Raw genomic sequence first — 144179 nt, forward strand, 5'->3', positions numbered from 1 at the left:
TGCGAAGAGATCTGCTTTATCAGTAGAAGAAATAGCTACAGAACCATCAGAGTAGAAAAGAGGAGGGAAGGATGATGAGGTAAAGTTGTTAGAAAGATTTTTGGCAAGGTGCCAGAAGGAACGGGAAGAATTCGAGTTGGAGAGTTGAGAGCATTTAGTATGGATGAAATTATTTTTAGTAGAGAGAAGAACAGACTTAGCACGATTCCGGGCAGAAACGTAAAGATTATGTGATTCAGGGGTGGGTTGGCTTCGGTACCTTTTGTAGGCCTTCTCCTTGTTGCGGACAGCATTAGAACAAGCGTGATTAAACCAAGGCTTTCTTGCGTTAGTCAAAGGATATGAGAAAGGAATGTATGCTTCCATGCCCGAGAGAATAACCTCCGTAATGCGCAAGGCACACTCAGATGGCTCACGGCCATGGAAGCAATAATCATTCCAGGGAAAATCAAAGAAGTACTGCCTGAGGGCCTCCCAGTCCGCGGCTCCAAAATGCCAGAGACGACGTTTCCCTGGAGGGTCCGCAGGCCGTACTGGAGCGATAGGACAGGTTAAGGTAATAAGGTTGTGATCGGAGGAGCCCAACGGAGAGAAAAGATTAACAGAGTAAGCAGAAGGATTAGTTGTGAGGAAGAGGTCAAGTATGTTGGAGCTCTCTCCAAGGCGGTCAGGGATACGGGTAGGGTGCTGTACAAGCTGCTCTAGGTCATTAAGGATAGAAAAGATGTAGGCTTGTTCACCAGGTGGATCCGTGAAAGGAGAGGAGAGCCAAAGGTGGTGGTGAACATTGAAATCTCCAAGAATGGAGATTTCAGAGAAAGGAGAAATGGACAGAATGTGTTCCATCGTAGAAGTAAGATAGTCGAAGAATTTTTGATAGTCAGTAGAATTAGGGGATAAGTAAACAGCACAGATATATTTAGTCAGAGAATGACAGGAAAGCCGAAGCCAGAGAGTGGAGAATTCAGAAGAATCAAGTTCAGGAACACGAGAGCAAGATAAGTCGTTGCGTATGTATACACAACAGCCACCTTTGGCTTTGAAATGAGTATAGAGAAAGTAGGAGGATACAGAAAAGGGTTTGCTGTCAGTTGCCTCAGACAGCTGAGTCTCCGTTAGAAAAAGAAGGTGAGGTTTAGAGGAGGAGAGGTGGTGCTCAACAGAGCGAAAGTTAGATGAAAGGCCACGAATGTTGCAGAAATGAAGAAGAAGAGAGTCAGACAGTGGTTCCAGGCACCTCGAGTCGTCACCGGGAGAGGGGCAGATGGCGGGGGCATTTATGGTCCCCCCCCCTGGGGACTCCGAGGCTGGGTGAATTGATGCCATTTTGGTGAATTTTGAACAGGAAGTGTAGTGTGTACTGTGCATGTAGTTTGGTGAAGATAGATAGAGAAATTTGTACTGGAGAGCATGCTGGCCTACTCTCTGTGTAACTGAGACACTAAAAAAGTTCAGCAAAGGGGGATGGTCAGGAACTAGTCCTGAGGGCTGATGAAACGGGAGCTCCAGCACTCCCTGTCATCAGCTTTCCATCCACCTCGGGAGTACTGCCCTGCTCGACTGGTGCTACAGTCTACTCCTCCCCGACAGCATCCCTTCCTCCTTCACAGCATCCCTCTCACGCAGCTTTCATAAGCTGCCAGTTAGCCTTGACTTATGGACAATAGTCCAGACGCGATGGGACAAATGTGTTATAATTTTTTGGAGTAAATCGGCGGGAAATTTATCAGAAAGAAATTAATAAACCGATGTTTGGAACCTGAGCAAAAGTTTCCTTGCATAGAAATAAAATGCCAGGTGAACGTGACTGATCTCAGTCAGTTGTAGTGCGTTCTATTAAAGGTATCCAGAGGCAGACATCTTCAACATTCAGGTATTAAAATTCATACCGAAAGAAAGACAATAAGTAAGTTCAATATAGGTCACAGTCTAAGTAGAAGATAATGATGATAGAGCCCATTTATAATACACCGTAGTAAAACCAACGACAGGCAAAAAACTACAACATTCAGGTACGAAATGCAGACCACAAGAGAAACAGGATTAAACACATGGCCGGAAAATCTGCAATACCGGTCACGGTCAACGTACAGGGCACAGTTGAGGGTTGCCTCTCTCTGCCTCTCCTTGTCCATACTTTTCGCGGCCACTTCGTCAAGGAAGAAACGGCAGAAAAAAAAAAATAATGATACCCCGAAAATGGCCACAGAATGGGGCCTTTTCAATGAGACAAAAAACAAAAATCAATTTCTATATCTTGATAATATGCAGGGGAGGAGGATGAGGAGGAAGAGATGAAGGAAGAAGAGGAGGAGGAGGAGGAGGAGGAGGAGGAGATGAAGGAGGAAATCTATTGAATTTTTGTAGCTTTTTTGTACAGTGTATCTTACACTGCCATGTCCTGCCTCTGTTTTAGTGTGTAAACTTCTTCAACACAGAGACGACATTCCTATTTTAATATTACCGCTGTCACACGATTACGTTCAACTTAAGACGGTATAAAGACTTAAATGCACTATTGTTTTGTTTTCCTCACTCGTTTAGCAAAATATCTTCTATTATGAGAAGAATAGCCTGGCAGCAGCAAGGATAAACTACATCAAAAGTCCTCGAAGTGGAAGGATAAAAACTAGTTCACGTCATTTACCCTGGGATAAAAATGCTGAAGAGTGACGCCTTCACGCGCTGGCACCGATATAGCTGGCCGGTCCACTGCCCGATTACATAAACGTCCCTATGCTTTTTCCTTTCTACCCGAAAGGAGGATGGTGGACTGCAAGAAAACGTCAACTTTAACCTGCAGTCCACCGTGTTTATGTTCAGAAAAGTCTTGGGCCACAATAACAACAATGAGATACCAACCCTTATACTACAAATAATAGGGCGAATACAGACATTTTTATGGTAGTTATGATTTAGGGCTGTCTTGATTTACCTGTTCTTAGTTTTCAGACAAATAACTTGTCATTTTAGCTCAGAAAAACAAGACCCAGATCAATAATAGATCCGGCCCGAAAAGAAGTGAACAAACAAATGCATGGAATATATAACATACATAATACCACCATTAAAGCCTTATGCAAAACTTTCTCTCTCTCTCTCTCTCTCTCTCTCTCTCTCTCTCTCTCTCTCTCTCACACACACACACACACACACACACACACACACACACACTTATTTAACATGACATACAAATGAAACAGTTAGTTGGTCAAGGCAGTCATATCACGCAGTCCACTGGAGTATAAGTTACAGCTGGTGTTGAAAATGCAGCAGCCATATGTTCCAGTGCAGAGATCCAAGACTATTTTCAGTGGCGTTCCTGGATGCGTGGCACATTATTTCTTATCGTTTTAATGTGTATTACAACTCGAGATATATATATATATATATATATATATATATTTTTTTTTTTTTTTTTTTTTTTTCGCTCACCGGTATATTTTCTTAGTATCAACATCGTTGGTGCTGATGAGGGTGCCTTCGCTCGCTGGCACTGATACAACCGATCTGTTCCGCTGTCCCATTATGCACAGATCATTTCGTTCCTTGTTCTCTGAAAGAGGAAGGATGGACTGCAGGAAGGAAGCTGCGTCGGCCTGCAGTTTACAGGGTTAATATTCAGATGAACCTGGAACCACAACAAAAACAACTACTACTACTAGCGATATCGTTTGTGTCAGTAACGTAGGCCTGTAAGAGAACAGAAGTGTAAACGCAAAAGTTACAGCCGAAGCGGTGCTACGAAGCCTCTTATGCAACTTAGAATCCTGCCTGTAATGCTACAGTCGCAAAACAATTTCTTAGACCCATGTTGCGAGGTATAATACTGTTAACTACCTGCCACGATGAAGGCAACTCCAGACCCCGGCAGGAAAGTAGGGGCGGGGTCAGTGAGGGGTCACGGCCTCCAGGTCATTTGTGTACCTACCTCATCTCCTCCGTTACACGCCCTATTTGACCTTTGACCTGGGAGAGTCAAAGGGTAGAGGTGGGTGAGACTGAGCAGGCGAAAGACAAAGGTACAGAGGAATGACGCAGAGCCACAGAGACGGCTAGACACAGAAGGTCAAGGAAGGAGGGACAGAAAAACACAGAGAAGGATAGACAGAGAGAGGCACAGAGAAAACACTTAAAGACAAAGAATGATAGGCACAGAAACAGAGAGAAGAAGAGGCAGAATAGCACATATGACAGACACGGAGGCACAAAGAAAGGACAAAGTCAAAGAATGTGCAACAATTACATGATGTATTCAGGCATTGCATTTAACAGTAAAGGTCAGACTACGAACAGTCGTCCTCAGTCTGACTTTCCGTCTATTTAGGCCTATGCGACCTTCTTAAACACAATGTGTTCAGGAATATTGAATTAAACTGATCTTCCTCCAGACTTTCTCGTGTTCGACATTCTTGCAAGGGAAAATTTTGTGAACTTTTGGCCTCTGGTGTCTATTTCATTTCGAAAAAAAAAAAAAAAAAAAAAAAGAATCAGAGTGAAAAGGCCCGTAAAACAGTGTAAAAGGAAGACCTAAAACATGGGGAAAAGGGTGCTTCAGACAGTCACAAAAAGTATACGATTATGGAGGTAGAGAAACAGGGATGTCATGTCTCCATGGTTGTTCAGTTTGTATGTGAATGGGGTTATAAAAGAGGTACAAGGTAGGGCAGTGGATGTTGGAGCGGCCCTAATGAGAGAGGGCAGTGTGTGGAAACTCCCTGTAGTGTTGTTTGCAGATGATACTGGGTTGTTAAGTGAAGACGAAGGGGAGCTGCAGTGCTTAGTGAATGAGTTTGGAAGGGAGTGTAAGAAACGGAATTTTAAAGGCGGATGTAGGAAAGAATGAAGTTATGGTCTTCGAGAGAATGAAGTCACAGAATGTACAGTGAGGTTGGATGAGGAGGCAATGAAAATTGTGAGTGCGTTTAAGTACTTGGGTAGCGTGATGAATAAGGATGGAAGTTTAGAGGGTGAAGTGCATGAAAGGGTACAACAAGGAAGAAAGGTTGTTGGTTCTTTGAGAGCAATGACAAGGAACAGGGAGGTGAACATGGAAGTAAAAAAATCGCTGCATGGAAGTACCGGTATTGTGATACCATATCTAACGTATGGAAGTGAAGCTTGGACCTTGTTGGAAGGTCACAAGTCAAGAGTGTGAGCAGTGGAAAGAACTGTTTGATAGAAGCATGTTATGTTACATGAAGAGACAGACTGACAAATGAGAAAGTGAAGGAGCGTTGTCGTGTGCATGTGGATGTGATAGGAAGCGTTAGGAGAAATACAGTGAGGTTGGTTGGCCATGTGGAGAAAATGGAGAGCGAGAGACTGACGAGGAAATGTATGTGAGTGAGGTGGAGGAGGGGATAGGGAGGGGGAGACCAAGGATGAGATGAAGGGATGGGGTGGAGAGGTATATGAGAGATGGAAGTGTGAGTTGGAAGCAGGGCAATGAAATGGCAGGGGACAGGGCGACATGGAGGCGATTTGTTTCTGACCACCCCTTACGGGATTAAGGCGTCTGGCAATAGCTGGATAGATAGGGCGTCTGGCAATAGATAGATAGATAGATAGAGGTAGAGAAATGAGGAACAATAGTGGACACCAGAACGAGCACGTATGCATGTGGTTAATGTAACGGGGATATTAGGTAATGCAAATGAACTTTGCTTCTCTTAATGCTCCTCATATTTCCCTGTCGAGTCGAAAAATAGTCAGCAGTAGTTTTAGAGACCAGTTGCATACCCACGTACAGCCAGGAACAAAAGGCCACCTAATGGTTTATTTCTGTTTCACATTTTCCTTGTCTGGCTAATATTCCCAAGCTGAGAGGCCTGATATGTTTCTCAGTCCATAGACGACTCTCTCTGCCGATTGATGACTCTCTCATTATCGCAGGTCCCATCGGTCAACTAATGATACCCCTTGGTAATTAGCCAGTGTAAACAGTGTCTGGCTGGGTGATGTACTTCCAAGAACACAAAAAAGATTTATGATTGTATCACAAGTGGTATAGGATATTTCGTAACACCACTTCCTTAGTGACTTATTCTGTACATTAAGTTTTAATATCACCTTGTATATCACTGATGGGAAATAAAAATCCTGAAAACGATATAAGTGGAATTCAAGAATTTTAAGGCATAATATGCAAACTAAATCGTTAAGAAAGAAGTGTTACGTAGTCTCGTATGTCACTGGTAATAAAACCCTTCGCACTACCGCCAAGCAATTATCACACTGACCAGTATTAGTGATTCCTGGTTGGGCAGCGTTCTCTCAGTAACTGCACGGACACGAATAATTAGAATTAAACTGAGCTGTGGCCAGAAATACCAAGGCGTGGACTGAGGCTGGTGGCTGGTGATGACGGCGAACTGTTGGTCACTTGCAAGTCACACTGCATATTGTTGTTGGTCTGCCTTTTATTACTGTCTCAGTATTTGCATATTTTTGTATCATAGATGCTAATTTTATATCTATCTATCTTTCGATCTATATACTTTATATTATATATCTATATCTATCTATCTATCTATCTAGATATAGATATAGATATACATGTATATAGATAAATAGATTGACTGATATCCAAGGGCAGGTTACCACTGCTACCTGGCGCATCCCTGGGTAGTGGATAGGGGAAGGCACTGCATATATACAAGGTACCCTCTCAGATGACGAAGACCATGGGGACCCCCTACAGATATATAGGACTCCACCGAATATACTGAATAAAGTGGCACACACACAAAAAAAAAAAAACACACCAAAAACTATGTGGCAAGGTGACATTATTTGCCACAATCCCCTCAACCAAACTTAAATTCTACTGTTTATGATTTCATGGGAGTTCCTGTTGGATCATCGTCTACTAAAGGTCCAGTCGCACTTCCTCCTGTGCTTATGGGCAGTCTGTCACCGAAAGTGAGTAGGCACTGTCTCTGCAGATCAAAGACCGATACATTAAACAAACTGAAGTCCATGAAGATCGACATGTACACTGTATGAAATCTCTCAGAAGATTACAAGCTTGATACCTTAATGATTGAAATAGAAAACATCAGTTAAAATATTGTAGGTATGAGTGAGATCTACAGAAAAGAAGAAAAATTAATTCAGCTGCAAGACAGCAACCACCTATTTTATAACAAAGGAAGGCAAAATGGAAGAGTTAGTGGTGTAAGCTTTCTATCTATCTATCTCTGTCTGTTGCCAGACGCCTTAATCCTGTAAGGGGTGACCACAAACAAATCGCCTCCATGTCGCTCTGTCCCCCGCCATTTCACTGCCCTGTTCCTATCTCACACACCCCTCTCTCATATACCTCTCCACTTCATCCCTCCATCTCATCCTTGGCTTCCCCCTCCTTCTCTCCCCCTCCATCTCACTCACATACACTCTTCTCGTTAATCTCTCGGTCTCCATCCTCTCCACACTGCCAAACCACCTCAATGTATTTCTCTTAACACTTCCTATCACATCCACACCACAACGCTCCTTCACGTCCTCATTTGTCAGTCTATCTCTCCATATAACTCCACATCCTCCTCTCAAATAACTCATTTCCACTGTTCTCACTCTTGACTTGTGTCCCTCCAACAAGTCCAAGCTTCACTTCCATACGTTAGAGATGGTATCACAATACTATCATGCAGCGACTTTTTTACTTCCATGCTCACTTCCCTGTTTCTTATCACTGCTTTTAATGAACCAGCAACCTTCCTTCCTTGTTGTACCCTTTCAAGCACTTCATAATACAGCAAGGAAACGGGACGGCCGGTAGTGGGAATTGCTTGCCTGCTCCGGCAGACAGATCAGGACCACTCAAAGCTACTCAGTTGTTGGATTCATCACTGAAAATTGTTAATTTATTTATCGCGAGACACTGCATCCTGTGAGGTATGGACCAACCTAAAGAATCTCCTGTGACTTGATTCTCCACTTGAGAGAGAGAGAGAGAGAGAGGGGGGAGGTAGGAGCCTGGCTGCCTCAGTGAAGAGTAACATCTCAGCTTCAAGAGATATCAGTGAGAAGGCATTAGGTTACTGGTTCAGAGGATTAGGATTTCTATAAGGACTAATTAGCCTGGTCTCTTAAAGTCCTGTTCTCTCCCGGCGCTCGCTTGACCGCATAAATTTTATTTTCTTTGTTGAATATATTAAGATTTCTAGCGTCCGGTGTGCCTACTGTTTTCTCTCTTGTTTACTGTGTTTATTTATGTATTTTCTTTCTTTTTTTTTTGTCTACCAAGTCCGTATGCTTTTCACTCTGTTTCACCGTATTTATCCTGTCCCCAATGCCTGTCGACTGTTATTTCTTTCCCTCTGCCTACGACCAGAGTCGTTAATATACAGTGTGCTGAGGCACTTCAAATTAAATGGGTCTTGATTTTGGCTGTTTTTTATTAAATTTCCCTAAGAGGAGATAGATTTTTCTATCTATCTGTCTATCTATCTATCAATCTATCTGTCTATCTATATCTATCTATCTATCTATCTGTCTATATCTCTCTATCTGTATCTATCTATCTATCTATCTATCTATTTAGTTATCCAATCCTATGTTGCCCCATGAGGAGCGTAGGAGCCCCGGGTTAGGCAATTTCGTCCTGACATTTAAGATGAGAGTGACTAGCCTCAGTCATCCCTGAGTGGCATTACGTGAGCAACAAACCCCAACCATATCTTGGATATAAACCTACACTGGCTCAATCCGATTGGAGCGCCTTAATTACCCACTAAACCACCGGCCGCCATAATTTGGTTACATGGTTACCATCCAGCATAGTAAATGGTTTCCTGGTGTACAGAAAATCAATGTAGAGTCACCCATAAACAGAAGGAAGAGGAAAGAATTTAGGAAAGAAAGACAGAAGAGGGAGTGTAAAGTCACCCATAGGCAGAAAGAAGAGGAAAGAATGATGGAAAGAAAGATGAGGAAGGAAGGAAGAGAGGAAAGGGCAGACACCCAAAGCAGCACTTCACTGAGTGAGTGGATGGTGAGCGTCCCCACCTAATATCATCATCATCATCAGCCGTTGAGGTCCACTGCAGGACCGGCCTATCCCTACCGAAGCAGGGACGATACAGCCAATGTATCTCTATCAAGTGGCTTAGGCTGTCTGGTAGACACCGATGTAACTGGGCAGATGCATTGCCCAAATTTACAAACGTCCCTCAACCTTCTACCTGTCCTTCAGCATGAAGATGGTGCACTGCAGGAAGGGGACAACCTGAGCCTGCAGTCCACTGGGTTCACGTTCAGCTGATTCTGTGGCTACTCCTACTACTACTGCTACTACTAAATTCGGGGTTAAATGTTCACTAATTTTTCCACGTCTTCTGCTTCTCACTACGCAACTCATAAATACCCGGTACTGATAAAGTGAAAGAGGCTGTATTTTGTCTCAACACATACATGACTCTCTCCTATATGATGGTCCAGGGAGGACAATGACTGATATGCCTGAAATGTGAAGTGGATTTTGTGGACCTGCAGGACAATTTTGGTTCTCGACTGTATCTTTCTACTAATTATTCTTCGTTCTCATGCTGTACAGTTGTTACGGTTCATCCTGACTACAATGACTTACTTTTATCCATTCTGTTGTGTCTACTGCTGAATCTCCTTCTGTTAGTTTTTATTCTTTCTTCAGTGTCTGGATTGTTTCTCGTACCTACTCCATTCTTTATTAGTCTGCTTTTACCCATCGCCTTTCCTTCTACCTGCAGTATTATTGGTGTCATTCCACTGGGACGATTTCCGTCTGAAGGATCGTGTGTTTTTCGGTGATTTTGCCATCCCACTCAGACGTTTCCCAGACAAACGATAATAGTTAATAATCAATGGATTAAGTACCGTTCTCAAATGAAATGCTGTCCGTATTTTTCTTTATCTACCCACAAAAAGCATCTGTTTATCTATGTATTGATCTGAATCTATTTTTGTATCTATCTGTCTATCTATTTATCTAACTATATATGCCCGCGCGCTTGTGTTTGTGTGTGTGTGTGTGTGTGTGTGTGTGTGTGTGTGTGTGTGTGTGTGTGTGTGTGTGTGTGTGTGTGTGTGTGTGAATTCTCTGGCTAATGCTGCCCATGAAAAGGGTACGCTCTTTTCGTCACTGTTTCCACCGTATCTCCAACCCGTTTCGTCTCCATTATATATAATTAAAAGGCAAACTAATTCAGACTGTTAAATTCTCAGATGTCGCAGCCCAGTGCTACTTGTGACCAATTTACTTTTTTTTTTTTACCTGGGTGCCATTCATAAATGAGCTTAGTGCCACGACCTTAAGTAACAGTCTCTGTCATTACGACTTAGTCACGAGACCACGTGTGTGTGTTGCCTTGGAGAAAGAGTGGAGCTAACTAACGTGTCATTTCAATTTTCAGTCAGCAGACAGTGTTACCCGACTGCTTTGCTTATACTGTAATGATCAGACACTAAACTCCCTAGTTTAATCACACTGCCAGTTTAGATGGCAGAGGCGAATCACTAGTAAACTAATGGTTTTGCGATCAAAGCAGTATGCAGTGTGCATTCTGTGTTATGACGACATTCACAGGTCAAATTTCATGTGTTAAAAGAAACACTAGTAATTACCAATGAAATAGCAATTTAAATTATAAAGATCAGATACTGTTTAAGAGATGACCATACACAGAACAGCATGGTGGTGAAGAATTTTCTGAGAAACGTCTTCGTGGGAAGCAGTCGTATATCAGGAAATCGTCTTGGTGGGACTATTCATCTTATTTACGTTGTGTGTTATGCTCTCTCTCTCTCTCTCTCTCTCTCTCTCTCTCTCTCTCTCTCTCTCTCTCTCTCTCTCTCCTGCACTTACCAGCTCATAACATTCCTTCTTAATCTCCTCAAACCGCAACCCCTAATCCTAAACCCTCTGTGCACGCCACCCTCTCCTTCACACTCTCCTTAACCTCCTCCCTATTCACCACACGCCACACTCTCTCGCCCTCGCACTCTCTCCCACACTCTCTCCCACTAACCATATCACACTGGTTTCAATTCGCACCTCGCCCATTTCTACACTTTTTGGAGGATCCTCAGTAAGGTGATGTCTTTAATATTTTAATCAATCTTTTGCCATGCCATTATATTCAGCTTAACATTGACTTTAAAGCTGCAGGAGATGAATTTAGCCTTAATTAACTCCCACACTTAGTTAAATAAACCTGTGAATAGAGTAATCTGCTGGCTGTGTGATTAGTAAAAGGCGTTAATGAAGGCCATATCTAAGTTTCCAATTAGAAATCTCTCTCAGGCTTAGCAAAATCGTCTCAAGGTAAAAAGAATACACAAAACTATGTTGATGGTTTCAGAGCGTCAGGACTACTGCCTTTTTCTCACACTCTTCACACCTTGCACAGTATGAATTAAAAGTTCGTCTGTTATTTCACTGCGTCTGCGTCACAATAATGTCATGTTCATCACTTTCCTCCCTGACGTAACATATCAAAGATAATAATCTATGAATAGCGACATATACCATGCTTCACCCTCACCAAACTCAACACAGCTCACACTGTCCGTCACACTCTTCTTTACCCTGACTAAAATTCCCATCATACCTCACACTGTTATCACACTCATCATAATCTCTCTCTCTCTCTCTCTCTCTCTCTCTCTCTCTCTCTCTCACACACACACACACACACACACACAAAACATCGTTCCCAGCCGTCGCCTAGTGTCCAGTGACCACAAAACCAGGAAGGTAATGATGTGACCGGGGGACAAGGGGGCGCAGGAGCGATGATGTGTGTTGTGACAAGGCTCCTGTCGCGTTGTGATGAGATACAAGTGATTATGGGACTGAGAGGTATCGAGGGAGGATGGAGTGGGGAGTTGGTGGGAAATGTGGTAAGAGAAAGAGCGACTGGAGGGGGGAAAAGTGGGAGGAGAGAGTGGGAGTTGAAGGGGAAGGGAGAAGCGAGGAGGATTTGGGTGGGGGAGAGAAGGATACTCTTCAGTAATGAGAGTGCGATATTCCTGCTTCACCAGTTGCTTGTTTACATCACCCTTGAATCGTAGTCTTTTATTTTTTATTTATTTATTTTTTTTATACCATGTATGGACGGACGGCTTCACATCAGTAAAAGTCATAAAATACATAGAATTTATATTTTTTCTACATATCCCCACATATCGAGGAGTAATGAATGTACAGAGAATATATATATATATATATATATATATATATATATATATATATATAATATATATATATATATATATATATATATATATATATATATACTGTACATATATATGTACACGTACTCTGAAAAATACAAAAACACAAGTGGCAACAGAGAAAAATAAAGACATAAATCCTTGTTGTGTGCAGGCTGACAAGCTTACACGAGCAATGTCTGCCAGTGTACCTCGATCCTATAAATATTTCATCCATTATATATATATATATATATATATATATATATATATATATATAGATGGGTATGTCCTGTATATTGTATAGGGGTCTTACTGTTTCATGGAGGTGTGTAAGTGACCACATTATCCTACAGGTGTGGTTTTGGTGCGGCATGAGATCGAAAAATCAAGCCAAAGTTGCAGATAATTCTATCGAGTAATGTGTGTGTGTGTGTGTGTGTGTGTGTGTGTGTGTGTGTGTGTGTGTGTGTGTGTGTGTGTGTTTTAGCACGATAACTTTGCAACCGCTCAAGATATCATCACAAAATTTTACAGGCGTTTAGTAGGGAAAAAAATCGATCTCGAGTTCGAAAATTGTGAAACTAGGTCAAGGTCTGTGTGTGTGTTACTACGGTAACTTCGCAACCGCTCAAGATATCATCACAGAATTTTACAGGTGTGTATCAGAGATGTAAATCTACGAGTTTACGGGTTCGAAATTGGCGAAAGCAGAAGGTATGTGTCTATTACCACGATAACTTCGCATCCGCTCAAGATATCATCACAAAATTTTACAGGTGTGTAGTAGGGTTGAAAATCTCATACAAGTACGAAATTGGTGGAAGTAGGTCAAGGTCAAGGTCATACTCCGATTCGCGCCAGATATGTATCGGCTCGTGGATGGTGTGCTTCTCCCCTTGAGGGGGCCTTTAGTTCACTTTGCTCTTATCTTACTTAGCTATTTTTCCACGTTTGGTCTAAATTCGATAAAACCGGTAAAACACTATTTTGCTGGTTTAAATTTTGAGTTCTGACCTGTCGTTCTCAAGAACAAGAGTACAACCTCTTGGCCCTCGTTCAGTCCCTCCACCAACTTTGTTTAAGATCCGATAAAATCTGTTTGAGTTATTCAGCGCCCGTGCGCGCTCGCACGCGTGCACGCACGCACACACACACACACACACACACACACACACACACACACACACACACACACACACACATGACAAACAAAGCAATGCCCACTTTCACTTCGCTAGTGCGGGTGTAAAATTAATGAATTTGGAGGTACAGTCGCCAAACTTTCCACCTGGGCCACCCCGCCACGAGAGGTGGGTAAGGGGTGCTGGCAACAGTGTAGGCTATCTGTTTGTTCGTGTGTACATGCTTGATGAAAGTTCGGATCATCACCTCTCGTTTTCCTTAGTGAACCTCAGTCAAAGTTCATCCCAGTAATCAGTCGACAATTTTTAGGCGATAGAATTTCAAAGGAGCTTCTTGAAAGTGTTGGATAATGCAAGTATTGAAAACAATAAGTAAACTAATTCAAAAGACCGCATCTTTACATATATTATATATTTAAAAACGTATTCTTTTTCATTATTACATGATAAACCCATGGCTAAAAAATGTCTACTGCATATTGGGGGGGAAGAACCGTCGTGTGACCGGCCCTTATGGTTGAAAAGTAGATACCTGTGTCTGACTGTTCGTTTTGCATTTAGCCAGTCCTGGGCCGGTCTCGATTAAACCTATTGAAATACCATTCTTGATCCGAGACATGATTAGACAAGTTAGGTCATTAATCGTTACAGGATTACTCATTAGGAGGATATTAATTTAAACTAAGTAGGAGAGTTAGGAGCTGTAGATGTCGGAGGTTGAAACTCGTTCGTTGAGGCAGAATACTGCCTCGAGTCAGCTAGTCATGAGTCAACCTTTCGTTAACAATAGAAAACCTAAGCATCTCATCACTTAATCATTACGTGGATCTCTGTGCTTGCAGTGCAAACACGGCAATTGTTTTAATAGTTGATATATATTAAATATTTGAAACAGTACTGTGGGTGACGTGGTAGTTAACGCTTCCGCCAGGCGATCCGTGTGGCGTGGTTCCACCCCCGTCAGGAGAGATGGGTTTCTCCTATTAAACACCTAGCCCTTGTCTTATGACCTAGGTCTTGGTAGCAGCCAGTCAACAACCAACATCACATATCCTCGCACTCAGGACCTCGGTGACGGGGGCTTAAGCGAGGTTCGCGGGATAAAAAAAAAAAAAAAAAAAAAAAAAGTGTTCCAGCCTGTAATGATAATTTCATGTTCGTTATGTTGCATTTACCAATCACATAAGTAATATCACAGGCAATGGTGATATAAATGTCCAAACAATTCATGAATCAATAAAATTGAGCTTAAAATGACTGGAAGCTTTTGCATCCTGTGGTGAAGAGATGGTGTCTTCATCTTGCTATAATGTGAGATAATGTTGTTCGGTGAATAATCGATGAGCATGTAAATGTGTGACCGCACACATAAGCGGCACCGCTCACAATCAGTTTTCCTTGTAATGTGTAATTCAGTCATACGTTAGACGAATGGACTATAAAGATGTGCTGTAATGATTATAGTCATATGAAAAATGGTACGGTAAATCATTATCATAGCTGATATAATAACCACATTCGACAAAAGTATGCATAAATTCTCTGCCTGCTGAGGTGACAGTATTTTAATCTCCTACCTCTTCGTGGTGCACCACAGAACACATGAAAACATCTGCCTGAAGTACTACCAACGAGGAAATAAGCAACGTTAACAGTGTCTGAACATCATCCTAATGTTTATTGGTCAGTGTCATTCATGATGTGAATATGGCAGGCAATCTTACTTGTAACTGGATGTAGATGTTAGGTAAATGCATTCATCTTCAACCTATACTGATAATGGTATCCAGTGATAACACTATGAAATGGAATTACTGATATAATGAGAGAGTGTGAGAGAAAGGCTTGGAGTGATTCCAGTATTTAGTGCATTAACATGTTATTGTAACAATGTAAAAACAACATAGAAAATAACATGTTTAGTATTGTTAAAAATGTAAATATTTGGTAGATTGCCAATGGATCTCAAAAACTAGTTCGGCAGTTATTGTCACTGGCGGTATGAATAACGTAACCCTCTCCCCTCAACGTCCTGCACCTGCCCTGGACTTCACTATGCCAAGCTCCCCTCTTAAGCAGCTCTCCCACCGGCTCGACCACCGGCTCGACCAGTTGCAGGAAACCGGTCGCATGGAATTGTTGCATGTCACAGGTTGCACGGACCAAGGCCAAATAAGGATAGTATAATATATATTATTGTATTATAAATAAAAGTTTATATTTATATAAGAATATTATTTATATTACTTTATTATAAAATTTATATAGTCATATATCTTTGGCCTTGGTCAGCACGACCTGTGGCACACAACAATTTTCCATGCGACCAGTTTCATGCAACTGGCTGAGCCGATGGGAGAGCCGCCTTACTCCTGAGACATTTTTCTCACCACCTAACTCCGTACCCAGCCATCTATGGGATGAACTCTGACAGAGGTTCACTATGGACGAAGAGAGTTGATGATCCGAACTTTCGTCGAGCATGTACACACGAACAAACATAGACACTGTTGCCAGCACCCGTTACCCACCTCTCGCGGCTAGGTGACCCAGGTGGAAAGTTTGGCGACTGTACGTGAGAACTGGGGGATGAGAAAAGGAATGATTAATGCATGAAGAGAAAGAGTCAGAAGCTGCCTCGAAGATGAGAGGAAGGAAAAGAGGAGAGAGGAGGAAGACGATCAGAAGGGGGGTGAGTGAGGGGGAAAATAAATGTCTGGTAAAGAAAGAACAATAATCAAAAGGAGCTGTGATTAGGAGGAAAGGAAAGTGGTGATGCTAATGTGTGAACGTGAACACTTGGGTAGTGTTTAGTATACCTACTTACTCACCAGGAGGCAGACGAATGAAGAAAACGGGAAGAAGATAGATGAAGGAAAAGAGATGGTAGACAAGGAATGAAGAGGAAAAAGGGTAGGGAGGAGGAGTAAAGGTTGAAGAAGGAAAGAAGAAAAGTAAGAAGAGGTGCAGGTGGAGGGAAAAGGAGGTAGAAGTGAAGTTGCAGAGAAATTAGAATAGAGGTAGGGAGGAATGAAAGGGGCCGACACCTGCTCGTGGAGGTGAAGGGGGTAATAAGGTAGAAGGAAGAAGGAAAGAAAAGGGCAAAGTGAGTCAAATGGAGGGAAGGAGGTAGAAGAAGATAGATATAAAGATGCAGAAAGGACTGGTGTAGAAAGCAAAATGAAGGACGAAGAGAGGAATGGAGGATGGTAGGTGCTTGTAAGCATCCAAATTATTTATAGTGTACTGTACCTGATGTCTCACCTGCCTCCTCCCCATCTCTCTCTCTCTCTCTCTCTCTCTCTCTCTCTCTCTGCCAGCGGTGTATGGTGTAACTGTTGTGTCACCTGCCTGATGGTGTCAGGGTGACGGATGGCTCGGAGATATGCAGGGATTAAGGAAGGTGGGAGACGGTGAAGAGGTGACATGAAGAGAAAGACGTGAGAAATGAAGAGGTGGTGAGTAGATGATGGTGAGGATGTGAGATGGAGAGATGAGGTGAAGCAGGTGAGGTGGACAGATAATGTGAAGGAAGAGAGATGATGTGAGCAAGGTGAAGAGATGGTGTGGAGAGGGCGAGACGAATAAATAAAATGCGTAGGGCAGGCAAGAAGCACGTGAGAAGGAAATGGGATGAGATGGACAGTATATGAGAAGATGGGGAAACTGAGATTTGTAAGAAGAAGAGATAAGAAAGGATGTGGTACAAGGGAAAGGCGCAGGGACAGAGAGAGGCATATTAGGGACTGAAGATATGATGGGTGAAGGAGCATTGGGGAAAGTGAGAGAAGGTGTATGTAAAGAGTTTATAAGATGGGGAACTGACTACAGGAAAAGGTGACATGTAGATATGAAGCGTGTATGAGAAAATGGGGAAATGCCGTATGAACAGGGAAGAAGATAGAGAACTAAAAATGTGAGGGGAAATTTTCGGGAAATAAATTTTGTATGAGAGGGTGTAAAAATGGGATATAGGTACTGTACACGAGATAGTAAAAATATAAAGAAATGAAAAAAAAAAAAAAAGGGAGAAGATGGGGAAGATTGATGCATGAGAGGGTAATAATGTGAGTAATATGTGGATGAGGAAAGCAAATGAGGACATGAAGATAGTGCTGTGAGGTGTGACGCAGGTGATGGATTTGGGGAAAGGGAAGGCTATAGTCTTTTCACCTAAACTTGGCCGATATTTTTGTCCTTTTGTAGCATAGTTCAAGCAAGTCAGGGGCAGAGAAAGACAATGCTACTGCACTATATTGTTTCTGTTTCACTTCGTGACTACCACAATATTCTGGTGGTAATCTATTGCCACAACTTATTCAAGTTGGAGTAATCGTAAATTTGATTAAGTCAATTTACCGTGCAAGGAGTACAGGAATTAGGAAGCAAAGAACTTAAATGTGTTGGGATGCGTAGGTGTGTGAAAAACGTTGATATTAAGGAATGATGGGGAAAGGAAGGGCGAAATGAGAGACAAATTAAACTATAGAAGGAAATTTGGTAAGATGAAGAGGTGAGAAAGTAAGAGAGGATAAAGAGAAGACAGACAGAAAAATGGGAAACAGAAGACGAAAACTTGAAAGTGAGGATTAACGGAGTAAATAAATAAAAGATGATTACACAGAGAGTGAATGGAAGATGAAAGGTGAGCCACTGGGTGAGGAAAGATGGGTAGGAAAGGTGAGTGATGGGTGAGGAAGGAGGGAGCAGTTGGGGAGAGTAAAAATAAGTGGGTAAGTGTGGGGTGGATGATAGATAGATAGATAGATAGATAGATAGAGAGAGAGAGAGAGAGAGAGAGAGTCGAAGTAAAAACGCTGGTGTGTAAAGATGGGAAGTGAGCAGTAAGAAGCTAAGAAGAGGTTGGTGAATAACGAGAGACTGGGCAGAGACGAGGTGGGGAAAAAACTGGTGAGTAAGAGTGAATAGAAATGTGCTTTAACGAGTTGTTTAATTTGAACGATATGCTACCGAGTGAACACATGCTAAGATACGGCGGGGAGCAGGTGGAGAGAGAGACTTGCTGCAGTTAAGTGGGTGAATAATCAACTAAATATAAGGCAAATGTTTTTCAGACGACAGGAGAGAATTTAGTGAATTATTAGGGACATGAGTAAGCATAAGCAAGAATAATGAAAGACAAGGCTGGAGTGCAAGAAAAGAGCAGAGGAATAGTAGATCAGGGTAGAAAAACAGAAGAAGGCAAAAGACTAAAAAAATAAGATAGACGTAAATGGCAAAGCCAAAAAATAAATAAAAGGAGGCTGAGGTAGGACTAAGAATGACAAAACAGAGGAAAGACAGAATAATGGAGAACTAGAACGAGAAAAATAAGGCCCGATAAAGAAAAAAAAAAAAAAAAGTTAAGACAGATGAGAGGCCGAGGACGGAGGAGAAATTAGAAAGAATTCATTTAGATAAGAGGTAAAAGAAAGAAAAAGCACAGGACAGAATAAAGAAGAAAAACATAAAAGAAAAGACGAAACACAAATGATAAATGAAAGAAAAGAGAGCACGCACAAGAAAGAAGAAAACAGAAGACAGCGAATAAATAGAGTTCGTTGTATGTGTATTAAATTATCGGTGAACATTTACTAAAACTAAATGTAATAGTGTCTGTCAGTATATGTCTTTGCAGCTAATTTATATTCCTCATGCCGGCATCTCTCTCTCTCTCTCTCTCTCTCTCTCTCTCTCTCTCTCTCTCTCTCTCTCTCTCAGACAGACAGATAGATGGTGGTGGGCGATGGGGGATGTTGGTGGAAGTAGGCTATATGTTGTGATGGTGAGTGCTGTTGGTTAGCTGGTAAGGTGCAAGTTGGAGGAGGGGAGGCAAAATGACTCTGGTGGGCGGAAGGGAGTGGGTGGGGTTAGTAAAATGGGCTGATATGGTGGTGGAGGGTGGGTACAGGCAAGACGAATAAACCCTGTGATGAGAGATAATGTGTTAAGGACGGCGTGGTGGTGGGAACAGAGTTCTTTAACAAGTACAATGTGGGGAGGGGGAAGGGGTTAAGAGAAAGGGCGAGGTGGACTGATTGGTGTGGGTAGTGGGGCTGGGTGGGCTTATTATTTAAACGGTAAGTCAATCTTGTATTATCCCCTTTAGAGCATAGGGGCACGAGACATGACTACCGTAGTCCACAACACTTAAGGGTAGGAGACCGACCTACGCCCCTGGTATCGTTTTGCTTGATGGAAAAACCTCTGGCCACATTTAGGACTCGAACCACGGCGCGTAAACCATAGCCCTTTCTGATTGCAAAGGTCTACCAGCAGACCAGCAGGAGCACTACGTTATGCCTGGCGATGTTGAACGTTATATGTAGTTCAGAGTAGGCGTGATGATATTCTACCGTTTCCAATTCGGTGATATATTTGTATTTTTTTTTTTTTATTCTCGCGATCATCAGATTCTTTTGGTCAACATATGAATAGGAGGGGAGTGGAAGAGGGAGGCCGAGAATGAAATGAGGGGATGGGACAGAGAGGTGTATGGGTGGATGTAATGTGATTTGAAGAGAATGCAGCCTGGTGGCGGACAATAACATCGAGGAGATTCGTTTGTGGCCTCCCTTTCCGGAATGAAACCGTCTGACCATAGATGGATTGACAGGTAGATAAACAGCGAAGGTAAACTGTGCTAATGGGTTTAATTAACGTTGTCTTCTCAAGCTCGAAAAGTATCGCCTGATCTAAGTAAAGTGGTTTAAAGGCAACAAAAAAATAATAAATACAACATGGAAGTGAAGAGATTAATTCAGTTCTTTAAGCAAGTCAATCATGCACTGTCTCTCATACACCTTGTACTACACGACGCAGGTAATAGTAAACTTAAGTGAGTAAAATATGATGCTAATTTGGTCCATATTATTAAGTGGATCTAAATAATGATGAGAATCCCCCTCCCCCTCTTCTCTCTCTCTCTCTCTCTCTCTCTCTCTCTCTCTCTCTCCAAGCAAGGTAATAAAGTGTAAACGTTCAAACTCATACCCATAAATTTACCACAAAAATAACTGACGGGAAAAAAAACTCTCATACCAAAAACCAACAAGTAAAAAAAAAAAAAAGAAAGAGAAAAGAAAAAAAAAAGATAGCAGGCCCCTGTTCCAATTACACAAGCTGGGATCAGGGTACTAACACATAAGATATATTAAAATTGAAGGCGATAGGAAATTACTCCACTACCGTCAACTCTTACCATAACCAGTACTAAAAAAAATTCAGCTCCATTTTCTTTAACGCAGATCATAATGTCCAAGATTCTAAACTGAGTATCATTAAATTCACCTTCAAAAAATGGATGGAAGTAATAATAATAAATACTCTAATATGGAAAACCAATATGGACAAAGTGCATAGATCGGTGTGTGATTAGGCATGATGAAAAAACTTACGTAGCACAAGGTAATGGGTGGGTGTGAAGGCAAGGGAAGGCGTTACTTTCTCCTCGTTGCATCTTCCCATGTAATATATATGTATTATATCCCAGTTAACATCGGATGATTTTTTTGACCTCAGAGTGAGTCATGGTGGCTTAGTGATTGGACAGTATGATAACAGCCACGCATCAGACAGAAATGTGGGGGTTAATTCTTTCAGTCTGGTGATGTATATAAGTTTTCGAATGTTTTTGCTGTTTTCAGGCGGCTGTATTCAGCTTTGGGGGAATGTTCGAGCGGAGGGGTTAAACATACGCTTTATTTACCCCTTGATATACAGTACAGGTTGATTCTTATACTGCACTCTTCTATCTTGTGTGTTGCATGGACGGCTCAGTTTGTTTTTTTGTACTAAGTGAAGATATTTTGGCTGCTTTATGACATTAGCACTCCACTTTACAATTGGTGGATTTAAAAAGTCATAAAAAAAAAAAAAACTACGATTATTGGAAGTAATAAATGATGCACGTTAGATACCGATAGCCCTAATTAAGCCGCCCCGGTATTACATGAGAATCGAGTTAAGCAATATATGGACCACCCTGTATGCCAATCCTAAAGAGCGTCTGTACTCCAAGTGTCTTCCTCCGCCCCGGTCATCATGGCGGCAGCTCAGCGTATTAACACTAAACATAAGCGGTTTTATACAACTTGCAATCAGGAGCTATGATTTCCCCTTCCCCCCCAAAAAAAAAACAAGGTTACCCCTTAACTATCCTCTCTCTCTCTCTCTCTCTCTCTCTCTCTCTCTCTCTCTCTCTCTCCATCTTTGTATCTACCTCTTTCCATCTATCACTCTGTATATCTCTTTATCTATCTGTCTGTGCATCTCTCTATCTATAGTCAGACACTTTAAGCTCGAAGGGGTAGCGACAAACGAATCGCCTTCTTCATTAGGCTGCCCTCTCCCCATGTCACATCACCGTCACTCATATACTTCTCCAGACCATCCTTCCAGCTCATCATCGGCAAAATAATAATGAAAGACGAACATCACAAGACCGTTCTCGATATCAACCTTCCAAACTTGTCAGAATTTGGTCGCATCAGAGGTGATATGGGAAGCTCCGAGCACTTCTTCTTTAGCGATTTAGTTTGCATAAAACTCTGGCATTCTCTGTCACGATATCTAGATCTACATTATAATTATCCGATTTCCCTATGTTTGTTGGTCTGTTTGTTACCGTAACAGCAAAAACAGCGCAACGTAGTAGGTAGCGCAATTTTTGTTAGAGCAATATACCGTTAAAATGCCCTAGGCTAACTTTAAGAATATAGCAATGTCAAGTTCAATCGGGCCACCGGTTCCCAAATTATAACTCATTTCTGGCCTTTTGACATCGAGCGGTGGCCGTTGAAGGCGGGCTTTAAGCGAATAATTTTTAAATTGATTTAGTTCACATTATTAATATGAAAAAGGATATAAGGTGTAATATTCAAAATGATTCGCTGAGGAAGAGGTGATACGAAATCTACTAAGCTATTTATAATGTCATTCTGTCTCGTCACTTAAGGATAAAAGGCTCCCTTGGGATCTGCATTTCACTTCATTTCAGGTGTGTACAAGCACTGTCTGTTTTCTTCTCCACCTGCTGCTGGCTAGAATCAGACACCTAAAGTGGCCACTGATATCAGTCTCTTCACTATAGCCTACTTGGCCTAATTTTAACACCAATCCATTTTGAATGCTGGGTTGTATAGAGTATGATGCTAATTACGAAGAAGTGTTATCTATGGAAAGGATGTAAGGCGGTAGCATTGTGTTTTTCTGCTACAAAGCTATGTGAAGTAAACTGCAAAAGGAAAATTACTGGGTCAAGCTGAGAAGAAAGGAACAAAGGATTTTTACCCGTTTAAGAGCGGTGGTTTACTAACAGGCAGAGTAATATTATCTGGAAGATTAAATGCCTAATGTGATAAGATATGGCCCTGTTCCTCACAGGACCCAAAATCTCTGCTCTAGTGTTATATTCCCATTTTGTTTTCTTGGTCACCATCTCCTCACAAAGTTCCGTAACAAGGGTGGCATCTGCTGTATATATTAAATCTGAATTTGCAGTTGAAACTGTTTTGAACTTAACTTCAGCTAATTATGATTATTAACCATATGAACTAAAGTATCTATATATTACCAAGTATATCTGTGTAGTTTATCGCTCCTAAAGTGCTTCTTCAGAACCCAGCGTGTTTGATTCCATATCCAAACAGCTGACTAACCTTAACCTCACCCTTACCACTGAAATTGCCGTTTTGGGTGATTTGAACGTCCATAATGTAGAATGATTCTTGCATTCCGCAACAATTGACGATACTGGTGTAGAATACGGCCTGTTTGCAGAATCATTTAATCTCACGCAATTGATAAAAGAACCAACCAGAATACCAGATAATCCTGACCATAATGCCTATCCCTTGAACCTACTCCTGACAAATAATACAGATCAGTACAGAATGGGAGTAATGTCGCCTTTTGGATCCTCTGACCACAATCTCATCAAAGCCTTATTAATCAGCTCCCCCCATACTCCCTGCTCTGAATCTGAGTGACCAGATGGCTATTTGATAGGGCAGACTGGGATGGATTTAGATATTATGTTGCTGATATTCCATGGCAGTCCTTCTTCTTCAGTGACATCAATTCTACCCAGTCCCACATTAATGTCAATACAAACTGATATGGAATTGTTTATACCCATTCAAGTGTCCACTAAAAGATTAAACTCCCCAAAATGGTTTGACAACAATTGTGTCTGAGTAACGACCCAAATGTCTTTAGCATATAACCCTTACTGGAAATAAAAAACATCTGAATCCCTTAGTTAATTTAAAATTGCTAGAAACTATGCAAATGCAGTAATAAAGCTCTCTAAATCAAATTTTCTTCAGCTGAACAGCAGGAGGAAATAAGGGATTAGAACTCTGTTTTTCCACAATTTTTAAAGCGTGTGCAATCTAGTCGTTTTGGTAAGCCGGTGAGGAAGGAGGTGCAGTTAAATAACAGTAAAGTTTGCATTAACTGTCTTAGTAAATCTCTGGAGGCATCGAGGTGCTGGTATAATGGAGGTGTCACGAGTCGGCTAGTGAAATTGGCTTTTGTGGGAAACCGCGAACTTAAGTGGAATCCCAGTTTATCGTTCAGTTAACTGCTCATTCGGACAGAAGCTTTGTCAAATCAATTTTTCATTGTCATACGTGATCGTCTTTGTGTGAGACATTAGCGCTTCCGCTGAGCGATTTGTTTTGGGCGCGTTTCGCTCACTCGACCGTTAAAAAATGCAGCCTAGTGCTCCGCTTTTCTTTCCCACGACTTATTGAGTCCAGTGTTTGTTGTGACGGAGAGAGGTCCTGTGCTCCAGAAGTGTGAGAGGAGAGGTCAGCTAGCACCCAGACTCCACTTGACTACAGTTTCTCCAAGCTCCCACCCTTAGTTCTCCACCTTTGGGTGATACACCGCATTCATTGACCAGTATTTCTTTTCGCTTTCCTAGTCTTAAGAGTTTAGTTAAGGTGTTTTCCCTAGGCGTAAGAATTTAGCTCGTGAGTGAGTGAGTGAGTGTGATCTCATTAATTTGATTTGAAATGTAACGTTGAATTTAGTTTGTAATCAATAAATTTAACAGTTCTTTTTCTTGAGCTTAATGTAAAGTAAACTCTTGTTTCATTTCTCCATAATTAAGCTTATTTCCCATATAGCTTCTAGCTTGCATAAACGTTTGCCTTTCATAACTGGTACTTAGGCCAGTCTTGTGTATTAAGCTTAAAATCCGTTGTGCCTCCTAGGAGTTAAGCATCAGCAAGAACCTGATATTATTATTAGTATTAGTTATTTATTGTCAGGGGTGAAGTAACTTTCTCCAGAGGCTAACAATACTAGTAATCAGCATTTGTGAGTAATTAGTCTCTGCTGTGTACTGTTGAGAAAGTTTATAAATTCTCGTTCTGAGAAAATCGGCGAAGTAAGCCAGCGTAAATAATCGTTGCTTGATTTAGTAAGACAGTCATTGTCCTGCTCTTCAATATTATTGGTTACTGAACATTATTATCAATTAAATAATATTAGCATTTTATTTTAAAAACCCCGTGACAATTGGCGACCTCATTCCAGGATATTAACTCCTAGCTCTAAAGCTATTCACAAGATAGTACTCACTCGTTCATATTTAGGTATTTATCATTAAAGTTTATAGGCACAAGTTTACTGGTGTTTACCCTTAATTTAGCAAATGAATTTTTGCTTTATTAATCCATAGAGTACTTAACTCTATTTAGTACTTTATTTTTGGTAACGCCAGACGATTTTATTCGCTTCTGGGTACCCGCTGTACCCATTGTGTTAATTATTGAGTCTTCTCAGTTATTTGCATTTTTGCTTTATTCTTTTCCAGTTAACTAGATAAGACTGGTCACCACTAGCTTGTGCCTGTATTCTTTACTTGTGTTATTAGCATTCGTTTGCGAAGCAGTCAGTACTCAGTTTCAGCTTGCTCAGTAAATTAGCGACATGGCTACCACTATTTTTACAGGAAGCCAATGATATGGGTCTTACAGACCCAACTGAAATTAAAGAATACATACTCTCATGGCATAATATGGACCAGCAGCGCGAGAATGATGCCCGTGAAGAGCGTAAGATTCAACACTAACATGAGCGAGAACAGCGCGAATACGAGTAAGAACAGCGCGAACACGAACAGAAACTGCGCACGAGCAGAAACAGCGCGAACTCGACTTAGAACATGAGCGAGAACAGCGTGAGGAACAAGAGAGAGAACGTCAATACGAGTTACAACAACGCGAGAGAGAACGAGAGCACGAACGTGCCGAGCGAGAAGCACGTGAAAAACACGAATATGAAATGCTGAAGCTCAAGCGAGATTCCTTGGCTTCAGACACATCCGGTGCAGTTGGTCCAAGCTCCGCGAGCGTTCTCCCTGCACATGTCCTGGCGACCCCACGCATCAAGCTTCCTTCATACAAGGAAGGCGAGCAAATCGAGCCGTACACAGCTCATTTTGAGGACATGGCAGACATGTATCAACTGGATGGGGCAGCTAAGCGGCTCCAATTTCTTAGTTTATTTGAGGGCCCTGCCCTCAATATTCTCCACAGAATTCGTGGAGACAATCTCAAGTATGAGATGATGAAAGCTGCACTCATTAAGGCGTATGGTCTCACAGTAGACGACGCCAAAGTTCAGTTCATGCAAGCTCGTCTCCAAGACAAGGACACAGCTGTTCAGTTCCTTGATCGTCTCACTGCTTACTTAAATGAGTGGATGGAGAAAGATGAAACTCCTTCCACGCGTGAGGGGATAATTGACCCTATGCTGCGTACACAGCTAGAGAGGTCGTGGCCTGCTGAGCTCATAGCACAGCTTAAGATCTGCCAGGTGAAAGATGCCAGCCAAATGGCAGAAAAGGCTGACGCATATTTCACTGCATACGGGTATCAAACTCGTAAGCAAAACACCTGGAGCAGAAAAGATACTGCCAAGTATGGGAAGCCGTCTCAGACTGAACCCCAGCAACAAGGCCATTCTCAGAATAATGGCCAAGGTCCAAAACCACAGTGGAAGGACCAGGGGCAAAACACTCAGAAACCTGAGTGGAAGAGGTACCCTAACCAGCAGCAGTATCAGCCATGCAACCGACCGTCGGGACAAACTTTTTCACCACCAGCTCAAAAGAGGCAGGAAGCGAACGCAGCCTTCATTCCTCAGCAGCAGCACGGTGGTCACGTCCCTACCAGTATGGGTACTCCCCCACAGTTCACTAGTCCCACAGTGACAGTGAACCCCCCTCAACAGATGGCCAATGTTCCATCTCCACAGGCAGTGAGTACGACTCTTCAAGTTCATAATTCTCAAGGCACAATGTTTGCCGCATCAATTCAGCAGCCTCATGAGTGGCTAGCTGCTTCCTCCACAGACCCTCCCACAGGTGACAGTACCTTCCTTGTTCAGCAAGGGTTTGTGGGAGACATTCCTGTGAAGGTCCTGAGAGATAATGGTTCCTCAGGTTGCTCTGTCAAGCAGAGTCTAATTCGGCCTGAGCAGTATACAGGTCGACAGATCCATGCAAACCTCATTGATGGATCAGTGAGATTGTTCCCTGAGGCATGTATCCAGGTGGCATCTCCATTTTATACTGGTACGACACTCGCAGTTGTCATGCCAGAACCTTTATTTGACCTCATAGTAGGAAACATTTATGGTGTCAAGGATAGTTGCACCGAACATGACGCTACTCAGACTTCGGTTGCTGCGGTAACACGAGCCATGGCTGAAGCTCCAGACTGTGTCACCCCAGTGATCATTGAATCACTGCAAGATCTGATGTGTAGTCAACTTGTTGTACAAAAACAACATTCTGACCCGACACTTGCTGCCATGCGGAACAAACAAAAGGGTCAAGTGATTAAGTATTCACGGAGAGGTCGAGCCAAGTTCCTTCGCAAACAAGGACGGCTCTATCGTGAGTTACGAACACCCGAGGGCGAGGTTCGACTGCAGTTTGTCGTTCCCGCCAAGTACCGCCTAGCAGTGTTACAATGGGGTCATTGTTCAGCCTCAGGAGGTCACATGGGCAAAAGGAAGACCCAGGGCCGTATCCGAGCTGACTTTTTCTGGCCAGGGATGGGACGAGACATAGATAGTTTTGTCCGTTCCTGCAGTGTGTGTCAAAGTAACACCACTAATCAGGGACATGCCCTTCCTGTGCCGTTCATAACCACACCTATAATCTCTGAGTCAGATGAGAGACAGGATAGTGGTGAAGTGAGTGTAGAACTGACGTCTCACTTTTTGGCCCAACAGGACACAGTATGTCCAGGGCCTGTACATACATATTATGTACCGTAGGTTAAGGGGGAAGTTCGAGAGAGAATTCCACAGAGGCGACTCGAGGCTATGGAAGACCCGAGTTTGCACAAGGATTCTCAGCTCCCCGATACTAATATAAGTACTGTATGTTAAGGGGGAAGTTCGAGAGAGAACTCCGCAGAGGCAACTCGAGGCTATGGAAGACCCGAGTTTGCACAAGGATTCTCAGCCCCCCGATATTAATATAAGTACTGTAGGTTAAGGCACAGGTTGAGGACCCGTGTGCAGTTCGAGGCTATGGAAGACCCGAGTTTGCATAAGGATTCTCAACTTGCCGACACTAATCGTGTGCTATAATTAATGGCGACCTCGAATGTACGAATTTTAGGCTGTCACTTGTATTTTTCAGCTAGATCGTACTTTTCGTAGCATGTACTGATTGCTAGGCAGAGAGAGTAATTGTAACGTAATAAGAATTTTGTCTCATTGACACTTTTGATGCTCTACCTTAATTGGTTTTGCAGGTACAGCAATGGGTGTAGCAGTTTTGCTGTGCGGGCCAGCTGATCGTCTGCCGCACACTGCCACCTCTTCTCCTCTGCCTTCGTTGTCGCCATATTAATATTTACTGTGTCATTTTACACGTAGGTACAGTTACACTACAAATGTCACACCTACACCGTGTATTACATACACCACGCTACACAACAATTAGTTGTCAGTGTAAATGTAGCGAACTTTCGCTCAGTTTGACCTGAGTACAGGATTTTCACCGTCGTCAAGGAGTTTTTCCCTCAAGCTTGCTTCTATTAACATAAATACGAGTTTTTTTTCGCTCACTGGCGACTACGACTTTCTCCTGTAGCAGGATAGCACACACACCACAGAGTGAATCTTGTGTGACTGAGCTAGGATTTATATGTATGCATATTGAAATCTTTTTTCTGAAGGAAAAAAGATTTCATTTTCATGGGGCGTAATGTCACGAGTCGGCTAGTGACATTGGCTTTTGTGGGAAACCGCGAACTTAAGTGGAATCCCAGTTTATCGTTCATTTAACCGCTCATTCGGACGGAAGCTTTGTCAAATCAATATTTCATTGTCATACGTGATCGTCTTTGTGTGAGACATTAGCGCTTCCTCTGAGCGATTTGTTTTGGGAGCGTTTCGCTCACTCGACCGTTAAAAAATGCAGCCTAGTGCTCCGCTTTTCTTTCCCACGACTTATTGAGTCCAGTGTTTGTTGTGATGGAGAGAGGTCCTGTGCTCCAGAAGTGTGAGAGGAGAGGTCAGCTAGCACCCAGACTCCACTTGACTACAGTTTCTCCAAGCTCCCACCCTTAGTTCTCCAGCTTTGGGTGATACACCGCATTCATTGACCAGTATTTCTTTTCGCTTTCCTAGTCTTAAGAGTTTAGTTAAGGTGTTTTCCCTAGGCGTAAGAATTTAGCTCGTGAGTGAGTGAGTGAGTGCGATCTCATTAATTTGATTTGAAATGTAACGTTGAATTTATTTTGTAATCAATAGATTTAACAGTTCTTTTTCTTGAGCTTAATGTAATGTAAACTCTTGTTTCATTTCTCCATAATTAAGCTTATTTCCCATATAGCTCCTAGCTTGCATAAACGTTTGCCTTTCATAACTGGTACTTAGGCCAGTCTTGTGTATTAAGCTTAAAATCCGTTGTGCCTCCTAGGAGTTAAGCATCAGCAAGAACCTGATATTATTATTAGTATTAGTTTTTTATTGTCAGGGGTGAAGTAACTTTCTCCAGAGGCTAACAGTACTAGAAATCAGCATTTGTGAGTAATTAGTCTCTGCTGTGTACTGTTGAGAAAGTTTATAAATTCTCGTTCTGAGAAAATCGGCGAAGTAAGCCAGCGTAAATAATCGTTGCTTGATTTAGTAAGACAGTCATTGTCCTGCTCTTCAATATTATTGATTACTGAACATTATTATCAATTAAATAATATTAGCATTTTATTTTAAAAACCCCGTGACAGGAGGCTACAAAACACGGCCAATTTCCCACGGGACTCTTAAAAGATCATTCGGCGCGGCAACAATACTTTTTTTTTTTTTTTTTCTGGAGTTCAGAGTTGAAGATGCATTTATGACGAACACTCCTCCACCTGGCCACCTGGGGCCTCGCAATGTAAACACTCGTAACGACTCTATGATTGTTTCTGTGGTCCATACATTGCATACATTGAGAGAGAGAGAGAGAGAGAGAGAGAGAGAGAGAGAGAGAGATGCATAAGTGCACACACACACACACACACACACACACACACACACACACACACACACACACACTGAGCTGAGGTCCTTTCTCGGTTATTCGACTTAAAAATTATTGAAATATCTTACCCTCTAGTTATGACAGTTTAAGAACAGGAAAGCAAAGCAGAAAAGAGAGGATGAGAGAGCGTGCATTAGAGGAAATTACTTTTTTGTTTAGATTAAAGACACTATTGTTTACAATTTTCCGTTCTTTGTTCTCTTAGCTGACTTAAATTTTAAACCTTTTAACCGCTGGTATCAGGGATGAGTAGATTCTTTTCTTTCTTTCTTTTTTTAACTTTTGCAAGTTTGTATTTAGCTGTGCTAAATTTTTTTTATAAAAGGTCACAGTGATTTTAAGAAACAAGGAGAAAAAAAAATTATCGTGATGCGGATTTCAGAGATATGTGGCTCATATTTTGGTTACAATGATCTGCTGAGAATTACTGCCACTTGCTCAAGCAACTAAACAGAATTATCGTATCAGTAGAACCATCTGAAGTATTTTTATTCTTGTTATGAACTAAAGCTTATCATTACATGCAGATTCTATTACACATAATAACTGAACTGAGGTCAACTTTTTTTTTTCTTTTATCTACATCCTGAAATGTAATACGCATAATTTGTTCTTTTATGTACTGTAGGCGTTACTGATTAACAAACACATTCCGGTACTGAAGGAAATCCCTATTCGCAGCAACACTTGCCCTCAGCGCAGGCAGGGTGCTAGCAAAGTCTGCATCGAAGGAGACGGTAGGTGTGGCAGTATGAGGTGCCTTTGGGTGTGTGGCAGTGTGAGATGTGGCTAAAGTATTACAGTGTGGGATGGTGTAGTATGGGGTATTACTATGAGGTGCAACTGTGACTTGCAATTACGTGAGGTGAAACTGTGTGAAATATGACTGCGAGCTGTGACAATGTGCGGTATGACAGTGTGCAGCTTGGTTTTGAGGGTAACTGTGAGGTGTGACGGTGCGGCGTGTGAGTGTGGAGCGTGACTGTGAACTGTAACTGTGAGATGTGACAAAGTAGGTGTGGTAGTGCGGTGCATGAATCGTGTGCGAGCTGTAATAAGTCACCTACTGCAGAGTAACATTTTAAAGCTGTTAAATCATAATGCAAATAACAGAGAAGATTACCACACAAGAAGATAAAAATAAATCCCACTAGAGATAAATGCCTCCTTCACCCAGAGATCGTCAAGGCCATAAAAGTGTTGAGTGAGGGTAGCCAAGGCAATGTGTCTGGTTGTAGCCCCAGCCAGGCCGCATCACCAGGTTTTTCCACACATTAACCACCACAACGGATGACATGTGTTTCAGGCATCGTTAACTCGCACCTAACCCTTCTTGCTTTTTTTGTGAGGTCCCTCTGACTATCCCTCTCTCTCCTCCCTCTCTCCATTTTTCTGTCTTTCTGTACGTCTCTCCCTCTCTCCTACCAGCTTCGTATACTTCTCTCGTTCTCTTTTATCCCTCTCTGTCATTGCAGTCATCTCTCTGTCATTATTTCCATCTTCGTATAATCCAGTTTCTTTTCCTTTCCTCATATATTCCTCCTGTTTGCTCTTCTCTTTCCCTCTCTCCTGTCCTATACTCCACTTCCGCTCTCTCCTATTAACTCTTTCCATCCCCCCCCTCACACACACACACACACACACACACACACACACACACACACACACACACACACACACACATTTATAAAGTCTTTCTTCTCATTCCCCTTGCTCTTGTGTTCCTAATTCATTACTTCTTAGCGATATCTGGGATCCTTCCCCCACCCCTCTCTCTGTCGTCATATATATATATATAGATAGATAGATAGATAGATAGATAGATAGATAGATAGATAGATAGATTTTATCTGCTGCGAAGCCGACAAGTCTCTAAGTGATACACCATTTTTTTTTTCCCCTTCAAGGAAAGTTCGAATATCTGCCCTTGGAGAACTCTGGGAGATTTTTTTCATTAAATATAGAGTTCTTCAGCTTTAAATCTTGAGTTGATATAACATGTCACCTGTTGCATCAGCTGACACATCAGCTGACTATTAAGCGATTTTTGTTTACATGTAGGCATTTTTCCCCTGTGGCGGAGGGGACACAATCTGGCCGCACTATGGGGTGGTACTACTACTCTGCGGCCAGGTTGTATTAGGAAGAATACTGCCACCGTATTCCCTGCGTGTGAGGGGACTAGGGACCCCCTCCTCTGTTTTTTAGTTCCTAAAAAGAGACAGGCCAGAGAAAGGGATGGGGGATGGAGTTATCCCCGTACCCTGAAGATTGGGTCTATGAATGTACTTGGATGTAGTACGATTGAGGCTAAAAGGGAGGAGATTGGGGGAATGTTTGTGAGAAGAAAGTTGGATGTGTTAGCTTTGAGTGAAACGAAGATGAAAGGGAAGGGTGAGTCTATGTCTGGAAGTGTGAATGGAAGATTGTCAGTGTTGATAGAGGAAGGGCAAGAGAAGGTGTGGCCTTGTTAGTGAGTCCGGAAGTATAGCAGTGTGTGATTGAATGGAAGGAGGTGTCATCGAGACTGATGTGGGTGAAAGCGAAATTTGAACGTGAGTTGTGGGTGTTTGTGAGTGCATATGGGACTGGTAGTGAAAGGGATGAAGAAGAGAGGGAGTTTTTCTGGAATGATGTTGATGAGTGTCTGCAGAGTTTTGGAGCGAATGTGAATGTGGTAATGATGGGAGATCTGAATGCTAGAGTGGGAAATGTAGCAGTTGAAGGTGTAGTTGGTATGCATGGTGTGCCTGGAAGAAATGAAAATGGGGAGCGAATGATAGCGATGTGTGCTGAGCGAGAGATGGTGATTGGAAATACGCTGTTTGAGAAGAAAGATATTTATAAGTATCCATGGGTGAGACAGGAGGGTGGAAGGGTTGTTGATAGAGCTTTGATGGACTATGTGGTTGTGTCTAGGAATGTAATAGGAAGATTGTTGGATGTGAGAGTTCTGAGAGGGGAGGGTGGAGGTATGTCTGACCACTACCTGGTGGAGGGAAAGTTAAGAGTAGGTAAGAGATGGGTGAGAGCTAGGAGGGTTAGGTGTGGCAGGGAGGTTTTGAAAGTGAGTGAGTTGGATAAAAGAGAGAAAAAGATAGAGTATCAGGAGAAATTGAAAGATGAGTGGAACGCAGTGAAAGATCGGGAAAATGGCAGTGTGGAGGAGGAATGCAGTTATTTAAGAGTGCTGTGGTGGGGCATGCAGAAGAGGTGTGTGGTGTGAGACGTGTGGGTGGTGGTGTAAGAAAAGGAAGTGAATGGTGGTGCGAGGAAGTAAGTATGGCTGTGGCTGAGAAGAGACGTGCATATGAAGTGTGGCTGCAGAGGAAGGATGAGATGTCATATGAGAGGTATAAGGAAAAGAGGAATAGAGCGAGAAGGGCTGTGCGTGATACTAAAGTGGCAGCAGATGAGAGGTGGTGTAGGCGGCTGACAGAGAATTTTCAACAGAATAAGAAAATGTTTTGGAAGGAGGTGAAAAGGGTGCGAAAGGGAGAGTCTGGGAAGGAAGAACGAGTAAAACCAGAGAATGGAAGGATGTTAACTGAGATGGATGCAGTAAGGAAGAGATGGGCAGAGTATTTTGAAAGATTGTTAAATGTAGAGGAGGAAAGGGTGGCTGAGATTGTGGCGGATGGAAGGGTGCAAGGAATAAATGTGTTGGGAGAGTTGAATGATTCTTTGATCACGAAGGAGGAAGTGGAGAAGGCAGTAAAGGAGATGAAAACAGGGAAAGCTGCAGGTATGGATGGGTGTGCTGTGGAATGCCTGAAGGGTGGTGGAGTGACTATTGTTGACTGGTTAGTAAGATTGTTGAATGTGTGCTTTGTGAAAGGTATGGTGTCAGTTGACTGGGCAAGTGCTTGTGTGGTCCCGTTGTATAAAGGCAAGGGTGATAAGTATGAATGTACTAGCTTTAGGGGTATGGTAGAGTGTTGTAGGTAAGGTGTATGGTAGTGTGTTAATTAAGAGAGTTAGAGAGGGTACAGAGGGAGTGATTGGTGATGAGCAGTGTGGCTTTAGGAGAGGGAGGGGATGCGTGGATCAGGTGTTTGCGGTGAGACAAGTGTGTGAAAAGTATTTAGCGAAAGGCAAGGATGTGTTTTGGGCATTTATGGATTTAGAGAAAGGGTATGATAGAATTGATAGGGAGGCTTTGTGGACTGTTTTAAGATTGTATGGACTTGATGGTAGGTTACTAAAAGGGGTGAAAAGTATTTATGTAAATAGTAGAGCGTGTGTAAGAGTGGGAAATGCTGTGAGTGATTGATTTCCTGTGAGAGTGGGGCTGCAACAAGGATGTGTGATGTCGCCTTGGTTGTTTAATATTTACATGGATGGTGTTGTAAGGGAGGTGAATGCAAGAGTTTTAGGTGGAGGTCTGAGTCTGGTGAATGTTGATGGTGGAGAGTGGAATCTGAAGCAGCTGCTGTTTGCAGATGATACTGCACTGGTGGCTGATTCAGAGGAGAGATTGAGACAGTTGGTAGAGGAGTTTGGAAGGGTGTGTGAAAGGAGGAAATTGAAAGTAAATGAGAATAAGAGTAAAGTGATGAAGTGTAAGAGGTTCGTAGATGGTAGGGGGATGAATATAGTTTTGAATGGCGAGTTGCTTGAGGAGGTAGAGTGTTTTAAATATCTAGGGTCACATGTTGCTGTGGATGGAAGAATAGATGCAGAAGTGAAGTTTAGAATAAATGAAGTAGGAAAGGTGCTGGGAGGAATGAAAAAAGTGTTTAGATGTCGTTCGCTTAGAATTGATGTAATGAGAAGGCTGTATGAGGGTGTTGTGGTACCGACTGCATTATATGAGGCTGAAACATGGAATATGGGTGTAGCAGAGAGGAAAAGTTTGAATGTAATGGAGATGAGGTGTCTGAGGAGTATGTGTGGAGTGACGCGTATGGATCGAGTGCGGAATGATGAAGTGTGAAGGAGAACTGGAGTTGTTCGGGAGATGGCTGGTAGAGTTGACCAGAGGGTGTTGCGATGGTTTGGGCATATGGAGAGAATGGATAATGAGCGATTGGTGAAAAAGATAACTAGATCTGATGTGAGAGGTGTAAGGCTGAGAGGAAGACCATGAATAGGATGGATGGACAGTGTGAAGAGAGCGCTGGATGCGAGAGGGATGTCTGTTGAGCAAGGAAGAGTGGCTGTGCATGAAAGAAATAAATGGAGAGAAATTGTGAGTGAATAAGTGATGACGCAGCCCTGAGGGGATATTCTCCCGCATTTGGTCTGATCAGCTATTTCAGGTCAGGTGTGGGTAAGGGGATGAGTCTGTTATGATGTGGCAGGGGTAAACCAGTTCTGCTGTCGGGCCCTGCTGCGGATGTCACTGATTGCATTGCGCAGTTGACCCTTGTGCGGTGTGGTGCGGTGAGGATCTGTCCGTTCTCCCCTTTGGGACTAAGATGTGAATGAATGTGTTTGAATGGATGAGTAAATGGGGAGTGTGTCGTCCTGTCTCGGCTACCTCTCTTTCCTTGGGGGAAGCAGCCTAGGTATATAGATAGATAGATAGATTTTAGCGAATTTCTCATGAAACACAAAGTTGTCCAGTTTTATATTTTGAGCTGATCTGATATGTCAGCTGTTGCATCAGCTGATGCATAGTTTCACCGTAGGTCTATGAAGACAGTTTCTTCTTGTTTTATTACTTTGTACTCTGTATTGCCTTCCTTTCCTTATACTTATTAGGTGCTCACTGCCACTTCCTCTCTACCTCGTTGAATTCCTCTTCCTGACAATTCCGTATGATCTCTTCTTTCCATTTTTACCTTCTTTTTGTTTTTTCGGGGGGTTACATAATTATTCTTTGTTTCGTCCATGCCGGCTTAATCAACTTCCATTCAATTTCATTTTATTGTATTTAATCTTCTTTCTGATATTCACTGTATAACTTTCGTATTTCGTAGTTGAGCTCGAATTCATCTTCCTTCATGTCATATTGTAACTTTTTGTTAGATTTTATGCTTTGACTTAACAGTTTCTCTTCTCTTCCGTTTCTTTTCTCGTTCGTCCGTCGTAAGGAGGAATTAAATGCCAAGTTCTTTATCCTCGGTCAAAACATTAGGCGTGACAAGTTTAATATTTTTTATGCTTCAAGAATCTCACGAAGATAGTAAAATAGGTGCTGGAGATGAACGCCTTCATATGGTGGCATTGATATAACCGGGCTGCTCAACTGCTTGGTTATGCAAATGTCCCTCGACTACTTTCCTATCCTCCAAATGGAGGATAGTGGACTTAAGAAAAAAGGCAGTTTAAGTCTACAGTCCACAGAGTTCACGTTGCAGATGAACCTGGCCAACAACAACAACATGACCAAACAACACGGTAAAAACAGTGTGCGGTTGGCGGGCAATAGGTCATTCGCATCCAGAGGGTCAAAATGGTGTGTTTGGAGGATATATACAGGTGTAGTTGGTGGTTGTCCAATGAATGGGTTGATTCAGTCAATGGGTGACCTGTGAAGTGTGTGTGTGTGTGTGTGTGTGTGTGTGTGTGTGTGTGTGTGTGTGTGTGTGTGTGTGTGTGTGTAATAATAATGTTAGGTTAATTTATTCATCGTAGTCAATGGCTAAATATTACACAGGTCCTTAATCTAATACCCTAACCTAAAGGGGTCAACAGGCTGACCCTGACTGCTCCTGAGGGGTGCCAACACACCTCCAAGCCTTACCGAGGCTGAAATGAGGCGTAGGCACAAAGGGACAAATCGTCTAAACAATTTTCTTCTATGGTTACATATTGAATTAAAAGTTATTTATGATGCTTTGTAAACGCTCCTCTAAGAGGTTGAGGGAAGAGTTTAATACTGTGGTGAGACTAGACTCAAGAATGAACTTACGAACCCCTGTTTTAACTATAACATGTGTTTGCAGGACGCTGTGAGCGGTGGGTTCGAGCCCGTCAGGCAGCCACTGAGTCTGTGGGTGGACGATCACAAGCTCGCGCCTTGTTCGCAACAATCAAATAACCAAATCTACACGACAGCACTGCCTACTTCAGCTGTCGTCTGTTTCACCGTCTACTCGTATCTGTCCTACCCTCCTCCTAACCTCCCTAGGATTTACCCTGGGAGAGGATGGGGAAGGGGAATGGTGAGGGTATATGGGTTTACAGGGGGCTCTGATGTCTGGCCTATGTTAATTTGTGTGAATATGATTCTGTGTTGATGGCAATAGTGGTGATCGTGGTAGTGGTGGTGGATTGGCTGTTGCTGTGGAGATGATGGTAGTTGTGGCAGTGGCATTGATGGTTTCGACTGCAGTGGGAGCAAGTGCAGTGATGACACTGGAGGTAGAGGTGGTAGTTGAAGTAGTAGCTGGGGTTGTATGGGTGGAGGTGACGGTTTTCATGGTGTCTGTAATTGTGGTGTTGGCGGCAAAGGTGGTAGTTTTAGTGGTACAGTACATGTAGTAGTCGTGGTGGTTGTTAGATCGATCGTGGTTGCGGCTTTAGTGGTGGTGGTAGCTGTGATTGTAATGTAGGAGTGGTTTCACTAGTAGTGATAGAGTACTCATGGTTGTGGAAGTTCCTGTGGTACTGTAGTTATGGTTGCGGATGGTACATACGGAGAAGCAGTTATGTCGGGTTATAGTGGTGGTGGTGGAAAATTTGATGATGGTCGATGTGACGGTAAATACGGGGAAACTCGATTCCGGTAGTTGTAGTAGTAGCTGGGATGTGTGAAGAAGCAGTCGTGGTTAGGATGCAGTAACTGTTGTTGGTGACCGCAGTCGTACTATAGTCGCGGCACAGGACTCTGAGGTTGTCATTATCATACCCTGGCAACCTACCATTCAAAAGTGCTTCCGATTCCGTATTATATTATGCACGAATCATGTTATTATGCACGAATATATTATACACAAATATTATTATACACGAACATATTATACACAAATCACATGCGTCTCATAAACGAAATCAGACGCACTGTTGGAGGGTAGGTCGCCAGGGCACGATAATAACAACCTCAGAGCCGCGCACCGTGACTGTATAATGGTTGTTGTGATAGAGGACAGGATAAAAGGGGAAGTAGCTGTCGTCAGGATGGCAGCAGTCAGGGGCGTCCGCAGGACTTTTTGTAAGGCGGGGGCAGAATAAAAGAAATTATACATATATGTACGGCTATAATATATCAAAATACACACACTCTAAATAGGCATAGGCATATACATACATGAGTCACATGACTTACACCAAATGCATAAAGTGACAGAATGCATGAATCGACTCAAATCACTCAATTATCCTTGAACAAGAACTGAAACACACTTTAGAACTTCAAGGGGGGCCTACTGCTCCCCCTCCGGACGCCCATGGCAGTAGTTGTTGGTGGTGACTGCAGACTGTACAGGAATGATGGATGTTACCAAGATAAACCGTATGTACTGTGGCTGATTATAGAATTGTTCAGCAGTATGTTTGTGTGACAGCAGTATGTGCTGTATTACGTAGCCTACCAGCTTTGCTTGCTTTAATCTCCTGTGTCAGTGATCTAGAAGCGGAAGCAGCTCTGGTAGCGGCCATGTACGTTTGTTTCTCAACAATGATTTTCGAAAACGGTATGCTTCTCTCCCGGAGACTTTAACGAAGCCAAACCATACCACAAAACACCACACCACATCACAGAGCACAGCACAGCACACCACAGCACACCACACCACAGCACATCATACAGCACAACGCACCTCACCATACTACAGAGCACAACACACCACACAACACCATATAACAACACAACACACCACAATATACAACACCACAACACACTAGAACATACCACAGCACAACACACCACAACATACAGCAGCACAACTCACCTCAACATACCACAGCACAACAAACCACAACATACCACAACACAACACACCACACCACAAAGAACAACACACCATACCACACCACACAACAACACACCACACCACATAGAACAAAATACCATACCACACCACACAACAACACACCACACCACACAGAACAAACTCCATACCACACAACACAACAACACACCACCACACCACACCACATCACACCACACCACACCACACCACACCACACCACACCACACCAAATCACGGGACACTACACACAACAACACATTACACTACACCACAGCACAGCACACCCTCCACACCACACAACACACACCACACCACAGAGCAAAACACACCATACCACGAGGCAGGCCGTTAACCAAGGGGCATTAAAGCTCCCACACCTAGCATTCTCTGCTTGGATAATTTACTGTTACTGTCTCCAGACAGTTTTATTTCGCTTAAATGAAACGTTTCAATATGAAGATGCTGAATCAGTAAAATGCACTTTGTGAGCGCGTGACGAGCGAGCGAGCTCCTTGTCATGACAACCCACTGATATAGTATTTCTTCATGATGGTAGCTAAACTATGAAAACTGTACTGGAACGAAAGACATTCTCTCACATACACCTACACAGACACAGGAACACACACACACACACACACACACACACACACACACACACACACACACAAACATACACACTCCCTTGGAACACTCGAGATTCCAAGAGGTTCCTACACGTTTATGGGTGACTTTTAAGTTGATAACAAAGTTAACTGAATGATTGTATCACATGCAGAAAGAATTACAACTATGTTTCACTTAAGAGTAAAGTTATTAGCTTTTGCTTAGCGTGACAGTCGGGTCACGTCAGGTCGGGCAGGACCGCTCATTTCCAAACTTAACCCTCCTCAGATAGAGGTTGGTATGTGTTGCATAGAAAGTAGACGTGGGTCTCTCAGACCCACAAATATAAAAATTTTGGAAAAATGTTTATATTTCGTTTATTCAAATACTGAAAACCCAGTAACATATTTAATGTTTCCGCAATACCAACATGTAAAAGAAATGAACTGTTCATTTCTTTTTATGTTTTTAACAAATTTTTGGAAAACAAAACTGTAGAAAAAAACAGTAAAATATTGAAAAAATTTAAAAAAAATGAAAAAAATCTGAATGGTTGCCTGAGTGGTTCCATAGCATGGTATGGGATGGTGCTTCTTGGTGTGAAGAGGGGATGCCAGACTCTGCAATTTTATCTGCACACAGGGAGAACAAAAACCCTAAACACCTCAGGTAGACATGGGCCTCACAGACCCTTAACATATAAAACCACCCTTATACTGGAGAAACGGAGAGAGAGCTTGAAGTAATTCCCTCACCCCTTGCATGGATACACAAAGTTAGGAAGCTACTGAGAAGATCAGGGCTCCCGGGTATTCAGAAGTTAGCGAACTAGACAATGGGATGGGTGGGGGGGTTCACAGACCCACCTCTACCTGAGCAGGGTTAACTGAGGGTAAACATTGCTCGCTCGTAATCAAATGGTGTGAAAGTATCAAGAATATATCAGTGAAACGTCACGAGGGTGAGCCAACTAGTTGCTTCAAACTGACATCTTTTCAGTTTTTGCTTCTTTTTTCCGTCGAGTGACTAAATTCGCTTTGATAACCTTCAGTGTTCAGGGTTAAAAGCATAAGAAATCAGTTGATAGAAAGTGTTTGAAAATATTCGGTTAGATACACTCTTAATTAACCTTTTCAGTGCCAGATATCCACCTAGGATGAAAAAGAAAATATCTTTGTAGCAAGATCCATCCATCCATCCATTGCCAGACGCCATGTATCCCAATCGGGGTGGTCAAGGGCTTAGAGATACTTGTTTTACAGGGAGGGGCACTAATCCTCCACCAACCCCACTGGACACGTAGGGATGCCAACAGCATCTGGTGTTCCCAGGCGGTCACCCATCCAAGTACTAACCAGACCCAACGTTGCTTAAAATAGGATATTGGCATGAAGAAGTTAATACGTCCAAAAAAAATAAATAAATAAAGGCATAAGAGTTACGGGATTACATCCTTCCATTATTTACTTTAACTGCTCACCAAATAACTTTCTGCACAAAATTTATTGCAATAGTTAAAGAAATAGTTGTTGAAACTGGTAAAGCAATTACAACTTTGAAAATACTGTTAGGTTCAAAACAGGGGCTCTGTGTGCAGCAAGTTTGTGTTTCTCATTAGCGAGCCAATAAACAGATGGTTATTAGGCACAATCAGAGTCATTATGGCGATTATGATGACTGTGGATAATATGCTGGTGTGTAGCAGTCTTGACCACTGCACTAGCATCACACATTTTAAAAATTGTTCATTCTGTCAGAAGACATCGTCGACCTTAGAAAAACAAGTAAAAATGAAGATATTAGATACAGATTTCATTAACATTTACACCTGGATGGAGAACTAGTCTATATTCCTCTGACTGCAGACGCACAGATTTATTTGTCACTGGGAAACCTTACCAAGACATGAATGTACAAAATTTATCATGATACTTAACCCGCGGCGTCCCGTTGACGTGAATTAACGTCCACACGTTTTGTCACTGCCAATCCTGTTGACGTTCATAAATGCAAATCAATTGCAAGGTCCCTAATTTGCACAATTTTCAATTTTTGTGAGTGATTTTTGGTACGTATACACGGGACACCTTCCTCTACAAGATGCCAGGCAGGGACAATGCCTTACCCAGCATGACCTCCTGCCCCTCCCCTACTGTACACGCCATTGTCTCAGCAATTCACCTGTTACCAGTGACCTGGCCAGTAAAGCCATGTCATGCCACGGTACGAAATTCAGGGCCAGAGTGATTCCCGAATCAATGACAATGTGGAGGACAAACTTTACATAGCATTAGAGGAAGAAACAATCAGAAATGATGATCAGGTAATGTCACCAAAAAAGGTCAGGTATGTTGATGTGTTTCATGAGTGAAACAATGCTTATATTGCCTATATTACTGTGTGAAAACCAATATTCTCTCGTACTACATATAAATTCGTACCAAATAAATAAATAAATACCGTTTATGAGTGGTGTGGAATGGTTACACTCCCATAGAACTCGTTTTCTTTGGAGCCAGCCTGATAGAAAACACAGTAAGGTGAGGAGGTACTGGTACCTGTATCGAGTATTTTAAACCTCAGGTGAGCAATTTCTTTATGATTTTTCGATGTTTCTCACCAAAAGCGGAGGTTTGGGCCAAAAAAATTTTTTCCCAAAAATGGTTGGGATTGGGGGGGAGTCAGTGGTGGAAAAGTGGTCGGGATGGGGCGGGTTAAGCATAGTCATATATCTATGTCTATATCGATCTGTCTATCTATCTACAGTACTTATCTATAGACAGATAGATAGGTAGATAGATAGGCAGATAGATAGATATAGACAGATGGATTATATATATATATATATATATATATATATATATATATATATACTGTACACCCTGTACTATCCGGACGCCCACTTTCCAGACACCCCACTTACCAGACCCTGGACCTTCAGATCCCAAAAATGGCCAAAAAAAAAAAAAAATTCCCCCCCAAAAACGATTTTTTCCCCTCCCTTAATTTGACATTGCCGCGCAGAGCCGAACAGCTGTTTACACCATGGCCTCTTCACCCCTTCCTTCCTCCTCCCTCCCCCCTCCCCCCTCCCCTGTCAGGGTTGCCATTTGGTATTTTTCAATACCAAATGTGGGCCAATTTGGTAATGAAAAATTCGTTTGGTAATGAATCGGAATAATGAATTACTAAATGGATTTTTCACATGTATGAGGATACACAGGATGGAGATGGTGGATTGTCTGCTCTCTCTGATTAATTTGCTAGGCTACATAGCGTGATAATAATCAACATGCTGTTAATTATAAGGAGAGTGATTACATGTATTTCCACTTGTATATATGATTTGTGAAGAAAAAATGCTAGCTTTACGAATCTGATAATGAAAAGTTAAATGTGGTAATGAAAATTGAGGAGTTTCGTAATGTGGCTGTTGTGATCTGGCGACTCTGTTTCCCCATCACCAACACTCCAACAGTTACTGCTTAACTTCGATCGCAAGTGGATGCTTATTGCAGTGGATGCCACACGTGCTCATCTTTTTTTTTTTTTTAATAAACTGCAATACCTCGCCAGTAGACCACACGGGAATTTACAGTGTTGTGCAGTGTTAAGATGTTAGAATTTAGAGTGCAAAGGATTAACTGTGGAGTGCAAACTGGCAGTTGAAACTGGAGGTTGAAACTGGTGTGGTGCAATTAACAATGTGCAGTGTTAAACAATTATAACTCACAGTGCAAAGAATTACTGTAAGTGCAGCACAACACTGGATCACTGTATGTGCTTCAAGAGCATTTTCACCACTGCCAAAGCCTTAAGAAGGCAGCCACAGACATGCTGTAAGTACCCTGGCTGAGGTACAGTCACTTCTAATTCCTCATTCTTTGGTTCCTTTTCATTTATTTCATGCTTAATGTCCATTATTGGTGTGAATAGGATCTTAAATAGGTTTAAATAGGTGCTATGCATGTCCATTAGGGAGTTATTTAGGTGGCTTTCAAAGTTAGGCTGGGTTAGGGTCCTTAAGTACCAATCCAGCAGGCAGGTGCCTACTTTCCGGACGGGACCACTTTCCGGATATGCCTTTGGCTCTATTACATCGGAAAGTGGAGGGATTACTTATATATGTATGTACAGTAAATGCACATTCCCATGCTTTATTTGGCTTAGTGTCAGGACTCCATATTATAATAATACAACTCATAGCATGATAGATAGATAGATAGATAGACATAGACAGATTGATAGCATAATAGATAGGAACATCAGCCAAGGTGTGGGAATAGGAAATGTGTCAGTGAGAGCTGACCAAAGGAAATGTGTCTGCATTTCTGTAAGGAATGCCAGGCGTGCTCTATGTCACCAGAAACGCTACATACACACAGACACACGGGCTTCTCGAACATTCACATGTGTCTTGCACACGTGACAGTTAGGCCTCCTAGGGAAGGATGGAAGAATCAGAGTCAGAAAGAGGCTATCCATAGAACCGAAATGTTGTATAAAGAAAGAGAGAGAGAGAGAGAGAAGGGGTCTAGCAAGACAAGTCTGGGAGGTAATCGCAGGACTCTATACTTAACCCATGTGTGAGAGACTTTTGTTAATCTTTTCAAGACAAATAAAATTATACATAGTCCCATACTCATCTTTACCTCTCCTGTCATTGCATGACAATGGGAACTAAGATTATCTACTTAACTACCTCTCGTCCAAGAGTATAACTTACACATATCTGATATACAAAACACACTACAAGAAGCTACGAAGTTCTACAAGATTAGAAGAGTGTTCCAGCGTTATTACTGGTTAGCTAAAAGGTGTCGTTTTATTAACATTCGTACTGAAGATGTCAGCAAAAATTCATTTCATTAATCCTTTCACTATGGGAGGTTTTCCGTACAGGTGGTAGCAGGAATAAATGCGAGTGCATCAGCTAATCCATGTTCCCCACTCACTGCCGTCATTGGTGCTTCCTGTGAGCCGATTCTGTGTATTGTCATGCGGCCGTGATGAACCAGCCCAACCCCGACACTGCATCACCGCACACCGGGCTGCTGCACGCTGTGTGTGGCCAGGGTGGTGCTGGTGGTGGCCACGGCATGGAGGCAGCGGACTGGGGATGGAAGCGATGGATTACATCTTGGGAATAAGGAAGAGAAAATGCCGTAAACCTGCTTTTACAGAATAGTTGGAGTAATAGTAGTAGTGGCAGTAGTTGTGGTAGCAGTTAATAGTAGTAGTAGTAGTAGTAGTAGAAGCAGCAGTAGCAGTAGTAGTAGCAGCAGCAATTTTTGTTTTTGTTGTAATTTTTATTGTTGTTGTTATTGTCATTGTTGTTGTTTTTCTGCTTATGGCAATAATAATAATAATAATAATAATAATAATAATAATAATGATAATAATAATAATAATAATAATAATAATAATTATTATTATTATTATTATAATGATAATAATAATAATAATGATAATGATCATCATCGTCATTAATAGGTATTATTGTTCTTCTTCTTCTTCTTCTTATTCTTATTCTTCTTCTTCTTATTATTATTATTATTATTATTATTATTATTATCATCATCAATATCATTATTATTCGAAAATCAGCTTCATTTGAAAAGCGAACCCGCTAGACTGCAGGCTGAAGATATCATTCTTTTCCAACCTACTATCCCATTTTCGGTAGACTACTGTATATCATTATTATTATCATTATCATTATTATTATTTATTATTATTATTATTATTATTATTATTGGAGAGTCAGCTTCATTTGAAACGTGAACCCGGTAGGCTGCAGGCTGAAGATATCTTTCTTTGCCAACCCACCATCCCATTTTCGGTAGACTGGGAGAGAGATGAGGGACATCTGTATAACTGGGCAGCAGTTCCCTCTCTACTTTACCTGCTTCCCAAACACTATAAAAGGCGACTAAAAGGGGTGTGGGAATGTAGCAATGCCACCATCCAACACTTGTCTTGCAAGCAGCCTCTTACCACCCAAGAAGGGTAGACATCAGGAAGCACTTAGTTGCGATACTCATCTCCTTGACTTATGCCACTGAGCCTGTGGTGGCTTATTCAACCACAGCCTAATGATACAAGATCACTTCATCATCGGTAATACCATACTTGCTTTCCCAAGACGTAATCCTAAGTACTCGTCTTACCCACCAACCCACGGAGGGAGCCAGATAGCCACACCAGGATTTGAATCCTGGTGCTACGGGCCTAAAGCTTCGCAGGTACAAACACTGTTATAGCCAAAAGGAGAGGCCATGTTTCTACAGGCACGGATTAAAGGAGGGGAGGAGGCATACCATCCCTTTTCTCTGTAGCCAAATGATAACTTATAATAAAAGAACAATATTACTTACCAGCACCATGTGTACTAAACATCTCACTTAAATTTTAATAAAATGAGAGATTTGGTGATAAAATTTGAGGAAATCGATAATGAGGAAGCAGTTATTCAAGTTTGTGATAGTTACACTAGAAATCACGTCCCTATGTTTTTGGGTGTGCATAGAGTCCTCGTAATTCACAGAGAGCAGTGTAATTATGACCTAATCCAATCCATCGCAATCCAGTCCAACTTAACCTAACCAAACCAAACTTGACCGAACATAGCTCATTCCACCCAGTCCAACCCAGCTCAGCCTAATAAAACATTCCAATCGTACCCATACTAACCCAACGTAACCTAAAACAACCCTACCAAATCAGACCCAGTCCAACTCAATCCAGCGGAACCCAACACAACCTAATTTAACCTAATCTAGCATAACCTAACCCAAAGGACAGGTCATGTGTGTGTGTGTGTGTGTGTGTGTGTGTGTGTGTGTGTGTGTGTGTGTGTGTGTGTGTGTGTGTGTGTGTGTGTGTGTGTGGTGAGGCTCGTAACTTGCAGCGGGTGGTGCAGTAATGATGCTGAAGCAGCGACCATCAGCTTCATTACCCTATGAATTTGCTACGTGGACCAGGCCAAGTGTACTGTGGTGTTATGGAGGCACAGCACGAGAAATGGGGCGAGTAGGGTGGACCAAGGGAGGAGGGGGAGTGTGGAGAAAGAAGAGGGGAGGGGGGGAAATAGAAGCGAGAGGTGAGATGGAGGAAAATGGAAGATGGATTTGAAAAGAAAGGGGAAAAAAATGAAAAAAAAGTTGTTTAGACTAAATAATGACGGGTGAGAGGGGTGTGTGGGAGAGAAGTGGGAAACTATAAGGGGGAGAAAAGAGGGGAGAAGGGTTAGGAGCTGCAAGACGGGAGGGGAAAGGATGAGAGAAGAGAGAAATGAGTGGGTGAGAATATGGAGAGGACTTGGACTACGCGGAAAGCAGAGTGAGAAAGTGAGTGGGTAAGTCAGAAAAGGGAAAGAAAAGTGGAGCAGAAAGGTTGACAGAATAAGGAGGGATGAAGAGGGTAGACAGTGGCAAAGGTAGCGAGGTGAAAAGGAGAAGGGGTGAGAGGGGGAAAAAAAAGAGGACGAATTTAACAAAAAGAGGGAGGAAGAAAGGGGTAAAAAATGAAAGCAAGGAAAGTTTTTAAGGAGCAGAGAGAGAGAGAGAGAGAGAGAGAGAGGAATGGGAGAGAGGTGGGGAGGGTGAAAGCAGACAGGAATGGGAGAGAGGGAAAGAGGGTGGGACGGTCGAGGGGGGGGGGGTAATGGTAAATTGGAATGGGTAGGGGTAATGGTGGGAGTTGTGGGAGAGATGGGTGACAGATGAGAGAGGGAGGATAAGGAAAAAGATAAAGAAGGGTGATGACTAGGCGTGATGTAGGGGAGGATAGAGTAAATAAGGAAGGCTTTGGTAAAAGGGCGAGAAAATAATAGGAAAAGGTGAGGGTGATGAGTGGGAGATAGGAAGGGGAGTTGGAAGAAAGCAGAGGAAGGGTAGGGAGAATGGGTGAGGGAGAAGAGAGAAGTAGGATGGTAGAAGTAGGGACGAAAGAGAAACAAGGAAGGTGAAGGGTGTAGAGGAAGGAGGACGGGAGAGAGCGGGTAGAATATTTAGTACGAGAAGATAGCTAAGCACAAGTATGAGCTCCATGAATACCTGAGGATGGGAGTGTACGAGGGATGGCAACAGTGGGGGAGAGTTTTACCCGAAATATAATCATATCAATGGAATAGCAATGCCGTTTTCATTGGTAATATATATAATATGTACTGCAGACGATAAAGCTCTCCAAATATTTCTCCTCTCTCAGTTTTCTTTTTAGGTTAATTTTGTTCAGTTGAGAGACGCTTCATAGGTTTCTCTACCCGTAAATGAGTCTCTTTGATATCATTCGTCAGGGATGAAAGTGATGGACATACCTTAAGTGTCAAGTGGTCACAGTGGAATAGTAGGCGATCTTTTGTCCCTGATTGTACATTGGAGGGGAGGATGGGATGCTTTTACGAATCAGGTAACATAGATATGTAAATATAGGAAAAAACTCATCATATTTATATAATGTTCATTGTTTTTATTCTACACCCAGTGCAAAGTGCGTTGAAGCGTTTATTAACACTTCAAAATGTACTTTATTATTCTATATTTGTTATGATGATGATGATTACTATTACCGTTGTTGTTGTAGTTGTAGTTGTTGCTACTAGTAGTTGTAGTTGTTGTTTGCTGTTATCGCCATCTTGACCTTTAATTCCACGTGAGGCTGATAAATTATTTTTGCAATTGGATTTATTCTTCTTTTCATTGATATAACTCTTACTACTTCTCATACTATTCCAACAGCAAAAAATAATAAACAGAACATGAGTTGCCCTAAGACCATATTAGGGGTAAAGTGCGGTGGTGTAGGTGAGTGCGTTTACCACACCCTTGGCCTAGGTGGTTTTATGATCCCGTGCTTCGTGCAGGATAGGCACGGTTGTGTGCAGGAGTGACGAAGTGCTGTATTCAATGTGCCTTTGGCTATTTCACAACGCCTCTTCCCTATCGATTTAGCTTACACATGGATTGCATAAAGAACCATTAACACTAAATTTTCGTTTCATATACGAGTACAGAAATAATTTGGTAAGGAAGAAATGCTGGAAAGCATATGAAGCTGTGGAGAAAACGGCCCCCAGTCTTTGACAACGAGCGGAGTCGCCTCATCTGCGTGGGAGGATGGAAAGGACACGTGCAAGGATGATCCAGCCTTCTCCATCGCACCAGACTTTCATCTTCCCTGACTCTGACAAACGATGTGCGTCCAGGATGGCAAGCTTCAATCATCCAAGAACTCATCCACGAAAGTGTGAGAGGACACGCCAGCCGAACATGATGAACGACTAGATGCATGAAAGCCAACTGTGTGTGCGATAAAAATTCAGGACTGAGAAGATTCCAGTCAGCGACGAAAGTTGGATTAACATTTAAAGTAATCTATGTATCAGTTTCATAGGTGGCAAGTCAACTGAAACTGAAAGAAGCTTAGTATTTATTATAGCACATAGATGATTGTCTTTGATATGCTGAATCGGGAAGGAAGGACAAGTACTAAATGTGCAGAAGACCGATTGGAATAGTAAGCAAACTTTTTTTCCCTAACAACACACACACACACACACACACACACACACACACACACACACACACATAAAAAAAAAAAAAAAGGGCAAGGGAGGGACAGGATGTAAATGGGTTAGGAGACAGGAAAAGGTAACAGCAAGCTGATATGCATGAATCAGGGCCATAACGGATGCCTGAGCATGAGGAAGACCGGGACCAATACTTCTACATGAGTAAGCTCAAGTTAGTAAAAAAAAAAAAATCTTGTATATGCAGTAGCTTACGTTTGTGTACACTCACACAGCAATCAAATCAGGGTGTGTACGAAAAGCGAAAAGAAAAATGCCAAAAGCAAAACTATCTGTAATAACAGGTAAGCAGGTAGGTAGTGTGTGTGTGTGTGTCTGTGTGTGTGTGTGTGTGTGTGTGTGTGTGTGAGAGAGAGAGAGAGAGAGAGAGAGAGAGAGAGAGAGAGAGAGAGAATAGGTAAGGGCTACTGAAAAGGTGAATGAAAAAGAATGAAAGTGGGAAGAAAGAGGAAGGAATGGGAATGATTGAAAGGAGATGGCAGAAATGAAAGATAGTGAGAGAGTGGGATAAGGTAAGAAAAAAAAATTGAGATGAAATTAAGGAAGAAATGAGATTTGAGAGAGGAGGGAAGGGTAAGGAAAGAATGTTGGATGAAAGGAAGGGAAGCGGAAGATGAAGAGAAAGAGGAGGAGTGGTGGGGTGGTGAGTGGGTTGAGAGAAAAAAGATCAGGATGAAATGAAGGGAAAGAAAGAAAAAAAAAAAAGATGGGAGGGAATTGGGGGAGAGGGGGTAAGAGAAGAGAGAAGGGGTTTAGCAAGAGAGGGTAGGGGGAGGTATAAAAGAGCGTAGGGTAGGGGGAGGAGTGGGTGGGTCAGAGCGTGAGAGAGCGACACGGGCTCAGCGGGAAGGAACATGGGAAGGAACCATGTATGGGAGTCAGACGGGGTTCAAGAACCAAGACACCCAACCCGCTGTGCTATGGCCGGACAAAATAAAACAACGTGTAAGGGTGGTGGTGGTAGTGCTGTGTGGAACAAGAACACGACATCTGAATATATGATTTCAGTGTAACTCTCCGCGTATACGTGCATATGTATGTACAGAAAATTGTATACAACTATTATTCATGATAATATTTATAATATCAGCACTCACTAGAAAAAAAATTAAAACAGATTAGTGGGCGGCTCTCCAGTTTTACATTTCCAATTAATATTTCCATATTGTGTGAAAATGGATTTTGTGGTGGTGATGAGGACGCCTTCGTGTTGTGCATTGACATAACGATGTGACTCAAGGCCGGTCATGCAAATGTCCCTCATCTGCTTCCCTGTCCCCCAGAAGGGGGAGGAGGAGGATGTACTACAGGAGATGGGTAGCTTAAGCCGGCAGTTCACTGGGTTCACATTTAAGATGAGTCTAGGGCCACAGCTTAAAAAAAATAAAAAATAAAATAACTATCAATCGATCTTTTATTAAAGTCCATTTGTGAACTGACGCATAAAATCTATAGACAAAAGCATATCTGACATCATTCGTCACAACACATCATAGCACATCAACCTTCAGAACGCAGGGATTCTGACTCCAGGTGTCACATCATTATTAACAACACCGCACAGCACAGCACAGCGTAACACAACACAGGTGAGGAGGAAGAACAGAGTATATGCTTCAACTATTAAGGAAGATCTACCTGCACAACACTGAACAGCACAGAAGAGATGGAGGAGGATAGTGTAATGGGTGTATAAAAGCCCGCGTTGCCTAGGGGCAGAGCGGGGATCCTCTCTTTGGCTCAGTGGTAGCGTGCGCGCCTTTGATGCGTGGTGGCCTGAGTTCAAATCCCGGCCGGACTAGTGATTAATTTGTTAAGTTTCAGTTTGGTCTCTTATATTGGTTGGCAGCGGTGTGGGATGTGAGGCTGGGCTTAGAGGGCCATGATGTTGAAAGTATCTTAAACTTGACATCCTGGGGGTGAGCTGTCTGTGTGGTTTGTGTGCTTCCCCTAATGGTGGCCTCCAGTGTGCTACGCTACCACGGTTGTCGAAACTGACCAAATTAATCACCAGGGGAAGAAAAGAATGATGTAATGGGGTGTATAAAAGCCCGTGTTGCTCAGTGGCAGACCGGGGATCCTCCCTTTGGCTCAGTGGTAACGTGCGCGCGTATGAGGCGCGAGGGCCTGGGTTCAAATCCCGGCCAGACCAGTGATTAATTTGTTAAGTTTCAGTTTGGTCTCTTACAATAGAAGGAATGAACAGTGTGATGTAAGAGTTATCACGCCCAGTATTTTGGAAAATATAACAGTACAACACATAACAGCACAGAACCGATCAGCACAGCACAGCATAGTACGGCAAGCTACTGCACGGTTGCAGAGAGAAGAACAAAGTTGGGGCAAGAGGTATCGCCTCACATAATATATACACATCACTGGTGTAACATAAAGAGAAAAATTTAACACCACATCACAGAACAGCAGAGTTCACCAAATACAAATTTTTACAGCACAAAATAACTCATTTGACACAGCTTCACATCACATCGACCTTCATAACAGCAGTCCTGATTTAAGTTTCATATTTTCACAGTACAGTACAACACAGCAGAGCAAAGGTGGGGAGGAAGAAAAGAATAACACAGGAGTTATGTCCCTAATTGCTTACAGGTGTCTGAGGCAACAAACAGAGGAAGAATTAACACCACAGCACAGCACACTACAATACAAAACAACATAACACAAAGGAATATAACACAGGTGAAGATGGAAGAAGAGAGTGATGCATATGGTCCCATCAACTTACACTTGACTGAGACAGCTTCAAATGGAAAATTTAATACCACACCACAGCACAACACATCATAACACAGCACGCGTGTGGAGTGAAGAACAGAGTGAGCCAAGAATTAGGTCCTCAACTTCTACCACGTGACTGGGATAACATAAAGAGGAAAATGTGACATCGCACAGCAAAGCACAAAATAACACAGCATAACATGTGGAGTGACATGGAGGGACAGGTTGACGAATGAAGAAGTGAAGGAACGTTGTGGGGTAGATGTGGATGTGGTTGAAAAGATTAGGAGAAATACACTGAGGTGGTTTGGACATGTGGAGAGGATGGAGAATGAAAGACTGACTAAGAGGGTGTATGTTGGTGAGGTGGAGGGAGGGAGAGGGAGGGGTAGACCGAGGATGAGGTGGAGGGATGGAGTTGAGAGGTATATGAGGGAGGGGGGGGTGAGTTGGGGGGAGGGGAGTCAAATGGTGGGTGACAGAGTGACTTGGAGGCGTTTTGTCTGCGGCCACCCTTTGCGGGATTAGGGCGTCGGGCTATAGATAGATAGATAGATAGATAACAAAGAACACATGGGGTGTGAAGAACAGAGTTACCCAAGGGTTATGCCCTCAACTATTTCCACGTAACTGACGTAACATATAGAGGAAGATATAACTCCGCAGATCACTATACAGCACATCTGTTTGAGGCGACTTATAACGAACCCTTCTCTGTATCCACCTACTTTCTATATACCCATTTCAAAGTCAAAGGTGGTTGTTGTGTGTATGTATGCTACAGCATATCTTTCTCTCGTGTTCCTGCATATGAATCTTCTGGATTCTTTATTCTCTGGCTTCGACTTTCCAGTCATTCTCTGTGCTGTTTACTTAGCCCCTAATTCTATGACCATGAAAATTCTTTGACTATCTTACTTCTAAGATAGAACACATCCTATCAATTTCTCCTTTCTCAGAAATCTCCATTCTAGGTGATTTCATTGTTCACCACCACCTTTGTTTTTCTATCCACCTGGTGAACAAGCCTACCTCTTTTCTCACCTTAATGACCTAGAGCAGCTTCTACAGCACGTTACCCGTATCCATGACCGCCTTGGAGAGAGTTCTAATATACCTGACTTCTTCCTTACAAATAATCCTTCTGCTTGGGCTGTTAATCTTTTCTCTCCGTTGGACTCCTCAAGTCACAACCTTATCTTAACCTGTCATATTGCTTCGTTAAGGCCTGTAGACCCTCGCAAGAAGTGGCAGCTGGGGCACTTTGGAGCTGGTGGTTGGGAGGCCCTCAGGCAGTACTTCTTTGATTTTCCCTGGAGTGATTATTACTCCAATGGCTGAGACCATCAAAGTATGCCTTACGCATTACGGAGGTTATTCTCTTGGGCATGGAAGCATACTTTCCTTATTCATATCCCGTTACCAGTGCTAAAAAAAAAACTTCATTTAATCACGCTTAATCTAATGCTGTCCACAACAAGGAGGCCTACAAAACGTACCGGAGTCAACCCACCGCTGAATCTGATATGTTAATGCTTCTGCCCGGAATAGTGATAAGTCTGTTCTTCGCCCTGATAAAAATAACTTCAATCCTACTAAATGCTCTCAACTCTCCAACATAAATTCTTCCTAGCTCCTTCTGAGACTTTGCCACAAACTTTCTTACAGCTTTACCTCATCATCCTTCCCTCTTCTTTTCCACTGATGGCTTTGTAGCTATATATTCTACTGATAAAGCAAAACTTTTTGCTCAGTATTTCTCCTCGAATTCCACCTTAGACGATTCTGGTGCTGTTCCTCCGTCACTTACCTCCTCTGACTTCCTCATGACTGACATTAAAATTTCTTCAATTGATGAATTTTTTGCCATCATTGGCCTCAGTACTAACGAGGCATATGGATCTGATGAGGTCCCTCCTGATGTCTTCAAGAACTGTGTTTCTGTGCTTACACCCTGCCTAGGCAAACTCTTTCGCCCTTGTCTGTCAACTTGTACCTTTCCTTCCTGTTGGAAGTTTGCTCTCATTCAGCCTGTCCCAGAGAAGGGCGACCATTCACAGTCCTCTAATTATCGTCCAATTGCTTTCACATCCTGTATTTCAAAAGTTTTCGAGTCTATTCTTAACAAACAAAAATTAAAGCACCTTTCCTATCACAATCTTCTTTCTGATCACCAGTATGGGATCTGCCAGGGACATTCTACTGGCAGTTTTCTCAACTACCTTTCAGACTCCTGGTCATCCTCCTTTCGGGACTTTGGCGAAAGATTTCCCGTTGCACTTGTCATCTCAAAGACTTTCGATCGAGTCTACTATAAATCTTTAATTTCCAAACTGTCGTCTTATGTTTCTCTCCTATCTGTGCCTTTATCTCTAACTTCCTTTCTGGCCTTTCTATAGCTCCTGTTGTAGACGCCCACAGTTCTTCTCCTAGATCTATCAACAGTGGTGTTCCTCAGGGCTCTGTCCTATCACCAACTCTCTTACTTATCGTCATCAGTGACCTTCTAATCTGTACATCTAACCCTGTCCACTCATGGGCTGATGGCTTCATCCTTCATCATTCTACTCGCTTCCCCCAGTGTCCATCTCAGCTGTTGCTTCAACAAACAAGAGATGAGGATATGGCACACCTAATGTCTGACTTGGCTCATATCTGTAATTGGGGTAAGAGTAATCTTGTTTTTAATATATCCAAAACTCAGTTCATACATCTTTCACCCGATAAAATCTTCCGCATGAATATCCTCTAATTTTAAACAATATCTAACTCAATCCTGCATCATCTTAAAACATACTTGTGATTTCATTATCTTGGGATTTATCTTCGAAAGATTATATTACCTCGCTTGTAAAACCTGCTTCCCAGAGACTAGGTGTGTTAAGCTAGCTCCGTGCCTTCTTTACCCTAGCAGAGTGGTTTACTATATACAAGGGTTTCATTCTCCCCCGTGTGGAGTACAGCCCTCAAGTGCGGGGAGGCTCCCCATACAGATCTCTTCTCAACAAGGTGGAGTCAAAGACTTTGCATCTCATTAACTCTCCTCCTCCTACTGGCTTCCTTCAACTTCTGCCTCTTCGCTGCACAATTGTATCTTTATCTGTTTTCTATCGCAACTTCAATGGTCATTGTTCCTCTGAACTGTCTGCTTGCATCCCTCCACCAATATGGCGGGTCCGTAGCACCAGTCTAGCAACAGACTCTCATCCCTTCTCTTTCCATCTCTCTACCGCAAGAATTATCTGTTATTCCCAGTCCTTCAAGTACGCGACACGTCAGCTCTGGGACTTTCTCCTCTGTCTGTATTTCCTACTGTCTATAATCTCCAGTTTTTCAAACGCAGTATATCCAGACATCTCGAAATGATAGTTCTTGAATCCTTTTTTTTTTTTTTTTTTTTTTTTTTCCTGGAGGGAACAGTTTGTGAGCTGTTGGCCTTTGGTCCCTTGCTCCTTGTTTAAGAAAAATAGCAGCACACATGAGAAGAAAAGAGATACGCCCCCAGCTATTTCCTATTATTGGGGTAACATAAAGAGGCAAATGTAATATCGCACAGCACAACATAGCATTACATAGTACGGAACAGCACACATGAGGAAAGAACTGAGTGAGGAAGAGTTATGTTCCCAACTATTTCCAAGTGACTGAGACAACATAAAGAGGAAGATGTAACACCACACAGCACAGCATAACACAACATAGCACTGCACAGGTGAAGAGTGAAGAACAGAGTGAGCCAAAAGATATGGTTCCGATTTCTTATATGTGACTCAGGCAACATTAAGAGGAAGATTTAACATGTGGCGTTGCACTTAACATGTGGCGTTGCACTAAGTATTATGGCCGCCATATTTTCGCCCGCCTTTACAAGGCGGAGAGATAATGTTTTTGTGCACCTATGTGTGTGTGTGTGTGTGTGTGTGTGTGTGTGTGTGTGTGTGTGTGTGTGTGTGTGTGTGTGTGTGTGTGTGTGTGTTTTCCCATTATATCTCAGGAACTGCTTAGGTTATCAACATGAAACCTTCAGGGTATCAAGATATGGCCAAAATCTTGGCCGAGTTCGAAATTGGCACTCGGGGTCAAGGTCAAGGTCACCAAAATGGCTGCCAAAGGTCAACTAGTTTTTATCGTCCGCCTTTAGCACAATTATACTATTATATATCTTATGAACTGCTTGAGCTATCAACATGAAACCAACAGGGTATCAAGATATGGCCAAACTCTTGGACTTGGCCGACGGCATATTCTGGCGGGCGATTTGCATTCGACTCTCGAATGCTTTTCATTCATTACATTAATGTGCCCGACGCTGAACCTGCGGTGTCAGCGTGAATATTAAGAAAAATTTATATATTATATATTTCTACAGTTTTGTTTCCTTTTCGTACTACTAGGTTTTTATGTTTACATCTATCTATTTACCCATCCACCTGGCTATTCCAGATGAAGGCATGCAACATAATTACAGCACTTTTTTTTTTTTTACGAAGTTTATTATTTTTATCTCGTTGCTTGCTGTTCCCAGTATTGATTGTGCATCTGTCTGTCTGTCTGACTATGCAACTGTCTTTTGACCAATGTCGTTAGCTTGCTGAGGATATGTTCCCAGAGCCAAAATTGCCTTGTGTGTGTGTGTGTGTGTGTGTGTGTGTGTGTGTGTGTGTGTGTGTGTGTGTGTGTGTGTGTGTGTGTGTGTGTGTGTGTGTGTGTGTGTGTGTGTGTGCGCGCGCGCGCATGATTACCGTTTTTTGTGGTCTCTCAGTTAGCCTGTTTATCGATCTGCCTGTATGTTCTCAGAATCAAGGTTACTATGCTTATCTTATAGGTGATTATGCTTTTATTTACTGTAATACCACTGTCTATCTGCGCATATATTAAATTATCGAAGCCTTTAATATGGAAGGGACGAAGACGCCAGTATTCAAGAAGTGAGTTATGGTCAATGTTGTATAAGCGAGGCCTTCCTCTGGCAACTGGTAAATGTGGTAAAGGCAAACGCAACAATCCAATAAATTAAATTGATAAAAAATATAAAACTACGCTACATTAAATATAAGTAAATTAAATTAGTTTGTTATATAAATGCGTTCTGAATATGAGTATATATTTTTTCTGAGGTATCTAGTACTTACACATACATGAAAATAATATCTATGTGTGTTATTATATACTCATAGGTGATCCTGCAGGCGGTTTGGAAAATAATATAACTCAGTAAAACTTCCCAGGATGTTTTTCATTTTATTCAGTGTGTGGAGAACTACGACAGAAACATTTTCATACCCCATTTGTTGAAACTGAACCATTGTTGGTAAAGTTACAACACAAAATCTGAAACACTTACAACCCATTTTTTCTCAATTTTTTGTCCGTTTAATACTAAACGCCTAATCTGTATGTCTACCTATAAAGCTCACGGCTCTCATAAATTTTTGCTATTTAATGATTCACTTTTTCTTTGCATGTCGCACTACAGTTATTGTCTGTCTACGTATGCATGTATGTATGCAGCTATCTGTCTGTTTATTCATCATGTTGACTAGTCCCGTTGAAGGCTTAAAGCAGTCACGATTATTTTTTACAGTTTATTTTTATCTTTTACCGCTTCGTTATTTTTGTATAACCATCTATCCTGTCTGTCTATCAGTTTTATCGGTAGTCCTGGACTCTGGAAGGCTTTTTACTCTCACAGTTACTTTTTCTGTGTGTACAGAACATACTTATATTCACAGCTTTGCTCTCTCTCTCTCTCTCTCTCTCTCTCTCTCTCTCTCTCTCTCTCTCTCTCTCTCTCTCTCTCTCTCTCTCTCCCCTTCAGTTTAGCATCATTTCTAATCCTCTCTAAATCCGCTTTTCTTTTCATCCTCCTTTCCCCTTCCCTCCTTCCTACCTACCCTCCGTCCCTCCCTCCTTCCCATCTTCCTCCTTGTTCCTCCCATCATCACCCCTCTCCTTGCCCCTTCCTTCCTTTCTCCTTGCTCCCTCTCTCCTTCCCCCTTCCATCCTGTCTTCTTGTTTCCCCCCTCCCTCCCTCCTTTTCTCCTTCCCTTCTCTTCCTCTCTTGTCAAGTTTATTCATCCTTCCTCCCATCTTACCACAATTTCCTCTCCTCTCAGTCTCTTTTACCTTCATGTTTACCCCTCCTGTTCTTCTCCTTCATTATTCACCTCCCTTTCCCCTCCCTCCTTTATTCTTTTTATTATCTTTCATCTCTCCTTTTTCTCTCTCCTCTCAGTCTCCTTTACCTTCATGTTTACCCCTTCTGTTCTTCTCCTTCATTATTCCCCTCCCTTTCCCCTCCCTCCTTTATTCTTTTTATTATCTTTCATCTCTCCTTTTTCTTACCTTATCTTGCAGCTTAATTACTTCATTAAACCTTTTGTACTTTCCACATTCATTGCTTCCATTTTGTTAATTGTTTTCCCGCTTTAATCTTCCATTTTTCTTTTCTTTGTCTCCTCCTTTCATATCTTCTTCATCTTTCCATCTCTGCTCACCTCATCTTGTACTCTATCCTCTTCATCCAAGCCTCCTTCTACAATTTTTTTTGTCATCAGTTTTGCTCTGTCCCAGCCCACCCTTCTCCCCCCCCCCTCTCTCTCTCTCTCTCTCTCTCTCTCTCCCATTGCCCTTCATTATTCATCGTCCTTGTCTTCTCCCTCACCACCACTCTCCCTTTCTCTCTGTTCTTAAATTACCTTTCCCCCATAATCTCCTTCGACACTGCATGTACTCAGTGCTCCCTTCCTCTCCTTTCCTCCTCCCTTTCTCCTCCAGTTCATCTGGCAGGCTAGTCGAGGCGAAGGGGTGGATAAGGAGAGCGAGGGAAAGAGGAAGAAATTTTTACAAATTTAGTTGTGAGATATGACAGGGACGGAGGGTATGAAAGCCGGACTGTGGGTGGCAATGTAAATTCCCCAATAACTCTTTCTTGGTCATGAATATATTGTATTGTGGCTGAATCTTGACCTCGCCCGGACGGAGTCCGACGAGGTATAGTTTTTGGTCGAGTTTGTTCGTTTGTTTGTTTGTTTCTCTCTTCGTTTGTTAGCAACATTACGAAAAAACGGCAGAATGAAATTACACAAAATTTCCAGGATATGTGGCCACTGGTCCCGAAAGAAAGTGAATAAATTTTGGGGAGGTAACTGAGTGACCTTGAAAAGTCAAAATCAAGATCACTGATTTAAAGAGGGCTATAATTTGAAAACGGTTGAAGATAGAGATATTTACTATTCTGAACATATAGGAACTCGTAATATGGGCTTTCATTTGGCACCATGACCTTTGACCGCGAATAACCTTGAAAGGACAAACTCAAGGTCATGGATATTCAGGGGACTATAACACGAAACTCGCTGAAGATAGAAATATTTACTATTACCAGCATACAGGAAGCCTCATATGAGCTTTCATTTGGCAGCATGACCTTTGACCTTAAGTGACCTTGAAAAGTCAAACGCAAGATCACGGATTTTCGGAGGATAACTTGAAAACATTTGCGCCATTACCTTAGACTGTAATTGTGCACCGACACTAAATGGCAGAAACGAGCCAGTATTTAACATCAATAAAATAACTGCTGTTGGGCGAGGGTTGTTGTGCCTGGCACCACTTGTTTCTTCTATGTTGTTGGTGCAAATTGCAGTTTTATTATATATATATATTTATATATATAGGCAGATAGATAGATAGATAATAGATAGATAGACAGACAGATGAATAGATTCACACACACACACACACACACACACACACACACACACACACACACACACACACACACACAAGCAGGGGTACCCGGCATTGCCTAAAAGGCAAATGCTGTAATCCTATGTGTTCTAGTTCAGTCGTTCTTTCTACTCCAGAAAGACCATGTACACCTCTGATACCGACAAACAAACAAACCACCGCGGGGTAAAACATAACCTTCTTGGCCGAGGTAAAGATACACTAGGATGACATCTCAGTGTTAGAATCGAAGATTGGAGGGCGTAATGACTGAAGGTTAAGTCCTGGCCCAGCATCATACAGTTGTATCACTTTACCTCAACAAGCACATGAGTTATGAGATAAAGATGATGTGTTGTGGGAGGGCAGGTCGTTACTAAATCGGGAGAGGAATACTTGGAGATCCTTTTGGTGGTAGGGTGGTTAGAGTGTCCCAGGCGGAGTGACCGTCTAGGCGTGCACATAGACCCGATCCCAAAGAGTGACTGGAGGTTTATCATTTATGGAACACTATCAAGGCTACTATAACCTTGCCTAAACCTGGAAGACAATTGGCAATATTTTTTCTTTACCTTTTGTCGAGTTTACAACTCTGATGCAGCTACAAGCAACAGGTATGATAAATGTTTTAGTTGTTGGTTTAGAGGTCTTTATAATTCTGGTAACTTTAGTCGTGTGCTCCCAGAGACCATTCGTTAAGAAAATATTGAACACTTTCCTGGTTTGTGATAATGAGGTTCATTAGGAGAGTATTTGTGCTGCTGTATCAGGGGCGGTATTTTACATTGTCAATTCGATGGAGTATTTCTGATTTTATTTTTGCTATAACCTGATGATTTTATTCAATTTTCGAGGGACTTTCCGAACTATTGGGGTTATCCTTAGTCCTAAGTGCCCCCTTCACTAATAAACTTTTTTTTTTTTTTCCTAAGCAGCATAAAATCTTCCCAAAATAGCAAATGCTTAAAATGCGTCATCACATTCATGGACCGTGTGTGCGTTAACTACAGTATTGTGTTGGTTTTGATGAGCATATTATTGGTTACTTATCATCATCCAGTCCTTTATTGCCCCGTCAGTAGCATAAAGACCCGGGGCTGGGCTACTCAACCCAGAAAATTAAGGCAAGAGTGACCAGCGGCAAGCCCCTGAACAATGTTAGGTGAGCAATATGTCTGTATCTCCCTCGGATTGAAATCCTTATAGGCCACATCCAGCTGGAGAGCCTTAACCCACTAAATCACCCTTGTACTGAAGAGATTAAAGCAAGAACAAAAAGGCAGTGTAGTAGACTGAACATGAAGACAAAGGGAAGAGAAACAGCGCAGAACGAATGGAAGAAGAGGAGTAGTGGCAAACAATGGCACGAAGATTAACCCTTTCAACCCGAGTTATTAGATGATTTTATTCAGCTTGCAGGAGCACCGTCGAAGAATAATGGCTAATGGGAACTGGGGTGGTGGCAGAGTGGTTAGATAGGTCGTCTGTTGTCTGAAGTGACGAGAGGTCGATCCCAGGCCAGGGCAGAGAACATTTTGATCATTTGAAGTTCGTTAAAAGAGACGTAACTGATCTTCTACAAGACCCATCGACATACAAAAAACATACCAATGCACCCGTCCGGAATGAAGACACAGACCTGACGTGTCAAGTATGTACGATGAGTATTAGTGTGAAACTGGTAACAGGTGAAGCTGTTTGACGCGTAGGAGATCTGCTGGGACTGAGGGAACGGGCTGTTAAACCTGTACTCAGAGTTACACATAAGAAAAAAATAAAAGAAATTTATTTTCCCTCATTCTTCCCTGCCTCTCTTTCCCCTTTCATTGTACCTCGAGATATATAAACGCATTATGTTCCTTTCCTTTTTAGACCCGAAGAGGGTTCAAGATGGGTAGAAACTGATTTTGTCTCCAGTAATTAATGATTTTTTTTTTTCAACTGTGGGTGTGAATCTTTCGTTTCTAAAAAATCAACTGACGTGGAGGGTAAATACAAACAATTTGAGACATGCAGGAGGAAACGGATGAGGAAAAGGAGGAGGAGGAGTGTAATTGTAGTGCTGGAGTGGCTTTGGATGTGTGTGCAGTCTGTGAACCAAGTGTAATCGGCCCGTGCAAGCCGACTGGGTGCAAGCATACTTTATAGTATGCGACACTGGTTCAACCACACCACCCCTTGTGTCTGCCAATGCAGTACGTGGTCTGAAGAACGCTCACAAAGTTTATTACCCTGGCGGGGCGCGAACCCTCTTTCTTCCGTGTACGAAAACGCACCCTTTATATATATATATATATATATATATATATATATATATATATATATGTAAATACATACATACATATATATCGCGTATATTTCTACATACTGTAAATATATATATATATATATATATATATATATATATATATATATATATATATATATATATATATATATATAAAAGAGTGTACGCTGTCCGACCTTTCTATCTGTAAAATGTCTCTCTCTCTCTCTCTCTCTCTCTCTCTCTCTCTCTCTCTCTCTCTCTCTCTCTCTCTCTCTCTCTCTCATATTCTAGCTGTCTATCTCTCTGTATCAATTAACCAGTCAATCAATCTATCTATCTATCTACCTACCTGCCTGGGTATCTATCTATCTACAGTATCTATCCTGCGCTCCTGTTTTTCTGCCGTTATTTCAGCCACCTTTCCCCACCCTTCCCTGCTGTAATTATCTCCCAAACGAGGTGGAGTGGCCAGGTGTGTTCACACCCACACCCCGACATCCCCTCCACTCTCTCACCCAAACACACACATTCCATTGCCTCCACCGCTGTCATCATCACCACCATCTCACAGGCTAATATCTAAGAAAGTTTGAGCAATTCGAGTTTCTCGAATATGGTATAGTTATAAACTGTAGTTTGAGATTAAAATATATATATATATATATATATATATATATATATATATATATATATATATATATATATATATATATATATATATATATATATATATCTGTAAGCGCTAACCATACTTTGTATTGTAACCTTCCTTCATTCTTTCCCTCTTTTTGCATAACAAGGTTTTCGGTACAGCAATATAATTTGGTGTTTTCTCATATTCCATGCAATAGTTTTCAATTTAAGTGTGCTTTGCTCCGTCACAAAAGAATGACACACTTTCACTGACGACGTTATTGATAAAGTTCTCATGTGTTAAAGACGTGAGCTAACTGCCTTTCATGGTTAATAAGTTTGCTTTATCGTTTTTTTTTTTCCGGCTTGTTTTCTTCTCGCTGTGATGTAATAATGCAGACACTAACTTCGATCCACCTCCTTACCATGAATAAGAAATACTGAACAAGAACTTGATAAAATCCCAATTGCACGATCTTCGAAGTCCACCAAACATATATGAATATTATGTAAGAATCTCATTATTGTTTCACATATAACTGGATCGATATAACTGTCCGCAACAGTGCTCACCACCGGGAACCAACTACTCCTCAATGACGCTCATCCCATTCTGTTAAATCAGTCGTACATCATATACTCTGACCGATATTCCCACCACAGACGAAGTGAGGTAGGACTTGATAGTCTACAATAAAAACTAGAAGGTAGTCTTCTCTAAGTATATGTAAAGTCTAATTAATCTCAGAAAAACCATTTCAATAAGTTGTTGTACATTCCCACTACTATTTCAGTTTAATAACGTATTTATTATCATATTCCTGGTATTCTCAAATGATTTTTTATACCTAAAGAAATGGCTATCGTAATGAAGGGGTTAATGAATTATATATCAAACCTCTCCAATTCCGAAAGTCTCTCCTATGCTGAACAAAACCGTTCATTGATAGGGAGAATATAATAAGAAAGTACGGTCTAGGAATGAAATGGGATAAGGTAATAAGTAGAAGGCGACTTGAGTCAGATATAAACAAAGGAATAATGCTATAAAGAGAGCAGGGCGAAGTGGGCATATGGTAGTCGTTGATGCCAATAATCCCAGTGTTGTTTCAGGTATGGTGTGGGAGCGACGGAGAGAGAGAGAGAGAGAGAGAGAGAGAGAGAGAGAGAGAGAGAGTCTAAGTTACTCAGATACAAAAAAAAAAAAAAAGAAAAAAAAATACCCAGACTTTAGTCTTACCGAGCACGACCATATAGAGTTTTCACCCCTACTCAGAAACGACCCATTTTCATGACACATCACCCTCTATCACTTCCTTATTCCTCCTTCTCGCACCTTACCTCTCTCTCTCTCTCTCTCTCTCTCTCTTTCATACATTATCCTAGCCAATCTTAAACTCTTCTTTCGCTCCACGTGACCACACCATTGCAGTATTTATTTGTCAGACATAACCTCTACACCCAGTTCTTCACGAATTCTTCACCTCCCCCTCTGTCTGTCTGCCTGTCTGTCTGTCTGTCTCTGTCTCTGTCTCTCTCTCTCTGAACCACTTCACGACAATGACATATTTTCATTTTACTCTCTTCTTGGTTCCTCCCGAAAATTTCAGGTTCTTCAATTTAGAAAAAAAAGAAATGCCAGTGAGCACCATACCAAGCCCCTCCAGTTCGAGAAATATACTCCTAGATGAATAAAATCGTCCTTCGATAGAAGCAATATTACAAAATTATGCGTCATCATAGCCAGTCGGCAGAAACGTACTCACAAATACTGCAAAATTCTATAATAATGTCAAGGTCACTGTCTTAACTCCGGTGAGACAGAGAGCCGCTTAAACAAGTTACTCTGGCTTCCGTGGTTTGATTTTATTCAGCAGGGGGAAATGTTTGGCTTCAGTTATTCCGTCACGCTTTGGATCTGTCCCTCACTGTCCATTCCCACGTCCATCTATCCATACACATGAAACCTATTAATGTCCATTATTTATCCCGCCTGTCGTGTGTACCTGTCAAGCTGGCTGTTCTTTTTCACCCACCACTGACCCAAATAACAGGTTTCGCTCCCCAGCATTCAGGACACCTGAGCTGCCACCTGTAACTGAGGTGGAAACTGCAATGCTAACTAAAACAAAATGGTTGTTGCTGCAGTTGTACGGCTCCAGTCTGTTTGAGCAGACCCATCGACAGCTGGTAAGCATGTGTCCCCACAGAGTTATCCCGTGCAGTGAACCGACGTTCCAGTTCGGCTGACGGCGCCTCACCACAATAATCCACTCGGGGCCCGGGGATTATTGTGGAGGTTGGGTTCCATGATGGACGTCGCACCTGCGTCTCCACCCAGGTAGTACAGGCACCATAGGCTCCACGTCACCTCGTTGGTTGGCTATATGGTTTCCGTCCAGCGTTAGAAATGATTTCCTGAGTTACAGGAAACGATTTGGCTTGTCACTCAGTGTACAGCCACGTATACTGGAAGGAAGAATAGTAAATAGTAAAAAGAAGGATGGGTGAAAGAGGAAGAGAGTAGGGCAGACACAGAAAATATGGATAGGCACGATGTAAGGCGTAGGCAGCACTACTGTACATTAAGTGAGAAGATGATGGGCTCTCCCACCAACCAAGAACGAAAAGGTTGGTGACTGGTATGACTCCACTGCAACTGACAGTGTGTGGAAGCATTGTGCTGGAAGTACGGGTGTATGGCTAAAGAGATATCAGTGTGTTAGATTGTACACTAAGTGACAAGTTAAATGGTTTACTATAATCCAGGAAACCACGTTGGTTGGTAGCCACATAGTCAACAGATAGATGTGTGGTAATCTCATGAACTACTGTACTCCAGTCAAACGAAGCCCATACTGGTATCAGTGTTTAGGATTTGATGCTAGCAAAATGCCACTCAGGGAAGAGCAACTGGTAACTCTCGTCCGCACCAAGTAGCCTAATACCTGACACCTACGGACCTGAGAGGGCAATAAAGAAGGAAACCACTGAGCATAATGGAAATGACAACCAAAGAAATATGGGGGTGCTGGTGGTAAGGGTGAATAGTTGACAAGATATAAGGGAGCTAGGGGAAAGGATGGCACTAGGATGTTGTTAATGGAGTAAAATAGTTGAAGAGATTTTGCTGTGTTGGTAACAGGGTTGGTATTGGGGCACTGGTAATGATAAGGGGTAACTGAAGAACTGTCGGGTTAGGCATGACTTCACGGAGGAATTCTGGTCTTGGCATACTAAAACATTGTGTACCGAAGACATATTTAATGCACAGAATAGGATGAAAGTTTATTTTTCCTAACAGACAAGACTGTACTGATCGATAACTGTACTACTACTAATTACATCAGTTTAAAAAATTGAAGAGAAATACAAGAACTGCCCTTTTAAAGATTTTTATTTTGAGAGCAAATACAATCCTAAAGCAATGAGACTTAGCTAGTGCAGCTCTCTTGGGAAAGTAAGTAGAAGAAACCCATCGCATATAGCCAAATACGTAAAATACTTGTGATAAGAAATAACAGAGCTACTAATATTGCTATTTTAGCTTAAGCTTTAAAGTACATTCTTTCATTACCTCAAAGTAGACTTTTGGCTTATGTTCAGACTTTTCATCAATTACGCCGAGAGGTAAGACCGTCACCCTCATTCACTTAGTTACCCTCCTCTCTTTTCCTCTTCATGATCCCAAATCCTAATTTGCTGCCCAGCGACCGGCCTCTACATTCAGGGGAACACAGTTGTTAGGGGCTGAATAAAAGGCCTTGTGAAGAGGCAGAGGGCAGCAAAGAAGGGGACGTGAGAGGAACTCCAGTTCTTTCGCTTTAACCTCGAGGAAAATTTCGTTCTTTGCAGCCTATTTCCCATTGTTTGATTGTAGAATAAGACAAACCCTATTATTTTACATTGTATCTATAGCACTTCGTCGTGACTAATGTTGTGTTCTTTTATTAATCTTTTGACACAGCTCAGCAATGCTGATGAAGATATACCAATTTTAAATTAAATTTAAAAGTGATAAGAGTATACCCCTGAAACTAGAAACTAGTGCTTTGAGAGTTTACTGTTTCCAACTAATATATTAATTTTGGTTTTATGTCCGTGGCTGGAGTTAATCGCTCTGGGTAGATTTTTATTTCTGTGTCTGTTACTACATTCACGGTTGTTTCTGTGGTTACTGCATGTCATAAATGCATTACCAGTACACTACAAAAATAGTTATTGTCATACGCCAAGAGGGTCAGTTCAGTTTATAGCGGAGAACTTGTCAGCTAAGGGCTGTTTTGTTTCAGTGACGACAACCGTATGTCACAGAGAGGCAGTTCAGTTCTGGTGGAAACATTAGTATATCAGTGACGGGCAGTTTAGTTTTTGGTGAAGTTAGTTTGGCAAGGAGGGGCTACTTGTTACTTGTCTATATGGTTTGCTGCTCATAACAAAGTTGTTCCAATTAATCCCATAACATCACAGGTCTTAATATGGAGAAAATCGTCTGACGCTACCCAGAACTACAAAATATGTCCTCAGGCTGAATGGAGTTTTGATATGCAAAGCATATTTTTACTCACTATACAAAGATTTTTTCTGTTGATGAAAAATGTAAAATGTTTGTTTAGGTTAATAGGGCTACCGCTGTTTTCATTACATTTGCATGGTCTTATAAGTTTAAGGAAAGTGGTCATTTCGTCTAAGAGGATCCATAAGGATACTTTCACTCATAATCCTTTTTTGACCGAGAGACTCCTACCTTTACGACGAACCTGAGACCTGGTGAGCTGAGTAAAGAGTGTGTGGTGAAGTGTGGGAGGACCTTTGTACGTGGCGACCCTCTGACATGACCTGGGCAGGGAGGGGAAGGATAGCGAGAAGAGAGTGGACGGACAGTGTGGTGAAAGGTGCGGAAAAGAAGAGGAATAAGAAAGTAGGCAAGAAGGGAAGGAAGGGGAAAAGAAAGAGGTAACGGAAAATGTTACCTGGAGAAGGGGAGGAATAGCAGAAGAGTTTCAGAGAAAGGTATGATGAATGGTGTAGGAAAGAGGAGAAAAGGGAAAAATGGTATGAGAGGAGGTGAAGGAAGGGTGAAAGAGAGAGAGTGGAAAGAAGGTAAAGTTAAGGGTTAAGAAAAGGAAAGGTATGGGTAAAATTGGTATATAAAATAGCAAGAAAGATTACGAGCGAGAAAACAGGTTGGAATGAGGGTGAGGGACAAAAGAGAGACGGAAAGTATGAAAGGAAACTTAGAATATGGCGGGATAAAAGGTGGACGAAAGAGTGAAGGGAGGAACGGAGGCATAGAGGAAGAAATGAAGAAAGAGATGTAAGGGAAAGAGGGGGAAGAAGGGTGGGAGAATGTGGAAGAAAAGTGTAGCGAAGGGTGAGGAAAGAAGTAGGGAATGATGTAGGGAAAAAAGGAGGGGAGGATGAAAGAAGGAAGTAGTAGAGGCAGAAGACTGCATGAGAAGGGTGAAAATAAAAGAGAAGTGAAGGTATAGGTAGAGGGGGGGGGGAAGCACAGGCTCGAGAGGAGGAAGCAGGGTGTAATTAAAGAGAGTGTAGGAAGAGAGTATGGTGTAGGAAGGAAAGAGCAGGCAGCAAGAAAGGGAGAGTACTGGTAGTGAGGAAAGAGATGCTGGAAGAGAAAACGCGTTATGGGATGAGGAGGAGGGAGGGCAGAGGTGTCAGTGGAGGTACAAGGTGGATATGGTCAAGACTGAAAGGATAGTTGGGTAGGGTGTAAGGGTTGTGACTGTGTCAACAAGAACAAGGACCTTAGTCCAGGTGATATATATATATATATATATATATATATATATATATATATATATATATATATATATATATATATTGTTACGGAACAGAGAGAGAGATAATGAACACTTCAAGTGAAATCACTACTGTCCCGCAATGTTCCAGGTTCAAAACAAAAGACTTCGGTAAAATTACAAGTTAAAGTTTCATGGTCAAACTAACAACTAAACATTCAGGACTCATAAGGATAATGTAATGGCAAAACAGGTTACATATGTGGTTAACTGCAATAGCCTCTATTAACACGAATTTAGCAAGAACAAATTTATCTAAGTCAGCCCTGATAAATGAGAGAACCAGATAATGCTCAGTTAAAGCAAGATATATTATTATTACAGATACAAAATATTACTAATACTTGCTGATAGTATGGAAGCTATATGAATCACAAATACTTTACCAGGCCTTACGAATTAACGCCTTAGGCTATACAGTACAAGAGAAATGGTAATAACATTTATACTCAAATTATACAGCAGCTACAGTAGATGGCTGGAGACTTCCTGAGCACTCACAAAAATAAAAATGTACTGTACAGGGGAGGACTGAGATGTGAACAGAATGAGGAGTAGATCTAAGTGGCAACTAATGCAGAGACTGAGCTCATTATATAGGGGGCCGGCAGAGCTTGATTCAACTTGTAAGAAAGACGCGGAAATGAAGGCATAGGGGAGGAAGAGTTGACAGTCCTGCTCCGAACAACAGAAAGAACGACTTACTCTACTATAAGGGGGAGTGAGGTAGAACAGGCAAGCCTGGTCACTATGGAAGCCACGTGGCGAATCGTGAACAAATATGCAGCATACTGTACATTAAGATCATACAAAGGATGATGCAATCATGAACAAAACTGTATCATAAGTCAGAATTATACAAGGGATGATGAAATCATAGGCTATGTAACACCTCCCCACAAAGAAAAAGAAATTTACAAAGGAAATTTCTTATTACTCTAAAACAATCAGTCTAAAGTCTAGATAAGCAATCTGCAATAACATTTTCTTTCCCCTTGACATGTTGTATGTTTAATGAATACTCCTGAAGAAGTAGACTCCATCTTGTCAATCTCTGATTTTTATCTTTAAACTTACTAAGGAATTTCAGTGGGTTATGATCGGTATAAATGACTATGGGGTCAAAACCAGAACACAAATAAAATGAAAAATGCTGTAAACCCAAAATCAAGGCCAAAAGCTCTTTCTCAATAGTTGAGTAGTTCTTTTGAGGTGAAGTGAACTTCTTACTGTAATAAGATACAGGGTGTTCAATACCCTGATCATCCTCTTGCAGCAAAACAGCCCCAGCTCCTGTATCACTTGCGTCAACAGCCATCTTAAAAGGCTTAGCAAAATTTGGAGTAGCAAGCACTGGCTGACTTAATAGGATAGCTTTAAGTTTACTGAAAGAGGATTCACAGTTATCGGTCCAGACAAATTTAACTCCCTTTTTCAGTAGGTCTGTAAGTGGTGATACAAGAATTGAAAAGTTAAGAACAAATCTCCTGTAATAACCTACCATTCCCAAAAATCTTTGTAGCTCTTTCCTACTTTAAGGTCTGGGAAGATCACTTATAGCCTGAACCTTAGCTCCTGGTGGTGCAACGTGTCCATCACCAATTACGTACCCAAGGTACTGAACTTTAGCTTGACCAAACTCACACTTTGATAAATTAGCTACAAGATTAGCCTGAACCAAACGCTCAAGAAATTTACTGACATGGCATAGGTGATCTTTCCAGTTGTCACTGAAGATTAATACATCATCAATATAAACAACACACCCTGCCAAACCCTCTGTTACAACATTCATGAGCTTCTGAAAAGTGGCGGGTGCATTCTTCATACCATATGGCATTACAGAACATGCAAAAGTCTTTCCTAGTGTTACAAAACATGAGATCTCCCTAGCACGTTCAGTCATAGGTACTTGCCAGTATCCCTTTAACAAATCAAACTTACTTATGTACCTAGCCTTTCCAATCTTGTCTATGCAATCTTCCACGCGAGGGAGAGGGTGTCTCTTTTGTTATCTGATTAACACGTCTATAGTCGATGCAAAGCCGCTGTGACCCACCTGGCTTAGGGACTAGCGTGACAGGAGAACTCCACTCGTTCTGACAGGGCTCAATCATCTTGTGGTCCAACAGGTAGCCAAGCTCCTTCTGGATGAGAGGAACTTTCACTGGGTTCACACGGTAAGGAGGCAGTTTAATTGGCTTTGCATCTCCAACATCGACATCATGCATCAACACAGTGGTTCTTCCTGGAGTGGCACGGAACACTTGCGGGTACTCCTGCAGTAATGCCGAAAACTCCTGCCTTTCCTCGGGAGCTATATGAGAAAGCTTAGTCTGAAGATCATTCATGATATCAGGATTCTTCCCCAAACTATCACTCAGGCACATACTGCATGGGAGAGCTTCACTTGCAGACTCAGGTGGAACAGCTACAGTGCAGACTGGGTTATTTTTGTCCCGCCTGTGATATAACTTTAGCATGTTGATGTGACATAGTTGCTTGTTCTTTCTACGATCTGGTGTGGCGATGACATAGTTGACATCACTGAGTTTCTTCTCCACGAAATAAGGACCACTAAACTTGGCTTGAAGAGGTTGCCCATGCACTGGTAGCAGAATCAAAACCTGATCTCCTGGCTGAAAGTGGCGTAACCTGGACTTCTTATCATACCAAGTCTTCATCTTCTCCTGAGCAGCTCCTAAATTCTCTCTCGCCAGCTGTAAAGCAGTGGACAGTCGTTCTTTGAACTTCATCACATACTCCAGCAGGTTGACGTCATTTTCCTCCGACAGCCAGCATTCCTTGAGTAGCTTAAGGGGTCCTCTTACTTCATGGCCAAACGGTAGCTCAAAGGGTGAGAAGCCCAGTGATTCATTTGGAGATTCTCTTGTGGCAAATACAATGAATGGAAGACCTTTATCCCAATCTTTCTGATGTTCCAAACAGTATTTCCTGAGCATCGATTTGAGTGTTTGATGATATCTCTCCAACGCTTCTTGGGTCTGGGGATGGTAAGCTGAAGACGTGATCTGTGTGATGCCCAACTCTTTCAGAGACTGCTTGAAAACCTTTGACGTGAAATTACTTCCCCAGTCTGACTGTACCTCCTTGGGCAGACCAAACTTGGTGAAGAACCCTAGCATTTCCTTAACCACGTTCTTTGCTGAGATATATCTAAGTGGAATGGCTTCAGGATAACGAGTAGCCATATCAATCAGGGTCAACACGTGAGAAAATCCTGAAGAAGTCTTAGGAAGAGAGCCCACAATATCCACCAACACACGGGTGAATGGCGCCTCAAAAGGAGGAATGGGAACTAGAGGTGCAACCTTTTTGGTCTGCTTACACTTCCCCACAACTTGACAGGTGTGACAAGACTTACAATACCAGGAAACATCTCTGAAGATACCTGGCCAGTAGAAGTGTTTCAAAATGCGTGCCACAGTCTTCCTCATTCCAAGGTGTCCTACCAAACTGGAATCATGAGCCACTCTAATGATATCCTGCCTACAAACACGATGGATGACAACTTGATGTACAACCTCCCACTCACAGTCGGCTGATGCTGTTGGGGGTCTCCACTTCCTCGTAAGTACTCCTGACTTTATATAATAACAAGTAGAAGCACCAGCTGACTCTTCCTCACTGCAAGCAGAGTTAGCTAGACCTTTCAACTCAGGGTCAGCAACCTGCAACTCAACCAACTCTTGACGAGACAAATTATCAACACTACAGGGTACTGCCTCATCTGGTGAGTGGTTCAAATTAGCAAAAGTGTCAGTTAGGATAACATCATCATCATCATTATCCTCTAAGTCACCAGTAACTTAGACTTAGCCCTAGTGACAACACATGCAGAGAACACATCAGGGACATCACAATCCTGGGTCGCAGTCACTGGTTCACTAGACAACTGAGGAGCTGGACACACTTGACTTCCACCAATATCATTTCCAAGTAAGAAAGTTACACCTGACATTGGGAGTGTCTCAACCAACCCAACCATAACGGAACCATTAACAAAACCAGACTCTAAATTCACTCTGCACAGAGGGACAGAGAAGTAATTGTTCCCTACACCTTGTAAGATTACAGTTTCATCAGAGGAATTAACATTAGAGCCTAGAACACTGGTCAGCATAAGGGATTGGCAAACACCTGTATCACGATATATTTTAACTGATTTCCTGTCATTACTGTCCAGAGGACTGACAAAACCATCAGACAGGAAATTAGCACATGAACCCTTGAGAGTGTCACCCACGTTACTGCTCAAAAGAGGAGCTTCATCATGAGAATTTAATTTACCCCTCAAACCAGGTTCAGTTAACTCGGTTAAAGAATTCTGGGAACTCTCAAGGGTGGACACTAGACCAATTGACTGAATATTTAAAGACTCCTTTTTGTTCACATCACGCTGTCTCCTGAAACATTTCTCCGTAGCATGACCAAGCTTACTACTTTTCTGAAATCTAGAGGTGAAGCTGGTATTTACTTCCTGAGAAATATCATCTTTATTCTCTTTCCTCTGAGTAGAGGCAACGTACTTACTCTCAGCTTTCCTTTTTTCTTTAGAATCTCTTGTGAGTGAGAACATATTCATCAGCTAAAACTGCAGCATCAGACAAATTTTCTATTCTTTTCTCATCAAGATATAGGCTTACATCTTTATTAATACACCTTTTGAAGTCCTCCAGCAAAATCATCTGCTTAAATTTATCAAAATCAGAATTTACATTCTTAGAATTTAACCACTGCTCTAACAGATCTTCTTCGATTTTTGCATACTCAACATGGGATTGCTTATCTTGCTTATAAGTTGTCCTAAATTTTACTCTATAGGCTTCAGGAACAAGCTCATAGGCCTTAAGAATCAAGCTTTTAACTACATCATAATTATCAGATTGATCCTGAGGCAAAGATGCATAAGTTACTTGAGCTTTACTGGTGAGAACACTCTGAAGGAGTGCTGGCCAATACTTTTTGGGCCAATTAAAACCTGTAGCTACCCTCTCAAACAGCTGAAAATACTTTGTTAAATCAGATTCATTAAAAGGAGGGACAAGTTTAACATTTTTAGCCACATCAAAATCATCAGAGCTAGATGATCCAGTTCCACCTTGTTTCATGCGATACTCATGGTCTGCCTGAATCCTAGCAAGTTCAATTTGTGCCTGAGCCTGTGCCTGTGTCTCCTGAATACGAGCCTGAGACTCAGCCTCCTTAGCACGTGCCTGAAACTCAGCCTCCTTAGCACGAGCCTCCTGCAGGGCTAGCTGTAACTTAGCTATTTCAATCTGCGTTTGCTCATCTGGAGGAGTTACATTAAACAAGCTTTTATTAACCATGCCAACAATTTGATCTTTAGAATGATGAGAGTGAACAGCAATTCCCAATTGTTGAGCAACAAGCTTAAGTTCATTCTTTGCTCTGTTTTCTACATCACACACTGTTTGCACATTAGACAAAGAATCTTTGGCTTCATCAAGAGTAGTAATAGTAGACATCATGAATAAATGACAGTGACAAAATATCAAGCAATATCCTTATGATAATATCCTGCATATCCTGATAAGAGGTCGCCAAATTAATGTTACGGAACAGAGAGAGATAATGAACACTTCAAGTGAGAATACTAAAATCACTACTGTCCCGCAAAGTTCCAGGTTCAAAACAAAAGACTTAGGTAAAATTACAAGTTAAAGTTTAATGCTCAAACTAACAACTAAACATTCAGGACTCATAAGGATAATGTAATGGCAAAACAGGTTACATATATGGTTAACTGCAATAGCCTCTATTAACACGAATTTAGCAAGAACAAATTTATCTAAGTCAGCCCTGATAAATGAGAGAATTGGATAATGCTCAGTTAAAGCAAGATATATTATTATTACAGATACAAAAAATATTGACTCGCAGCCCACCTTTCGTCGAGGCAACACCTCCACCGCTGTTCCCGGCAGGACCAGCTCTCCACAGCAGCCGTTTCAGCTGAAGGACGGGCCTGTCCTCTCCACCTACGGGAGTGCCCTGGTCAGCCCACCAGGAGGTTGAGGCTCGTCCGCCCTATACCTGGCCGGCCACCCTCCCTCCGCCAATACCTTGACCGGGGTTGTGCCCTTTGTGTCCACCTGGACTGGGCCTTCCCTCTACGCTTCCACCTGCTGCTGTGGAGAGCTGGAACGAGTGAATGGGGGTTGAGGGCAGAGTTCGGGACGCTTCTGTCCTGAGCTTCGGCGCCCTCACCATCGGCGCCGTTTAGTCTACCACGCTCTCGTCCCTCTCTGCCCTCTACGAACATCTGAGCAGCCGGCCGCCAACCACCGTCGAGTCGTTTGGGGATCCACCTGAGCTTGCTGGCGCCCCTTCCATCGGCGCCGTGCAGTCTACCGCTCTCTCCCCCTCGCCTTGTCGATCATCGGGCTGTTGTCTCCACCATCGCCTCATTCCCTTCCTCTGCCGCCCTTGCCCTGTCTGCTAGTCTGCTGTCCGTGCTTTGCTCCTTCACTGGAGCCTATTTTCGCATTTTCCCTGACGGGCTCTCATGTTTGCCCGTTCGCCACCATGCTATGGGGAGAATATTCCACAAACTACAAAATATTACTGATACTGGCTGACAGTATGGAAGCTATATGAATCACAAAAACTTTACCAGGCTTACGAATTAACGCCTTAGGCTATACAGTACGAGAAAAATGGTAATAACACTTATACTCAAATTATACAGCAGCTAGATGGCTGGAGACTTCCTGAGCACTCACAAAAATAATAATATACTGTACAGGGGAGGACAGAGATGTGAACAGAATGAGGAGTAGATCTAAGTGGCAACTAATGCAGAGACAGCTCATTATATAGGGGGCCGGCAGAGCTTGATTCAACTTGTAAGAAGGACGCAGAAATGAAGGCATAGGGGAGGAAGAGTTGACAGTCCTGCTCCAAACAACAGAAAGAACGACTTACTCTACTATAAGGGGGAGTGAGGTAGAACAGGCAAGCCTGGTCACTATGGAAGCCACGTGGCGAATCGTGAACAAATATGCAGCATTATGTACATTAAGATCATACAAAGGATGATGCAATCATGAACAAAACTGTATCATAAGTTAGAATTATACAAGGGATGATGAAATCATAGGCTATGTAACAATATATATATATATATATATATATATATATATATATATATACACGACTGCAGAGCACCTTTTCCTTAGCAACTGAGTACACACACTCCACGCAATTATTCTCTCGTATTATATTTACATCGCTTTAGTATTAAAAAAATACACAGGTAATATACAATAGGGTAAGAAAGTGCAATATTGAAAATAAATCACTGACGAAGAGACGTTGCAGAAAATCCTTATGTCAACAAGAAAATGAGCCTGAGACACCGTGGAGTTCTTAAACTGACAGGTTGAATTTGTGTTGGCACAGCAAGGAGCGCCGCCAAGCCCTTATACAACCTGCCCTCCAACAGTTCCCTCAGCCTCGGAAAGGTCAGCGATGGGCACTCCACCTGACACTGTTTGCAGGTAGCACATAAAGGAAAGGAAATGTATATTCCTTAAGAAAAAGTGAAGTAGGAGGTGTACAGACATTTTTTCCTGTATTAGAAACAGAGATTGTTAGGCAAATGCATAAATATTTCTTATTTTGTCGTCGTTATAGAAAGCTTAACTTAAAGATGAAATGTGAAACTTCATATTTATTTCATTTCTTTGCTGGTAGTAAGAACTGAAGAGAGATTATTGTGTTCTCTCTCTTGCAGTAGTTTAGCTTGAAAGTGAATGTCAAGGAAAAAGAAAAGAAGTAAGAAAAAAAGAGGAAAAAAAAGAAAAAGAAAAGTTAAAATACCTCTATACCTTGACTTATCATTGCATTTTTCATGACAGTGTAGAATTTCCTTAATTTTTCCCATTAAATATAATCGTAAAACAGTGACTATGTGCTACACAGCGAAATCTAATATACTATAGCACTAGCCGTGTGTGTGTGTGTGTGTGTGTGTGTGTGTGTGTAATTCACTGGGTCGGTCAGGATCACTTGATGGTCGTGATCGTCAGCTTTTACCCTCCCGGAAGGGAGCTGAGAGCTCATATAGTCCGATCTAAGGGCAAGGCCGTGACCTTCACATACGCACACACCCATCCCCTTGCTCAAGGGGGACAGTAACCACTCACTTCGCCAGTGAAACTTGTCGCAACCTGAGCGAGGTGCGAACTCCCGTCTACCAGATGACAAGCGAGAACGCTACCACTGAGCCAACGAGTGTGTGTGTGTGTGTGTGTGTGTGTGTGTGTGTGTGTGTGTGTGTGTGTGTGTGTGTTTTGGGCAGCCGAAACTACACATTCAAATCGCACCAAAATTGCCACAAAAACTGCAAAAAATTCGCTGATGTGAAAAAACTTGGTCCCATCACGATTGAATAACCTTTACTATGTTTAATGAGCGATCACATTTTGGCCAAAAAACGCCGCTCCCGGCGCTCGGCTTAGGACGTAGAATATTTTGCCCACAGCTATAACTAAAATATATTATAGCAGCGCGAGAGCCCTCTTTAGAGGCAAGTGCGAGGGTCCCGAAGGGCCCACGAGCGGTTGTGTTTTACTATATGGAATCTCTTTAAGTTGGGCATCAGATCTCTTTGGCGGTATAGGAGTTCTCTGTACGACAGTGTAACAAATATCCCTGTTCCACACTAAAATATGTCTCCTTCCCCTCCCCCCCCCAGTCTTCCTCTCCCTCTCTCTCTCTCTCTTTCTCTCTCTGCGTGTGTGTGTGTGTGTGTGTGTGTGTGTGTGTGTGTGTGTGTGTGTGTGTGTGTGTGTGTGTGTGTGTGTGTGTGCGCCTCCTGTGGTGAAACAATCAGGCTCTCTACACCCAAAGGAGAAGATAATGAAGAACAATGGCTGATCCTCTCTCTCTCTCTCTCTCTCTCTCGTTCCGGTTTCTTCACGCTTTTCTCCCATTTTCGTTTCTTAGGAGCTTTTCCCTCTTTTCCGTTTTTGTTTTTATTTATTTTATTTTACAGTATTTTATTTTCTCTCCCGTTCCTTCTGTATTGCTTCTTTTCTTTCCTTCTCCCATTCCCTTTCTTTCCTCTTATCCATTCCTTTTTCTTTCATCTTCTCGCTATTTCTCTTCCTTTTTCTCAACCCCCTTTCCTTTTATCCCAACCTATCACATTGTTTCCTACCTTTCCGCCTGTTTTTCCCCTCCTTTCCTTTCCCATCCTTTCATTTTTTTTTTTTTTCCTTTCCTGTTTTCTCCCTCTTTTCAGTCCTTCTCCTCTTTCTATTCCTTTCATTCCCCTCTCTCTTCCTTACTGTGTTTTCTCTTGGTTTGTAGTCATGTCCTTCCACTTTCATCTTGTTTTTTTTTCTTTTTTTCCATTTCTCATGTTCCTATCCTATTATTTAGATTTTTCTATACTGACCTTATTTTTCAACCGTACCTCCCTCCCAATATTTGCTACCCTTCCCTTCCCCCATTTTTCTTCGCTTTCCTTCTTTTCCTTCCCTTTCTTACTTTCTTTTCCCTTCACAAGTGTCAAACAACATATTCTTTCCCTCCTCATCTTTTCATCTTGCCATTTTCTCCTACATTCCGCTTATTATCTTGATTTATTTCTAAACTGGCAAGTATTCCCATTTTCTCACACAATTCCACTTTCTTATCTACTTCGTACCAGTCATTTATATTTTCTTTTTGTTCTTAGTACCAAATATTTTACTCCGTTAAGAAGGGTGCCCAAAAATGAAGATTTGTATGGAGCTGTATCTGATTCGTATAATTCCTCACATTTGGAAATATATCTCCTTAACTACCTGGAGACGTCTGCATATGTCAAGAATACTCGTATAATAATAACAGCATCGTATTGCAGGAGTTAAACGTCTTTCATCCAGTGTCCTTTGCTTTTCATCTTACCGTATTTTTTTCTTTCGGTCTCGCAACGCTTTCACCATATATCTAAACGCTTATTTCTTTACCATCATCTGTCTATGTGTTCTTAGATACACTTTTGCTTAATCCACCTTTCCCTTTTGTGTGTGTGTGTGTGTTTTTTGTCAGCTAATATTTTCTGTCAAACTGCCATTCTAACATACCTTTAAATTTTTACTCCATGGCCTCATCGGAATTCCCCGTGTTCTTCATGATCTTTTTTCTTCAGTTTAAAATGTTAATTAGCTGCATGACACTCCTAAATATTTCAGACTGAAATGCCTCTTCTAGCAATGACTTCCTCTGCATCTCTTCACTTTCCTTAGGTCTTCATTTTTATTCTCCTTACGCTTTTCCCGTTATTTTCTAGTAAACTTTCCTTCCGTGTTCGGCGTCCTATCGCAGGAACTTCCACTGAGTCCTTTCCAGTTCCTTGATTTTATTTTAACTATATTTTCTTCACCATTGTCCTCCAACTCCCTTTTCCTTTCCTCTCCTAAAGCCACATCCATTTCCCCGTCTACCATTCATTTTCATTTCACTCCTTCCTCTTCCAACTCATTTTCCAATACCTTTCTGTGTTGTTCCAGCCTTTGTGTCTTGGTAACGAGACTTCGATTTTTTCTTTGAGACGATGGAGGGCTGGGAAATGAGCCTCTCCACCAAGAATGTATGTGTTACGGGATTGGGCGAGGCAGCGGTCCAGGCAGGCTGCTGAAGATTGATAAATGGTAGGAGAGAGAAAATAGGACAAAGTCTGTGATCTCTTCCTGTCACACATGTTGTATAAAAATCAGGCACAGTCGGTCTTGGTCAAGTGATTCAGAAATTGTCCTTCCCAATCACGCTCCCAGTTTTAATCGTATTCTCCACCAAAATCTAAGTCTCCTATCCTTGGAATAGCAAGTTTTCCACCATAATGTTAGTCATCCTCCTCAGTAAACTGATCAACAAAATCTAAACTCGCTTGTTGATATTCTGTTCCACCCAAAACTAGGTTGTCCCCATTTCTTATACTAACTTCTCTTTCTTTTGTATATTAATTTCTCCACCAGAAACTAAACTGTTCTTCTTTTGGCATACAAAATTCACCACCAAAACTGCAGTGCTCTCTTCCTCCTCCTCCTCCTCATACTGGTACTACTACTACTGCTATTACTACTACTATTACTACTACTACTGCTGCTACTGCAGTTATTACCACTACCACCACCAACAACAACAAGCATCACGCAGTCCCTCCACAGATTACCATCAAACTGCTATGAGCCATTCCACGCTGGTTCTCCATACGCCAAGTGTATTACATGTATATGTATGAGGGCACCTGCAGCCATATCTATAGATTCCCATGCGTAAGCTTACATTGTATGTAAGATTGCTTGCATGTATGTTTGTCTTCACTCATACAGCCGCCATACACTTCTCATCAACACTTAGAGTGAACATTTATGTGCCTAAATGCGAAAAACAAAATAGCCTTAGGTATTCACTTATAAATTACTGCGGTGCAGCAGACGTCCCTGTCACCCTTTCCACCATCCTGGGTGATGGAGATATTGTTATGACTGATAAATTGATGGATTTCTAGAGAGAGACCGGATTGATCAGAATGAAATGACTTTTTTACTGTATGGTTATGGTTTTTATCAACGGTAAATATGTATATATTGTACTATTAATTAGGGTTGACAGTTGACATATTTGAAATGGTTTTTGCTTCTGTCTGATCTATTTCTAATGTTGATGTTCCCTGCACTGAACCCCGTTCCTCGCCTGACAGTCACCTGCTGATGAGTACATGCGTGCAATATAGAAAGATATTGGGCATTTTCAGTCGATGGTGGTCTGTTGAGCGGAGTATTTCACTTTTTGTACATATTATGTTAATACTTTATACCATCGAGTTTAAGTTGTACTAATTAGGGTCAACAAATGACGTACGTGTATATGGAAATGTTCCTGACTCGTCTGGTTCTCTTTTCTATACTGATGTCCCGTACATTAGGTTGTGGCTCGACTGGCAGTCAGCAGGTGATGAGTGCAGGCATGTAATGTAGGAAGGCATTATATATCTGCAGTCGATGGTGTTCTCGTGGTCGGGGTATTTTTACCATTAGTGTAGGTTTAGCTATTTCTATCTTTAGGCTTTAGCATAGGTTAGCTATTTGTCTGTTAGGTTATTAGTTTTAGGGTTTCTCGATTTTTTTTTTTTTTTGTAATAAATAATGTCATTCAAAAAAGATGAAAAATAAACAAATAAAAATTGAAATAAAAATTAGAAATATTATATATATATAAAAATATATATATATATATATATATATATATATATATATATATATATATATATATATATATATATATATATATATATATATATATATATATATATATATATATATATACTCTTGTGGCCAGGAGTTCTTAGCCACCCTCGTCCAGCCAACCCGTGTATGTGGCAGAGTCGCATTCACGAGCACAGAAGTTGCCTTCGATGCATTTCTGTTGAAAATTATTCCTTCAGCTTTGGGCTTGTACTAATGGATAAAGCAATAGTAATATTTACTTTGAAGGTTTGTCTCTGATAACACGAATATATCATACTGATTATTTAATAACTTGTTTCTCGTATAGAGCCAAGCAAGTGACAAATATGTATATTTGGTTCCACTCCACGACTTCCTGTAGGTTTGAACCAGCAACACAGAGTGAACAAGTTCGAAACATTCATTTGTTACCAGGAAAGAGAGAGAGAGAGAGAGAGAGAGAGAGAGAGAGAGAGAGAGAGAGAGAGTATGGTGGGCGCCTGTGAATTTTGGAATAATGAGGTGGAGGCAGACTGGCGCAGGGAAATGCAAGGGATGAGAAACCCTTGATTCCTGTGATCCATTGAAAACAGGCCACAGTGTGAATATTTCTTCCATCAGTCACTAGAAATTGCCTTGCTTTGTGATAAATATATATTTTTGGGGGGATTGCTTTCGTCGGAATAATGAATTAGAAGATAAATGCTATTGATTTAACAAAAAGCTGTGCTTAAGAAAGTAATTTGCCTCTCTGTCCAGAGAGAGATATCCAGTTAATGAGAAAAATACTCATGAGTTTGCCAATAATCTCCAGGTGCCAACCACCAGAGAGAAAAAAAAATGCAAACATAAGGCATTTAACAGAAATTACGTGGCCTGCCAAATTATTTGACAAAGTCATCTGGCGTTACTCAGAATAAAACCCATCTTTCATTTTGTCCGACGAAACGTTATCCTGAGATAAATAAACTCTTGTCATCAGCCAAGGGAAAAATTCCCTGTTTAGCTCGAGCACCTTATTTACTCGTATCGCATAAAGTCATGTGTATGTAGCCGGAATGAAGCCCCTTATCTACGGCCTGGCAAACTCCCTGTAAAGAGTACCCGGTACTATTTTCTACCGACAGACTGAGTTAAGCGGTGAGACTCATCTTTCGTGCAGGGAAATCCACCCCGCCTCTGTGTGTGTGTGTGTGTGTGTGTTGAATTGAGAGTCATCTGACTTGTGGAGCATGGTATGATTGTTGGTAGGTTGGTGACTGGGTGGGTGGATTGGTTAGTGTAGTCTGGTTGTTTCACAGGCGGATTAGGTGGAGTGGGTGGGCGAGAGGGAGGGAAAGGGTTGTTGGGTTGGTTAAGTGGGGTGGAGTGGGGTTCGTGCATTGTTTAAGTGGGGTGGGTGGTGGGGCTACCTGTAGGACAAGGCAAGAGACGGGTTTGTGTCGTCCTACTTTTGAGACATACTGTATTGAGTAAGGCTGTGGGTATGTGCGTTGATGGGTGGATGTGTAGGTGGATGGACGGACTGTGGGAAAACAGGCCACTGGGGTTAGGTGATTTTGAGTTAATGTCCGAGTTGGGAAAATCGGTGCACAGGGGATATTATTCTGGAATCATGCTTAAGTAAGTATATATATCCAGTGGGTTACAACAGGTCCATCATGCAATACGTCTATTGGTTAAGAGGTCTGTGTTTCAACTGCACGCATCAGTGGGTGATATAACCACGTCGGATAACAGGTTTATGGGGAAAATAGGTTCATTATGAAAATTACATCCATGGGTATACGTCCATGTAGGAAACCTGCATCCATGGAGAGATTCACGGTCGACGGAGAAATTGGTCCGTGGGGAGAAAATACATCAATGGGGAAAATTAGTTCGTGGAAAAATAGGTTACGTAGAAAAGTAGGCGTCTTTGAAAAAAAAAAAAAGTCATTAAAGAATATAGGTCCATGGGGAATTGTGTTCTGAGTGGTGAAAATGTCCATTTATAAAAATATTCGTGGGGTGATAAAAGGTCCATAGGGGCATACACGTACTGTAAACATACATGGAGATATTTACAATAAATGGGACCTAAAATATCCAACTTTTAACAACGATCGTTGCCTGTAATTAGGCTTACCACTGCACACCTTGGACCAAACAACCATTAGCCAGACCCTATGACCACTTCGTCATCCAGTCATTATATTTCATAATTTACCTTCATTTAGTCATTTAGGCATAGAAAGCCAACCGAAACGAAAGGAAAAATCCCTGTTTAACTGTGTTGAGCACCTTATTTCTCCACCTCATTCCTCTAAAATTCACAGGTACCCGCTACCTACTCTCTCTCTCTCTCTCTCTCTCTCTCTCTCTCTCCTGGTAACAAATGAATGCTTCGAACTTGTTCACTCTATGTTCGCTGGTTCAAATCTACAGGAAGTCGTGGAGTGGAACCAAATATACATATTTGTCACTTGCTTGGCTCTATACGAGAAACAAGTTACTAAATAATGAATATGATGTATTCGTGTTATCAGAGACAAACCTTCAAAGTAAATATTACTATTGCTTTATCCATTAGTACAAGCCCAAAACTGAAGGGATATTTTTCAACAGAAATGCATCGAAGGCAACTTCTGTGCTCGTGAATGCGACTCTGCCACATACACGGGTTGGCTGGACGCGAAATTTTTTTTCCTGCCCAGTTCCGTCACTTTGCACATATGGCAACGTTGCCCTGTGTTTAGTTTGGCACCGCCGCGCATCTATATTTTACATGGATTGAAAGAATAATAGAGACATAGAGGTCATATAGTTTTCGCTGCCTTAGCTTAAATATAAAAAGGGGCCATACCACTGTCTTTACTTCGTCACTCGTCTGCTGAGAGAGAGAGAGAGAGAGAGAGAGAGAGAGAGAGAGATTGAAACAGTATAAAATAATAACATGCAGGGTCATCAATAAAAAGTGAGTATGCAAGGAAGATACTCTCTACACTTTGCTAAAATTAGTTATATGTTGATATAATGAAAATGCAGTACGTCTTAGGGGTGGTACATGACTGTTCGTTGAGAACACTTATCAGTAACATATGTTGTAGGCCTATACTACTTTACCTGTCATTTCTTGTCATTGCTCCCAGACGTACGATTCAATCAGCTGTGTTTACAGGAGAGAGAGAGAGAGAGAGAGAGAGAGGTTAATGACCCATAATATTTTATCACCTAAAACGCTTTTCATGATCATTCTAAGGGTTAACCTTGGTAATTTCTGCTGCAAGCTGGGAAATATTGGTATCAATGATGCCTGAATATCAATGTTTCATTAGACATTTTCTTGGGTATATATGTCAGGTTAGATTTCAGATTATTTTCTTGTTTTTCTTAGGTATATTAGTCAAATCATATGTCAGGTTACATTTCATTTTATTTTCATGTTCTCATGTCCTTTATTTCATGTTAAGTATGCTTGAAGGGTTTTTGTATTTGATGAAATGCAAAGCTTTATTTGTTACGGTATAATCTTTATTAAATATTACACAGCACCAGGCACCATATGCTATTTCCCATGTGCTGATGACAGGCATTGGGTCAGACATGAGACATTATAGACCATTGTGTGCAAAATAAGTAAATCAAGAGAAACAAGGAATTAAAAAAATTAACTCAATATACTCTATTTGGTAATAGCATTGGGCTGGGAACACATTTGCTGATCTTCAGTGAGGGACTGAATGTAAAATATTGATTGGAAAATAAGCAATTATTGTTTGTCATATTAAGGGTCTACTTTGTTGTTCGTGAATAATCTCAGACAGTCTGTGCAACTGACGATCTGAAAACAGATTTTGGATCCAGATCCGGAGGAAACGGCTTGACCTATTTTCATAAAATTTTATAGATACTTTGCCCCTAAGGCAAGGACGAACATACTTAATTTTGGAGATGATCCGAAACTGGATACAGATTCTGGATAATATGTGGCATGGCAGAGAATATGAGCTCTACTGAGTGCCCTCTAGTTTTTATTTTACTCCTCAAAGATAGGTTAGGTAAGGTTGGGCTGGTTCTTTTAATGAGTAAAATTGAAATTATTTCCCGTAAATATGCCACACGGTAAAGGAAAGTTACTTAGAACTGTCTAAAATAATGAATATATATATATATATATATATATATATATAAACATGAATTTCAGAGACGTCCAAAACTTAGAATTTACCACACAAAAGTTCCTCCATGCTTTGTCAAGATACACCATTTTTGCTCTTGCTACAATGCCTTTTCCATATAGGGGAAAACAGTCTCTCCTCTATATATTTTCCCACTTCTCCATACCATATGTGGCCTCCCAGAACCCATTGTTGCACTCACCTGACCCGACTCTTATGGCCTTGCTGTATCCCTTTTATTCTTCCGTTAGCGTCCACTCTCTGGTTATATATAATAGGCAGGCCTACGCATGATGCTCACTCTAAAAACTAACCAAGTTACTGTTATTAACAACCCCGTTACACCATAGCTTACCTTGAAGTTGATTCATGACTAGCAGATCCAGTGATGCGCCATTGCCGACTGTAAACACAGCTGATTGAATCGTACGTCTGGGAGCAATGACAAGAAATGACAGGGAAAGTAGTATAGGCCTACAACATATGTTACTGATAAGTGTTCTCAACGAGCAGTCATGTACCACCCCTAAGACGTACCGCATTTTCATTAAATCAACATATAACTAATTTTAGCAAAGTGTAGAGAGTATCTTCTCTCTCTCTCTCTCTCTCTCTCTCAGCAGACGAGTGACGAAGTAAAGACAGTGGTATGGCCCCTTTTTATATTTATTTAAGCTAAGGCAGCGAAAACTATATGACCTCTATGTCTCTATTATTCTTTCAATCCATGTAAAATATAGTCAGGTATTATATTTATAGTCAAGCATAAAAAAAGTAAATAATTGTGATGAATACTAAACCTGGCATCCGATATGGCTCACTGCAGCGCGGTATTGCCAAACTAAACACAGGGCAACCTTGCCATATGTGCAAAGTGACGGAACTGGGCAGGAAAAAAAATTTCGCTGGCTGGACGAGGGTGGCTAAGAACTCCTGGCAGCAATAGTACACTCGTGATCACTAATCTCTGACTAGAGAGTTAGCCAAAGTCGTGGCCAGGCGTAGGCTACACAGTCAGACACACTCCACCGTCGGTTCAGAAGGCTTTAGTACTTCAATGAACAATTTTCTAAACATCACTGAAGCACTTTTGTTTCACATATTATATTACTTTCTCAAACAATATATGCATGGTACGAAATAGACTAATATGGTCACAGCTGTTATTTTTAGTCTGTAATGAGTACGTGATGATATTTGAATTTCATACACTGTTTTATTAATCTGTTTATTATTTCACTGCCCTTTTTCTTGAGGCGAGCCTTTAACCGAGCTGTTAGTAGGTGATATCCACGATTGCCACAGCAGCCGACATTCAAGCGACATATTCTAAGAATGCTTTATAATACTTATATCATTGAACGAAATTTACTATTACTACTACTTTGAACTGAATGTTTTTCTCTAGTGATAACAGGGCCCGTTGCCCATAGATATAAATAAGCCTAGATGCCACATGACAATACTTTAGATGCGTCTGCGCGGCCGCCATCTTAGAACGGTCGAGGCAGACGATGTCGTGTTCCTAACGATGATCAAAGTTGACCACTATTTACCTAGAAATGCAACAGCACTGTGCCGCTTTTGGGTGCAGAAGTCGTCGGAATATATCTATGGTGACACCGATAACACGAGCGGCTCAACTGTGATTATGCAAACGTCCCTCAGCTGCTTCTCTATCCTCCGAAAGGAAGATGGTGGGTTGCAGAAGGGAAATTTAAGCCTACAATCCGCCGAGCTCACGTTTCAGCTGAGCCAGGAACCACAACCACTACCGCCACCACCACTACAACAACAACAACAACAACAACCACTACCACCAGCACATCCACCACCACAACCACCACCACCGCAACAACAGCAACAACATCCACATCCATCACCATAACAACAATCACCACCACAACAACAATCACCACCACAACAACAACCACCACCTCACAAAAACAACCACCACCATCACAACAACAACCACCACCATCACAACAATAACCACCACCACAACAACAACCACCATCACTACAACCACCACCACAATAACCATCACCATAACAAAAACCACCACCACCACAACAGCAATCACCACCACCACCACCACAATAACCACAACAATAACCACCACCACAACAACAACCACAAAAACAACCACCACCACTGCAACCAGCATCACTACAATACCCACCACCACAACAACCACCATCACAACAACAACCACAACAATAACAGCCACAGCAACAACCACAACAATAACCACCACAGCAACAACCATAACAACAACCACAACAGTAACCACCACAACCACAAACACCATCACAACAACAACCACCATCACAACAACCATCACAACAACCATCACAACAACAATAACCACCATCATAACAACAACCACAACAATAACAGCCACAGCAACAACCACAACAACAACCACCACAGCAACAACCATAACAACAACAACCACAACAGTAACCACCACAACCACCACCACCATCACAACAACAACCACCATCACAACCATCACAACAACAACCACCATCACAACAACCATCACAACAACAACCACCATCACAACAACCATCACAACAATAACCACCATCATAACAACAACCAACACAACCACAACCACCACCACCACAAGAACAACCACCACCACCACCACCACAACAGCAACAACAACAACAACCACAACCACCACCACCACAACAACCACGACCATAACAACAACCAATACAACCACCACCACCACCACAAGAACAACCACCACCACAACAGCAACAACAACCATAAAAAACATCACCACGACAATCACCACCACCACCACAACCATCACCACAACCACCAAAAGAACAGCAGCAACAACCATAACCACCATCACAACAATGACCACCACAACAACCACCACCACAACAACTACAACATCCACCGCCACCACCACCACCACAGCAACAGCAACCACAATCACCACCGCAACAGCCACCACTAAAACCATCACAACAACCACCACCACAACAACAACAATCACCACCACAATAGCCACCATTAACACAACAACAACCACAATTAACACCACCACCAACAACAACAAAATAACCACCACCACAACAACAAAAAACACCATCACCACCACCATCACCACAGCAACAACCACCACTACCACTACAATAACTACCATCACCACCACCACAGCATTAACCACCATCACCACCTCCATCACAACAACATTCATTTTCATAGTCTGAATTCGATAAAAAAAAAAAAAAAAAAAAAAAGCCCCACTGTTACATGCTTGACCGCTCCAACATGGCAGCCGCAAAGAAGCATTGCCGCTGTACTGAAGAATGGGCGATGCGGCATCTATTCTTATTTATATCTATGCCGTTGCCATCCAGTGGGAATGGCTGCCCTATTCCTACGTGACGTCTTAGCTGCATGCCCCCTCTGGTCAAAATGTGTGCCAGTTAATGCCGTTAATTCATAAATAATTATTACGGTATATGTGATGCCAATACTCACATATAGTGGCACATGTTTTTTTACTTCTTGGAAACTCCTAAATTGCAGACTGATTGAAGAAATGTCGGCCCCTGTCAATAAACACAGATTATTATATTGTGGAGGAGAAACCATAAGAATATGGTAATATCAATGATACGAGGAGTAGTACGCTTCAGATCACCTGTCAGTTCTCTGCCAGTGCGGAGGCTGTGTTCGAATGCGTGGCTCGTGTGTGGTCATAACACTGCCCGCCACGCGTCTCTGGTCAGAGATTAGTAATCATGAATGTACATGTACAGTCGCCAAACTTTCCGCCTGGGCCACCTAGCCGCAAGAGGTGGGTAAAGGGTGCTGGCAACAGTGTAATGTTTGTTCGTGTGTACATGCTCGACGAAAGTTCGGATCATCAGCTCTCGTCTTCCGTACTGAACCTCAGTCAGAGTTCATCCCAATATTCAGTCTACAATTTTAGCAGATAGAATTTCAAAGAAACTTCTTGAAAGTACTGGATAATGCGAATACTGAAAACAATAAGGAAAATAACCTAAAAGACCGCATCTTTACATATATTACATAATTATAAACATATTCTTTTTCATTATTACATGACAACCCATGGCTAAAAATTGTCTACTGAATATTGGGGGGAAGAACCGTCGTGTGACCGGCCCTTACGCGAGAAAAATAGATACCGGTGTCTGTTCGCATTTGGCCAGTCCTGGGCCGGTCACGATTACACCTATTGAAATACCATTCTTGATCTGAGACATGATTAGACAAGTGAGGTCATTAATCGTTACAGGATTACTCATTGAGCGGATATTAATTTAAGCTAAGTAGGAGAAATAAGGAACTGTTGACGTCGGAGGCTGAAACTCGTTCGTTAAGGCTGCCTTGAGTCAGTTAGTCATGAGTCGACGGGCGCTAAAGCGCCTAGGTTCGTGGGATTTAAAATAATAAAATCAGTGTTACAGCCTGTAATGATAATATCATGTTCTTTATGTTGCATTTACCAATCACATAAGTAATATCACAGGCAATAGTAATATAAATGTCCCAACAATTCATGAATCAATAGCAATTGTGCTTAAAATGACTGGAAGCTTTTGCATACTGTGATGGAAAGGTGGTGTCTTCATCTTGCTGTAATGTGAGATAATGTTCTGTGAATAATCGATGAGTGTATAAATGTGTGACCTCACACATAAGCGGTACCGCTCACAATCAATTTTCCTTCTAATGTGTAATTCAATCATTCGTTAGATGAATGGACTACAAAGATGTGCTGTAATGACCATAGTCATATGAAATATGATACGGTAAGTCATTATCATAGCTGATGTAATAGCCTCTTCGACAAGAGTATGCATAAACTCTTTGCCTGTTGAGGTGACAGTATTTTAGCCTCCTACCTCTTCGTGGTGCACCACAGAACACATAAAAACACTTACTTGAAGTACTACCAACGAGGATGTAAGCAACCGTTACCAGTGTCTGAACATCATCCTAATGTTTATTGGTCAGTGTCATTCATGATGTGAATGACAGGTAATCTTACTGGTAATTGGACGCGATGTTATGTAAATGCATTCCTCTTCAACCTGTACTGATAATGGTATCAAGCGATAACCCTATGATATGGAATTACTGATATAAGGAGAGAGAGAGAGAGAGAGAGAGAGAGAGAGAGAGGCTTGGAGCGATTCAAGTATTTAGTGCATTAACATGTTATAGAAAATAAAATGTTTAGTATTGTTAAGAATGCAAATATTTAGTAGAATGCTAATGGATCTCAAAAACTAGTTCGGCAATTATTATCACTGGCGGTATGAATAACGTAACCCCCCCCCTCCCCCCGTCCGGCGCCTACCCTGGCATTCACCATGCCAAGCTTCCCCCTTAAGCAGCTCTCCCACCGGCTCCACCAGTTGCAGGAAACTGGTTGCATGGAATTGTTGCGTGTCACAGGTTGCACGGACTAAGGCCAAATAAGCATAGTATATGTTATTGTACTATATATAAAGGTATATATTTATACCATAATATACAGTATATATAGTACCTCCTTATAAAATTAATAAAGTCTTATTTAATTGGCCTTGGTCTGCGCCACCTGTGGCACACAATAGTTTCCCATGCGACCAGTTTCATGCAACTGGCTGAGCCGATGGGGAAGCCGCCTTACTCCTGAGACATTTTTCTCCCCAGCCAACTCCGTACCCAGCCATTTATGGGATGAACTCTGACTCTGACTGAGGTTCACTACGGACGAAGAGAGTTGATGATCCGAACTTTCGTCGAGCATGTACACACGAACAAACATATACACTGTTGCCAGCACCCGTTGCCCACCTCTCGCGGCTAGATGGCCCAGGTGGAAAGTTTGGCGACTGTACGTGTGTATGTATGTTTATGACGATGTGTGTGTATGTATATAAGCTTGTGTGTGTGTGTGTGTGTGTGTGTGTGTGTGTGTGTACAGTATATATATATATATATATATATATATATATATATATATATATATATATATATATATATATATATATATATATATGCCTTAATCATCACTAGGGGCTTTGGCCCCAATGGTGGATAGGCAAAAAAAAAAGTCTTAGGTAGCTCACTGTCAGGGAGATTTGTTTATCCTAAAAACTGTTTCGGATACTTTATGAATACGATCCCGCAGCCAAAACGAGGCAGGAGTTGAGTGCTCTTTCGCAGTGTCTGTAAAAATAAATGAACTGTATAAATAAGCAAAAAGGAAAGCGATCCACTCAAAGCAAGCTTAAACTTGGTTCTAGTAATCTGTCCTCTGGCTATAAGCCATATTATTATTATAAAAAGTGTTCAAATAGATAAAAAGGAAAGTAACTCTTTTCGAGCAAGCGTAATTTTGGTTCTGTAAATCTTCGCTCGTATTTTCTGCATTTATTTTTCTCAGATGCGGAGTATGGAAGCCCGTGGACGCCAGGGTCGAAAAGAGTGGGCTTAGATGGTATGGTCATGCGGAACTGGGTGTAAACAGGATAGTGAAAAGGGTGTATATGAGAAAGAATAAAGGTGGGAGGACGTGTGATAGACCAAGAAATATGTTGTTAGCTATGGTAAATGAATGTGTGAGAAAGAGAGGCATTAAGCTGACGAGGCCAGGGAACTGACATGCGATCGAACTGGGTGGATGAATATTGCACAGAGGAGTGTATGACAAGGGTCTGGCGCCACTCTTCTTTAACTTGACAGTCGTCCGATTGACTCTCTCGGTTAGGTAAATATGAGGCTATGTTTGATCAGGTGCACCTGTCAAGTGGAGGCAGGATTCCGGGGGTTTGAATATAAGTAAATGCATGTGTGGTCGATAACGTTTGGCATGCTGTGGATTAGTTACCACATTATCGTAGTCTTTCCTTTTTCTGGCTATCTGTACCCTACGCCACCCAGCCTGCAGGTGGGAAAAAGAGGCGAGATTATGATGATTGATTATGATGGTGGTGATGATGATGAGGAGGAGGATTTTTTTTTTTTTTTTTTTAATCAAACTCTTATTCTTGACTGTCTTGTTAAGTTACGGTCATGTTACCGTTTTAACCTCAGTATTCTTTTTATTGACAAATTAAATGATCAGGTCTTCACAAAAAAAAATATAGCAGAGAAGTCGCCCCTTGAGACTAAATTGATATGACCCTGGGATTTTTCTTTTTGCCATCTCCTGACAGTTTTATTACTTCGTCCGGGACGGAGCCCGGCAAGTATTGTTTTTGGTTGACTTTTTTTGTTTCTTTGAAATTACATGAAATTACATGAAACATGAAACTATCAGGACATGTGGGCACTGGTCCCAAAAGGAAGTTATTAAATTTTGGAAGTATCGAGTGATCCTGAAAGGTCAAAATCAAGGTAACGGATTTTCAGAGGGCTGTAACTTGAAACCGGCTGAAGATAGAGATATTTACTATTATCAACATAAGGGAACTCGGGCTTTCATCTGGCACCAAGACCTTTGACCTTGAGTGACCCTGAAAGGTCAAACTCAATGTCAGCGATGTTCAGGGGGCTACAGTATAACTCGAAACTGGTGGCAGATAGATATTTACTATTATCAACAAATAGGAAGTCCCATATGGTATTTCATTGGCACCATGATCTTTGACCTTAAATGACTGTGAAAGGTCAAACTCAAGGTAACGGTTATTCAGGGGTTGTAACTAGAAACTGGTTGAAGACAGTAATATTTACTATTATCAGCCTATAGGAAGTAAGTCCCACATGGGGTTTTTAATTGATACCATGACTTTCAAAGCTGGGAACGCTACTAATAAAAAGTAGCGGCGCTCCCATACTCGTTACCAGCTCGAAAAAGTAGTGGCGTTACTGGTTTCGCTGCTTGATACGAAATGTAGCAGCGCTCCCGCTCCCGTTACTTTGGATAAGAAAAAGGTACACGAAGGAAAGGTTAACAAAAATCTGTAATGTAGCAATACACTGTATAATGTTTTGATAATGTTAGTCAGTCTGAGTGGTTATGTTGTGTACCAGTAATGTCAGTATATACTTATATTGAAAAAAAAAAAAATCATATACATGTTGGTGTTAATTTAATGAAACGTAGAGCCGAAGATACAGGAAAAAGCCATTTACTGTACAATGTAACAAATGTTCTTTTACATTGTTACCTAGTATACCTACTGAAAGTAACACACATAAATAAAAGGCAAAAAGATGTGGCCTACCATTGATACATATTATATAGATTTATTATATTTTCAATTATATCTATTTAAGATATGTACGAAAACGAAAGTAAAAATGAACTGGGGCTTTCTTTTATGGGCTATTTAGACAGTAGCAATGTTTTTTTTTTCCATTACTTTAAACTGAATGTAACATACTGTTACGAAATAATAACGTAGTAAGAATTATAGTCTGAGAGAGGGAGGGAAACAGCGGGAGTTAGAGACGGGGATGGTTAGTGTGTGTGTGTGTGTGTGTGCTGCTCGCCAAGCTGCCGGTTACTTAATTTAAATGATCGATAATTATCTAGTAAATTCCTGTCTAATTATTGCACATTACTAATAAATAATAATTAATAACTTACTAATGTAATGTAGAACAAACATCATTAATTGACAGAACTGACGAAAGTATTATTTTTCGTCATTAATAAATACAACTAAACCGTCGGCATATCTGTATGTACTCACCGACTCCGGACCTGTATTCGTCGCGTGAGTAGCGACGAGCGAGGTAACGCGTGACTACGGCCCAGTGTTGCCAGATGGTACAGAGGAAATTTCAGGAGAAAATTGCCAAAAAATTCAGTAGATTTAGGTAAAAATTCGGTAGACACACACCAGTATATATATGCACCATATTGGTACTTAAGATATATATTTCTGGAATCAATTTAATGAAATTAAGGCAGTGCCAACTGCAGTGCCGAATTTCTGACTGACTAGGAAAAGCAGGGCTGCCAAATATTGTTATGTCAAGGCACTATATTTGCAAATAAAAGGTAATAGAAAAGCGCTGGATTCGATATTGGCAGAATTACTAACTAAACCTTACAAACTTAACATCCAAATAAATCAACAAAATATTTTGAGCTTTAGGCCATTATATTAGGTCTCGTGGATGTGTGTTCCTCATTGTCTGCAACTCATCCCCGAGCATTCAGTCTTGTCACCTTCCTGTACACACCAACGTGTTTAATACGAACGGGTGGCAGTCGGCAGTGGCACAACTACAGAAAATGTCACAACACCGGCCATCCAGTCCTCCCTCACCCCTCCCCTGGGCCTCCCTCCGACCTCCCTCTCCCACTCTTTTTTTTCTCTCTCTCTCTCTCATATTTAGCATTTATGGATTTTCAACTGCCGAGAAGCATAATTTCTGTGGATTTTCTGGAGAACCTATAACATTCAGTAGATTAGAGCAATAATTCGGTATTTCTTGAGATCCATCAGAAATTCAGTAGATCTCATGATATTTCGGTAGATCTGGCAACACTGCTACGGCCAAAAAGTAGCGGCGCTCTCAGTTCCGCTACTGGCTAAAAAAAAAGTAATGGCGTTAACACCATCGCTACTAATAGCGGCGCTCTTCCTAGTTTTGATGACCTTTTACCTTAAGAGACCTTCAAAGGTCAAACTCAAGGTCCGATTATTCAGGGGGCTATAGCTCGAAACTGGTTGAAGATAGAGATCTTTACTATTATCAAGATAGAGGAAATCGCATATGGGCTTTCATTTGGCAACATGACCTTGACCTTGAGTGGTAGGGCAAGGTTTGTCGTGCCTGGCATCACCTTTTTAGCTTAGGACAGACTTTTCAACTAAAGGGGCTGGATATAGCCTTCACTGACCCCACCGCTACCAAACAGGCGCTTGAGAAGTATTTTTTCACGTGGTGGCAAGAGCTGCCCTGTTTTGCACACGTCCCTCAGCGCATACCCTTTTGCCCGAAATGAGAACGGTGTACTGCTGAAGAAGAGCAACTTTGGCCTGCAGCACACCAGGATCATGGCCAGATGAACCTAGCACCACACACACACACACACACACACAAACTTCCAGACACTACGTGTTATCTAAAATAGTCAGATGATTGAAGAATTCAGCTACAAAATGCGTGCTTGGATTCAGGCTGTTGGCAGTTAAGTAATAGTTTAATTTTCCTGAGTATAACCTTGCAAATATTTTCCTCTAATCTATGCACTTATTTTGCCCTTTCAGTCCTGCTCTTGTTTCTCGGTATAGATTCTGCAGTCAGGGTTTTGTTCTTGAGAATAACAATTTGCAATCATGATTTTTGCTCCTAAACATATTGGAATCAGTTGTTGCACCTTATGGTAAATATTGTAATAATCTTTTACTTAGGTAAATAGTGTTGGAGAAGGACACTTTCATGTGGTGGCACCGATATAACCATGCGGCTCTACTACCTGGTTGTACAAAAGTTACCCATCAATCCAATCCTCCTTAAGGAATATGGCGGACTGCAGAAGGAGGGAAGCTTAAGCTTGTAATCCACTGGGTGCACAGTTCGGTTGAGCGCTATGCCACTGATGTGATGTGTCGCGGGATAAGGGACCGTTACTATGAAGGGATAGAAAAATACCTGGAGGCTCTTTTGCCTAGGATGGCCCTCACAGGATACGGTGTCAGACGGCAGATAGGTAGTTAGGTACACAATTAGGCATAAAAAAAAAAAAAAATTACACCGACCACCTCAAGCCTCAACTGGCTCTGCTTTTTTCCACGTACTCTCTCTCTCTCTCTCTCTCTCTCTGGGGGGCGTGGTAGCACAGTGGTAGCGCGCTGAGCTTGTGATCGGGAGGTCGCAAGTTCGAGCCTCGCCCGGGCTACCGTTGCCGGGAGGGGTAGCTCCTTCCTGTAACCCCAGCGGGGCTATATGGCCTTAGTTGCCTAGCTCGGGGAATTCATTTCTCCATTTTTTTTTTTCTCTCTCTCTCCGTTCCTTCCCTTTCCCCCTGCTTTTACCGCCTCTCTCCCTTCCTCCCTCTCCCTCCCAAACTGCACTTCCTTGTACGTCTTCCTTCTTCATTTTTCTTTCACCTTCTTCCCCTTTTCTTCCCTCCCGATCCCTTCCTTCCCTCCTGCTCCATTTAATTTCAGTCCTCATTCTCTTTACTCTCCTTCAGTCTTACCCTTCTCTCTCTTTTGCCCTCTTTCCGGCTCCCACACCCATCCACTTACTTTCCTCCTTCTTTACCCACCACTTCATTTTTTTCACACCTTACTTCCCTTTTCTTTATTCTCTACTTTCCACTTCCCCCTTCATCACCTACCCATGTGCTTTCATTCAACCTGGCCATCTCCTCCGCAGTCCCTTGTTTACACCCAGCTACTCCTCTACCTTTCCCTTTCCTCCAGTTATCCATCTCTCTTAACCAACCCCTTTCCCTTCTCCACACATCCATCTCCATGGCAAAAGAAGAACAAGAGGGAGAAATGATAAATGCAAGGAGCAGATGATAAAACAGATGGTGGTGCTAGTAGACGGTAGTATCATGTATGTGTGACTGGTTGTTCTCACCTCGCCTACCCTTCTCTCCAGGGCCGGCCCTACGGCGATGCGAGCGATGCAACTGCATTGGGCCCCGCGCCTCTAGGGGCCCCGTGCTCCCCTCCCCCCCCAAAAAAAATAGGCCTTTAGGGGCCCCACGCCTCACGAACGGGCCCCTGATAGAGCATAATGTGGCGCAACGCACCTGACATGTCTGCAGCTGAGCGGGCCCCTGATTGAGCATTATGTAGGGACTACGCGCCTCTCTAGTCTCCCATAGTGCTCAATCGTCGTTCTATTTTATCAAGGCAGTTTGGGTCAGGCCCTCTGGGACCCCACTCTGTTAGCTCTGTTGCCACATCGTCGCCACACACGTGCTCTCTCTCTCTCTCTCTCTCTCTCTCTCTCTCTCTCTCTCTCATATTATATATTTACTACTACTAATTGTATTTTCTTAATTTTTTCTCTTGTTTTCGACTTTTTTTCCACACCATCCCTGAGGTAAAAGTCTATAGGTGCGTTTTTTTTTTTATTTTTTTAAATAGCTTCCATGGCGGGAGACTGACCGAGTATGACCCACTCACGCAGGGCTGTCCCTCGTGTCACCACCTGACAACGTCTCAAAGGCAACTCTGACAAGTCTTATGAGATTCATATTATACTACAGCTTTTTTATTGAATTACATCTATACAGAGTGTTTAAAATTCATTTATAAGTAGTTACCAGCTTAAAATAGGAGAGTGAGAGAGAGAGAGAGAGAGAGGTGAACACAAATAATTACACGTGTGTCGGCGGCGATGTGACAACAGAGCTAACAGTGTGAGGTCCCAGAGCGTCCCACCCAAACTGCCTTCATAAAATAGAACGACTTATAGTGCTCATTTAGGGCCCCGCTCTGCTCGAGGTTAGATGCGTGACCCCTGGTGATTTATCACATTCTTCCTCATGTTTATTTCTTCAACACATTTTGAAGAAGTGTGTGGTTTTTCTTGGCTTGACTGATTGTCTTGGTAGTGTTGTTCATCAGAAGTCTAATCTGTGAAATTTGTGCTGCATGCATTTTCCTGAATTAGAGTGCTAACTGCTTGAGTCCTTGAGCCAAGAGATTTCGGCTGTTGGCCTAGGTTTCATAGTTTTCTTGTGAGATCCTGATCGGGCTTATGAAAAGATTCTGTCAAATGTTGTCTGTAAATTTCTGTTGGAAATATTTGCCTTAAATGATTAAATGAATTTCTACTGGGATTATAAACATCAGACCTGTATTCAGTTTGCAGTTACATGAGCTGACTGTGGGTATTGTGACATCCAAGAATAGGAGTTTAGGACCCAGGCCTTTATGTATATTTGCTGATATCTGTATCTTTGGATCCATTTGATAACAGCAATGTTTAGTAGTTCTTTTCTCTGTAGTGCACCAATTGTTAGTGGTTTTGGTTAAGAAATTCCTCGGCCGAAAATCCCTTCATCTTCTGCTAACAGCAGGAGTTGAACAACACTTAATTTAACACGTCAAGAAATTTTTTTTGAAAAATTAAAAATTGTTTAAAGAGCCTTAGCCCTCCCCCCTTGCAAAAAGATGTCGAAAAGAAAGCGTGACATTGGCAGAATATACCTGAGTGGCAGTGAAAAGAGGAAGATAAAGGCAGCAAAAGAAAATAAAGTCAAACGTCTCAGTGGAGCAATGGAGAAATTTATCATTAAAAAGAATGACACTGAGACCGAAGAATCAGATTGAGAGTCAGTCAGTTCCAAGGAGGTCCAAGATCTGCTCAATCTTCCTGCAGCTCCTTCCGTGCAAACTGCTGAACAAGTTAAGCTACGTCATCATCTAGCTTGCCTCAGCAGCGTAATTCAGAACTCAAGAGGAAAGAAACCAGCCTTGATGTAAGCTTTATTGAAAATTATGAGGATCCCGCCTCTTGGCCAAAAATTCTTTCCACAGCTCAGCGAGATTTTCTGGTCACAAAGAGTCCAAATAAGTTAGATCTGAACCATTTTCAAATTCCTACTTACAGCACATTTTATCAAATGGGGAGGTGATGCAAAGAAAATGGCTGGTGTATTCAGTTAGAACAAATCATTTTTTTTGTTTTTGTTGTAAGCATTTTTCCGGTGTTAATGCCGCGCTGTCCTGTGATGGGTTTCATGACTGGTCCAATGCTAGTGTGTGTTTGGTTGAGCATGAAAAGTCCAGTGGTCACTTGCAAGCGAGTGTTCAATGGTTTGAGGCTGAGCAAAAACTAATGAAGGGTTGCTCATTGGATTCAATTCATCAGCAACGAATCAATGATGAAAAGCTACAGTGGCAAAATGTTTTTCAGCGCCTCCTTGCTATTATTCAGTTTCTCTCAGAACATAACATGGCTTTCTGAGGATCTGTTGATAAACTCTTTGAACCTAAAAATGGTAATTTTCTTGGCCTAGTCCAACTGATTGCCAAGTTTGATCCTGTCATGCAAGAACACCAACGACGAATCAAGGATGAAGAGATCCATGACCATTACCTTGGCAAGCGTATCCAGAATGAGTTGATTCAGCTGATGGGTAACAAAGTCCAGAAGATCATTAATGACCGTATAAAGGCTTCAAAATACTTTGCTGTTATACTTGATTGTACTCCAGATGTTAGTCATAAAGAGCAGTTTCACTGACAATTAGATATGTATCTGATGGTTCCACTGTTTCTGTTGGAATATAATAGCATTTACTGAATTCACTGAGGTGAAGGAAAGTACAGGAAAGAGTCTCCTGGATGTTCTTCTTGACAAGTTAGTGACACTGGGTTTAAATTTGCATGATATCAGGGGCCAAGGCTATGACAATGGTGCTAACATGAGAGGCATTAAGTCTGGTGTTCAGGCTTGTCTTTTGAAAATGAACCCAGGAGCTTTCTTTTCACCCTGTGCATGCCACAGTTACAATTTGTTACTGGGGAATATTGCCAAGATGTGTCCAGAGGGAATGACCTTCTTTGGTATCCTTCAAAGGCTGTATGTCTTGTTTTCTGCTTCAACTCAGAGATGGGCAATTTTCACAAGATATGTTAAGGACTTGACTGTGAAACCCCTCAGTGAAACCCGATGGGAATGTCCTCGTTTAAAACAAGGATTTACGAAGCTGGCTTTTCTGTGGTCTTTATAATTTCTTGATAAACTTGGATATTCAAAGCTGCGGTATTTGTGATTTCTTTCCCGCAAAACGTGTGGATTTACAAAGTCAAACATACAGTACATATTTATAAAGATCGACACAAATTTACAAATTTGAATTTTGTGCTTTTCAATCGAATTTCCTCGTTAAGCATATGAATGTACGAAGCTGGATTTCCTGTTGTCTTTGTGAATCATTCTTTGACAAATATGTGAATTTACGAAGGTGGAACTCCTTTTGGGTGGTGGGTCCTGGCAAGAAATATTTTCATTGAATATACCCCACTTCCTTTTCCTACGGCTTCTTCTGTTCATCATCATAACCTTATTTACTGTTCAGAAATAAAGTGGGTATATTTGAGAAGCATGACCAGGAATTCACAGCAGTACAAGATCTACAAGAACTGCGCAGAGAAATGGATGATGCAGCCACTCATTAACCATTCACTCTTCTTATGTCTTGGCCATACTCCAAAGGCAGACGATTTCACAAAATTTGCTTTTAAAAAACTCTTCATCCTCTTCAGTCCGACAACTATTTATCTTATTTTATTCACCTCCCGACAATTTAATTCAGATCAAAATAGATTTTGAACATCAGGGGTCTGCCACAGCCTTCAATAACCCCTACTTTATCAATAGTCTCTCAGAAACAAAGTAAAATTATTTATAAGTAGCAGAAACAATGGGGAAAAAATAATGAATTTCACCAGATTCATGAGTTTAATAAATGTGCAGGTCTTCACCAGTCGAGCAGGGCAGTACTCCCGAGGTGGATGGAAAGCTGATGACAGGGAGTGCTGGAGCTCCCGTTTCATCAGCCCTCAGGACTAGTTCCTGACCATCCCCCTTTGCTGAACTTTTTCAGTGTCTCAGTTACACGGAGAGTAGGCCAGCATGCTCTCCGGTACAAATTTTTCCAACTATCTTCACCAAACTACATGCACAGTACACACTACACTTCCTATTCAAAATTCACCAAAAATGGCGTCAATTCACCCAGCCTCAGAGTCCCCGGGGGGGGGGGACCATAAATGCCCCCACCATCTGCCCCTCTCCCGGTGACGACTCGAGGTGCCTGGAACCACTGTCTGACTCTCTTCTTCATTTCTGCAACATTCGCGGCCTTTCATCTAACTTTCGCTCTGTTGAGCACCACCTCGCCTCCTCTAAACCTCAACTTCTTTTTCTAACGGAGACTCAGCTGTCTGAGGCAACTGACAGCAAACCCTTTTCTGTATCCTCCTACTTTCTCTATACTCATTTCAAAGCCAAAGGTGGCTGTTGTGTATACATACGCAACGACTTATCTTGCTCTCGTGTTCCTGAACTTGATTCTTCTGAATTCTCCACACTCTGGCTTTGGCTTTCCTGTCATTCTCTGACTAAATATATCTGTGCTGTTTACTTATCCCCTAATTCTACTGACTATCAAAAATTCTTCGACTATCTTACTTCTACGATGGAACACATTCTGTCCATTTCTCCTTTCTCTGAAATCTCCATTCTTGGAGATTTCAATGTTCACCACCACCTTTGGCTCTCCTCTCCTTTCACGGATCCACCTGGTGAACAAGCCTACATCTTTTCTATCCTTAATGACCTAGAGCAGCTTGTACAGCACCCTACCCGTATCCCTGACCGCCTTGGAGAGAGCTCCAACATACTTGACCTCTTCCTCACAACTAATCCTTCTGCTTACTCTGTTAATCTTTTCTCTCTGTTGGGCTCCTCCGATCACAACCTTATTACCTTAACCTGTCCTATCACTCCGGTACGGCCTGTGGACCCTCCAGGGAAACGTCGTCTGTGGCATTTCGGAGCCGCGGACTGGGAGGCCCTCAGGCAGTACTTCTTTGATTTTCCCTGGAATGATTATTGCTTCCATGGCCGTGAGCCATCTTAGTGTGCCTTGCGCATTACGGAGGTTATTCTCTCGGGCATGGAAGCATACATTCCTTTCTCATATCCTTTGACTAACGCAAGAAAGCCTTGGTTTAATCACGCTTGTTCTAATGCTGTCTGCAACAAGGAGAAGGCCTACAAAAGGTACCAGAGCCAACCCACCCCTGAATCACATAATCTTTACGTTTCTGCCCGGAATCGTGCTAAGTCTGTTCTTCACTCTACTAAAAATAATTTCATCCATACTAAATGCTCTCAACTCTCCAACTCGAATTCTTCCCGCTCCTTCTGGCACCTTGCCAAAAATCTTTCTAACAACTTTACCTCATCATCCTTCCCTCCTCTTTTCTACTCTGATGGTTCTGTAGCTATTTCTTCTACTGATAAAGCAGATCTCTTCGCACAGACTTTCTCCTCCAATTCCACCTTAGACGATTCCGGTGCTGTTCCTCCATCACTTCCCCCCTCTGACTTCCTCATGGCTGACATTAAAATTTCTTCAGTTGATGTATTTTCTGCCATCACTGGCCTCAGTACTAACAAGGCATATGGGCCTGATGGGGTCCCTCCTGTTGTTCTCAAGAACTGTGCTTCTGTGCTTACACCCTGCCTAGGCAAACTATTTCGCCTTTGTCTGTCAACTTGTACCTTTCCTTCTTGCTGGAAGTTTGCTCTCATTCAGCCAGTCCCAAAGAAGGGTGACCACTCCCAGCCCTCCAACTATCGTCCAATTGCTTTAACGTCCTGTATTTCAAAAGTTTTCGAGTCAATTCTTAATAGAAAAATTTTAAGGCATCTTACCTATCACAACCTTCTTTCCGATCGTCAGTATGGGTTCCGTCAGGGACGCTCCACTGGCGATCTTCTCACCTACCTTTCAGACTCCTGGTCATCCTCCTTTCGGGACTATGGCGAAAGCTTTGCCATTGCACTTGACATCTCAAAGGCTTTCGATCCTATGGTTTCTATCCTTCTATCTGTGCCTTCATCTCTAGCTTCCTTTCTGGTCGTTCTATAGCCGCTGTTGTAGACGGCCATCGTTCTTCTCCTAGATCTATCAACAGTGGTGTTCCTCAGGGTTCTGTCCTATCACCAACTCTCTTCCTTTTATTCATCAATGATCTTCTAAGCTGTACATCTAACCCTATCCACTCATACGCTGATGACTCCACCCTTCACCTTTCCATTCCGTTCTCGCAACGCCCATCTCAACAAGAAACAAGGGATGAGGCTATGGCACACCTAATGTCTGACTTTGCTCATATCTCTGACTGGGGTAAAAATAATATGGTTGTCTTTAATGCATCTAAGACTCAGTTCTTACACCTATCAACCCGACAAAATCTTCCACAGGTATACTCACTAATGTTTAATAATATTCAGCTTAATCCTGCATCATCCTTGAACATGCTTGGGGTTTCATTTACCCGGGACTTATCTTGGAAAGATCATATTACATCTCTTGTAAAATCTGCTTCCAAGAGATTGGGTGTGCTAAGCCGACTCCACTCTTTCTTTACCCCTGCACAATTGTTGACTCTATACAGGGGTTTTATCCGCCCCTGTGTGGAGTACAACTCTCATGTGTGGGGAGGCTCCCCACATACAGCTCTTCTCAATAGGGTGGAGTCAAAAGCTTTTCGTCTCATTAACTCTCCTCCTCTTACTGACTCCCTTCAACCTCTGACTCTGCGCCGCACTGTTGCATCTTTATCTCTTTTCTATCGCTACTTTAATGGTCACTGCTCCTCTGAACTGTCTGCATGCATTCCTCCACCTCTACGACGGGCGCGTAGCACCCGTCTAGCAGCAAACTCTCATCCCTTTTCTGTCCAACTCTCTAATGCAAGAGTTAACAGTTACTCCCAGTCTTTCATTTATGCAACAGGTCAGCTCTGGAACTGTCTCCCTCTGTCTGTATTTCCTGCTGCCTATGATCTCCAGTCTTTCAAACGTAGTGTGTCCAGGCATCTCAAAATGATCGGATCTTGAATTTGGCTCTCTATTGTATTTTGTTTTTCTCTTGGAGGGAACTGTTACTGCGGGCTCATGGCCTTTGGTTCCTTCTTCCTCGCATAAAAAAAAAAAATCCCTAACGAACTTCCCGAGTTACTGGAGGAAAAAGAGAATCCTTCTCCTCCTCCTCCTCCTCATCATCATCATCATCATCATTACATCAACGGCAGCACAATTATCTTCTTTCCTCCATTTCCGAAGCTTCCAAAGGATAGGGAGACCTAGAAAATAATCTTTCGATCCTTTAGCATATGTTAACCATGGACGACAGGAAGGAGAAATAAACAAATAAGGAAAAACGAAAGGGAGTTAGTAGAGATACCGAATGAAAAGGAGGTGAAAGGAAAGGAGTGGATTGGCTAAAAAGATGAAAGTCAAGAAGAAAAAAAAATATGGAGGTGGAATGGAATGGACAGGGAACAGGAAGATGCTTTTGAGGAGGGAGAGGAAGAGAGGCGGCGAGATCCATTAGGGGTATTATGAGACACGGAGAGGGTCGGAGGGGTAGCGAAAAGGTTAGGAAAAGGCAGAAATGAAAATCAGAGGGAGAGAGAGTAGGATGAGGGAAAGAGATTAGGAAGAGAGAGAGAGGGTAAGAAGGGGGGGGGGATGGGTAGAAAGAGAGAGAAAGGCAGGGTGAAGGTTAGACGAAAGGGACAGAGAAGGGTTGGACAAGAGGGTAAGAAGGGGGTAGGAGAGGGAGAAGGGCAGGTAAGGGAAGGAGAGACAGGAAGAGGCAGAAGAAAATGGAGAGGTTAGAGTAGAAGAGGCAAAGAAAGGGGAATGAGGCAAAGGAGAGGGTAGGAAAGGGAAGGAGAGAAACAAAAGTGCACGTTAGGAAAGGGCAGAGGAAGCAAAAAGAGAGAGAGGGCAGTTACAGAAAGAGGATTGGTGCAGAAGCGAGAGGAAAATAGGAATGAAAGAAGGAGACGAGGAGCAGAGAGAAGGTAAGTGAGGGAGAAAGCAATGAAGTGAAGGTAGAAAAGGAAGAAAGACAGGAGAGGTAAAGATAATGAACTTGAGTTAAGAAGAGACAGATAGGACCAGGAGAGAGAGAGAATAAGGGGTCAGAAAGTGTACAAAGGAGTGAGTAGAAGAGAATGAACAGGGCAGAGTGAAGGTTAAGAAATAGAACATAGTGCGTTGGGGAAATAGCAAAAGCGCATGTGAGTTAAGAGGCAAGGAGAGGAAACGGCGAAACAAAAAAAAGCTCTGTAGGGGCAAGAGGCAAGCCAGGAACGGGATAAGAGGAGAAGAGAAAGATATGGCAGAGAGGGAAATGACAGGCGGCAGGGACTGAAGGGAAAAGGGACGAATTGACTATTGTCCTTATGTGGAACTTGCAATATGTCTTGGTTTCTGGTGGTGTGTGGGGCACTCTCATGAGGCTGAGAGAGAGAGAAGAAGGGGGGGGGGGAGAGGACGTACTTATGGAAAGTGAGGAAGGAAACAAAATTATGCATGGGATGGGAAGGAAAACGACATCAAAGAAGGACAGGACGAGAAGGGTTGGCATAGAGTTGAAATAAGGTAGAGGGAAGACCTGGGGTTTAAAAGAAGGAAAGGAATAAGAAGGAGGATATAGTCAGGGGCAAAAGTTCCCCTATTATTCCACAAATAATGTAGAGGGAAGACAGAGGATTTAAGAGAACGAAAAGAATAAGGAGGGTACAGTCTGGCAAAAATTCGTCTACTATTCTACAGCGTCTCATTCCCACCGTGCAGACGTCCATTACTTTCCTTCCTGACGCATTATATCAAAGACCATCATAAATGGACAAAGGAGCATAACAAGCCCTTACTCAGCTTAAGAATGTAAACCCTCAGAGGGAAGTGAAACTGGGAGAGGTGAATTAGGCGAACTTATGCTCCTAACTGTATATGGGAAAGGGAAAGAGTATGAAGAGAATAACGAGTCGATGAGGTAAGTGAGTAGGTAAGATAGGAGAATATGGAGAGAGAGAGAGAGAGAGAGAGAGAGAGAGAGAGAGAGAGAGAGAGAGAGAGAGAGAGAGAGAGAGGAAGAATGTTATGAGAAAGGATGAAAGAGAAAAAAATGCACAGGGAAAGGAAATTAAGGAAAAGTCTCTTTTTTTTCTTTTTGTTAAAGGGAAGAGATGAAGGGAGATAATGTGGGAGGATGAAGAAAAGGAGATAATAGGAAGGCAGAGTAGGAAAGAAAAGTACGAAGGAGGAGGAAAAAAGAGGAAAGTCGATACTTTGAGCAAGGTAAGAGAAGCAGAAGGCATGAAAACTCTGAAATAAAAGAAAAAAGAAAATAAGACTGGAAGAGAGAGGAGAAATTTTAAAGAATAGAAAACGCCCTATGATTGGGAGGGAAGAAATGATAACATCGAAGTGGGGAGAGGTTGAACACAAAGCCTGGCAAGGAAAAAAAAAAAAAAAGAGAGAGAAAGGAAGGAACCATAATGGTAAGAGGAAAGAACAAAGAGTGAGCAGTCGAGAAACGAGACGAGAAGAGGAGGAATGAGGAAAGAGGAGCGGAAGGCAATGAGGAGGAGGGAAAGAATGTGGTGACAAATTTGAGGAAAGGAAATGTGAGGGCGACTGAGAACAACAGAGGGATAAATGGAGGGTGCAGTGAGAGAGAGAGAGAGAGAGAGAGAGAGAGAGAGAGACAGACAGACAGACAGACAGACAGAGAGACAGAGAGATGCACTAGAAACAAAGAAATAGATGTGTAACAATAAAAATAATGTTTGAGATGATAATAATAGTAATAATAATAATAATAATAATAATAATAATAATGATAATAATAATCCATCCATCCATCATCCAATCCTACATTGCCCCATGAGGAGCGTAGGAGGCCGGGGCTAGGCAGTTGGTCCCGATATTTAAGGTGAGAGTGACCAGCCTCACTCATCCGTGAGTGGCATTACGTGAGCAGTAAACCCCAACCACCCCTTGGATATAAACCTTCACCGGCTCAATCCGATTGGAGCGCAATAATTACCCACTAAACCACCAGGCACCAAAATTTGGTTATATGGTTACCACCCAGCGTAGTAAATAGTTTCCTGGTGTACAGGAAACCATTTGGCTTGTCACTCAGTGTAGAGTCACCCCCAGGTAGAAGGAAGAGGAAAGAATGAAGAAAAGAAAGACAGAAGAGGAGTGGAAAGTTACTCGTAGGCAGAAGGACAAGGAAAGAACGAAGGAAAGAAAGACAGAAGAGGATGGAAGGAAAGAACAATGGAGGAGAAGAAAGGGCAGACACCCGACAGCAGCACTACATCGAGTGAGTGGATGGTGAGCGCCCCCACAATAATAATAATAATAAAATGTGTGTGTGTGTGTGTGTGTGTGTGTGTGTGTGTGTGTGTGTGTGTGTGTAAGATAACCCCAGAATGTGCCAGCTGGGCCCGTCCTGAAAAACTCAACTTTATGGGTACATTAGCTCCTTGTATGAGAGAGAGAGAGAGAGAGAGAGAGAGAGCAACAAGAGGTGCCACTAGGGAGGGTCAGTTTACCAGTGCCGGAGTGCCACGTGTTTGGAGAAAGGAGACGGCGCCGCCCTCTCACTCTCTCTCTCTCTCTCTAAATTATCGGACACTGTCTATAGCACCTTCACTTCAAATAGTCTCCCACAGCTTAACAAAAGTGTCGTTGGACGGGGCAAATAGAGTATCGGGCTGAATGGGTTAATTGGCCAAAAAAATGGGATGATGGATGATGGATGATGGATACATATTAAGGTAAGAAGCAGTGAAGCCTCATTATAACTGGTTATCTCACAGGGATAGCTGTACAACTGGGGACATAAATACGAACCACTTCATTACGATAAACAACGAGGCAAAGAACAATAACCGTCGAGAAACAGTGATGCCATGTTCGTAAACCAACAACCTTTACAGAACATTATGAAAGCGCTTCGTAAATGCTAGCCTAAAAAGTGGAGTGATATTATTTGACTGTAACTATTCGCGGATGCAGAAAATCAACTGATATTTAAACAGAGAGAGAGAGAGAGAGAGAGAGAGAGAGAGAGAGAGATTCACACCTGTCTTGATGATCAGGTCCCTACTTGTTTTCCTGTCATTCCCTCTACAGTCATCGGTCTATCTGTAACAGCCTGTCTATCTGTCTAGATGTCTGTTTATCTAGCTCTGTTTTAGTCCGGATATCTATCTTCTAATCTGTCTTTTCCTTTGTCAGTCACGGCTACTCATTTACTCATCACCAGCTAATCTATCTATCAGTACCGTATATATATAGGTATGCCCGTCAAACTACGTACAGTATTTCTCCTTTCTCCTATCATGACCTTGTGCTCGCCTATCTGTTCGTCTTACGTCATCACCTCTTTCTTCTCTTCCCTTTCCTTCCCTGCTCATCTTTCATTCTTTTTTCCTCCTTTCATCCACTCACTTGTTGAAGAGAGGGCACAAAAGAGAGAGGAGGGGGAAGGAGAGAGGAGAGAGTGGGGGCAGGAAGGAGGGGAAAGACAAAGGGAGAAGGCGAAGAGGGGGACGAGGGTGGGAGAGAGACGAGAGAAAATGAACCGGAAAATTAAGAGAGAGAGAGAGAGAGAGAGAGAGAGAGAGAGAGAGAGAGAGAGAGAGAGAGATGTATACTCAGAGAAGGCCTTAGACTTGCAATCAATATACCTGTTGCAGGTCTGGGTCTGAAAAATACTGAACATAGAAGTCCCTCCAACCCGCACGTAATTGCTGGTTAGATTAACAAGAAAGATATAAGTCCCCCCACCTGCGAGTATAGTGCTGGGTAGATTAGCAAGACACTGTTAGGTTCCGACACCAGTTTGGAGGCTGTACACTCGAACTACTGATCGGTCCAGTGCAGTCTAAGAAACTACTATCTTTGTGAGTTTTTCGGCTTCATTGAGGAAAAGGTTTACCCATCACACACACACACACACACACACACACACACACACACACACACACACACACACACACACACACACACACACACACACACACACACACAAACACACACACAGTAAGTAATGGCACACCTAAGCAAAAAAAAAAAAAAAAAAAAAAGAGATCATGTTAACACAATTAGTCCTGTGATCAGCAAGTAAACGCAGAACCGGATACTCCTTACACGTACCCACCTCCCTGACCTGTGACCATTATTTACCCTACCTAACCCCTGACTCACCTCATTACTCACCTCTACTGCTTCACCTCTCCTGCCACACTACTCTGCCTCACCTCCCTTGCCTCATGTCCTTTGCCTTATCTCTCCTTTCTCACGCTCTGTCTTACCTTCGCTGCCTCTCCTTATGTCACACTATCCCACCTTACCTCCTCTGTCTCACCGTCCGTTCCGCTGCCTCACATCTTTTGTCTCATCACCCCTGCTTTACCTCTCCTGATTCTCCTGCTGGCTCACCTTCTCTGTTTCACCTCTCCTGCCTCAGCTCCCCTGCCTCATGTCCCTTGCTTCACTACATCTGCCTTATCTCCTCTGTCTCACCACCCCTGCTTACCTCCCCTGTCGCGCCTCTCCTGTCTCACCTTCTTTGTCTCACCCTTCCTGCCTAACCTCCAGTAACTCAGCACCTCGGTCTCGCCTCCAACCTTACCCTCAGCTTCAGCTGCCGTGCATCACAAGCCCGTGTCACCTTCACACCTCACCCCATGCCTTGCCTCCTCCGCCTCTTCCTATTAGAATGTTCTGGCTTTTCTCTCTTCCTTTCCCTTTCTCTTACGACCTTTCACCTTGCTGTCTATTTATTTCTATCTGTCTAAAGATCGATTGACCGATCAGTTGATCGATCAATCTATCGACCGATCGGTCTCTCCATCTTACTGCATATTTATCTATCCTTTCATTGCATTAGTTAGCAATAGATTTTTTTTTTTTTTGTGGCAGAATGCGTTACACTGTTGAATTCACTGTCTTTAATATATATATCGCGAGGAGACTATCTTAAACTGAGAGAGAGAAAAAATCTGTGAGCTGTTCCATAGGCTAAAAGTAATTTAAAGTCATTTCAATAAAAATGGCTAACCGGGACCATATGCAATCCTTTTCCTGCCAGGGTAAACTCCTCCTAATCTGAATAAAACCGCCTAATGATAGGAAGAACAAAAATTAGGAATACGTCGTCGCAGTGAAGGGGTCACGGAAATATAACAGTTACCTCTACTACAGAGAAACTGTTCTCCCACTTCTTCCTGACATCTCACTCCAGCAACACAATAATTCTTCTTTGTTGCTAACGATGTACTCATATGGTGGAGGTTATGCAACTGATATTACTCGATTCTGCTTCAGCTGATATTCCGCTACCATTCCTCTCAACACTATCTTGCAAGCTGTTGTTTCCTTGTAATCACGACTCACTCCCAGTCTCACACCCACGCACCACCAAAACGTTATCAGTCAGCAACACATGACAAAGTTGCTTCTCAAGAGTGAATGTGTGGCGTAAGGCAGTAGGTGAATTAGGTGTAAAAGTGTTTTCTATGAATGTTAATCATTAAACCTGCTCATCTATCTCTCTAGCTGCTTGTAGGCTTATTTATGTAAAAGTCTGTCTGTGTGCGTGTGATTCATCAGTCTCTTTCTCGGTGTGTCAGTTAGTCTACTCATCTGTTAATCTTAATTATTTCTGCTTATGTCTGTCTATATGTCTGTTTGTCTATCTCTATTTCTCTGTCTTTCTATTTGTCTGTCCATCTGTCTTTCTATATATCGTAGCTCGTCGCTCTCTATTCCTTTCATAGAGGCGAACAAATACTTAATCGTAATCTATGCACTTACAAAATGGGCACCAGTTCCCAGAGTTCATTCATGTATGCACTATAGCGGACGGCTTCCGGGCGCCTGAATTTGGCGGGCAGTTACAAACGTTCAAACAGTAATTACAGAATGCCTGAAGATACCGGAAACAATATGCAGAGTATTATTAGGTTAGTGGTTACCTCACGTTGCCAGTTTTGCCAGAACTGTGGAACAGATTAAATAACAAAATCCCAGTGCAGTGTAAACCCTGCCTAATCACGAATCTCAAACTGTTGCCTGATCAAAATGTTGTGCATTCATATTTGTTCAGTAAAAAAAAAGAAAAAAAGTTTGTTTATCCGATTCGGTGAGGGAGGCTCTCACGCAGTGGCACCAATATAACGTGGTGGCTTTGCTACCCAGTTATAATTTATAAAACTTCCTTCAGCTACCTCCTAATCTCCCCGGTGTACATTCAGATGAGTCTGGGCCACAAACAGCATTTACAAGGACGTTCAAAACCGCTTTAAATGTACATTTAGTCACAAGAACATCGGCCCAACGTTATTACAATTGTCGGTTTCCTTTCTCCTGAAGGAACCGGGTGACTCACACAGTCTGAATACTACTCGACGTTCTTGAGTTTCCATCACAGTAATATCATTTATTATTATTATTATTATTATTATTATTTCCAGCGCCCTACGTTTTTCATAAGTAGTGTTAAATCATCTAGTTCCGGGCTCTTGGGACTTCGTATCACCTCCTCCTCAGCGATATATGATACATATCAAAACATAACATTCTCCTTTGTGTTACCGATGGACTCCAGGTGGATATTAAAGAGATATGTAACACACAGGAAAATGTTAAGTTCCAATACCCGGTATGCAAAGTAAATCACTAAGGAAGAGGTGCTACAGACCCTTCAATGCCACCAAGAATACTGTCCCCTGGGCAAACTAAAATGAAGACTAGACAATTCCTCGATAACGGGTCAAGCCGCTGTAAACTCTTCTTCCCATCTGACCACCCACCACCACTTCCTGTGCAGTGCTTCCGGCTGCCTGCATCAACAATGAACCTGTCTGACAGTCAAAAATGTGATTCTAGTGGCCATAATATAGGTGGGATGGGCAGCTTCATAGAGCTCCCTCCTTAGAGATTTTTTTTTGCATATTATGGCTTTCATTCTCTTGTTATGTTATTTACAGTGTTTTGATATAATAATAGCTTGCACCAGAAACATACAAGAGGATACCGAAATGTAATCTTGATAACAGGCCGAAGAGAGGTGTCACAAAACCTCATTAGCAGCTTGAAACATGTTTTTTAGACTAACTGCATATGTCTGCATATCCCACACTCCCCAGAGCACTTGCAACTAAATTTCCATATAGGGATTTGTAACTGATCATCAACTGTAAATATGAACAGATTCATCTTCAAAGGTAAATATCAAATAATTTACTTCCACACTAAATATATGGGAAATTATTTGTTACTGTATGTTAGTAAGGAATAATGTGATCACGATGATGGTGAAAAACGAAATAGACAAGACAATTTCATGTCTGAAGACATGAAACCAGTTAATTTTCGGTATCGTGGTTATGTCCTTGTGTTATCATTCTTGAGCACCCCAACTGACCACGCCACCTATGTTTATCAGGATGACGTCATGAGGCCTCTCTCTCTCTCTCTCTCTCTCTCTCTCTCTCTCTCTCTCTCTCCTGTACAGGACGGATCTGTTCACAAGTATGTGGTGGGAACTTCCAAACACACTTTTCCTGTCGCGCCGTTAGCTCAGGAAAGACTAAACTGGAAATGAGAGAGAGAGAGAGAGAGAGAGAGAGAGACTGTTGTTTGCGCATGTGTGTTGAAAGGGAAGGAGAAGTTTGTACGGGTGACTAACGAAGGGGAGGAAATTAGGTAGCTCGGCCGGTTTAGCACTGACCATGGAATACTTTAGTTGGTTCAAACCCCACTGACTGGCTATGAATTAACGTGGTGGGGAACTTCAGTCCTGTTCACTACCGAGCCTACAACAAACGAGACATTCGCCAAATTAAGCTATAACATGGTTTAAAACTACTAGCTATCCTTCGTGAATGCATACTTGTAACAAAACATTAGCAATAGAGTATGCTGTTGCTCACCAGAAGCTCAGTGAAACGATATGAAGATCCGTAACAGCTTTTTCTGCCACTGAGTTACGTAAAAGAAAAAAAGCTACAAAAGGACCCTAGGTTGAGAGAAAAGATCCACAGTATTCTTTCAAAGCTCAGGAGATTATGTGCCCTGGAATACGATAAACAAGAGAGTGGCGGGTCGGAGAGTGGGCTCGTGGGTGGTGAGGGACGAGGGCAATATACTCGTAGACTGACCTGTCATTGTGACCCAAACCTTGTCACGTGTGTGGGAGTGTGATGAGAAGGGTGGTGTGGAATTAGGGAGGCTGGGGCAGGTGTGGTAAGGGCTATAAGGCAGGATAGGAGCAAACAGGGTGGATGGGGTGAGGTGAGGTGAAGGAGGACTGAGTGGGGTGGTATGAGGATAGGTGAGGCAGGGTTGGATGTGGTGGGGCCAGGCAGTGTTTGGCAGGATGAGGAGACGCAAAGTTGGGTGGAGAGGTCATATTTACCCGTTTGAAACCAAGTGGTGACCTTGGGAACAAGCAAAGCGGTAGGAAGTGAAGAGAGGAAGAAGTACTGTGGGGATTAACAATGGGGCAATGGGGAGGAGAATTTAGGGTGGTAAAGGAGAAGGACGAGGAGATAGGGGAGCAAGTAAAAGGACAATTGAGAAGGAAGGGAAGGAAGGGGAAGAGGAAATGAATAAGGACACAAGGAAAGAATGAACAGTTCGCTTACTGTTCCCTAGCGGCTAATTCACATTCAGGTCGTGTTCCTTCTTGACGTATCATCTATCTATCTATCTATAGCCCGACGCCCTAATCCCGCAAAGGGTGGCCGCAGACAAAACGCCTCCAAGTCGCTCTGTCACCCACCATTTGACTCCCCTCCCCCCAACTCACCCCCCCCCTCCCTCATATACCTCTCAACTCCATCCCTCCACCTCATCCTCGGTCTACCCCTCCCTCTCCCTCCCTCCACCTCACCTACATACACCCTCTTAGTCAGTCTTTCATTCTCCATCCTCTCCACATGTCCAAACCACCTCAGTGTATTTCTCCTAACCTTTTCAACCACATCCACATCTACCCCACAACGTTCCTTCACTTCTTCATTCGTCAACCTGTCCCTCCACGTCACTCCACATGCTCCTCTCAAGTAACTCATTTCCACTGCTCTCACTCTTGGCTTGTTCCCCTCTTGCAAGGTCCACGCCTCGCTTCCATACGTCAGGGTAGGGATCACAATACCATCATGCAGTGACTTCTTAGCTTCCATACTCACCTCCCTATTTCTCATCACTGCTTTCAGTGTGCCAACAACCTTCCTTCCCTGCTGTATCATACAATAGAAAATTATCCAATGGCAGATAAGTGCAACAACCCGCTTCAGATTAGTAAGGTTAACTAACAGAAGTGAGACGCAGAAAAAAGTGAAATATCGGGAAAACTTTGTTCGCAATTGTAAAGTTCAATGATTTTCCAATATTTCCCAAACTTCACTATAAATGTTTCTATTAATAGTAAAGCTGAACTGCCTCACTAGAAGCGTAACGCCTATGTGGACTGTGTTACATACTCCCTTATGTAACCCCACGAATCTGACAAAATTTACACGCACACACACACACACACACACACACACACACACACGTCAATCGGTCAGCCATCAAGCATAATCAGACAATCACACACGCATACACGGCCAACACTATCTCTCTCTGGTGCCACCATGCATCACTCACACGTGCAGCAGGATAACCCAACAGTCGACCACTTCCACACACGTCAGTCACCACGACAGATTTCATGTTGCCTGACGCAAGAGCTGGATGGATTTCTTTAGTATGGCTTCATATTTACTCGAAGCTACATATGGAGGGAATAGTATCCAGCTGATGTTGAGCGCCTCCTGGAATAATTTGTATTTGCTGCTGCTGCTGCTACTGATGATGATGATGATGATAAAGTCACATTTCAGTTATAATATTTTGGTGCCTTATAAATGGAATTTAATGCAACTCTCCACATTGTAAAAGAATAATGTAAATCATGTCCATTGAGTGTAATGAAAATGATACTGAAGAGAATACATGTTTTAATTATAATTTTTCCTCTTAGTCGGAGTTATTTCAAAATGCATATTAAATGATAAATTCAATATAATTATAATGTAGTCACTATACGATATATATATATATATATATATATATATATATATATATATATATATATATATATATATATATATATATATATATATATATATATATATGACAGGAACAAAATGTCTAGTGTTCTTTCATACATATTTCACTTAAAGATTTATAAATGCGGCAGTCCCAGCATGTATTGGGAATGATGGGTGGCTATGCAAGCTCTGGGTGTGACGTGATTAATTTTTTTTTGTTGATACTTGTGAGCTGGAGGACTGCTGGGCCTCAGGTAGCGGATTGTCTGGTGTATGACCGTGCTAAGTGAAAGGGAAAAAAAAGGTCCTCGCAAGAAAATGATGTCCATTAAAGAGACAGATATTGTCTGTATTCTCCGCTAATTCTTGTTCATGTAATACTCTGTTAGGCACTAACGTATGACTCGTCCAGTCTATAACAAATATGTATTTGGCAACTGCATGCTAACTTGAGAAAGATATGTATTAATGTTTCTTCATCACACACACACACACACACACACACACACACACACACACTTTGTATTCTCAAGATGCCAGAAGGCAATATGGTAAAATAGATTGTTCACATGGTTAGTCCTTATTACGAACCTGTCAAAAAAGCTTGGCTCCCCAAACAATTTTGTCATCTACAGTAAGTGCAGTAACAAAACAGATTCTCTATTAACCACAAAAAACGCAAGTCATCATAAATAAAAGTGGAGTAGATCCCACAAATATATTGTAGAAATTGGTTTACATCATAATTCCAAGACATGCCTGCATGATTGGCAACATCAGGTCACATCACGTGGACCATTCAGACAAGGCAAATGGGGGAGAGGGTCGTATTCAGATGCGGTCTTTGGATCAAGTTGTGTGTACGACTTATTCTTGATTATTTCATCTTCACTCGTACAGTTACTAAGCACTGGAAAACCAAACCAAACTCAGTATTTTAGTGGAAAGTACTACCAAGAATAATAATTACTGCTGATAATTATTTAAAATATTATGGAGTGGAGTTCATAGTACAAATTGGTTAAGAGCTGTTGTGAATACACCTCTCTGGCTGCTTGACGTAGTGAAGGGAAACACGATCACACCTTGCTGTGAAGCCGTCAGTGGCTTTACCTGGAATTATATAGGAGCACACATAATGTGACGCCTGTGAATTTCAGTGCAAAACGATCGTTCCATATTTATGAGGTCGTACAATCTACTCTCCTTGGGGTGACTGGGTTGGCAGACGCTGGATCCTCTGAGTGCCAGCTTCCTCACCATTCCGTCATAGTAAGACTGGTGAGGTGCGACTTTCCCAGTCTTTAAGAGATTCTTTTTCTGTACAGACTGAATAATGGCCAGACAGAGGAAATAAGCAGAATCACTGTGCGTTCTAATGTTCTGTCCCAGATGATAACCTGAAACTGGTCCAAGTTGGGTTTTTCTGGTAATAATACATTTTGGAACATGGGCATAATTTCCTTCTTTCCAGAACTCATTTATATCCGCAAGACTAGCTGCTTGAGGACAGGGACTGAATAAGCTACTTCAGGAATAAATAAATTTTCCCAGGCAAATACTCCAAACTCGGCTCATCAATCACACAGCCTCTCCACCCTAGCCATCTGTCACGCTAGCACGGCTGGCAACACAACCATAGTGTCGTTAATCATACACCACACTCTGCTAAACCTTCAACCTGAGGAAACTTAGGGGAAAGGATGAGAGAGAGAGAGAGAGAGAGAGAGAGAGAGAGAGAGAGAGAGAGGATACAGGATTTTGGGCAAAGGAGGTGTGAGCGAGAGAAATCATGCAGGAACAAATACAAAAAACAGAGATGACGAAGGAGCGAGTGAAAAAAAAAAAAAAAAAAGTGGCAGAAGCAGAGCGAGAGAAAGACAAGGACATAAGGAAGAGTGATGAAAACAGCAGAGAGAGAGAGAGAGAGAGAGAGTTGCTGAAAGAATAAGACCATACAATGAGGCAAATTGCAAATAAATGTGTTCCCTGGTGATTTACTGATGGAAACAGTTGGCAATGATGATGAAATATGAAATATACGAGGGAATGATGGTGAAGGAGCACAGAGGAGTTGGTATCCTGAATTATATTTACAGTCTAATCGACAAAATCAAATAATTATGAAAAGATAATCATGATTTTTTTTTTTTTTAAGGAGGGCCAGGAAAACTGCATTTTTTTTTTTTTATCTTGTTCTTCCTGCAAACGATAATCTAAGGTAAAAGAGAGTTCATCATCAGTTTGTGTAATAATCCAGGTGCAGAGTCGGGGTACAGTCACGTGGATATCTTTTTATTACGGCCATTTTGACTGAAAAGACAGAAACTGGTTGTAGGGAGAACAAATATATATGTATTACTTAACAATAACTTTTAATAGGATTTTATCCTTATAATGCCTATTTCACGTATCTCTGTCACAAAGTAATACTACTGGTCAACATCCTTTCCGTAGCTCTTCGGGACTATCATCATATCCGGTTGATAATTTCTTGTTATGACTCAGCATTTAAGGTGGAGAGATGGTGATTTTATTCCAAGTTAAAGTAAGAAGATTATAGAAAATACAAAATGCCTATATTTCCAATGATATTGTACTTGCTGTCCATTTAACCATTTCGCTCCCGAGACGTATATACGCTATTTTATTTTTTCTATTCCCAGACATTTTCATTCAGTTTAGGAGAGACTTTTCGAGCTGTAGGGGCTAGATGTAGGCTTCATCATCCCCGTCTCTACATAAAGTCCCCCACAAACTGAATAAAATCGTCTGGGTATGGGATGTATAAAATGTTAAATTATGTCATGTTAAGAAATGGGTAAAGATTTTTATCATACTGTTCTGGGGTCTTGTAAATGATGCGTGCAATATATACCAGCCTCGAGAAGGGGAAAATTGGAGGACACGTGGGGTGGGGGTTCTGGGTTTCTGCCCCCCTCTTTTTTGGCTCCTATATATCTTCAACGCATTTTGAAGGTGAAAAAGTATTGCTTTTTGTAATAACGGGCAAGTATATTGTACAGTTAGTATGGATTATAATGACAGGCATGCGTAACATACTGGAACGTATTATGGAACTTGATCATGTTCATAAACATTTGTCAATAATTAACGAAGAAGTGTTAAAATGATCATGTTCATAAACATTTGTCAATAATTAACGAAGAAGTGTTAAAATCCTCCTTTTATCAAACGCTGGAGCAATGGGTCAACAACGATTGATATGCATAATATAAGGAAAACTGTGTATGTTTTACTGGCAGAGACTCAGGCTGATTTCTCGTTCTTCTGACTAAGGAGGAGGACAGAAAAAAAAAGCTGGTATCCCTTGCACACACACACACACACACACACACACACACACACACACACACACAGTTATCGAGCGATTACCTGAAATGCGGGAATTAAGACGATCTGGGATCCATAACATAAATAAGACAGAATATCTCTCTCTCTCTCTCTCTCTCTCTCTTGTTTGTGAAATATTCTCCCCACAGCAAAGGTGGGGAACGGGCAAACAAAGAGCCCGTCAGAGATGGGCAAAAGAAAAACAGATAATGGCACAAAAAAAAAATAAAAATAAAAAAATAAAAAAAAAATAAATAAATAAATAAATAAATAAATAAAGCTGGGAGACAGGCAACAAGTCTCAGAAGAGACAGCAGACATGGCAAGGGCAAGGCAATAGATGGCACAGATGGAGACAATTAGGATAGGAGTCTGGTGACGATATAATTCACCAAGGCAGCACGAGGTGGATCACAGGCAACACCTGCACGGATACGTTCCTCTTGAGATGGTGAGAGGGAGTTGGAAATGTACGCCTCGCGTAGATCGTCGTGCAACTGCAGGTAGATGGACGGCAGTGCATCGTGATCATTGACAGGTGTTGTGAGGTCGCACAGAAGCTCCTCGAGGTACGTATCCGTGCAGGAATCGAGGCTGGCGTTATCAAAAGGTGGAAGCAGGGTCTCGATTCGCCTGGCAATGGTTGGAGGATCAGGTTTAGCCTTGCTCTTCTTGTTCTTCTTTTTCTTCTCCCTGGGTGGAAGGGGAGAAGACAGAGCAACAGAACGAGACTGTGGTGAGGATGGAGGAGGTGCCTCCACAACATCAGGAGCAGATGGAGAGGACAAGGAGGGCGGTTCTGCCACATCCGGATGTACAGAAGGGACGGGAGAAGATGGCCGCTCCTCCTCAGCTCCCGACGAAGGAAGGTGGACCTCCACGACAGTCTCCTGGGGTGAATGGTCGAGCTCCATGGCCTGGGACGGTTCCGGATCGGTGAACTGAGGTGCAGTCGTGACGGCGCCAGTCGCTCTGTTAAGAGGGGCATCTAAGGACAGCCGTTTCCGCGGTGTCGTGCGGGGTGGTGCTGGCTGCTGACGCCGAGCCTGACGCTTCTGACGAGGGGGGAGACGTGTATCACGAGCAAAGCTTCGGGGAATGGCAAGGCGTGGAAGGCCGTTCTCCTCAAAGATTTGAGGGAGGAGAACAGCCAAAACCGCCTTGTCACCCCCACTGAAAGCTTCGGCAGTCGCGATACACATCGCAACAAGTGTGTTAGTGTGATCAGCACTCCCAGGACCCCTCGGCCGACGCCCCAGGGACGTGGGGCGCCGCCGTGCATAGGCAGAGCCCAGCACAGCAACCCCCCCCCGCCCAGAGACATCCTTGGCTTCGGGACCCTTGGCAGCCTGAACCACACGAAACTCCACTGTCTCCCCATCGCCAAGTGAGCGCTGGGAATGCCGTGGATTTGGTGCAACGATCGCCGAGACGTGAACGAAAACATCAGCACCAGTATCCCGGCGCTTGATGAATCCGTAACACGCTCTCACGTTGAACCAATTCACGGTTCCCTGGATGGTGGTGGCTCCTGGCGGCTCTGCTCTGCTGCTAGGCGCCCCCCTCAACGGGTCGAGGGCGTGAGCAGACGAAGGTGTAGTCGAAGTAGTCTCGCTTAGCTCGGGCATGGTGGCGACTGGCCAGGCCAAGCAGAGTGGAATGCTCTCTCTCTCTCTCTCTCTCTCTCTCTCTCTCTCTCTGTTACAGGATATTTATGTTACCAGTGATTTCATGAATTCCCTAAGGAATTCGTGAAATGAGCTTATCTTAGGATGGGTTAATCAAGGTTACGTTAATTTAGACTGCGGTTAAGTTAGGCTAGAATAATCTAGGTTAAGTTTAGGTTAGATTAGGCTAGTAAGATTAGGTTAGGTTTGGTTAATTTATATGAATGATAAGTTTAAGTGTTCATATAAATTAATCTTACCCCGCCTAACCAAACTACCTAGCTTAATCTAACCTTACCATAACCTAGATTATCGCAGCCTAACCTAACTGCAGCCTTAATTGACCTAACTTTAATTAACTATCCTAATTTAAACTCATTTTACGAATTCCTTAAGGATTTCTTGAAATTGCTGGTTACACAAATTCACTGTGAAATATATATATATATATATATATATATATATATATATATATATATATATATATATATATATATATATATATATATATATATATGGAACCTCTGTGGTAGAGTGTGTGTTTTCGTACATGGGAGAACGAGGGTTCGTGCCCCGCCAGGGTAATAAACTTTGGGAACGTTCTTCCGGCCATGTATTGCTTTGGCGGACATTAAGGGTGCTGTGGTTGAACCAGTGTCGCATACTATAAAGTATGCTTGCACCCAGTCGGCTTGCGCGGGCCGATTACACTTCGTTCATGGACTACACACACATCCAAAGCCACTCCAACACTACAGTCACACTTACAAGCACTTCTCACCCTACATATATACAAACTCTACCAGACAGCCTAAGCCACTTGGTAGAGATACATTGGATATATCGTCCCCACTTCGGTCGGCATAGGCCTGTCCTGCAGTGGACACTCAAAAGGCTGATGAGATTATAGATTATATATATATATATATATATATATATATATATATATATATATATATATATATATATATATATATATATATATACCGGTGTATATAATATATATGGAGAGAAAGAGAGAGAGAAAGAAAGAGGGAGAGAGAAAGAGAGATTATATCTATATCTATCTATCTATCTACCTATCTGTATGTGTGTATATATACATAGATAGAAAGATAGATATAATGGTTGCAGTATTTTCCTGCCTCATTTTCATCTTCACTCTTTCTTTTCACATTTGCTCCAATTTCTCTTCTTCAAACCTGCCTCTCTTCATCTCAGTCCTTCTTCACTATCTTCCCTCCACCTTCTTCTTCCCCATCATTATTCTTTTCTGACTTTCAGCATTTTCATTATTTTTGACTGAATTACGCAATATCTCTCACCGTTGCTCAACAAGACCACCTTAGACCATACTCCTTCATACCTTTCCCACTTCCTTTTGGATGATAACAATTTCCCCTCCATTCCTAATGTTTTTCATTTTATATTTTTGGTTAGTTCTCCCTCTTCAGCTGTTGCTTTTCTTTCCTTCGTCCATTCTCTGCTTTTTGTCTGCCTCCTCTCTCTCTCTCTCTCTCTCTCTCTCTCTCTCTCTCTCTCTCTCTCTCACACACACACACACACACACACACACACTTTCCGTCGTCCTTTCCATTCACTCTGCTCCTCGCTGTATGTTTCTCTTCTTTCCTTCATCGAACTAACCTGTCTCATTTCTATCCACCGTGTTTTTCTTTTCTTTTCGCTTTATCTTGTTTTCTTGTGTTTTCCCTATTCGATCCGTTCTCTTCTCTTTCCACTCTCAGTTCTGTCCTTTTCATTTTCTGTTTTACGTTCTCTTTCTCTGCTTCCTCTGTCGTCAGTCTCTGTATGTCATGTCTTTTATCTCATTATTTTTTTTTTTCATAAACTCTAATAATAATCTAGTAAGGCAAGGCAAACATAGACTTCTTGTAAGGTAAACTACCGGTAGGCAGCGTTTCCGTATGGTTCATTCTGTATGGTTTGTTTTCTGAAGAGATTTTCCTATGTTAAGTAGTATTGTCTGGTGCCAGCAAGATTAAATTTTAAAAGTTGTCGGCCGTCATATTATAAGGGTTAATAGAAACAGGTTCATTCCTAATTGACAATCATGGCGTCAGTTCTGTCACTTAACACGCGGATGATAAAGCAGTTAAAGATTATAAGCTCTGAATATTAGTGTTTTGAAAATCGTCCTTATATCATGTAACTAAGCCTCATTCATTAGTAGCAGGCCATGCGTGAGTGACAACTGAAAGACAACGTACGGACAAGTTGTTGACACATAAGTTGACTAAGAACATCGGCATAGTCCGTCCAGAGATATATAAAATTGCATTCAATCACGGCGCAAACTGTTCAATCCATTATTCGGGACTGAGAAACCCGTCATTATCAAGAAAGGGGTACGAAAACGGAGATCAGAAGCTTGATTTCAAGCTGTGTTCAAAATCATTGTTTTATATATAGCACCAGTATCTTAACTTTTAGCTACCAATTACTTTATTACTAAACTAGAATAAATTTTTAAGCTACAATACGACAAAACAGACCTATTTCTGATAAAAAAATGCACATGAATTGAGGTTAGTATATCGTAAGAAATGGTTAAGCCCCTTTCGTAAACGCGGTTCCTCGTCTTACCGAATGAATTAGTAATTTTAAAAATACGACCTTAAAGACCCATTTCTGATATCGGTGCATTTATAATGACTCTCGTCTGTCGCAAACTTTTGGATAAGTACCTCTATGAAAGCGGGGCCAAGTCCTGTCTGTCCTCCATTATAAATGAAATGTTACAGTTGGAGTTTGGAGCGGCGGGATCTGGTAAGGCACGAGCGCACAATTTATGAGCTTGTTCCCTGACCCGGCCTTTTCCTTCCATGATATTTCAGAGGATATGATAGCAGAAATAACTGGGTATATAAAGGAAAGGAACAGAGGAGAGTAACAGAGAGAAGAAACTGAAAAAGCAAAATGGATGAGAGAAGTAGAAGCAGAGCAAGAAATTAGCGCCAATGACGAACATGTTTACAAACTTCATCACTAACTCGACCTTTCCCCGCCCCATTTTTTCGGTGGATATGACAATGAAAAAAACATAATATAAAAGGATAGAAACAGGAACAGTAGAAACGGAGGAGAGAAGTGGAATGAGAGGAAAAGTAAGGTTCTGTGATGAAAATTTACAAGGTTGTTCCGGCGGATGACATAACAAGGCATATAAAAGATGAGATACCGAGAAGGATAAAACTATAAGGCGGGAGTTAAAAGAAGCATACTTGAAAATTACTGATGAATGCGTTTATTTTCTGTATCCTTGACTTTATTTTTTAATATATATTCCAAAAAATTTCGGTGAATGACGGGTGAAAATGTTACATGAAAGAGGGAAACAGAGACAGGGAGAGGAAAAGAGAAGCAAGAAAAATCAAGGACTGTAGGATAGATGTCAAGCATGTTTACAAAAATTCACCCTCGTCGTAGCTTCAAATATTTGTTTTTCATTTCAGGAATTTTCAGTGCATAATAAGGAAAATAAAGAAGGATAAGAAAAGAAGAGCGAACTTGGAATGGATTACATGGCGAGAATAATAAGCCCCCCCCCAAGAAAAAAAAAAAAATAAAAGTGTTAATTTCGGTTTTCTCGATCCACTCACCAATCTTGTGCTCCATTTTTTCCTTTTTCGGTGAATTCTGGTATAAACATTCCAAAAGAGAGAAACTGAATCAGAAAGAATCGAGTAGAGAGAAAGGAAGAATGACAGACCATAGAATCGATGACAAGCATGCTCACAAAATTTCATCCTGGTAAAGAACTGTTTTTCATTCCGTAAAACTTGTGTGGACGAAAGCAAAAATAAAATGACATAAAGGAGTAAAATAGAGAGAGGGGGAAAACAGAAATATGAAGGGTGAAAAAAAATACAGTGAGTGATCCGTAAGTTTAAAAAATTACACTCTGACCATGTCTGTTTTTAACTACAACATATTTTTTCGGTACAACGTGGCGAAAATTGTGCTTCATGTGAGAGAGAATTGTGGAAGAAAAGAAAAGGATGACAGGCGAAAAATGTAAAACCGATGAAGAAAAAGTTCATATAATTACACTGTGTCTCCTTGTTCCCTCTGACATATTTCAGTCTGTTTCTTTATCTATTTGTCTGTCTATCTATCATGTTATCAATCTACCTGTCTATCTATATTATGTTGCTGCATCATGTAAAGGGTAGTTTTGGCACGAAAATTATTCTTTTTAATCTCAACTCAGCAGCAACGACCATTCTTCCCCCCTGACACGCCACCCTCTATTTCAGTACGTATTCTCGCACATTTCTTCTCCACCTCGTTCTCGGTTTTCCTGTCTCTCCAACCGCCTCACGCATAAACTTTCCTAGTTAATCTCCCATTCTCAGATTGCTTCCCATTGTCTGTTTCTTTTTCCAGTATTTTCCGTGGATGATAGCTGGCTATTCGACAGTGAAAAATGGAGAGGGGAAATGCAAGGGGGGGGGGGATGGAGGAGCAGGAGAAAGGGAAATAGTGAAAAGGAAAGAGAAAACGAAAGAGAAAAAGAAGTATAAAGATGAAGAGAAATTTCTGAGAACCAAAAAATTATGAACGTTTCATGAGCATTTCATTCACCAATTTTTCGGTGGATAATATATATAAGAATACATGCAAAAACGAGAGAGAGAGAGAGAGAGAGAGAGAGAGAGAGAGAGAGAGAGAGAGAGAGAGAGAGAGAACCTTAAAAAGCATGGAATCTGAATCTTACGAGCGAATATCAGGACAATAAGGATTGAACCATAGAATTAACCAAAAAGTAAATCGAAATGCAAACATCATTCTGAGAGAACAGAGAGTGAAATAGCAAAAGGAAAACAATGACAGAAAACATCAAAAGCACAAGAACAAACACAAAAACAGCAATTCTGGAGTAAAACACACTGAGCAAAAAAAAAAAAAAACTGGAAAAGTACAAGGACTGAGATTAAAAACACCATAACAAAAATAAAATTTCACAAGAAAATACCAAAACAACAAAACAAGGCAAAGAAAACTCCAGTATAATCCACCAGCCTCACACACTCTGAAGGGGATGCAAAAATATTTAACTTTAGAATTAATCGTTTAATATGACGTCCAGTGGCACTGTGTGCGAGACGTGCGTACTTATGGTGGGGAGATTATCTGGACACAGCATGAAAACGTCCCTCACCCACACATCTCCCACTCTTCTTAACCTCCCTCCTACTCCCACTCATTCTTACTATTTCCATCACTCCTTCCCTGTTATCTTCTCCCTCCCCTTCCCCATCCTCCACCTTTCCCCTCCAACACTCCTTCAACCCTTCTCACAGCCTTGCTCAGCTCCACCCGTCCCAGCACCACCCCTCTAACCTCCCTTTTCCCCAAGCCACGCCCAGCTTCACTCTTCCATCCGAAATATCCTGCTTAAGTTAAATAATATCGACTTGGGGGATCCGGAGTACTGATAATACATCACCGTCATCATCATCATAATCTCTTTTTTCCCACCTAAAGATGGGGTGAGGTAAGGTCCAGAGAGCAAGAGAAAAACCTTGTAGAGGGAAAAGTAACAAATATCCCTAGATTAATAGCAGTAGTAGTAGTAGTAGTAGGAATAGTTGTGGCAGTAGAAGCAATAATAATAATAATAATAATAATAATAATAGTAACAATAATAATAATAATAATAATAATAATAATAATAAAATTGTTATTAATGTTACAATGAGGGGGTAAATTGTAAGGTCTCATTCAGTTTGGAATATGCCTTCTATGAGGGAAGACAACAATCTCATGTTAACTATATTATCATAGAATAAGCCATCCTAGTGAATGGGATGCCCCCTGTTCTTGCCTTTCTCTTTCCCATTTCGTTACACTCTCTTCACTTTCCTTCTTCCGTTATTCCTCCATCCTCACTCTTCATCTCCCTTTCCACTCCTCCATTTTCACTTTCCTTTCTTTCTTTTTACATCTCATTCCCTCCATTTCCTCCCCCCTTACTCCTGACCTTTCAGTTGCTTACCCCTCACTCCTCACCCCTCACCCCTCATTCCTCACTCCTCATTCCTCACCTTTCACCTCTTACTCCTCACCCCCTCACTCCTCATCCCTCACCCTTCAGCCCTCACTCCTCACCCCTCACCCTTCATCCCTCACTCCTCACCCCTCATCCTTCATCCCTCACTCCTCACTTCTTACCATTTACCTTTACCCTCCAATCCATCCTCTCTCCCCTTGCTCCCCCTTCATTCATTATTCCCATGAAGGGGTGGGAGGTAAGGAATAATAGTTCATGAATGATAATGGACGTAACGAGAGAGAAAAAGAATGAAAAGGACAAGGGAAGGTGGGGGATTTCTTCTTTTTTATGTCAGACTCTGGACATAAACATGATAGTCGGTTCCCTAAGGCCCAGCAGTCATTCTAAGTGTCTCATTACTTCACGTCAGCACTTCCACGCAAACGCCAACCGTCCATACTGAATACATGCTAATGCTGTCTCATGTAAGACGGATGTAATGGTAATAGCCTAGGTGTGTGTGTGTGTGTGTGTGTGTGTGTGTGTGTGTGTGTGTGTGTTTTGGCTGCTATTTTGGAAGATTATTAAAATGGAAAGAAGGGAATGCGGAATTAGGGTAAGGGAACTCGATGGAAAGAAGATGAAGGCTGAAAAGAAGGGAAGGAAATGTGAAGGATGGTGAAAAGAGGTAGAGTGCAAAGGAAATCAAATAGTTTTTGGTCCACTGTTCCTGCACATATGTAGGGAGTACAGAGTGCACTGACCACGATTAGTGAAGGTTTCCTTATAGATAAGGAAGAATGATGGAGTTCTGAGGATATAGTGTTAGGGATGTTGATGTTGTTATTGTTCGAGCAGACCTATCAACAACATGAAAGTAACTGCCCTTGCAGGGCCGTCCCGTGCAGTAACCTATGTTTCGTTGCTGTTAACAGCTCCTCACCACACCTTGGCGATACGTGGGGAATGGTGTGGAGGTTTGGATCCTGGATGGAAGCCAGATTTACCTCCCTCTTTTCATTCTCTTTATTGCCGCAGTCACAGAAGTGACCAAATACAGTGATTTTCCCGTAGTCACTGAGTCAGTCAGTCAGTCATGTACTTACTGAATTACTGTATCTTTTCGAGGAGTAGGTCAGGGCCTTGTGCAGGCGGTGTATGGAAGACGAAATTTTGCACAATGGTAGGCCTCCACCCGGGACAGGCTTTAAGCAGGGTGATACCCGCAAGGGCTGCCCCTAACAGGGGGGTTGCCCTCATTGGGCTCGACCAATTCCACTTTTGGCTATAGATTCTTACAAACACAAAATTGTACATAGTGGTAGACCACCTCTAACCAGATCAGATTTTCAGGAGAGTGGAACCACAAAAAATCGCCTTCCACAGGGAGTGGCCTCAGGGGTTCCAAGATCGTTGGTAAGCAAGGACACAGTGTTTTCCTGGGAAAACAAAATTTTACACAGTGGTAGATCTGCACCGCACCAAGTTTTAGGCAGGGTGGGACTCCTCCGACGCCCCACGGAGGAAGCGGCTCCCAGGGAGGACAACGCCATATTTTTTATTACATAATGACACAGAATTATGCAGTGCAGTTGACCTCAACCTGACCTAGTTTTAGTATGGATGGGATGCCCGAGGATCACCCGCAATGGTGGTGGTGGGGAGAGGGTGCTGGCCCCGGGGGGTCTTGGACATCACCGGTATTCACTGCTTTTTTTTTTTTTTTTTTTCCCCTAGGATATCGAGATTTTGGTCAGTAGTTGATCTCCACCGGGACCAGGTTTCAGGCAGCGGAGCACTTCCCCGGCCCCACTGGAGAGGAGCCCCGTGAAGAATGATTTCTTTACCCTTACAGTACTTCTGTGTTAGGTGCACCTTTTAAAGATATCCATTCTTTCCTGATGTTTCATTGTCTCAGCAACTTCCTTTCAGGCAGGGGTAAGATCAAGAGAAATTATGCCTTATGACTGTACACAAGGAAGGATAAATGGTAATGGACATTACAGCAAAACTCTACTTCACATTGCCAAGCAATATTGTTCAGAGTAGGAGTGTGCCTCCTTTCTCTAAGCGTCGTATTCTAAGTGGCTTTTGAAATTGCGCAACTTCTCATTCATGGCTATTTATTCTTACATCACACCCCATTATCCCCTTTAATATTAGTAACAGAAACTATGTCGATATTAAAGCTATATTAATGACATTGAAGAGAGGCGTAATATGAAAAATAAATCTTAAGACAAGGGTATGACGAAGCATTCTATGCCACTTTCCTCCGTAGGCTACCCCTTGTCTCTACAGGGTGGTTAAGAAAAAACTGCCACTTTTTAAAAACTTGTATTTCCCAGGAAAAATAATAGTTTCAGTTCTCTATAGGATGGAGCATAGTGACGCTACAAGTTTAATCTGACAGCAAGATGGACACTTAGAAACAGTTTTCAGATCAGCAGCGAATAAAAAATCGCTGACCTGAACTTTGCAACAAAATCAGTTGTTCTCACACAGAGGCACTTTTACCGTGAATCCCACATCGCAACACTATCAAAAGACTGATACAGAAGTTCAGAGACACTGGTAGTGTGGCTAACAGCAACAAGACCCATAGTACTGCACATCTGACTGCCAGAACATCAGCATATGTTCAGGACGTCAGGACTCGTCTGGTGCAGTCATCCTGGAAGTCCACCAGACGGTTGTAACAGGAAGAGGGGATTTCAAGCAGTTACTTGATGCGAATCATTAATAGTGACCTGAAACTGTTTCCTTACAAAGTGCAGATTCTTCAGGCTCAAGTCAGGCCAAGAAGAACGAAAGCAATGAATTTTGCCAGAGTATCAGCGAACTGACTGAGAACAATCCCGGCCTCTTGGACGAGCTTCTCATCAGTGACGATTTTGGTCCGCTGCTGAACTGAAAACTATTTCTCGGCGTCCATCTTGTTGACAAATTAAACTTGTAGCAACACTCTATGCTCCATTTGAAAAAGAAAAGAAACTTAATTTTTCTGGAAAATTTTTAAGTGTCAAATTTTTCTGGACCACCCTGTTTATTCAGTTCCCCTCCCTCCCTCCTCTTCCCCCTCCTTCTCCTTCCACCCCACACCCTTTCCCACTACACTTCATTCCCTTATCTTCTTTTTTTCTCCTCTCCCTCCCCGTCGTTTAACTCTACACCTCCCTCTTCACTCTATCCACCTCCCCGCTCATTCCCACTTCACTTCTCCCAGTCCTTCCACACCCACTTCCTCTACATGCAATCCTCCTCCGCCCTCCTTTCCTACTGCTTTTTCCCTACTCCCTCCAATTCCCTCTTCTTCCAACCTCCTCTCCATCGTCACTCATCCTCCCACGCTCTGTTGCACTTCCTGACGCTGATATTTTTCACATTGCCATTTTTCTCAATCCTTTTCAGTTGCCTTTTTTCCCACATCTCACTACGTCTTCTCCCGCGTCAACCTTTTTTCCTTCATGCAAACATCGAGCTGTTTGTGTTGCATCGGATGGCACTTCTGTTTGCCCTTGTGTCCTTCAGGGGAGAAGGAAATGAAGACCATTTTCTCAGTGGCTTTGGAGGCTTATCTAGCATCTCTACCATCTTTCCCTTACCGACTTATTTCTGTATATGCCAGATTCTCTCTCTCTCTCTCTCTCTCTCTCTCTCTCTCACGAACGAACGAAACGACGATTAAGGAATTAAAGTTTCCGAGAAAAAGAACATCCGCTGAAACTGAGCTGATTTCTAGATCGTTTTTATTTTTTGTTTTTTTCTGCGTGTAAGTCAGTCTTACTATCCTCAGTCTCGTACGCTTGGAATCAGACTCTCCACACACACACACACACACACACACACACACACACACACACACACACACACACACACACACACACACACACACACACCGAGCACGGGGGGGCAGAGAGAGAGAGAGAGAGAGAGAGAGAGAGAGAGAGAGAGAGAGAGGGAATAGCAAGAAGAGCATGGAGGGCCATATATTTAAAAGCGGTAGAAATGGGACCTAATAAGTGAGTTTTGGCAAGAGATTAGATGAGGAGAAACTTTAGGTGTAATAAAACAGTCGGGAATGGGGGATGAAATATGAGATGACAGATGCCGAATTATACGTATGGATATAGCATGAATAAGGAGGTTACTTGAGTACAGTCTAAATTGACTTCTGGGAAGCAGTTTTTGTATATTTAATTTGCCATTTCAGTGCGAGAGATGTGTGTAACTAATAGTTGAAAATTATGTTAAGGAATTTCAAAGCTAACGAGAATACGACTTAAAAGCTTGTTTTACCACTCTGCATTAAAAAACACCAGCAATTATTATGCAGCATATACGAGGAGGCTATATTCCTGAATGGAAGACCCATCACAGCCCCATACTCATGTATCATTCAGAGACGAAAATACGACCCAGAGTTTATTTCACCAGCTTTCTTTTCTAAATTATTAAAAAAAAAAAAAAGCAAAAATATCAAAAGATATGAAATATTTAGAAATACCAAGAAATATCAAGACATCAACAACAAAAATTCTTAGATGAAAGCCCCATCGCAGCCTCTTGCCCATATATCGTTAGGACACGGATGGGTATGTGCTCATATATCCCTTTAGCACAACCCCTCAACCAGAGCACAACATCTGTCTTCATTCCTTCACTGTGGTGCCGTGTTTCTTGTTTGTTTTCTGCTGTCACCACACGATTCTGTTCAGCTTATGAGAGATTCTTGCCATTAAGGGGTTACTGGAGTCTATGAAATTCCTCTCGTTCGATTTTTTTTTTAGCTGAAAGTGTTAGATATAACCTGCATTAACCTTGCCAGTGTAAGAGGGCTTTTTCAATATACTGGTACATACAATAGTCTGGGGATATCGAAAGCAAAGTCTGTCATTATAGTGAAAGCGTCAAGTGATAATGCTTTCCACAGGATATACTAACTCTCTCTGACCATATTTTGCTTTATTGTTCATACGGTACTGTAGAAAAAGGCAAAGGAACGAAGGTCATTAGGGCAAAAAAATCTGTTATTACCAAGTCACAGTGTTCCCCTAGATTACGACACCTAATGATTAATAATTTTACATCCAGGTCCTCAGCTATACCGGTGGGTGAACAGGCACACAGGGAATCAAACTGGGTATGGATTGCATGAGGGAGCAGAACAGTGGGGCCGTCGTCACCGCCGCCAGCAACGCCAAGGCGTGTGTGGGATGCATTGTTTTTCTTGTTTTCGTTTTGTTGAAATATTTAGGTACGAATTTGAAGATTTATGCCAATGTGATAAAAAAGAATGTTAATTAGCGGGAAAATGGGTTAGTGGGGATGATGAAGCCAGACTTGTAATATCATCATCATCACCATCATCATCATCATCATCATCATCATCATCATGTAGACCTCTTTTGCCCCCCTAATGTCATCATCATCATCATCATCATGATCATCATCATCATAATGGATACCTCTTTCTCCCTCTGCCCCAAGACATTCCAACTTCATCATCACAAAGACCCGTTTTGCACCCCTAAAAACATCACCATCATCGATGTCCGAAAAATAGTAGTAGTAGTAATAGTAATAGCACCAGTAGTAACAGTAGCAGTAGAAGAATTAGTAGTACCAGTAGTAGTAGTAATAGTAATAGCAGAATTAGCAGTAGTACCAGTAGTAATACTAGTAATAGTAATAGTAGTAGCAGAATTTTCGGTAGCAGTAGTAATAGTAGTAGTAGCAATAGTAGTAGTAGTAGTAGTAAGTGAGAGAAGTGAGAGTAGTAGTAGTAGTAGTGGTAAGTGAGAGAAGTGTGGAAGTAGTACGGAACATCAGAGAGAACCAGAGAGTCGTAGGGGTAGTAGTAGTAGTAGTAGCAATAGTAATTGTAGTGTTGGTTGTGGTAGTGGCGGTATTATTAGTTTTATTGGTAGTATTAATATTGCGAAAAGTCCCGTAGTAGTAGGGATGTTGGTAGTCGGGATTTTGGTGGTAGTAGTACTGTAGTAGTAGGAGTAGTGGTAATAGCAGCGGGGAGAGTAATTGTAGTAGTAATGGTAAAAGCAGCAGGGATAATAGCATAGTAATAGTAGTGGTAGTACCAGCAGGGATAGTAGTAGTAGTAGTAGTAGTGGTAATAGCAGTAGTAATAGTAGTTGTAATAGCAGCAGGGATAATAGCAGTAGTAATAGTAGTTGTAATAGCAGCAGGGATAATAGCAGTAGTAATAGTAGTTGTAATAGCAGCAGGGATAGTAGTAGTAGGGGAGAGGGATGTGGAAGTAGTAGGGAAAGTCAAAGTTAATAAAATCGTCATCGTCATTATCATCGTCATCCGAACCTTTCCCACCCTAGGGCAGGCCGAGGAGTAGCAATGTCCAGACAGCCCTAATTTGCCCAATCCAATGGGCCACGCTTCCATTTGTTCACCATTCAAGCCCCAGGAACCCTGGCTCTATTTGATACGCCAAGAACACTCACCACTTTCCGTAGCTTCACATAAACGTATCCGACAGTCAATCTAGATGTTGTCACGTTAAAAGGGGGTGCTAACTCCCTGATCATGCGCTTCTCCACACAATATTCATCCAGCCAGCTCGATCTCTTGTCAGTCCCTAGCCTCACCGACTTCCAAACCTCTCTTCCTCACACACTCGTATTAGTAATAAACTGGTAGTAGTAATTTCATTTCATTTCATTTCGTAACATAATTACATAGTTTGATAACATCAGTCTATATTATACAGTATAGGCTACTAGTACAATACATGTTACAGATATGGTTCTTAATACAACATCAACAGCAGTGCTCAGTAACTACAATTCCAGTTTTAACCCACTGATATAAACTGTATGTAAAAAAGTACATCGCTCACAGCAGCCCTCTACACTGTCAGCTTTGTTTTCCGCATAAGCGGAAGTTGACTGACAGTCGTTAAAATATTAAGTAAAATATAATATAAAAAATCAAAGAATATAAATGCCCAGTAAAATGATAATGATTTTTAATCACCCCCACACATAATAAAAATATTACTTGTATTAGTGGTAGTAGTACTACTGGTAGTTGTAGTTGTACAGCAGCAGCAGCAGCAGTAGTAGTAGTAGTAGTAGTAGTAGTTGTTGTTGTTGTTGTTATTGTTGTTGTTGTTGTTGTATTAGCAAGATAAAATACACAGAACCCTTGTGTAATCCAGGACATGGATGTGAAATATTCCTTTGTGTCCACGGTTTCCCGAAAGAGAGAGAGAGAGAGAGAGAGAGAGAGAATAAACAATTTAATCTCCCCTTCTTCTTGCCTTTAAGATGTTATGCTTAGCCCAGAACATCATTAAGAAGCACACACACACACACACACACACACACACACACACACACACACACATGTACGTCCATTTTTTTGTGTTAATACCGTTTACCTAAAAGAGCATATAAAGTCGATATTTTCTCTCTCTCTCTCTCTCTCTCTCTCTCTCTCTCTCTCTCTCTCTCTCTCTCTCTCTCTCTCTCTCTCTCTCTCTCGTAATGTCAGGTAGGAGGACTGCTGCTCCTCAGGGAAAGGACTGTCACGTCTATTCTCAGTCTCGTTCCTGTGAAATTTCCATGACAGTTTATCTATGCTGCATGGTGGTCCTTCTCACTGTTTCCCGCTGGCTTCGGCTGGAGGGTTTGGTGGGTAGGGGGAAGCCTTCCTGCTTTCCTATCCTTGTCTTTAACTGTTAGAATAGTTTTGTTAGTCACAACCATCCCAACACCAAACAGCCACGAAAGAACCAGTAAATCTTGCTGTTTGCTTTTCTTTGTAGTCTTTTGAACTTTGTAACTTTGTACTCTTCCTTCCCCTTTCCTTCCACATTCCTCCTTCAGGCGTCTTCTGCCTCCCTTACAAGCCCAGAACATATATAAAAATAAATAAATAAATACATTTGAAGAAGCCTACTTAAATAGATACCGGTATAAGGTTGACTAAAGTGGTGGTCTCTGAGGATGAGAGAGAGAGAGAGAGAGAGAGAGAGAGAGAGAGAGAGAGAGAGAGAGAGGGAAGGAGAATAAAAATGGTTAAATTAAAGCGAGAGATTTTCCTTCCCATATCACAGAACTTAAACATTAATCTTGTTAAGCTCTAAGTCCGTGATATTATGAGGGGAGATGCTCTCTCTCTCTCTCTCTCTCTCTCTCTCTCTCTCTCTTCTTCCTAAAATTTTCGCATGCAGAGGTCCATCTCAGACCCATCAATTAATATTCACTAATCCCTAAAACTTTGAGCAGAATCCCTAATACTTAAAAGAAAAATCACTAATACTTAAGACCATTTCCCTAAAACTTAAGTACACAATCCCTAAAACTTAATAGCACATTCCTTAAAACCTTAATGTACCGTTCCTAAGACGGGGCAGAATCCCTAGAACTCGGAGATCAATTCCTAAAACTTGAGCACAATCCCTATAACCTGGAGCATCTTTTAGCATCTCGCATAATCCCTAAAACGCATAAGAGCACAATCCTTAAAACTTGAAGACCGATCCCTAAAACTGGGAGCACAATTTTCACTCCAGCAGTAACTTTGTCGCTTTTGTTTTGTCAGCTGATCCCATTTCCCACGTGGTTCGCTCCTGTGTTTATTTACATTGGTCAGCTGATCCCATTTCCCACGTGGTTCGCTCCTTTGTTTATTTAAATTGGTCAGCTGATCCCTTTTTCCACGTGTTTTGCTCCTTTGTTTATTTACATTGGTCAGGTGATCCCATTTCCCACGTGGTTTTCTCCTTTGCTTATTTATATTGGTCAGCTGATCCCGTTTCCCATGTGGTTCGCTCCTTTGTTTATTTACATTGGTCAGCTGATCCCTTTTCCCACGTGGTTCGCTTCTCAATCTCTGTCTCTGAAATGTTTGATAATCTGCGCTGTTTTGTTTTCTTCCTTAATGTTGTTCTTGTAGGTTGTGGTTGTGGTTTGATGGTGGCGGCTGTGGTGGTGGTTTTAAACTGTGCTGTGGTGTGGTGTAGTGGCGGTGGTGGTAGTGGATGTGGTGCGATGTGATCGTCCACAATACCTGTTAATACAGTAAATCCTATCCACTCTAATTAAATCGAATCGATTCTGTCCTTAAGTGTATGCTTAGCAGCAAAAAAATATCAGGCGGCACAACTGATAAGCGTCATCACCATCTTCATCTTTTTTTTTTTTTTTAGTTCCAAATGGACTGAAAATAATTAAGAAACAGTAATAAACTGAATGCAGAAATATGAGATACCATCACAGAACCCAGTGAAAATAGGTTGTAACGCCATTCACTTACTGTACCATGCACAAGGTCCTGTAGAGACATGTCTTAAAAGTTATAGGTCAAAACGTACACCTTGCACACATGGATAATTTTGATTCTTTTTATATGATAGAATTTCTCGTACTAGTTATAGCCTTCGCTAATCCATTCACTATTAAACATCCTTTCTTAACTGAACAGAGTCGTCTGAAAGCATCAAGAATTTAATACAAAAGACTTCATGGCTGTGACGTGGTTCATAAATTGTCTTATATGTTACGGAAATTGATTGTAAATTCTTATGAGAGAATCTTCGTACTGGAACGGTAATATATTGCTTTATTTACCTCTCGATTTTCAAATATAATTTCTCAGTTGTACAAAATCATATGGAAACAGCAGGACATTAACACTAAAGGCGTTATGGGGGTGAAGGGGTTAAAAGTCTGTCTCACGCATCGGGCTCACTTTTTTTTTTTTTTTTTTTCGTTCTTTTAACCTGGTATATCCCCGGGCAGTTGATCTAACGCCGATGTAGCACAGAGAGTTGAGGGTCGCTGGATGGTAAATGTGGGTGTGGTTCATGTGGTGCCGATGAGGTCAAATGTGCGGGGGTTTGAGGTGGGGTGTGACTGCGACTGGGTGTAGGTGTGAAGGATGTATGGTGTGCTAAATGCAACTTTGATGTGGGTGTGACGGATACACTTTCGATAAGATCATGTGTAAAGGTGTACGTTGTATGGGTGCAACTACTGTGTTTGTAAGTAGTGTGGGTTTAAGTGTATGTGGCTGTAACTGGTGTGAATGTAACTAGTGTAATATTTGTTTGTAAAACTGCGGTAACATGTAAAGGCAGACGTAGAGCGAGTGTGAGTGCGGTAAATACATGAACGGTAATGTTAGGTGTGATGTGTAATATTGTCCTGAATGCACCTGTGGGTACATCGGACATGGATGTTAAATGAATGTGGATGCAGTGAGTATGGATGTAAGAAGTAGAGAATAATGAACCTGAATAACAGATGGATGTAGCATTGGAGGATGTGGGTGTTGATGCTGTGAATTTCATGGGTGTGGGTAGGCTCGGTGCGGGTGTAAGTGCAGATGAAGAGTGTGTGTGTGTGTGTGTGTGTGTGTGTGTGTGTGTGTGTGTGTGTGTGTGTGTGTGTGTGTGTGTGGATGCTGTGAATCCCTGATTTCCTGCTGGTGGGTAAACTGAGTGCTGGTGTAAGTGTAGATGAAGTGTGTGTGTCAGTGCTGTGGATATCCTAATTTCCTGTGTGTGAATAGACTGAGTGCGTGCGTGAGTGTAGATGAAATGTGTGTTGGTGTAATATGTGGCAAGTAACGTGTGTGAATGTGCAGTAGATGTAGAGTTGTTATTACTGCCGTGGACGTGGAAGTGGGTTAGCTGGATGGGGTTGTCGGAGATGTGGATGCAGTGAATGTGGATATAACACGTGGACAAATCATGGATGTGGATGAGCAAATGGATGTGAATTTCGGAGGTGTAGGTGTCTCAGCTGCGGATATCCCATGTGTGATACAGTGGACGAGTTTTCCCTGTAGGTAATGATGTTTGGATGTCATTCAAAACTCTGATTATTCTGTTTTTATGTTTTCGTCTTTATTTGTGGATTCGTCTTCACCTGATCTCGTACAGGAAATTTTGTGTTAATGTGATTGCCTTCTCGCAACAAGAATGAATTATTAAATATTTCATCTGAAGGAAGGCGTAAAGTCTACAGTCATATCCTTAGGAACAGCTGACCCCCAAAACAGATAAACGTGAGTGATGACCTGATACACGCAGGTCTTAGTAAAGGGCACCACAAGAAAATTTTTTAAAACAGCCTTCCCTGTGTAGAGCCACAAGTTCAGAGAGGAACGCGTAGTGGTATTCATCATTATGCCAAAACCCAGCAGAACACATTAATTTTAAGTGGTAATAAAGATGTAATAGCCACATAAACCCAGAGAAGTTATAAGCCAGCGGGTCGGGTGTGTGGTGTTTGGCTTTATAATCGTTACTCATGCAGGTCCCACTATAACACTGTCCCTCCGTTCCACCCTACAAGGATGTAGCGTCGGGCAAGAGACACATCCACAGGATAATAAAGGACTATTTTGGATGGACGAGGCACAGTTCTGGGTTGTTTCCTAAATGACTTTTGATATTTTCATGACACTGTTTCCATATTCTGCACAAAACACCTCATTCTTCCCTCATGTTAAAACGATATGAATAATATACAACAGAATGTAAAGATGTAATATAATCTTTTAGGAAAAAAGGCTAGGAAGCCTCCTTCGCCATTTTAGAGTGCGGTCATTAATTTTTGTCCATCAGCCGCACCCACATTTCCTATGCTGTGTGGTGTACTGTGTCAGAGCCGCACCCAGACTGTAAGGCCTCTTTAACCACCACTGTAATCTCGGACAGTACCATAATGTACACACAAAGAACATCAAACTGCTAATTTGGTGTGTGTGTGTGTGTGTGTGTGTGTGTGTGTGTGTGTGTGTGTGTGAGAGAGAGAGAGAGAGAGAGAGAGAGAGAGAGAGAGAGAGAGAGATTAAAAAAAAAAAAAAAAAAACTAACAAAAATAAAGAGTAATAATTAGAGGGGTGGGTAACATAACCAGAATGTAATTGCCTTTTAAAACTGCCCTGGTTAAGTTGTGCGGTAGAGGTAAAATTCTTGTGTGTGACAGAGTAAGTAAGTCGATTTTAGACTCAGTCTCTTGGAGTAGGGAAGTCTTTTGCCTGCTCTCTCCGCCGTTGGGTGCTGGACAAAGAAATTATCGAATACATTCCTAGAACTAAAAGAACAAAAGTGTATGGAGCCCCAAGTTTTTGACCGTCATTTATCACATCACCCTTGATAATGGAGCTGCTTCCTACACTACAGGAGGTAGCCATCACCGACAAGAAGACCAGACATACTCCGTCCTCGTCCCACGCTTCACAAATTTTCATAAAAAAATTGGGAACTGTTATCATATGTGTAACAAAACAATAATACATGCTAAGTTAGCGAGGTTTTAAAAAACACCATAAATGACACACTGCTACATGCAGTCTGGAATAGGGATTAGGAATCTGAATGCTCTTACGTAAATAATAATTTTACACGTTGTATCACCCTGAATGTATGGCAGGTGATATACCAAAAGGCAGCAGGCACCTGAGAGGTTGGCCAGACAGCACACTGACGCAGCAGATACCTCAGAGGATGTCCAAGGCAGCACAACGACACAGTATGAACGTGGGAGGATGCCCAAATAACACAGTGACGCCGCACCACAACTTTGGCCTTAATCCGTGATCCTGACTTTAGATCGATCTTCACCAAAGTCGCATCATATTATGTCACCACACACCATGTACGTGACAATTTCGATCGAAATTTTATCAGACATTGTTAATATACATACATACATACGTACATACTGACTTGATTACGACAGCTACGTCTTTGGCGTCGCTAATACTACTCGTATGAAGTTAAGTTTAAAGAAGTGGATCCTAGAATGAAGACAGTGGCTGGTACGACATATGTAAATGAACGTGTGAGGATTAAAAAAAAAAAGAATGTGATCAGTGTCTTGTTACTGGCACTGACAGTTGACGGTGAAACAAGAGCAATGCAAGAGGGACAAATGATCTAGCAAAGACCTGCCGACACGTAAAAACACCCCCGCTAATACCAGTACACCAGTACTGTATGAGACAGCCCTTGCATGCATTCAGTATGGACAATGGGTGCTGCACTGAAGTGGATGTGGGAATGCATAGTGCGTGGAAGAGTCGCTGGGCCTTAGGGAGAGTGTTCTTAAACCATGTCAAGAATTGGCCGCAAAAGAAAAAAAAAAAGATAATAAAACTCATGGCATCCAAGAAGACTTTGTAGCACTTCTATATACCTAAGCGATTAAGAAAAATTATGTAATATTTCTGTATTCCCGTTGACTCCTTATATATCGTTCTTATAATTATATACTTTGCATTAATAACATACATGAAAATATTGAGAAGTATATGCAGAAGGACAGGCAGTAAGGAAATAATGTCATATTTGCCCATATAATGAAAACTGGAAAATTAGAAGACCATAAGCTCTTGCAGGTGGTCATAGAAGTTTCCTAACACCTCTTCTTTAGCAATTTAATCTGCACATTATTGATGATAGCCAACTTGATATTAGAGGAACATGCTGTAGATAGTATACTGGAAAATAATAAGGTAAAATATGAAAAATAAGTCGCTAAGGAAGAGATGGAAGAAATGTTAAGAAGCCGCCTAAGCCATGTAGCATACGGTCCTTACTGTATAAATTTATTGGTGGGGCATATCAGACGACAAACAGTGCAAGTATATCCTCTGACAGCTTATACGACAGGACGTCACTTGAGTATCTTACTCTGTCACCAGCCGGCTTAGCTTGGTTGAGGCAAACTCAAGCTGTAAAAATAAGATGGTACAAAAACAGCCTCTTCAGTGATACATGGAGAACATCACAGGTTCAGGGGTGAACATAATGTTTAACTGCTGCGCCTTTGAGTTTATGTTTCATATATACAGTATATATATATATATATATATATATATATATATATATATATATAATCAACATTCTCTCTCTCTCTCTCTCTCTCTCTCTCTCTCTCACAGACACAGACACACGCACACACACACACACACACACACACACACACACAGAAACTCGTGTCTATTCACTGTGTGGACTGGGAAACATAGAATTACGTACTGTGTTACTTATTGTCGGATACGACCTCTGGCTTTACCACGAGGGCTGAGGAAGTGTGTGTGTGAGAGAGAGAGAGAGAGAGAGAGAGAGAGAGAGAGAGCGATCGGGGAGGTGACAGTTCAGGTAAGCATATCAGGAGGGGGGAATGATTGGGGATTTGTGTTGTCTCTTTAGCCGGTGCACCTATGAATATCACAGAAATATTAAGATTAATGTATGCTTGTTTTACCTTAATTCTAATGTAAATGTATGCTTTATTGTTTAAATATATGTCCTGTTCATGCACATGTTTGATTGGCTTGCACTGATATTTGGTTAGCATTTCTTTCATAATTTTTTTTTCGTAAATTTGTCTTATTTAAATTTTAATATTAATATGTAGCTGCCTTACTTAGGATTTGATATAAATATGTGTTCTTGCCTAATCTTTTATTGAGTCTCAAGTCTCATTTGTCTTTCCTTTTTAACTTATAATTTAAATAGGTTCATGACTATCGACTGGGCAAGGGAATTAAGGCAGTTACTCACCATGAGTTTAGCTTGAGGAAGGGATCCTGTGACCTCCAGGTCTGTCCCCTTCAAATATACAGTTTTTATATGTGTTTGCCTTGCTTATACGATGTCCGAGATTATAATATAGTGAGTGATGCATTCGATGCTTGCCTTTCCTTGTGTTTTTCAGTGCTACTTTTCCCTTGTCCTCGTCATCTGTACTTTTTTATGTTAGAGTCGCACACTTAAACATTGTCATATTTAAATATATTTTCCAGTTATTTTGTTTATATTTCTTCTTCCCTTCTCCTTGTTCCAACTCTTTCATTCACTTCTTGTCTCTCTCGTCCCTTCATCAGAATATCTTAGTCTTCCTTTCGACTCTTGATAGCCTCGTACTCCCTTCACCATACAGTATATACAGTATATTTTCTTACACGTTATTTATCTTTCCTTAATCTCTTACACTTTGTCAGTCTAGATTTATCTGAGCGAAGATTGAATGCTTATGCCATTTACTTTTCTCCAGTTTTCTTTCCCTTCAAATTTTCCTCCCATTCCTAAACAGTTTGTCCATTTATACTCAGTGTTTCTCTCTTTCTTCTTTTCTTTCTTTTACTTACAGTACATCGACTTCTCTCTTTTTTTTTTTCTTCTTTTCCCTTTCTGTTTTTTCTTAGCCCTCTTCCCTACCCAACTTCCTGCTTTATTTATATATATATATATATATATATATATATATATATATATATATATATATATTCCTGACGTCTCCTTTATTTCCTGTTTTTCCCTTTCCCTCTACACCATGTATATCTTCTACCATTCTTCTAGATACATTCCCATCCCACTCTGTTTTTCTTTTTTCTTTTTTACTTTGCCTCTCACTTACAAGTTTTAATCCTTTTTTTTCTTTTTCTTCTCTCTTCTCTCTTTCTCACTCTCTTCTCGTATTCCATTTCCTTATTTCCTTTGCCTCGAATCTCCCACATGTTTCTTTAACTGCCTTTCAGTCTCTTTTTCTTCTTCTTTTCTTTCTATTTATCTTCATTTATCAGACATATTCTTCACATTCCCCTGTTCATATATTTCCAGTGCTCTCTCTCTCTCTCGCTCTCATTTCTTGCTCCCACTGATCTCCTCTCATCTCCTACCTTTAGAGATTGTTTTCCTTTATCTCCCCAAGTTTTTATCTTCTCTTTTCTCTCTTTTTATTTTTTTTTCAGTCTCATCCCATATATTACAAATTTATCTCGTTTTCTCATATCCCTCTCTTCTGTTTCTTTACCTTTCCTCGCCTGTCATTATATCATTTTTTTTTTTTCATTTTTGCTTGCCTCAAAGGACAGTAATCTGGGTGGCAAGCATCCTTCATAGCGCCTGTTCATCAGTGATTTAGTTTGTACTATACACTTTAACATCAACTGCTTTACTTGTTTATGTGTATCGTTTGAATATCGACGAACTTTCCATTAATAACATTCAAGAGGGTGTTGAAGAGTCAGATGTAGAACAAATCGTTAAAGAAGACCTGATATAAATATCTAAAACCACTAGGATGTCGACCCAATGCAAGAGGTGGCAGAGGCCCTGCGCCAATGAGAATACAGCCACACACTCACTGTAGCAGAGAAAGGAACTTACTTATATTTAGCAGCATTAGCAGGAGGAAGGGACTGTTTGGTTGAGTGCTATTGAGAAGACGACTGAGGAGAAAAATAACAGTCCAGGGGGAAAGATACGGAGGAAGATGGGTAGAGTGGTGACAGACGATGGAGGTGAAGGGGTGGAGGGAGAGGAAAAAGGTGGAGATGGAGGGATAAAAGGACTCGTAGAGGGAAGAAGAGGAGTGGAGGGAAGAGAAGGAGGAGTGGAAAGGAGGGAAGAAGGGAAGGAAGGGAGAGAAAAAGGGATGAAGTGGAGACAAGAAGGGGTGAAAAGGAGACAGGAAGGAGTGAGGATGAGAGAAGGGATGGGGGAAGGTAACTTTTTTTTTTTTTTTTTTTTTTTTTTTTATGCGAGGAAGAAGGAACCAAAGGCCATGAGCCCGCAGTAACAGTTCCCTCCAAGAAAAAAACAAAATACAATATAGAGCCAAATTCAAGATCCGATCATTTTGAGATGCCTGGACACACTGCGTTTGAAAGACTGGAGATCATAGGCAGCAGGAAATACAGACAGAGGGAGACAGTTCCAGAGCTGACCTGTTGCATAAATGAATGACTGGGAATAACGGTTAACTCTTGCATTAGAGAGTTGGACAGAAAAAGGATGAGAGTTTGCTGCCAGACGGGTGCTACGCGCCCGTCGTAGAGGTGGAGGAATGCAAGCAGACAGTTCAGAGGAGCAGTGACCATTAAAGTAGCGATAGAAAAGAGATAAAGATGCAACAGTGCGGCGAAGAGACAGAGGTTGAAGGGAGTCAGTAAGAGGAGGAGAGTTAATGAGACGAAAAGCCTTTGACTCCACCCTATTGAGAAGAGCTGTATGTGGGGAGCCTCCCCACACATGAGAGTTGTACTCCACACAGGGGCGGATAAAACCCCTGTACAGAGTCAACAATTGCGCAGGGGTAAAGAAAGAGCGGAGTCGGCCTAGCACACCCAATCTCTTGGAAGCAGATTTTACAAGAGATGTAATATGATCTTTCCAAGATAAGTCCCGAGTAAATGAAACCCCAAGCATGTTCAAGGATGATGCAGGATTAAGTTGAATATTATTAAACATTAGTGGGTATACCTGTGGAAGATTTTGTCGGGTTGATAGGTGTAAGAACTGAGTCTTAGATGAATTAAAGACAACCATATTATTTTTACCCCAGTCAGAGATACGAGCCAAGTCAGACATTAGGTGTGCCACAGCCTCATCCCTTGCTTGTTGAAGTAACTGTTGAGATGGACGTTGCGGGAACCGAATGGAAAGGTGAAGGGTGGAGTCATCAGCGTATGAGTGGAGGGGAGAGAAGAAGGGATGAAGAGGAGAGAAGAAGGGATGGAGGGGAGAGAAGAAGGGGTGGGGGGATAGGTGGAGGGGTGGAGAGGGAGAGAATGAATGAGGAAGAGAGGAGGTAGATGTGACAGTCTGATTTAATACCTTGGCAGTGGGCGAGGCTTGTAAGTTTTTCTGATGAAAGAAGGAACAGAGAGACACATGGAGGAGTGGAGAGACTGACGGGAAAGAATGAGAGAGAGAGAGAGAGAGAGAGAGAGAGAGAGAGAGAGAGAGAGAGAGAGAGAGAGAGAGAGAGAGAGAGAGAGAGAGAGAGAGAGAGAGAGAGAGAGAGAGAGAGAGAGAGAGAGAGAGAGAGAGAGAGAGAGAGAGAGAGTTTAATTCAGCTTTTGGGAGTCTTTTACGATACAAAAGGAGTTAGACACAGCCTTCATTATTCTATTCAGAAGTACAGACCTTATTGTAAATATAATAAAATTGTCAAAAGTGGCACTTTTACAAATGGAAGAATAAGTTACGCCTGTGTTCAAGAAGGGGTCGTTTTCATAAATATCTCGAGGCATAAAATACAGTACGTTTAGAGATTACCAACATCCATTACCTCTCTGTTCCCATGACACCTACGGAGCTGCTGCCAAGAGTGATGCAGAGTCAGCGACTAGAAAATAAAGATGTGTGTTTTGTGTGTGTGTGTGTGTGTGTGTGTGTGTGTGTGTGTGTGTGTGTGTGTGTGTGCATGTGTGTGTCCGACTCTGGGCATAGGCTTCACAGCCTGCTATCAAGGCCCAGCAGTCCTCCTACATACCATACACCTCTACATGTCACCACTTCGGCGCTAACACCCACCCTCCATATTGAATACATGCTAGGGCTGTCTCGTACAGGACTGGTGTATTGGTATTAGCGGGGGTATTTTTACGACATGTCGGCGGGTCTTTTGGTAGATCAGTAAAGCCTGATTTAATGTGTCGATATACCCTTTGATAATCGGAACAATGAAAACATGCTTGGTGACCTCGCTTAAAAGCAAATTCTGTACTCATCATCATCGTAATAATCATAATACAAGTACATTATCATCTGTATCACTACTAGACATTGTCATCATCATCATCATCATCAACTAGAGCATGTTTTTCTTCATAAATGAAGTAAATAGGATCCAACAACAGGATGAAGGAAATCACATATGTATAAAATTTATCATCAGTGTCAATATCAAATGGGCCACACCTCTATTCAGTCATCAAACAACACTTCCAGTTTCTCTGCTTAACTTTTCAGTCAAATAACGGGATTTTTAAAGTATTCTTGTCGCTCCCAAAGGATTTCACACAGATAAAGAGAGAGTTTACGAACCTGAGGAGTTATATGGCCTTCTTTAAAACCATCAGCATAAGACGTCTTTCCTGAGCTGAATAAAATCGTCTGATGGTGG

The sequence above is a fragment of the Coenobita brevimanus genome, chromosome 13, assembly GCF_032717465.1.
Source record: "Coenobita brevimanus isolate Jiangsu-jjx chromosome 13, ASM3271746v2, whole genome shotgun sequence".
Taxonomy (NCBI): Eukaryota; Metazoa; Arthropoda; class Malacostraca; order Decapoda; family Coenobitidae; genus Coenobita; species Coenobita brevimanus.